We start from the raw sequence: 144179 nt of genomic DNA on the forward strand, positions 1-144179 counted from the left end.
GAGGTGACCTCTTCTTTCTCTCTGGCAGGGAGAGTTTTCTGTGGTCCTCACCCACATCTTTAGATACCTTTTCTGTATGTACCCTCCAAGGCCCCCTTACACAAACATCCAAGGCCTAAGTATAAGATTGATTCTACTGACACCAGTAGATGTGTACATAACATACATAGGCATATCCTCTGATTAGACTAGGAGCAAAAACTCGTGAAGTCTTGACTGAGAAAAATATCAGGGAGCAATTAAGGCTTGGAGGACATTTAGGCAGGCACTGATAAAGCAAATGCCACAATAGGCAGCAGTGGTCACATGCCTGGGGCTGAAGAACAGCCCCTACCTATCCATCCTGAAATGAGAAGCTGTTTCAAGGCTAAATAAAACAAAGGACAGAGATTCCCTAGATGGGTTCAACTGTAAGTAGTGTCCCACAAACTTTCAGGAAGTTGACTTTTCCACAGTAAAATCTCTTTATTTATTTTTTAAAACTATACTCTTTTGGGCTAAAAAAGGTCCTTAACTGTGATTACCTATGGTGATCTTTATCTCATTAAATACATAATAAAACAGAACCCTTGTTAGTGGTTTGCTCAGTATTTTTAAATATCAAGTTCCATTCATTTCATAGGCATCTTCACCACAGGTAGTAGAACAACATTTTAAAGGTAACTGTGGAGGAAAACCTGGGCAATCAAATAGAGATACACTTGAATGCAATTATAGCAGCAAATCATTGTGTACCAGTGAATCTTGGTTTAACCTAAGCTGTGCAATCACCCTCTGCACCCTTTCCAGCATCTTATTATTAACCTCTTGTCTATGGAAAAGCCACTCTCAAAATGAAGGAGCAAATGAGAGCAGTTTTAATGTTGGGTTTTGAATCTTAGCTGGGTCTCTTTTCGGGAACAAGCACAGTCAGAGCTGACAGCGCAGCCTATAAGGCTTCCCAACGCTGTCCCTTCTACATGATCCCTCTTTTCAAAAGCTCTGCCAGAATTTTGTACAATCATGGAACAAATTTAGCTGCTTTGGCTAAAATACTCTGTCTGCCTATTTATGAGCTTGTTTGGTTGCTTGATTTGGTTTTGGTTTTATTTGGGGGGTTTTCTTTGTTTGTTAGGGGTTTTGTTTGTTGGTTGGTTTTGGTTTGGTTGGTTGGTTTGAGGTTTTTTTAATGTTATTTTTTTCCCCAAAAACCTCTGCCTTAATTTCAACAAAACCAATTTGGCTGTAAGTTGTAACAAGGAAATGGAAAAACTGCTTGTTTGACCAGTTTCATGAGATTTGTTGGGAAGTCAAGCGTCCAGATGTTCCACAGCAGACATGATGTCCCCCTTGTGCCAGGAATGTGCCTTCTGCTACTCCTACTAAAATTCATCCCCATTAATTTTAATTATTAGCTGCAGAAATATCTGTTGGCATGTATTCAGAAGGGGTATATTGGAGTCTGCATGCTAAGATACCACCCACCCTGAGTGGGCTCTACTCCCTCACTGTGCCTCCTGGTTGGCAGAACTGGGTGTACAACTTACCTAAAATACATGTGGCTGAATGTGTTGATCTATGTTTCAGCCACTCCATCCCCACCTGAGAAAGCCACACTGATTACTCCAAAGATAGTGCAGAGCTGATCCATATGGTCAGTAAAGCTCAGGATATGATACATTTCACCATCTTTGGTGAAATGATCATCTTTGGTCAGAGCTGAACCCCAGGGTCTCCATGGGACGTTAAACACTCTACACGGTGGACAGGAAAAGTTAGTGGAGATGAATTTTGTCTGAAGTAACTGATCAGTCCAGTACTGAAGGGATTCAGCAGTAAAGTGTCCTGGGAATCTGTCATGATGAAATATTTAGAGGGAGAAATTACTTGTCTGAACATTTGTTTAGCATCTTTTCTGGGTGGAATTTTTGACACTTTCTTCCCAAATTAACTCAAGCTACTAGGGATTTCAGGCCAATTCCAACTTCTCAAATGGAATAAGAAAAAGAAGAAAGAAATTACAAACTTATGGAAGTATCAATCTGGCCAGATGCAGTGAGGTGCCAGTGGAAATTTTTATTGTGCAAGGATTAAGAAAAAAGTGTAAAATGCCATATAAACCAACATTTTTAAACAAAGACTCATATTTCTGTGATAGGAAAAACACTCACTCAAACAAATTAATGTATTTGAAAAAAAACAGGCAAGAGTTTAAATATTTGGAGAATAATTATGGAAATTGGTTCTATGGGGAAATATAGGCCTTGGACTTATATAAACACAAGTGGGATTTCCTACTGTTAAAATATATTTCTAGTGGGTGGTGGAATATGACAACCAAATTCAAATATCAGCTTATATTATGACTGGACTTCCTAGATTCAAATTCTGCTGATGCTCTGAACTAATAGGCTCGTTAAATTAACTTGGCTATGCCTTATTAACAGCAGGACAGCCTGCAGGTAGTCACTCTCTGCATATGCACTGAGCTTCCCTCCCCCATCTGCTTTCATGATGGACATCACCTAGTGTTCAAAAAGCTAAAATGGCACTCCAGAAGAAATTGATAAAGCCCCAATATTGTCTTAAGATTCTACATTCTTCTTTCTCCTAAGCCTGCTAAATTAAATTTTGTTTCTTGCCCAGTTTCTGATCCCTGTATGAGTTCCAGAAAGAGCCAAGCATGAGGATGATCCTCTCGTCTCCAACAGGCAGGGAAAGCAAGAACTGTAGAGATGCCAGAAGAAATGGCTTTCACTGCAAAATAATCTGGGCTGAGAAATGCTTGCAGAGAAATGCTTTCCCTTTAGAGTTGGACATACATCTGCCACCTCAAGAAATAGCTGTTCCTGGACATTCCACTCCAAAAGCCGATGAAAGAGCAAAGAACAGTCAATCCACAGAGATACTTCCTAGAGACCTGCTAAGGACGACAATAAAGGATGGGCAGTTCTGTAATTTTGTGAGATTGACGGTGCAGACACACAACCAGCAGATTCCCTGGTCTCCTGATACGTGGCTTGTGCTCCCTGATCTCTCAGTTGTCATGTACATTTCGGGGCTGGGGGAGCTGGGCTCTCAGTGAGCAGCACCTGCAGAGTAGTGAGGGCCTGGGAGAAGCGATCCCTGGTGACAGACGGTGGGAAGTCTGACCAAACTGGTAACTTCTGTTGCAGCCTCTGTGAACTGCTCATCCAGAAACTCCTCAGCTGTTTGTTAGCTACTGCACTTGAGAACATGACAATCCCTGGTGTTGCTGAAGGGTCTGTTTACTGCTACAACCCTTAATGGGATGCAGCATGTCTCTGCTGCGTGTTCTACCAGCCCGGGCTGCAAAAGGGAGGAGGGTTGGGAGGGAAACAGTCTTCCGTTGTGAATGAATCTGATATATGCAGATGCTGGGGTTTGCCAGTCCCTTCAATATCTCCACACTTTGCCCTATAAAAGCATGTGGAAAGGCTTGATTTATGATTCAGTAGCACTGGCCAGTTCTAGGCATTTCCAGGAGCCTCAAAAGATTCATCAGTAACTTTGTAATGTTTGTTATTCTAATATTGCTGCTCATAATGATGTAAACAATCAAATGGCTTTGAGAGTTTGTGCAGGGTGTCAAGGAAGGAGAGGAAAATATCTGCTCATGCTTTTTATTTGGAGGTGCTCTTCAGGCATGACATTGTAAAATTGGAAGCTTGAGGAATAATCAAGACTGCAATGGATTGCTGCAGATGGCAAAAGATCTCACTGGTCACCACGAGTGAAGGATGTGTCTCAAGCTTCTACTTGTCTCTACTGTGCTTGTTACCTGTTCTCAGCCTTCACAGGTAGAGGTGAAGATTACTTATTTGTTATTTGTAAAGCTGCAAAAAATGTGCTGAGGTGTTCCGGGGAAAGAAAATTAATAGTTTTGACATGGTTTCTCTGCTGGAAGACTTTGCAACCTGATTTAAATATGATGTTCTTTGTGAGCAGAGTGAAGAATAGGAGAAGGGTCAAAGTGCTCAGAACTCGTGGTGAGTTAGTCTGGTGTTTGTGTGTGTATGTCTGTATGTGTCGGTGCTGCTCCTTCTTTTCCATGAAACAAGCATCCAAAACTGAAGAGTTTGGCTAACCCAGGCTATACTCATCCTGACTTTTGAAACAGGAAGTCTGTTCTGTCCATGGCCAGAACAAGATAGTGCATTTGAAAGTAAAATAACCTTTTCTCATCTGTTCACAAGGAATAGAAATTACCATAAAATGTATCCACTTCTCTGGCAACCAAGAGAGGACTTGCTCCCCTACCTGCCATAGGATCTTTCCCATTGTACTTTCTACTGTTTAATGCAGTTTCATGCTCCCTCGTGCATCCAAACTTTTATTCATTACTTCACTGTCCTTCTGATTTCCCTATAACTCCTTTATCCTTTCCCCACCCCACCCCCCACTAGCAACACCCTTCCCTAATTTCTCTCACATGTTTTTCACAAAGTTCACAAGACTACACAGTCCTCACAACACCGTGTCCTCGCTAGTCTTTTCTGACAGGGACTTTTTTCATGTCAGTATGAAAACCATCAGGAGGTGGCAACTACCTTATACATGTAAGCAGGTGTGTTTTCTTGGGAAATGTAATAGGAATTCAGATGTAAATTGCCAACATAGCAATAAAAAGTAAGAAACCCAACCTGAATATCTGACATCCACACAGTACAAGAGTGGAGTGTTTTACATCAATGTGTCAGTAGACTGATCTCATAGATTACCATCTGGGGCTCAAGTGCCTGAGCTGCATTCTCAGGGAACATCTTTTGGTTCAGTTTAATCCAAAATGAAATATATTTCAGGTGCAATTCCATTTTTGTAGGGAAGTGCAGCAAGTATGACTGAGAAATTCACTTCCAAGGCAAATCCTGATCTACACTATGTCTCTAATGTAGACAAATCCAGTATGTCCATCTTCAGTAGAAAGTTGATAGTCTTCACTTACCTCTGAGAAATACTAAAAGTTCTACTATAGAAGGCACTGTAAAATATATTATAGGTTAGTGCTAAAGGTTTCAAGGAACTGTAACTTGCTGGAGTATGTCTTTCGAAACTATAAAACAACTTCTCTTGGAAAGACATTAGAAAGGTTTCTTTTCTGTTTTCAAAATCAAGTGCCTTGTGGCCTGATGGATTTTATTTCCATCCAGAAAACATTGTTTCCCTCTTAGTTAAGCTTATTGTGAATGATCATGTTTTTATGAGACTTAATACCTTCAAACCAAGGAGAAGCTCCAAACATTTCATGAACTACAACCTGGAGGCAGATAAGCTTCAAGCGATGGGTTGCTCATCCCACTTACTTGCTTTTTAGGGCAGAAACAGCCAAACAGGTCTGCGAAGGAAATGTGCTGAGCTCTCAGCTTTCCTGTAGGTAGATTACCTACCATTGTTCTGGTGGAATAACGTGACCTAATATTCCTCCTCTATCTCTCATCTTGGTGAGCTCTGCCTTGTGAACACCCTAGGGACCAGGATCCAGAAGTGAACTGGGAGCTAAGTTATCTTCTGATGTGGTTTTACCAACTGGATCATCTACCCACCAGTAACCCATGTGTGAAAGGGAATTTTTGGAGAAGAAAATTAGGAATGAATATGTTTGAGAATTTTCTGTATTGAATATCTATAGGGCAGGGAAGAAGAAAAATATCTTAGAAGCCAGGATGCTGTAAAGGCAGATGTTTTGGGTTTTATTTTATTAGATTTCCTAGTGGCTTGTTGCTGTCTGTCCAAAGTTTGTGCTAGTCTGTTAATACTCTTAAAAAGCAGTGCAGTGATTCTGCACTGATCTGATTTTGGTGGGTGAGCTAAATGTAATTCAAATATGTTAGTCCAAATTAGTGGTGTTGATACATTTTTTAAAAACTTCTGAACATTCTGTTCCGGCACTCTGTGCAGTCACAAGCTCTCTCAGAAGTTTTGCAGAAATATTGCTTGAGAATGAGGAAGAGCTTGACCTGACCAGCACGGCTTTATCCTAGAAGATGCCATACCAGTGACGAGAAGGGGTTCTTTCCAGCTAGGTGGGAAATTGCAGCTCTGAAGAAAGTCACCACAACGCTTCTTTCCCCTGCCATTCGAGTTGGTAGAAAAGATCTGCATAATTGCTAAGTCTCACAGCCGTCAATGTACTCATAGGGTTATTTTCCAACCTAGGAAGTCCAGTTAGGTGGAAAATATTCCTTTGATTTATGGCCCTGAGATAGTCAGCTCATAAATTAATGTTTCCATTGGCAGCTTCAGTATATGCCTTTTACATTTGAAGGCTGCAGGTAGCAGAGAGTGACAGGAAGGCATCAGACTAAGATGTGTAAAACATACAGAAACTGTGTTTATTTTCCATGTCTCAAGTGAGAAGGCATTTCGCTATGAGTGTTATACCATGGCTCTTTAAATGCTTTATTATTTGCAGACATGACTTGAAAATTATTGAAAGCAAGATTTCTGGGTGACAGCAATTGGTGAGAAGAGGTAAACAATGAAGAGCAATGCAGTTAAGACACAGAAGGTCTTAGATCATTTTAAATAATTGGGCAAAAAGATGACAAATTCAGTTCGGTGCAGATAAATGTAGAATAATGAGCCTCAGAACAAAGAATATAAAGAAAAAAATTGTTAAGTAGGAGAATGCCACAGCTTACTGACTAGCAAAGAGATCTGGGGAGCTAATGGAGAGAAATCTCCTTAATGATCAGGATATAACTGCTCCTGAATGGGTGGAGTCACAGAGGAATAAGAAAAGAGTCAAGAATTGAATTTTTCATAGACATAAAGCTCTCTTAGGTTATCTTGTCCATCCTCTTGCATCAGCTGAGACAATTCTTTCTGCAAAGAACCCTATTATGTTGAATTATGAGGACTGTCAAGGTGATTTATAAGAGAGATTTAGTTAGAGTGTGAACATTTTTGCTAACCAACACAAAACCAGGAATATTTTGGATGAAATTCTGACCTCACTGACGCAGATGTAAATAAAATCACCTGTGAAATTTCCAGCAGAATCTCTCATGCTGTGTGGAAGTATATATGTGCTTATTTATTGTTACAACTGGAATTTTATTCCAGGCTTGGCAATACTGGGATTGTAGCTACAGCTGCAGCTGAGACAGTGCAGAATTTGGTGCAGATGGGTTTTCTGCCAGGGAAATTCAGAAGCCCAAACTGACTTAAGGCTGTTGACTGGAATCCTACCTCGCCTCTTTCAAGACTGCTGCATGGTGATTCAGTTCAGATGTTGATCTGAATAAAAGGTTATCTGCTCTCTCAGCAGACCCACTGACTTCAGAAGGTACTATTGGAGAGTTGGAGTTGACTCTTGCAGTAAGAATGTAAACATGAAAGGCAAGAATAGAAGACCAAAATTGTTCTCTGCTGCTGGAATCTGCACTGAAGTCCATCTGGGATCCAGATCTGGTTGTGATTTTCCTCCAACGTCTGATCATGCACTTTGCATTTAACAGGCACAGAAGTAGTCAGAGCAGCCCAGACCTCCCTTTTCCCCATGAAGTCAGAGCAGACCATAGCCCTCTTGTGCCTTTACCTAATGGAGCAATGAAGGTTGTGCTCCTCTCTTCTTTTGACACAAGTGCTAAAGACCTTTTCTTCTGAAGCTCAGAGTTACAGACATGGGTGAGATACCTCTTGCTTTGAGGAAAGCACTGATCCCAGCACTTCTGTTAAATAACATAGAAATGACAACTATGAGTGCTACAGGATTGCTCTACAATGGAAAGAAACCCCTGCTCATGTCTTTTGGAGGATGTGGGCCCATGTTGCTTCTTCAGGGAGGATTGGGGGGCTTCAAGACCTTCAGTTCTGAGAAGAGAGGGGAATCCTCCCACTACTCTGTGCTAGGTGAAGAACTGATGAAACAGCATGCAGAAGAATCCAGTCTCCCTGTGCAGTGCTACAGGGAATCAGCACTGACTGCTGGATCTTGGATCTCAGATGTCTGGGATCCTGCATACCAGGTGGGTATTATGGTACCTACATCTTTCCGTCAAAAAAGCCCAAGATCCACAAGTGAGCTTAGTGCAAAACTAACAGGGCAATCTATTTAGAACACTGTCATTTTGTTCATTCAGCCTTGGAGAAACTTACCTCTCAGTAGGAAATAGCTGTAATATCCTTTTTTCATGCCAATGAGGTGCATGTTCACCTTCATCCTTAGCCTCTACCACTTCTTATTTCCAAACCTTTCTGGGGAGACAGTAAATGCTTACACTGTTAAACATCGGCAATTTAGGAAGCTAACACTCAACTGGAATTTGAGATGTTAGTTAAAAGTTTGACTCCCTAATCTCTAGTTCTGTTTTTGTCTTCTGCTTGCATCAGGCTGGGCTGTACTTCTGAGGGGGCAAAGCTGAGGTGCAGGGTGGGATGGGAGCAGGACTGCTGTGCTGATGGCAGCAAGTCATGAACATCACACTGTGGTGGGTCCAGATCAGCTCCCTTTGTATTAACCGGTCCATTTTAACAGGGATTTTGGGAGAGATGGACATGGAAAGTGGAGAGGAGAGGAAAGAGGAAAACCCCTGATCCACCAAAGGTTTTCCACTGCAAAGGTACTTCTGTGTTCATATCACTGTCTGTAAAACATACCCACACACAAGCATACAGCATGTGTAAAAAGCCCTTCCCCATTTCCCAGGGGCAAGATACCAATAAATGCATTAAAACTCTCTGATAGATTGGCCCTGGGAGCCTTTAAAATGCTTGGGAGAGATTTTTGAGACTTAACTCCTTTTTTTTAAGTGATGTGGTCTTTCTATAAGGTGTTATTTGGGGGGAGACATTAGACTGAGCTGAAACCCCCTTGCAAATTTGATGTTTTGTGGAAAAATAATGTTCTTTCTGATGAATTCTGACTTTCTGGAGCAGTGCCAACAAAATTCTATTTTATTTATTATTCTTATTTTCTTTCCAAGCTGGGGTTACTGTCAGTGTGCAGTAAAGCTGCTAATAAGCCTCTGTGACAATTTTCTTCCTTTTGAGGCCTTGTTCTCAAAAGTATGACATACCATTGGCTTTTCAACATATAAATGAAATGTTTTTGCTGCTCTTTGATCCACTGTAGTTTCCAAATACCTTTACATTTTCATCAAATGGATGCCAGTGTTCAGCTACATGATTATCAGGTATTCATTTAACCTTTTTGACACACGAAAATGTCAAATCCTTCAAGATACCTTTTTGAATACAAGGCTACAGAACTTCCTCCTAAATTCTGATGTGCCTTAACAACTCTGTGTTTCTGTTGTTTTAAACACTGTATATGACTTTAAAATAAAACCATACCCTGCCTAGTACTGATCATGGCTTGAGTTGAGAGGGACCTTAAAGATCCTTTCCTGCCCTCCCTGCCATGGGCATGGACACCTTCCACTAGACCAACCCACAACCAACCTGGCCATGAACACTCCCAGGGGTGGGGCATCCACAACTTCTCTGGGCAATACAAGGCCTCACCATCCTCTGGGTAAAGAATTTCTTCCTGATATCTAGTCTAAACCCACTCTTTGTCAGTTTGAAGCCGTTCCCCCTTGTCTTGTCACTACATGCCCTTGTAAAAAGTCTCTCTCCATCTTTGTTGTTGGCTCCCTTCAGATACTGGAAGGCCAAAATTAGGTCACCCCAAAGCTTTTTTTCTTTTCCAGGCTGGACAATCCCAATTCTCTGTTTCCTCATAGGAGAGGTGCTCCATCCATCTAATCACCTTGATAGCCTCCTCTGGACTCACTCCAGCAGCTTCATATCTTTCCTGTGCTGGGGACCCCAGAGCTGGAAGCAGCTCTGCAGATGGGGTCTCACCAGAGCGGAGCAGAGGGGCAGAATGATGAACATCTCCTAAAACCTCCCAGCTGCGTAGACTAAGATAGAGTTCCCTCCAATGGGAAATCCCTGGCTGTAGCCAACAGCAGAAGGAACAGGATGTTGAAGAAGCTTTCTGGTAGGCAACTAGTATCCCCCAGCTTAAAAACTTATCTTCTTGTGAGGCATAAAGAACAACTCCTGACATGGGGTATGAACAGACTGTGAACCTTGGGTTTCTGTGGGCAAGGGAAAAAACCTGATCCAATGAACAAAATAGAGCAATGCTGCATAGTTTGGTGTCTGTCCATCATCTCCATCAATGAACCCTTTCTGCAGTGCTGCAAATGGCATTCCCCTTTTTCGAGAAGTCCCAACACATACATAATCTCCAATACATAATGATATTCATATATTCACATCAAGACCATGTCCCCCAAGCTCAGACTCTGGATTAATGTCGCTTTAGAAATTCTGCATTTGAAATACACAATAAGATTCTTCCTAAAAATAAAAAAAAGAAAAAAAATATGCCTGATATGTGTCAGTGGGATGATATATTGCTGCTATATCCCTGCTAAGGGAGCAGGATCAAAAGGGAATTGAACCCACAGGGATGCACAAGATAGCAATTTCTATAGGATCAATGTGTCGTGACAGATTTTACTGCAAAGAAAAAATATACCTCTATCAAGTAACTAGGACAGTTCTGCAGAGGAAAAATGGTGTTCTTTCACTTTAATTTTTTTCAGTCAAGAGTAGATACCTTTCCAAATATTATTGCTTATTTAAAAGAAGAAGGAGAAACTCAGTGCAGCAGTTCCTGGCTGGAAATCATGGTGGTTGGTTACAGTAGTCCCCTCTCAACTTGAAACTCCTGGGTGAGTTCCTGGTTTCACTAGAACAGAAGGGGATGGGATTGTACAACATCAAGTGATGCCTCGTACATACAGAAGATATATACATATATCTGTATTTTATACTAAATCAAAATTTGAAACATAGTTAATTTGTTTTGTATCACTCAGTACAGGAAGAACTCCAGAATCAGCTACAAGAGGCAAGTTCAACTATTATTTTGATGGAAAGTTGTCCAGTAGCATTGCAGATGGATAAAGATAGAAGCTGATGAAATGTTGGAGATGAATCACAAAGGCCAGAGGATACTATCCACAAGGCTTGTTTCTGAACCTGGATAACAGGCTCAGAGCAGGACTCCAAGTAGGGCTGTTAGAGAGGAGGAGCAACGTGGGCTGATTTTTTGAAAAAATGGGCTGAGATTAGCTACACCTCTGCATTTAGTGTCAAAGCAAACCTTCTCAGTCTGGGACTGTAGTAGGACATATTTTCATACACTGGCATATTTACAGTCATGGAAATTACTGTCTAGGTTTGAAGAAAAGTGTATAAAATGTGTTGCAAATGCAGTCTGTATTTGCGTGTGTATGTGTATATATATATGCATATATATACACATAAAATTTGGTTTGCATTGGCTATATGGTGTTTAAAACACCTGAACATGAAATGCATGCACATGGGGCATTTGGATCACTGGCAGCTGTTTTGCATGAGAGTGCATCCAGTAAAAAGGGAACTACAGAGGAGCTAAATTCAGCAAAGGAGACATGAATTTTCCTACAGGCTTTGACGAGATAACTTGACCTATCTTGGCCAAAATGAGTGTAAGTCTGTGTGCATCATCTTTACAATCAATAAAATGGAGATGTAGCAGCATGCTCTGTGAATATAACGAACTCTACAGTGACCAAAACCTTGATATCAGAGTTAGGAGGCTCAGTATGGATTTGTGCTGCATGGTCTTAAGGATGAGTAAAGGACACACTACTGACTCAAAAAGAGGATTAGAACCTTCTCGTGCCTTTCATTGCTCCAGCAGGACATTGCTATTGGTGAAGCCTCTGATTAAGAAGCGGTACTTGAGAGATAACAAATTTTCAGTGATTACCATGGGAACCACAAATGCTTTCATAAGGGTGGAGAAATTATAAAAAGTTCTAATTGAGAGAGATGAGGTTTAAAACAGTTTCTATGGAAACCAGAGGTGGCATCCAAAAAAAGTGTGTGTACTAATCTGATAGCCTGATTGGCAGGTAATTGGTGCAGTGTTGGAATGAGGAAGCCTTGAGATGTGAGATGAAGTGTCCATCACACAAATAAAAAAACATATAGCCTTCTGAAGAAGAGCTGGAGCTTCAAGCTCTTTCCCTCCCAGTAGAATACACTCATCACTCAATTGGTGATTCATTTTCATTCTTGTCTCTGTACTAAGTGACTTTCTTTTTTTTTTTATTGCAGTGTGATAAACTTCAACAGAGGTGATGGATGGAGCTGCTCCCTCACCTTTTCCAAAGGGTAGAAGTCATGAAGGTGCTTTTATGGACAGCAGACATGAGCTCCAGTGTTTCTTTTCTCAGGCAGAAAAGAGAAATGAACACAGACTTCCAGCCTTCAGTAAGAGCTCTGAACAGTTGGATGAGATGCTTGCCTGCGTTTTCTAGGACTTCAGGTTCTTCTGACTGACTGGCCAGTATCCAGCTAAGCTCGTTTCACAGAGTTCAGAAGTTCTGAAATACTTTTACTGGTCAGATCACAATGGAAATCCCACAAACACAATGTCTGATATGACACGTGAAGTAACCTTCAGGCATACAGTAAACCAGATAACCTGGTGTTTCTATCTACCAGAACTATTTGCTTTTAGAGCAAGAGGAAAACTTGTCAAAAGAGTTTTGCGGTAGATATAGGATGAGCAAATCCAATCTTTTCTCTCTTTCGTGGGGCTACAGCCCAAGTACATTATGATATCTTTCAGCTTGATGACTGAAGAAGGAAAATATTACTATTGTCAATAAATTAGATAAATAGCAGGCCTTTGGCCAGCTGCAAGTTGCTGAAGTCCTCAGCAAATTCTTTGCCAGCTCAGTGGTTTGGCAGACACGTATTTTCCTCCCGTATTTTCTGAGCTCACCAAATTTATTTCTCTATTCAGCAGATGTAGACAGAAAAACCCACATTTAGAAACATTTTAGAACTATTTTATGGATCTGAGGTGTTCGGGAAGAAGATAATACTTTCTGTTAAAAGATCTAGAAGGCTTATCTGCAATCTCTGTGATATCGGGGTTCATGGTCCACCAGTGCTATCCACAGGAATGATCTAAAGGAAGCATTGAAAAAATATTAGGCGAAAAATCATCCCCTTAACCTAGTTTAGATTAATCCAGGGTCAGACATCACTCTGTTTTATATATAGGACTAAGATTAGGTGACTCTTATACGTAACACACTTCTGCAAAACAGTGCAGTGTCTGCCTGGATAATAAGCTTAAGCTGTAACCTTTGAAAGATTCTGTCTTTATAGTGTGATAAAAGGTTTGTTTTCCACAGATTGAAGGGCTCAGAGAAGCTATGAGGAACGTGGTGACATACATTTAAAGAAGACTCTTAGAATAATGCAAAATTAATAGTTATCATGCTGCTCAAGGGGCTCTCAGGTGGTCACCCTGCTTCATGGTTCAGTAAATCCATCACTGCTGATACCACATCTTCTTTTTAACAGTATTTCACAAAAAATGGGGAAGTGAACTAAATGGAGCAGCTGAAGAAAACGACAGATGTAACCCAGTGCAAGAGCACCCAGGGCTCCATCCTGCTCACTCAGCCTAGGTAACTTTATTGTGTTTTTCCTCTCAAAAACTCTGCATTTTTGAATTGTCATGTATGTTTTCATTCCCATTGCTGCCAGTGGGCAAGGAGACAACCAGAGAAACAAGCTGGACCCAGCCATGCTTCTGGTTGAGTGCTTGCACATCTGCTGTTTTTCTGATTCAGTGATGGGTGGTGTTGGTCTATGCCCTCTCTATTATGTACCATGAAAAATTTTCTGGCAACTGAATCATTAATACATATTTAATTTAATTTTATTCCATTTCAGGTCTTGCAACTGCACTTCTCAGAAAAGCTGTCCATGTGGGGGAAGGTGTGCAATAACCTGATTTATACATGTGTTCAATAGATAGCAATAGTAAAAGTTTCTGGTTCACACAGGTGAACATTTCTGTGCGGGTTCTGCAGGTGGTGCTTCATCCTTTCCAGTACAACATTTCAGTAGTGTTAAGCCCCTCTGGAGACTCTCACATTTTTTTCTATGCAAAGAAAATGTTCCACTAACTGAAGAAATATCAGAACTCTGTAGGTGCAAGAAAGACATCAATCTTCTGTCATCAGGGACAGAAGACATAATTTACCATTTTCAGGGGCCTACAGGAAAGCTGGAGAGGGACTTCTGACAAGGTCAGGGAGTGATAGGACAAGGGGAAATGGCTTTAAACTGAAAGAGGGCAGGTTAAGATTGGGAAGAAATTCTTCCCTGTGAGGGTGGTGAAGCACTGGAAGAGGTTGCCCAGAGAAGCTGTGGATGCCACATCACTGGAATTGTTCAAGGCTAGGTTGGATGGGCCTTGGAGCAACCTGGAATAGTGAAACATGTCCCTGCTCATGGTAGGGGGTTGGAACAAGGTGATCTTTCAACTTCCTTCTAACCCAAACCATTAAATGATTCTGTGATTATGTGGAATCAACAAACAAGAATAAACACTGGGTCAAGATTAGACCTAACTAAATGAAGGAAATTTTGCAGGGCCTAGTCAGAAGATGCTTGGCCTATGAAGATTCGGAAATGCTTGAGCATGTGCAGAGCAGGCTTTTATTTTACTTAGGAGCGATGTTTTGAGAGTGGAATAATACTTTGCTTGAAAACATAACTGTGCTGCTCCGTAGGGGTCAAAAATACAAATCAGATTTTGGAAAAAGGAGCTGACGTCATAAAAGAGAACTTTGTCCTGTCTATGTGACTCCACATTGCTAACATCCTTATGGCTGTATGGAATTGTGTCCCGTCTGTCTCAAAAACGTACAGTAGAACTGAATGTCATGGAAAGGGTGACACAGCAAGGGATAACTGTTTGAGGCGTGATTAGAAGACTAAGAGTCTTCTCCCTCAAAAGGGAACAGCAGAGGAGGAATTTTAAAGAGGCCTTTTAAAACCCGAGTGGTATGGAAAAAATGATAGTTTACTTCATGTCCTCTTTCAATACAAGGGCTAGGGCATAATAATGAAACTATCGGGCTGCAGATTGCAGGTCCAGAGCAAACAAGAGGATGCAATCCCTTGTGTAATGTATAATTAGGTTTTGAAATTTCTTCCCAGGGGATGCTGTAGATGCTAAAAGTTTATGTGGGTTCAAGAAGCGATTAGGCAGATTCATAGAAGAAAATATATGCTAAGAACTATTAAATGCATGCACACAATGCCTGTCTCAGGAATTCCTAGATGACAATTCACAGAAGCTGGGCAATGTTAGCACATTCTGACTTAATTCTTTCTCTTTCTTAGGAATCCTCTTCTGGCCAATGTCAGGGATGGCATAATGAGCAGAAGGAAATTTGGGATCCACCTGAAAAAGCTGTTGCCTCATGAAAAGAAGTGGACTTGTAAAGTGGTGTAGATGTGAGAAAGATAAGATGAATGTGGAGCAGAAGAAGGTGACACAGGACAATGATGATCCACTACTGAGAAATGCAGAAGTACCAGGTCAGGTCTCAGAGCACTGCTTACTTCTGCTTGAGTTGGAAATCACAAAAAAATACACTGCAAGCCCTTCAGAATTCTTGGTAGCATTGTGAATACACAGTCTAATAGATTAATGCTTTACTGCAATTTTTGAAGCTCAGCTAAAGGCATAATTCAAAGACCCTGATGTTTAGGTGGTAAGTAGTCCCATCCCTGTTCAGTAATGTCATGAAGTCCAGGAGTAAACAGGATCCTGTGAGGAAATTCAGTTGAAAAGAGTTCACATCCAGATGTTTGTGGGATCCATATATCCAATGAAGAAGTTTTACTGAGTTTCTTTTTTTGTTGTTCTGTTTTTATCTCTCTTTTAGATCACAGTGCAACCTGTGAGTCCCAGAATACAACTTGATGATTTTTGGCATCATTAGAATCATAGAATCAAGTGTTGGAGGAGAACAGAGTAAGAGCATTTGTAAGACTTAAAGTCCTCATGTATCCATGGTTTAGATAGAACTAATGCTTTTAAAATACAAAACAAGACTTGTTTATAGTTTTGGTCTGAACTTAGTTGTTATTTAGGCCTTAATGACCTAGTGATGCCATTATAGATATTTCTGAAGATTTAAGTTAAATGCAAAGAATTTAGATTTTATTAAAAAAAAAAAAAAGGAAGAGAAAGGGAACGTGTGTCCACCATAAAAGCAATGATAAATCAAACTTTAAATTAAATGGTGCCAGTTCTATTTGCAGACATGCCAACAGTTACATGAGAATTAAGTCAATATGCATGTTCCTGAAGATTGCTTACAGTGATTTGCTTGCAGAGTTTGCAAATATAGTGATTTCCTCATTTGTTGAATGACAGCTGATACAGTAGCCTGGCTAATATATCAATCTCCCTTCCTCCAAGCTCTGAGGTAGGGTACCATTAATGGAGTATATAGAACAGGCAATGCTGGGAGAATAATTTGCCATCAATGATGGCATATCAGCATTCTCTGATAAATGCTACCTTTCTCTTTTTTTTTATTTCTGTTCACAAATTGTCCATGAATAGGCTATGACTGAAATCATGTGCTGAAGCTGAACAATTTCTACCACTGTGTCTCCATCTACCATTAACTGTTTTCTATGAATGTATGATTGACTGAGGTCAAGCAGCTTTGGTTACACATGCTATGTGGATTTTTTCTTTTCCATTGTTGGGAGGCAGGAAATCTAAGAGTAAAGTCTTCTGGAAAAACAGCTGCAAAACCAAATAGTGAATCTGCCTGCTGATTGATTCAATTATATTTTGCTGTGTAAGCTTTTTGAAGTGCATTACGTGTTCCTTTCCAAAAAACGTTATTCACAAAGAACCTGGTAGCTCTTCACCTCAAAAGTTGAAGAAACTCATGGGCTCAAGTATCAAAACCTTCAGATCCATCTTCTGTGCCATTTAAAGTGAAAAGAATTGCTCTTTGTCTTAGCAGTATGGGCAGTAGTTTTTTTCCTATAAATATATTTTAGAATCAAGGGTTACTATAGGATGGAAAGTACCTCTGAAGGTCTCTAGTTGAACCTCCTGTTCTAAGCAAGACTTATTTCGAAGTTGGGTCCCCTACAACAGAATTTAATATATCTAAGGATGGAGATATCACAGCCTGTCTACCAATCCTCATTGTGAAAAATGCTTTGTTGCAAATAGCAGAAATTTCCCTTTTGGCAACTTGTGTCAGCTGCTTCTTGTCTTTTCACTCTGCACCCCTGAAAAGAATCTGTCTCCATCATTTCTATAAGCACACAGCAGGAGTTACTAAAGTTTTTTTCTTTAATAAGGGCAAATATGAAACACTGAAAGCAATAATTGTCTAGGTAAGATTATGTGTGAAGGTGAGGTACTTACAAAATTAATAATTGGGATATTAGCTTCTAATGGCAAAATTCTTCAGCACAGGTGTCATTGTGATAGGACACATGAAAACATAAAAGTAAAGAAAGCAAACAGACATATTTAATACATAGGTTAATTTCTATGTCTGTAATGTTTCTTGTTACAGTAAGTTCTCCTTCTCTCCTCCAAAGCACCCAGCCCTAACCCCAACTGCCAGTTCTGTGCAGGCATGCAGTGCTCACAGAACCTGTCTCAAATATGTGTGACTTTCTGCAATTTACCAACACTTTCATGGCGTTAAAAGATTCCCATACAGGATATCATAGGAATGGAAGGAAAAATACCACCATGGCCCATTGAAACTGCAGTGCATTTCTTCTGTGAGAAGCAAATCTTTTCCATTGGCCACAGCATAGGTAAAGTAATATCAGGATAAATTCAGAGTGGTTTGCAGTAGTCCCTGAAATACTTGTAATTGCCAAGGAGGATTTTTCAGATAAGATTAACATAGACATTGGGGATATAAAGCCACAGTGTTATGGCCTTTAGTGATACTGACTGTTACACTCTGCCTCCTTGCTGATGCTGCAGCCCTGAGGGACAAGGTTTGCTAATGCTGCTTTAGGGCATGAGGGTGGTGGTTTTCCATCCTCCTGAAGGCAGCATGAACACTAAGTTCAGATGTCCAAGGGGCTTCTCAGCTCTCAGTCCCAGCTCCCCTTTTGCACACTGGGAACAGGAAGACTTCAGTATGGTCATTAATATTCAAATTTTTCTGTGTAAAATTAGTTTTACCCTTTATGGGGCACACTTGGGCAAGGATAACAAATCCCTCAGAAGGCACACAGTTCAATTATTGCAATCAGCACTGAGATCTTAATTTTTGAAAAGGCAAGAATATACCAGTATCAAGTGGTTCATTTCTGCAACAGCAAAGAATAAAGCAACTGTTAAATACCAAAGCCCTTATTCTCCTGTGTGTGCTAACCTAGCCCTTCAAGAAAATTTTCGGCACATGTGTGTCACTAATCAGACCCATTCTCATTACAGTACAGCTGTTTTAGTGCCTTTCCATAACCCTCACGGATCTCTCCCAGGCACTGAGTCAATACAGTGATTTTAAATGAATGCAGCTCATGTATTAGGACTCTTGTGGTAGGTCTTGTGGGAGAAAAAGGAGGTCACAGGAAGAGCAGTGCTGCTTGCTGGCTACTCATGGGTGGTGGGATCTCTATTAAAGATCTTGAATCTGTTTTAACCAACATCGTGAGCAAAGGGCCACCCATAGGACCAGGAGGGCAGGAAGGTAGGTTGAAGCAGCCCTGGTTCATACCAGACAGTTGTTGTGCTGAATTCAGATGTCTGGAACAGGAACTAAGACAAATTGTGTGATCTTGTTGAGTGCAAGTGCTGGAATACCTGGCCCCAGATACTTAAATTACAGCAACTGGTGTAAAACATTCTTTGCTGGCTCAATGGTGATAGATGATTTCAGTTAGGTCCAGAGCTAACTGGTATCTATTCCAGCTGATGCTGGCATATGTTAAGTGCTGGGCACCTTCAGTGCTGATGTTAAATTATACTAAAAGAGGGGTTCTGTTAGCAGTCCGGCCATTGACTTTAATGAAATAGCTAATTTGATAATTTTAATTATGCGTTGAGGCAAAGCAAGAGCATAAATGTTAAAATATCATTTCATGCCAGTAGAGAGAAAAGTTGACATTTACCTAAACCAAGGACTAGATTGCTGAGAATGAAGGAGAGAGATAATGAGCAAATGCAAAGGAAAATAGGAATGAAAAGGTGAGACAATCTGAAAGCTGACAAGACACTGGAAGGACATGATCTGAAGCAAGAGAGGGCTGGAGAAACCTTCGGGTGGGAAGAAGATAAGAAGTTTTGTGAAAAGGTTTCATGTGCTTCTTTAGTTAGGGAGGAAGAATCTCAGTGCTGAAAAATGGAGACTCTATTTCCTGCAGTTCTGAAACAAAGCATTGGTACCACACAGACAACAATATCTCTGGATTCTCTTCTGAATGGAATTATTTCTGCATTTGTAAAGCTAAATTTGATCAAATTCCCACAGGAAGAGAAGCAGGCACACAGACTGTCTTTTTTTAAATTTATTTTTGTAACAAATAAAGCCATACTTTCATTGTGACAGGCTAACAGTTACAACAGGCTACCAACAATGTTAGCAGAAAACAGGTTTCCAAGAGAGAAAGAAAAACAGGATTGCACAATCCCTTCGATACCAGAAGCAGAGCGGAATTACCGAAGCACTGCAAATGCAAACCCTTCTGGCACCAAAGTATGTCCTCCCCTCAGACTGAATTCTTTTGCTTTAGCCCTTCATTAAGTGTGTGGACTTCATGCGAATCACCTAAATTCCCCAAGTGAAATTGTGACATAGAAATTTTAACACTGGTTTTACTGAGGGCCAAAATGTTGGCATACAGACTTCACAGGGATGTTAATCACTCATCATTTGGTGTCCATCTAGCATGTGGAGGGACATGGGCTATGAGAAGGCTGGATAGGTTTGAAGGCTGGTGAACTCCTGCTTTATGTACGTTATGGTAGAGCCAGATTTTTCTTTCTTTCTTTTTTTTTTTTCCTTTTAAACCATTTTTTATCTTTATTGAGAACTAAACCTATGACGTGTAGTGAGCTCTATCAACACCTTTGCCCAAAAGCTGAGAGGTGCAAATCACTGCAAGAGCTGGAGCCCAGTGCTGTCATTCCCTAGCCAGACCTTACATGGGTCTGGAAAAGCTGCTGTTGATCCACATCCTCACCAGGAGATGTTGAATGGAATCTGATGGGAATACAGAGCTGGAGGAAAGTTTCTTGTGAGTAATTTCTCATGAGAACACGATTCCTCACAAAGGAAATTCCCTGTTTCTGGTAAATTTAGTAGCAATACTGCAAAAAGAGAACACTTGCCTCATATTAAAAATTTTTGTTCTTCCCAATCCAGTAGAGAGAGAAATTCCCTAAGATCTTACAGTCTAGTAGACTGTTTTGATCTTCTATTAAAAGAATATAATATCTGATAATTTCAGTGGTTTATTGTCTATGTAATTGGATGCAGTGAATGGATTGGGTCAAATTCTCAACAGGTGTAAACCAACCTTGACAACTGCATTTTCTTTACTTTCTGTCAGCTAAAAATTCTGGTATGGCTTTGAGATTATCACGTTTGAAATCTTGTTTGTCTGGGGCTGGCCAAGGGGCAGTTTCAGGGAAATCTGGTGCCCACAGATGTTAGACAGGTACTTGGGGAAGCAGATTTGGCCTCTGTGTCTGCATTGCTTTTGATTGAGGTTTCTGATCTGCACAGGTCTCCTGTGAGCACCCGGTCAATGCTGTAATTTCTCTAAGATGCAGTTTTCTGTCTGTAAGATGCAGGTAGTAATTTAACACTGAATTTCTCCTCACTCAAGTGATGCAAGGAAAAATCCATTAATGCAAGGCATTTAGGTAATCAGGTAATGGTGACTATGAGCATCACAAGTACCTGGATATAGTCCTGCAGAGAGATGCACTCATATTTATATGGAGATAAGAGTTGTGCTTTTCTATCTGCTACGGAACCATTTGACATTCTGTGTTGAAAAAGCCCAAGACAGGGAAATAAATATCCTAATTGCAGTTCCAGAGAAGAATTATGTGGAAATAAAGAATGAAAAATTGAAAAGTGCTGTTTTAACTTCTATTGTCATTTGTTCTGCCAAGCTATGTGAAGGTTTTGAAAAATAAAAGTGCTATTTTGTGGCTCCTGCTCTCCCTCTGTAATCATCCCCTCTCTTTTCTCTAAAGCATCATGACAGCGTGTCAGTTAATAGTGATCTTACATAGAATTAAATTCTCCCTCTCTCCTCAAACCCCTCAGACTGGTCAGGCCTGGAGCTCCTGTCCTATTCCTTAACCACACAAGTTGTGCTAGGATGGATTTCATGACATATTCATAATAGATGCTTTGGGCTAAATCCTAAAGGTCTTTTCTTTCATTCTCAGCCTCTGCTTGTGCTTCCAGTGAATTTCCACCAATTTCCAGTCATTTCCACCAAACCCAGACTTCAATTTAGTAGACCTCAAGACACATAGAGAATCAATCATATGCCCTGAATAAGGTTATAAGGTTCTTCTTCCCATATGTGAAGAAACTGAGGCCCAGAGGAGTTCAGAGAGTTTCACCCTGCTATATCATCACCTCATATAGAGCCAGGAACACAGACCTCTGATGGCATCCCATGAAGGTCATCCAGAGCTTTTGCCTCATGTCATGGGTAAAGTGATTTTTCCTGAGAACTTGCATGAGCTGATGGCATCAGGAGTCAGCAGGCAAACTGAATCCAGGAAAGTGAGAATCATAGAAAGAGGCATGGAGTCAGGAGAGGAAGAGCAAGATAAACAGAGTACGAGGGCCAGAGTAACTGCGAGGTGGGAGTAGAAGTTGAGCGATGGCGGAGGATGTGATAACAGATGAGGTTGCTATAAGAAGCCTCAACTATTAGTAGTGTATCAGTCTTCTGTTTTACTTAGCAGTGTGCTAGAAAGTGTGATGAATTCAATCTTGTGTAGCTTGTGGAGAGGCAGTGCTACGCACATTTTAAATGCAGAAGATGCCGCGATCTGGAGTGTGTCTCAGCCCGTTTTATCTTGCACACCTGACATTTACTGCAGCAGGAAGTGCAGTGCGGTTTATTTCACAACGTTTATATGAAAAACATGTGCCCTGCTGTTCATACAGTTGCTAAGAGGATGAGATTGATAGTAAGTGGTCTTGTGAAGCTATCAAGCAGCTTCATATTCAGAGCTCAGATTTCTGCCTTTTCAGTCTGCTCAAAAAAGGCCTTTTCAAGACTTTCCAATCTGCCCAGTGGGTCCTTTCAATCTGCCAGGAATTGTTAATCCTTGCCAAGACATCATCAAAAATTCCCAACCCCCTCCTTCCCCAACTCGTTTGTCTGACTCAGCAGGCCAGAAATATCATTTGCCATTTTCTCATCGACTTTTGACCCACAACTCTTGCCTGTTATTAAATGTGACTTTAGAGCAGATTCAGTGAGGAAGAGCCCAGCACTGCCCCGAGCACACACAGTGTAGAACCAGGGCCAGCACCAGTCACGCTACTTGGCCAACATCAACAACAAGTTTTCGCTGGTCAAGTGACATTGCCCAGGGGTGTGAGGAGGTGTGAACCATGACTGCCTAGCTAAGCTGGCACCAAGTCCTAAAAGCAGTGTGGTTACACAGCAAAAGCTGTGTGCTGCAGTCAGACAGCTTCCTTTGCTGGTGGGGAAAAGCTACTAAGCTTATGCAAAGCTCTGCTTTGCAGGCAGGCATCTGCAGATACTCTCAAAGACGCTTTTCCGCTGTAGTTCAGCAGTAGAGAAATGCATCTACTGCAGACATAAAATGAATCTCAGGGGAAGTCTATTTAAACAGCAAGTTTCCCTCCTAAACTGTCTTTTCCAGAGGATGGTGGGACCGGTGGTTTGGGAGGTATGTTAGGGTTAATGCCCACCTGCTATCAGCACACAGAAGGATTCTCCAGCTGCACTTGGGGAGACTGGGATTTGAAAACTGAGGAGGTGGTGGAGTTCTGGCCCTTTTTTTTCCTCTCACATATGAGCTTGACACACAAACACAGTCAAAAGTCTCTGCAGTATTATGTCTGTTCAAGAAAAAAGCCTTAGCAAGAGATGTGCTCAGAAACCATCAAGGCACACAGTTCAGAAACACAGTTCAGGTCTGAGAGCCCACTTTATTATGCCAGTACAGTGATAACTTCACTGGATATAATGTGCCTTTCCCAAGAATCCCCTAGGTTTCGAACATTACATGACAGACTATCTGTCCCCTTGGGGAAACTAAAATGTGGGTGCTATATGTTCCCCCCTCTACTTTGTTGCCTTCAAGAAAAAATGCCAAGAGGATTCATCCAGAGTCTCCAGACAGCTGGAAAAGCTGCAGACACAGCTGAAGTGGACATTGATAAACATTTTCTGCAGTTCTGACTGCAATTTTTTCTGCCCAGTGCCAAATGACTGATTGCATCATCTCCCTCCTAATCCTACATCCTCAGCATCTAATTTCTCTGTCCACTTCCTTCCTCAGTCTCCTACACCTTTCCAGTCTGCTTTTCCCCCCATTTAAGTTAGATTCCCCGCATGAAGACCTTCACTGTCATACTCTTCACTCTCTTTGTGCATTCTGCTCCTACCACTGATCTTTTCTGTCTTGCATGCGTATATTGTGAGCCATCGGTGGCAGCCATCCCTATTCTTGGTTGGTCCCTCAAGATGGCTTTACTGAGCCTGGTTGGAAGTCGAGCATCTCTAAACCTACTAGTAAACATACTTTTTCAAATCCTACCTCAGTGACTTAAATATATTACACAGAATCACAGAATGAGCAAGGTTGGAAGGGGTAAGAGTGGGTCACAGGATTGTGTCCAGATGATTTTCAGATATCTCCAGTGAGGGAGACTCCACAACTTCTAGGAAACCTGTTCCAATGCTGGGTCACCCACACAATAAAGAAGTTCTTCCTCATATTCAGGTGGAACGTCCTGTGCATCAGTTTCCACCCACTGCCTCTTGTCCTATTGCTGGGCACCACCAAGAGAAGCCTGGCTCCATCCTCAGACACCTTTCCTTCAGATTCTAATAGCCATTGATAATGGCCCCTCTCAGTCATCTCTTCTTGAGGCTGAACAGGCTCAACTCACTCAGCCTTTCCTCCTAAGAGAGATGCTCCAGTCCCTTAATCATTCTCATAGCCCACGTCTCTCTTGCACTGAGGAGCCCAGAACTGGACACAGCATGCCAGATGTGGCCTCACCAGGGCTGAGTGGAGGAGTAGGATCATCTCCCTTGACCTTCTGGCAATGATCTTCCTAATGCACCCCAGAATCCCTTTAGCCTTTTTGGCACAAGGGCACACCACTGGTCGTGGACAGCTTGTTGTAACCAGGACCTCCAGGTCCTTCTCCACAGACCTGTTTTCCAGCAGGTCAGCCCCCAGACTGTCCTGGGGCATGATATTGTTATTCCCCGGGTGCAGGACCCTGCTGAACTTAGAGAGTTCTTCTCTGCCCATCCCTCCCACCTGTCAAGGACTTGGAGGACTGCACAGCCCTCTGGGGCATCAACCACTCCTCCCAGCTTTGTGTCATCAGCAAACTGGCTGATGAGGCATCTACCCCTTCATCCGAGTAATTTATGAATAAGTTAAACAATACTGGGGTATTGAACCTTGGGGGTACTGTAGGTTGTTGAACAAAGCCACAGGTCTCAGAACAATGAGATGCGACACCATGCACGTATAAAGGCAGCAGAACCATGACAATGCTAAGTTGTCATTTTTGTGGCCAAGAGAGACAAAACCATAGAAATTCTCTCTGTGTTATGAGTGACCACAAGAAAGAAATACTATCCCAAAGCACTGCTGTATGACAGTCAGGATACAGCAACCTGCATTTGGTCCATGCTCTACCACTAATTCATTTGCTGGGCTTGTAACCGTATAACAATGCTGTGCTTCAGAGCAACCATCTGCAAACTGAGTGCAGTACTTACTGAATCACAGGCATGTTGTGAGCCTTCATCAATCAATTGTGGTTTTAAAAGGAATCTCAACTCCTGGTCCAAAAGTGTAAATCATCATAATTTATATCCTTGTTTGAATTTTTTTTATACAAAACTGTTTTTCTATTCTTTTCTCATAACAAATGTAGACTAGGTCAATTCTCAGTGTGTTACTCCTGATTTAAATGTGTGTGAGAGAGTTGAGAATCAAATTTCTCATCTTCAGACAGAGGAAGGCTCTTGATACTGTAGCCATTTACTCACCCTTGAAATGGAAGCTGTTTAAGAGCTTTGTTTGACTTCAACAGCAGGAAAATATGCACCTCACTTTGCTCAGCATCAATCCTTTTTAAAGCATATTGTGTGTTTACAAGCTGTCTTGAGCACTGAAATTGATTTTAGAGCTGGGCAGTTATTAAAGGTTCATTTTCCTTCCCTCCTCCAGTTTCAAACTAAGTAATAATATGAGGTGGTGGGAAATTCTCTCCGTGAGCTGCTATTGCCTTTGCCCTGACTCTGAGTTTCTCAAGAAAGGTTTTCACTGCAGTACATATCCTGCCTGATCTCTACAAGTAAAACTATGATCTTCCTTTCCAAGAAACAGTTTAGTTTTGTGTGTGTATAGAGGTTGGAATTTATTTTGGAAAATATCTGTAAGAGACTCTGGCACAGCTAAATGTAATCGAATTAGCAGAGCTTTAGGCTTCTTCTGTGGTCTTACTTCAATTTCAACACAGTTAGATACAGTAATAACAATATCTAGCATCACTTTCTTAATTACCAGTCAGTCCAACCACTGCCTGAATTTGGTGAGATAAAGCTGACACCTCCAGCATGGCTGTGGAGAAGAGGGAAGAAGCTTTTCTTCCACTTGCTCTACAACAGATTGGCTTGCTTGGCCCTAAGGTGTCTTAGAGTTCAAAGTTGCACCCACAATAAGAGTATTCAGGGATTACGTTGGAGTATTCAGGCCATAGAGCACTGAGGCAGGTTTGCAAGAGATGCAAGTGGAGGCAGTGGGGACAGCTCACAATTGCCCATCTTTGTTTGTGAAAGATCTAAGCTAATGCTGCAGCTGGATCCCCCACCTGCCACAGGCTTTCTCTGCAGCTTTGGTGAATCTCTCTGCTCCCTACATGAAAAATGGCATCTGCAGGAGGAAAATGTTGGTTGGAAGAAGTGTTACCATTACTGAGAGGTGGTCAGGTAAAAAATTACGGGAATAGAGGACAGAAAAAATATGTTAGAACAAAATTCACTCTGAAAATTACAGAGGTATCTGAAGGGTGACTGTATTCATGTGTCCTCAAACAGGAAAAAAAATACAGGGAGGTGTGAAAGACCCACTCAATCTCTTCCAAATAAAAAGGATGAGTATACATCAAGCATTTATTCAAAAAAGATAAAAGCCTTTGGAGAGAACGTGCTGCTAAAGTAAGCAACACAGAGAAGTAAGGTAAAACTATACATTTCATTCACATTTTATTCAGCCTTATTCTAAATATTCTGAAAAATTTTTTTTTTCTGGAAAGGACAGGACAATTCCACGGCAAATATTCATTTTCCCTTTACAGTGGCATTCCATTAGTAACAGTTGTAGCTTATTGCACTAGCCAGGAAGCCCCCCAGCAATTAGTTTCCGTCTTCAGTGGTGATTTTAATGAAATGCACATTTCCGCCAATTCATTCAGAAATTGTTGCATCAAAATGCAGTACCCACTGCTGCTGGAAGATGTTTCTCCAGAGCTCTGCATCTTTGCAGCTTTGGTGATGATGGTGGTGAAAGCTGTACTTGTAACAGGGATCTTCCTTTCTGCTTTTCCAGGTTTCTCCTCAAAGACTTATTCTTATTCAGGGCCAGTGTGCATTAAATGTTATATTGAGGCATCAACTGCAGTAAATGCAAAAGTGACAATCACATTGCGAGCATTTGGTAATCTACAAATAGACCTGGAAGTCACATTGGCTCAGGAAACTTAGATGGAGTCAATTCAGCAAAATATGCATCAATAACCAACACCTTTGCTGTATTAATCCTTCCAAGGCAGCTCGTTCCTCTATAGTGTGCCTACAAGACGTGCATACATTACTGCCAGTGACTGATGCCGTCCCTGTAGCTGCTCATGTTTAATGAAAGCTTTGAGCCTATATATAAATTCTGTGTTTGAGTGAAATATCTTCCAAATCCTTCACAGCAGTTCTGGAAGAGACCTTTGGCTTGTATACCGAGAAGTGAACTCACCCTTTCTGCCACGCACAGGCTCTGCAGAATAAAAATGATACATGAGTATAAAAATAGAACAGAAGAGACTATTTAGGTTGGACCAGATGCTCACAGTCCTGCCACCTAGGTGGATTGAATATTAGTGAATTCCCTGTAAAAAGAAATGAGTGTGGGAAAAATACGAAGCGTAGGTCTGATCCTGTTCTTTTTTTCTCCCACTTGTGAAGTTGCTTCACGCAAGCACTCTCCCTAAGTCAATGAGACTCTTCGTGCATGTTTTCTGTCACTGCTGATTACTTTCAAGAGGACTGTCATGTTGCAGGCACAGGGGAAATGGAGGCAAGAATTAAAGCACCAGTCCCCTGTTCTACCTGCTTCTGCACAAACACTGCTCGACGAAGGGAACGCTGTTGAATCATTTGAGTCCTGCCTGAGTGTATCCAATAGAGGTTGCACTCCTTTGAACATCAATGGGAAAAAGGTACAAAGAACAAAATGAGAGCTGCACAGGGAAGGTTCCCTCCTCCATCATTTTTCTGAGCTGCTGCTCTAAGGACACAGGTTTATTCACCCAGTAACCTGAGCTTGGCTGCCTCTTGCACTCAGTCAAATAAGTCCATGGTCCACAAACACTTCAGTGATTGTCCAAATGCACACAGCTGGCAGAAGGAAAGGACATAAAGAGAGCTTGTGTAGCTAAAAGGGAAGTTTGACTCCTTATAATCCAGTTGCTAGTACTTATCATTTTAATCCTTGCATTCTTGATAATAACCTGATCCAAAGGCCACCAGAGCTGATAGATATGGCTGTGACAGGCTGAGAGTCAGGCATTGCATTTTTAACTGAGCCACTTCCTAGTTCTTAAAATTACAGTGTTTACTTTGCTGCTGCTGCACTGTGAAGGACAGACTTCATTCATGGCCAGATCATTTAATGAATGAATTTTGTAGATTTGCACAGAAGAATTTTTATGGGGGACCTCTGGTGATTCCTAATCACTGAAATTGCAGTGTTTTTCTTACGTATTGCCAGTCTCACAGGGCACTGGAATTGCTAGAGATTTGAAGCCCTCCTCTCATGTAAACAGCATGGCAACAACTACTCCTTCCACAAATTATCTTTTAAAAGAACATCCACAGCAAAATTCAACACCCATCAGGTGTTGATATATACCTCCTGTTTCCTAAGGGCACGCAGCCCTGGAGAGCACAATGACTCTTTCATAGTAGCAATTCAAAGAAATACCCCAAAGGGCCAGAGACACTTTATAGGGCAAAGTGAGCCAAGGTTACACCTTTGTCTTGCTCACCTGTGCACATGGAGCCTCTCACTCTTATGTAGTAGAGATGAGGGAGCCATAAGGAGATGTCACATTATGGCCCTGCATGGGGAACAGTAGCTAAAAATGGGGCTACCTTCTTGAACTTTAAAGTCTTTACCAAACCACGATGGCATGGAGTAATTGCACAGTGTGTTCTCTCTTCCAACACAGGGCCTAGGGACCACTGAAGGAAGCCTGATCTAAACAGATAAAAGGGAATGCTCTTCCTTCTCTGTGTCCACTGAACCCCTTCTTTGGAGAGGATGAGAATTTTTCATAGAATCATAGAATGGTTTGGGTTGGAAGGGGACCTTAAAGATCATCTTATTCCAATGCCCCTGGGATAGGCAGGGAAATCTTCAACTAGACCAGGTTGCTCACAGCCCCATCCAACCCAGCCTTGGCTTGAATTTTTGCTGAGGATGCAAAAAAATTTAGCTGGGTTCAGGAAGAGAGAGGAAAAGTGCTTGGGAGAAAGATCCATCATGGGTCACCAAAGAAAGCAACTTACTGAGAACTTAGAAAAACACGATTTAAAATAGTTTGAGACTGGGAGAATAGTTAAGGAATGAAAAAGAACCACACATACTTGTTCTGTTTGCATTTCTCCCTTGTGCCTGGTACAGCCTCTGCTGTACCATAAAGGACTTCAGGGGTCAATAAACCTTGTCCTGAAGCGGAACTGCTGTTCTGGTCATCTCTGTGCCACCATTTCCAGAGAAATAAAATGGTTCATTGATAACCTATGTAGAAGAATAACCAGGTTATCTCTTCTTCTTTCTAGTTTTGATCATATTTTTCAGTTATTTTTCTGGTTTGGGGTTTTTTTTCCTTTTCTGGTTTGTTGTGACTCTTGTGGTTCATATGGAAGATGGTTCATGGATTGGCAGCTCTCAGCCCCTTCTTGCACAGAGAGAGACATTAGATTGCTCAAGGAGAATCACTGACAGGTCCACAGGAGGGACTGCAGAGGTCCACAGAAGCAACTCAGAGTGCAGCTGCCTTGCTCTTAGCTCTTGCCTTCATTGCAGAGTGAACTCAAGGTGAGACAGGAGAGCTGCTGTGACATAACAGCACCCACACAATCTTACCTTGAATGTGGAAGATTTCAAATTTCCACTGGCTTTTTGCGGAGAGAGTAGGTGCAAAACTGGATTAGCACAGCTGTCAGCAGCCAGGGCACCCACTGCACACCTATCTTCCAGCCTGTGCTCTCTCCCTCAAGCCAGACCAAACCTAGAGGAGCTAAGTTATGTGTTGGTACTTTGAGTTTACTTTCGTTTAGGTGACTAACCATGGTTTGTTGGTAGCTTCATCTATAACTGGATAAAAGACTTTTATTTAATCTTATGGAGAAACCTTTTGTCCAGGAATTTTTAGTCACTTCTATGTATATTAAAGAGAGAAAAGCTCTTCACTCACTACTTACGCCTTCAATGCTTTCCTGCCAGCTTTACAAAGAGAAATTTTCTAGATTCTTCATCTTTACAGTTTCCTTTTCTTTCAGTCATGCTATACACCCCAGGTCCAAATCCTATACTCAGGCTGAAAATGAACTTTCTGTTCCTGGATGTGTGTGTGTCTCTGCCTCTCACTCGGGTGATGCCAGCTCAGCCTGGCACTTCAGTGGAGCCTGTGAGCTGAGCCATAGATCATCCTGCCCAACGTCAGTCCTTCTCCCTGGTGTTAACCTGACGTCTCTGTTGTAGATTGAAGGATGGAAGGGCACTTCTCTTTGGAAGTTAGTTGCTCTGTGGTTCAAATATATATTGGCTGGTGAGTCTGGATGAGCAAAGGCTCAGAATCCTCCATGTAAATCCTCAGAATAGTGGATACTTTCTTGGCAATGGGGTCAGCAAAAAAAGAACAAAATCCCAGACTCTTATGGATGTAAATAGATGTTTAAAAAAATAACTGTTACTTTTCTCTAAGCAATGTCAAAACCTTTATGAGTACACAGAATGGCAAATATTTCCTATTCCTCAACCCCAACAAAATGTTAATATTCAGATATTTCTCTAGAAAGCACTACACCAAATAGCAGGTTGTCACTGCCACCTGATCAGAGGAAGGCTGCAAGCTCATGGTTGTGTCTGTACCCCCCCCCCCCCCGACTGTCACACTACTCTGTGCCCTAAGTCCCATGGAGACCTCATCCCTTCCCAGCTGTGCACAGGTCTCACTTTGACCCCACAGTAACCACCACTTTCCAGCGAAAGGTTAATTACTCCAGGGGACATTTCCATCCAAGCTGTTGCCCGCAGGTTGCAGTCCCTTCCTGAGTGCTATTTTTAGACCATCTCCTTCCTTGCTATTGATCCCAGTCACCCTCTGTTAATTAGATACACACAACACACACAGCATTTGCAACTCATTTATCAATTCTGTTCAGCACCTCCCTCCCCTGAGATGTAATTTGGAGCCCTCCTTGAATCATGCTATTGATCTTTCCCAGCAACTTTGCTATAGGATTCTCTGTGTTGCAAACTATTTATAGATTCCTCTTCTCCTGCTCTCCCTTGGGGAATCAGAAATGGGCAATGGTAATCAGACTTCTATTTTTAAGGAGTTGATCGAAACCAGATATTTCCTCTTTTCTCCTCCTTTCCCCTCCCTCCCCCTGTTGCTTCTTTCGGCAGGTGAGACTTTGTTGCTGCATGTGGTGCTGTAACAATTGTAGTAACGCTCAGGTGACGTGATGCAGAATTTGACCTGAGTTAACTCATTTGCTGAATTGATGAAATGAATTCTTCCTCCTCCCTGCATCAGGAGTTTCAGAAAGGGCTTTATGACCAGTTTTGTCTGCTTATCTTGGGATGCATCTTTCAAAGGGCTTCATTCTTGGCAACTGACTTCTGATCTGATCCATCTGCCCCCTCATATTTAAGGAGGTGTATCCAAAGGCGCTAGACAAGGTCTAATCCAGAGTGAGACAGAGTTGCTTTTAGGGATAGAAGGTTACGGTAATTAGCCCCCGGGGCCTAGGATTTGAGAGAGACCTAAAACAAGGGAATATCATCTGAGGCTCAGAGAAGTCAGGACCAGCTCAGCCCTCACTGAGTAAGGCTGAAAATCCCAGCCCTAACTGAGGAGGACGCCTACAGTTCCCAAGGGCAAGGCAACATCAGGAGGGGCAGCCTTGTCTCAGGACATGAAAGCAGCCCCAAGCTCCTGTGGTAACACCTGCTGCTGGAAACCTGATGGTGAAGGGAGAGATAGGACGTGGACTAGAGTCCCTGAGGGATTGCATCATCCCGGGGTGGTGGCTCAGGAGCTTTGGGGCTGGGGATGGACTCTGTGAGACTGGGCTGTCTCCTCTGAGCCATTGGGAACATTTTGCTGCGTGTATGTGTGTTGTATGTCATGATCATAGAACCACATAATGGTTTGGGTTGGAAAGAACCTTAAAGATCACCCAGTTCCATCCCTGCGCCATGTGTCTATGCACATCTCTGTGCTTGGGGGACTATGCTGAGGCTAGGGAAGCAGCTGTGTGGTGTGGAGGTGGTGCGTGGAGGGCTGTAGTGTGGGCATGTTTTGGTGTGTGGTGCTGTGGTGCATTTGGCTGAGGATCTGAGCAAGTTGGGGTGTGTGTGGCTGTGGTGTGTGGTTGTGGGGTGTGTGGCTGTGGTGTGTGGAGGTCCGTGTGTGTGTGGAGGGGCTGCCTGAGTGGAACTGAGGTGTGTGGAGCTCTGTATGCGTGCAGTGTCAGGATAAGGTGCGGTGAGTGGCTGCAGTGTGTGTGATTGTGGGGTGTGATGCTCGGGGTGTGTAGGGTTGTGTGTGTGTGTGGTTGGTGACGTGCAGTGCTCAGGTGTAGGGCTATACGGGTGTGTGTAGGGCTGTACGGGTGTCTGTAGGGCTGTACAGGTGTGTGCATGGGGGCCACGGTATGTGATGCTCAGGGTGGGTAGAGCTGTTCATATGTGTATGTGGTCGGTGGCGTGCAATGCTGGAGAAGAAGGCAATGGTGTGTGAAGCTCAGGGTGTGAAGCTCTGCGTGTGTGCCTGTCGGTGGTGTGTGGGGCTGTACGTGTCACTCTGTGGAGGGGCGGTGGTGCGTGGAGCTGCGGTGCGTGAGGCCACGGGGGAGGCGGGCACAAACCTGTCCCGGCCGCTACCCGCTGCTCGGCTGGAGAGCGGGAGGGGCTCCGGGCTGTCCCTGCGGGAACGGCACGAGCCCGCCCCGCTCCGGGCTGTCCCTGCGGGAACAGGGGCGTGGCCGGGCCCGGGAGGCGGGAGGGAGCGAGGGGTGCTCCGCGGCCGCTCCCGACCGGGGCGGCACCGAGGGGGTTAACGCACTCCCCGCCGCGGGCCGGGGCGGGCTCCGCATCCCGCATCCCGCCTCTCGCGGCGGAGCGGGCACGGGCACACGCACACACTCACACACACACACGCACACGCCCGCACACACACACACGCTCTCTCACACACACACGCGCAGGCGATGGCTGCGGGGCGCGGGCTCGCTTCTCCCCGAGATGATGTCAAGAGCCCGGGAGAAGGAGGAGGAGGAGGACGGTTGCTCTTTTTCTTAACGGCTTTGTTCTAAAAACCATCCTAAATAAAGCAGCCCCCGCCCAGAGCGCCGGGGGAGCAGCCGTGAAAGTACCCTTTTATTTTCCCGTTCCCTTTTTTACCCTCTTTTCCTTTTTCTCCTTTTTTTTTTCTCTTTCTTTTTTTTTTTTTTTTTTAATCTTTATTCTCGTCTCTTTGTGTCCGCCTGGGGCCGAGCTGCCCTCCCGCGCTCCCCGGGGGTAGCCGCCGGCGTTTCTCCGCTCCCGCCCGGCAGCCCTACGGCCGGAGCCAGCGCCCTCCGCCGCCGTCCCGCCCCGCCGCTGCCCCGGGGCAGGTGCTCGTTTCGCGGCCGCCGCCGGCGCCTCCCCCGCCCTCCCGCCGGCCGGGGCGGCTCCGCGCCGCTCCTCCCGCCCGCGGGGCGCCGGCTCCCGCCGCCAGGGCCACGCCGCCGGCCCGGCGCCCCCGCCTCCCGCCGGAGCGGCGGCGCGGCCCGGCGCGCCCGGGGATGCTGCCCCCGGCCCCGCGCCCGCCGCCTGACACCGCCGCCGCCGCCGCCCTCGCCGCGCCGGACGCCGCTCCGCTGCCCACGCCGCGGCCACCTGCAGCAGTAGCAGCAGCAGCAGCAGAAGCAGCAGCAAAAGCAGCAGCAGCAGCCGCCCGGCTCCCCGCCGCCCGCCGCGCACCGCGGCGGAAAGAATAGAGAGCGCCCAGCCCGTCCCGACCCGCCCGGCCGGCGCTCCCGCAGGCAGCCGGGGGCCGGGTCGGGTCGGGTCCCCGACGGTCGGAGCCCGCCGCCCGCCGCCCCTCTCCCCGCTCCTCCTCCGCGGATGGGCGCGCTGCCGCCGCCCGGCCCCCCCCGGCCCCGCCGCTCCGCCTGAAGAAACTTGGGACGGCGGCGGCCTCCGCCTCCCCGCCGCGCCCCGCCCGGGCTGCGGGCGACCCTTCCCCGCGCCGCCGCGACAACTTCGCGGGGGGACCAGCCCGCCGCAGGACTCCGTGCCGGGGCCGCCGGCCCCTCGGCGGGGACCCCCTGCCCCTGGCCTCGGTGCTGGGGAGGAGCGGGGGTGCCCTGGATGGCCCTGCGCACTGGGACGGCTTGGTTTGGGCAGGTCCTGCGCAGAGTTTCCCGGCTTCAGGGCACCTGGTCCCGGCGCTCCAGCAGCCTCCTGTGCCTCTCTTCCTCGCAGGAGTCCGAGCAGGCGGGCGGAGAGCGGCCGCCGCCGCAGCACAAGCTGCCCCGGAGCAGCGGCAGCGGCGGCGGCGGCGGGCGCCGCCAGCCCCCCCGGCGGCTGCTCCCCTGCTGTGGCTGCTGCGGCCTGTCGGATCCCCGGGCGGCCAGGGGGGGACATGGTCCCCTCACTCGCCCCTTGCTGGCGGCCATGAAGAGGCAGAACGTGCGGACCCTGTCCCTTATCATCTGCACGTTCACCTACCTGCTGGTCGGGGCTGCCGTCTTTGATGCCCTGGAGTCCGACAACGAGATGCGGGAGGAGGAGAAACTCAAAGCCGAGGAGATCCGGCTCAAAGGAAAGTACAACATCACCAGCGAGGACTACCGGCAGCTGGAGTTGGTGATCATGCAGTCCGAGCCGCACCGAGCCGGAGTCCAGTGGAAATTCGCCGGCTCCTTCTACTTTGCCATCACGGTCATCACGACCATCGGTGAGTGTCTCCACTCGGGGAGGCCCTATGGGGCCACGACCGGGGCTGGGGCAAATGCTCCCCGGGTTGGGAGAAAGGGAGAGGGGCAAGGAGGCTGTTACATGCAAAGGTGGCAGTGCTGGATGAATTTCTTTCTTCCCTCCTCTATTATGTAATTCATTGCTCTTCTTGGGCACTTGTTGGACTTGGCGGTGTCCCGCACCTCTTCCCCTGGAGATGGATCCTTCATCTCCTGGGTGGCACTGGGGAGGAGTGGGGCTGCTCTGGCAAGGGGAATTGGCAGTGGCCAGGTGGCTACCATGGAACTCTGGCTTGGGCGGCGAGGAAGAGTGGGGGAAGAGGCAGGGTGACACTCTGCTGGGGTTCCCCTCAGGAAGAAGGCCCTGTTGCCGCACTCCTTCTTGCACCTTTGCTTAAGAGACATGGGGAAAACTTGGGCAAAAGGCAGCTGGATGAGAATGAAAATAAAGAGGACATGGGAACTAGATCAGCTGGGAGAGACCTTGATGTAGCCAAGCGTAGCCCTGCTTTAGCAAACTTTGTTTTGGTGTTGGCGAGGGCTGCGGTGGCGGTTCCCACAGCTGTTGTCCCATTGCTGGGCCTTTCCTGGGCATTCCCAATGTGTTCCTGAAGTTTTTATTGCAGCTGGAGTGTCTGATGTGTCAACAGGTCATAGTCTGCATCTACCCTTTGTGGGCACATGGTGTGAAAGGCAAAATGTTGCCTGCTGTCACATCTGTGATGCCCAGATTCCCAGATGTACCATTTCCCAGGACAGTCAAGGGGCAGTCAGTGGACACAGCCATGGGCTGTCATTTTGTACTTCCCTGCTTCCTGCAGCTAAAGCTGAGCATTTCACACAAAGTTTGCTTCCCTGCCATGAAAATAAACACCACGAAGACTAGAGGCTGCAATGTGCACACAGAACTGTGTTACAACTCCAGCTTTGGCTGGATAGGCAGATTTTCTTCCCTGGTTTTGTATTCTTTAAGGTGAGTTTATTGAGACTGTTTGTAATGTTCTTCTCCCAGAACTTCTAGCCCCCTAACAACTGGGGAGATCTGAAAAGACCCTTCTAGCTCAGTGGCTGTTTAATAGTGCATTTTACAGAACAGGACAGGAAAGTAGCTCTTATTAATACAGAACGACTTGGTCTTCTTACTATTTAGGGTTTGTTACAAGAAATTTTTACACTGCCACCTGAAGATGATGAGTTTTCTGCGAACATGATGTCCACTGCCCTTTGACAAGTACCTACTTACTTTTGTATTTGACTGTATTATACCTGGAGCAGTAAAAAAATTTCCTTTGAAAGATCATCTGACAGTGTAAAACCTATTTGCCCTTACAAAGATAAGAATTTTTAAGGAATAATTTCCTCTTCCTTTCTGCTATTAGATATATTAATATAAAAAGCAAATATTTATAGGTTATAGAATATAAAGTAGAATGGAACTTTGGCTGATGATTTGTATTTCCCGCTGTTCATTACAATGTCAGAACTCTCTTTCCTCCTTTGACCGCTGGGTCTCTCATCCTTGACCTGTCTCTTGTCACTTATTTCTGCTAAGTGAATACTGGACTGTCATACCCCTCTGGATTACAACAAGTCTTCCATGCACACGCCTGTGTACTCATGGTGCCCTGTACTCCTGCCTAAGACTGACTGCAACACTTGCTGCGTTTGTAAGCTCAGTTGGTGACAGGTGGAAAGGGCTGTTTGTACAGTAGTTTGATGTTTTGATCATGTTTTACCTGGAAACAAGTACAACTTGCTTGGGAAGCTTTAGCATTTTCTCCTGCAAAGAGCTGGGATTTGTTTAGGAAGCTCGGAGCACCTCAGCTTACAGAGAATAGCATGCATTTCTGTAGGCAGAGGCACTTTGGGATGTCAGAATTGTTTAAATTTAAAAGTGCATATAGCAACAGGGAACCACTGGGAGGAAGAGTAACAATAAAGAACGGTGTAGAAAGACAGACATTCTGTAACAATTGTTCATTTGGGAAACTCTTCTCCTGGAGGATATCTGATCCGTCTTTTAAAAGTTTATTAATAGTTGCTATCTGCATCTTGCCAAATGCACTGCTATTTTTTGTACCATCTCTTCTGTACTAAAGTGGCTTCCTGATGATATCTGATCTACTGGTAGTCTATAAAAGTGAGCATGGAGAATTTTTCTTTAATTTCTTATTATCCTAAAATAATTTGGCTCACAGAGGGGAAAAAATTACTTTATTTTTTTAAGTTCTCAGGAAAATAAGAGTTCTTATCTGTGTTTCTTGCACTGGGGAGTGATTTTAAATGTCCGTATTAATCGCTAGTGAAGATTCCTTTTTTAAAATCTGTGTGTATGCTCTTACATACATGTCCTTCTCCCTCTAAAACCTTTCAGACAGACTTTCAGGAGCGCATGCAGTGGGGTATGCATTGGGGAACATGCTGTAGTCAGTAGGTACTCTAGCAAAAGTGTGTCTAACTAACGGGCTGATTTTTAAAACTGAATGCCTTCCCTAATCTGGATGGGTACCTCTATCTCCACAAAACTTCTCTTCTGAGAAAACAGTGACAGGAATCAGAGGACCACAAAGCCGAGCAGTATGAATGTGGTCGCAGACTAATTTATGTCTAACTTAATTGTACTCCGTGATACTGCCGTGCTAGCAACATGTCTGAAGCAATTACCTCTTTGCTGTGCTGATTTCAACTACTGTAGCTTTAATTTAATCAAAGGCGTTTATGGCTGGCCGTGGCCCATCAGCCCACTGCCCTCGGTAGCCGGGAAGAGGCCGGTGCTTCTCGGCAGGTGCCGGGGCAGCGGCGCTGCGGGGCGGCCGCGGGCGGGGCGGGGCGGGCGCTGCTGCCCAAGGGACGGGTCTGGCAGTGTCCCCGGACCGTGGTGCTGAAGGGAAGGTCCCTCTTCGCCCTCGGGGCGTGGGGAGTGAAGGGACAGCTCTATCAGTGTCCTCGGGCGCTGGTGCTGAAGGAACAGGTCCAACAGTGTCCCCGGAGGTGGTGCCGAAGGGACAACTCCGGCAGTGTCCCCAGACCGTGGTGCGGAAGGGAGAGCTCCACCAGTGCTCCCAGTCCGTGGTACTGAAGGGACAACTTCGGCAATGTCCCCAGTCCGTGGTGCTGAAGGGGTAGATCCTACAGTGTCCTCAGACCGTGGTGCTGAAGGGACAACTCCAGCAATGTCCGCAGTCCGTGGTGCTGAAGGGACAACTTCGTCAGCGCCCTGGGACTGTGGTGCTGAAGATTCAGCTCCCGTCCATCTCCGCTGCTCCGGGCTCCCCTCATCGGGCAAACTCTGCAGCTTGTTGCTTCCCGTGAAAACACACCATTAAAGACCTGTTTGGAAGGGAGCATGAAAACCTGAAACCCTCCTGTGTGAGGTGAAGTGCTAAGATTTGGTCAGCTCTCACATTTCCTCAAATCTATGGCATTTGACTTTTATTGGAGGGTGGTGGTGGGTTCTTGCTTGTCAAGCTGAGTACTAAACAAAGAAGCAAGGGCTAATCAAGTAAATGGAAACAGTTTGTTTTTCACCTGGGGCATACCATATTTTTCTACTCTGCAGTGCAATGTTCTTTTCTTTTTTCTTTTTTCCTTTTTTTTTTCCTTCAACTGACACAAGAACAAAAAGATTGACAACAGCAGGTGCTACATCATTCAATGAGTCTGCTCTTTAGATCCATTAGGGGACAAAAAAGAATCATCTTTCACAAAGTTTTGGTTATGTTTGAATTCTGTGAAAGTTTTCAGGTGCTCAAAAAGAACTATTAAGCTTTTCTTGGCTCTCACCAGTTGCTTAGTTTATTTCAAGATTGTTCTAGTTTCAGTTAGCTAGTATAATTTCCTATCCATTTTCAGTTACACAGTGAAAATGATGGAAGAGAGTAGTTTAATGAAATTCTCCATCCAGCTACTTGTCTTTTACGCGATACACTGAGATATGCCACAGAGTTCTTCAAGAGGCATGAAGGGAAACACCAACTTTTGAAAATAAAAGGTTATTACTAGGATTGCTAATAAGTTTTAGTGCCTTTTTCTACAGGTCTATAAGAGTCAGTAAACTGCTTCTATGTAGGCAGGTGTCAACACTGTCAAAATGTGTTATTGGTATGGATATCGCTCTATCATTTAGGCCTTAAAGGGTGATAGTCATACTTGATTTAACACCACCGAACTCTAGTAAACACTGAATATTTCTGGAGGCTTGTGCAGAATGTAGGAACTGAAAGCTGTTTATGTCACCCTAAAATGAACTGAAACAACAAACAGATTGAAGATTGTTATTTAATTATTTTTTTCCTGAGAAGTGACTGTAAGAGGAGCAGAATTAAAACGGTTTGTACTGTGAATTGCTAGTCTTTTTTTATACCTTTTGGACCTTTGTTTTCAGTTTTGAACCTACTACAAGCACTGAGTGAACTATCCTGGCGAACACAGAAAAAATACTTTTTTAACAATGTGGTGCAATACCTGTAATGGTGAATGGAACAGGCACCTATTGATGGCTGTTTGGCTACTGAGGAACTGTCTGCATCCAGATGAGAACATTGCATTTTTCTGGCAGATGGTGGCCTGACAGGGAGTTTGAACCTGCATTAATGAACTAAGCAAACACATGTTTAAATCCATTTTGAAATAGCAGTTGAGTCTTCATATTCTTTCTCTGCATCACTTTACCCTTCTGTAAAATGGGTATAAACCCACCAAATTAATAATACAATGATGTCTCTAATTTGGGTCAGAAGAAGACCAAAGTGTTTTCACATGTGAATTATTTTGTCCGTGGTGCTCCCTCTTTAAGACCAACCTCTGGGTTTTTGAGCCTGGTCTTGGGTTTTGATGTATGGTAATATATAAAGCCAGTCCACTGGAAAGGTTTCAGTAGGGAGTTGTGGCAGATGGACAGCTTGCAATGAAAATAAAGAAAAGAAAGGAAGAAAACAAGACATGGAAAGGGAAAGACTGAGAATAAGGACAAGGTTTTGGGCAATTAACTGCTGCATTCATGACTCTCCAGGACCATGAAGGTCATATCTCATATAAAAAAACAAACAAGCACAGAGTAGATTAAGCCAATCAGTTATTAATAAACTCATGTGAAAGCAGAGGGCGAGATTTTCTGGTGAGGTGAATGCTTGTAGATACCATGAAGTAACAAATGTATTAATTCATGACATCTGAAGCTTTAGTGAAGAATACTGGATGATCAGGACTTGAATGTTGGTGGCATCTCCCAGGCAAGAAGGAGGTCAGCTTCAGTGAGCCACATACTCCCCTGCATAATTAAAAAATTCTGCAAGATCATTTCACAGTATTTTCTTTGTCTGTTGGAGATTAAAAAAAAAATATCCAAAATACTGTTCTGCTAACATAGAGGAGTCTTTGAGGCTACTTTGCTCATGTGTTTGTGGAAACAGTTCTTGAGTTCTTGACGACTGGTTTTGCAACGATACCTCACATTCCTGCCAGAGGCACTTGAGCAAAAGCTTTTTAAAAATCACTGATAAGCAAGTAAAAAGTACAGCTCGGAGTGATGCTGACCTGCAACTTCCCACTGTATGGCTCACTGGCAGTGCAAGTGTAACAGCCAGCAAGAGTCAGAAAACAGTTTTAGAGAAACATCGAGAAACATCTGTCCACTGAACTAGGTGATGGTGTCAGCAGATTTCCTTACTGAGAATTACTGAGAATTAGTGTCTTGTAGTTTTTTAGTATTTGGTGCTCTTTCACTTGCTCCTAACTATTCATAACTTCTTTCTTTAGCTGAAGCAAGTGGGATTTAGATTAAGCATGAAGAAAACTCTTTCCTCCTGTCAGGGTGGTTGTGTGCTAGCAGAGATTGCCTAAGGAGACTGTTTTAAAAAGAGATTAGAAAAAAATCTCTCAGGAATCATTGTTATAGCTGCTTTTGCCTTTGGGGAGGAAGATGGACTGGATGACCTCTTGAAGTCTTTATCCTTTTTTCTACATCTTGAACCCTAATAGTTCTTGGGCTAATTTGTTTTTTCTTGAGAAAGAAAATCAAAGATCTTTGAAATTCCATTTTCTCCACTTTATGGTCTTTGCTTATTGATTAATTTCTATGCAGTAAACCCATTTATGTACCTTTGCAAGTGTCAGAACAGAAATATCTGTGTTTGCCCACTGTCAAGGTTACAAGCTACAGGTGTTGGTAAGTCTTTTGGGAAAGAAGTTAGCTGAAGAAGAAAATGATCCTGCTGATAAAAGGATGCCAAGCAGAAATTCGCAGGGCAGAACTGGGAGGGAAATAAGGTGTTTTCAACTGAAAATAAGGGAAGAAGTTTAGCTGTTAGCTATGGGCTAATGCCTGCTTCAACTAAAAAGAATAAAAATCTCTGATTTCTCTGGGAACAGCTTCACAGCTATAAGGCTTGACTAAAGAAAAACTGATGAACAGAGAACTTTCCTGTTGGACACCATGAGTTTTGGGACAGACACTGCTGGTCTGGCACAAAGGACGGCCCAGGATGCTGTTGTGTTTCCTTGAATGCAATCTGAGCTGAGGTGCTCAATTCCTTCAGTACCAGAGCATATTCCCCCGTAAATGCTGAAAGCCATTCTGATGGCTTTGAGCTGGAGTTGCACAGTACTTTATATTCAGAATTCTGTACTGACATTAGGTGATTCATCTTCACAACACCTCTGTGTAAAAATTATCCTCAGTTTAGAGACAAGAAGAGAAAATGACTTTCTGAAGGCTCAGGTTGGGAACTATTTCTAATTGCCAAACAGCTCACTTCGTTCTCTGTCAGGCAACATGGCATCAGTTCACAGCCAGATTAAACAGTGGAGATGAACCAAAGGCAGAGATCTGTAATGAGTTCAGGTGATACTAGTAAACTCCTGCAGCTTAGGTCTTCTGACATACAATAATAGCAGAACCTGGAGCTTTATTTTGTGAAGGATCATTTACTGTTCTAGCTAATTATCTCTGTTATTACTATGTGTCTTTTGTCAAAGGCCCTTTAGGCTATTAGATGTCCACTTTCTACGGATTTTATTGAAGATCCTTGGTTGGGTATGGATAAAGGCTGCATGAAATATCCCCTTCCTCTCTAACAGATGTTAGCAAGGACACTTGCTGGTGATGCAGAACTAATAAGTGAGAGTCCTTGCTGCTTGTAAGTTGAACTAATGAGTTCAACTGTGGACTTGTAACAGATGTTTGCTGTGTGTAGCAGGCTTATTCACCTCTTTTTGGATATTTTTGAGTGAAGCCATGGACTACTTCAGAAATATCACACATGGACATTGCTGTGATGCAAATTAATTTTAATTTGTTACTTGGTCAGGATTATAGTCTGTGGAATCTACTGACTTTGAGTTGAATAGATTACCATGTTACTGTACCCTCCCAACTGTCTGTGACTTAATAAGCTACAACTAACACTGATATTTTTGGTGTTGTGGCTATAACATTTCCTTTGATTAAAGTGAGAGGGTCTATGGATAAGGGAATGTTTGGCAAAACCAAAAGAAAAGCAAACAAAAACCAAATCCAAAAATAAAGGCCTGATCTAAAGTCTGTCGTTAAGTAACAGAGAGAATATTTTGAGTCACATTAGTTTTGGATGAGATCATTATTTGTTAAGAATTCTACAATTCAAGGAGCTATATTTTATAACAAACCAACTCCTGGAAGTTATCTGTTATAGCAGTTTTCAGATTTATTTGTCCTTAATAATGAAGCAAACAGAGTTTGTGGTGTTAAAGTGTACGTTCACTTAAACATGTATACTGATTTGTATTTTTTTAATTGAAAGTGAAAGGCTAAACTACATGTCTACTGTGCACCTTAACCTTTGAACAAAGGGAAATCTTGAGGAAGAATGTTGTTTTCATTCCATTTATTTGTTGTGGTGTGTGGTTCTTTTTTTTTTTTTTTATCTGTTTTCCTTTCTTTCATCACTGCCAGACTGTTAACAACCTCTTCTGATCCAGCATCTTCTGATCCCCTGAGATTCTTTTTTCTTTTTTTTCTTTTTTTTTTTTCTTTTTTTTTTTAAGTGTAATGTGCACTTACTTTTTTTTGTTTGTTTTTTTGGGGGGAAGAACCTCCAAAGTTTTTTGGCAGTTTTTTGTTTTCGAGGAGTTAAATGACCTTATATATATCTGGCCAATTGCCACAAACGGCTTATGCAGTCATCAGTTGGTTAAAGGGTTCAGTGTCCTTTTTAACTGCTTTCATTAAGGAGGTGATTAGTGAATGCCTGTGAAAGGAATCTCTCTATTAAGGACTCAGTATTTGTTACTGATTAGGATGCTTAGAAGGTAATAGGCTGTATTGTCCTTTCAATTCCCTGCACCAGCAGGAAAAAAGAGCTTCAGAGACAAGCGGGCAAGTAGTGGGGTTAAAAGGCATCTGATGAGAAGCTGGTTATCTCCTTGCTCTCCCACCACAGAAGAGGATCGCTCCCTCCGCTGGCTGCGTGAGCCTTCTCAGGCAGGAAAATTTCACAGAGAGCTTTAGGGCACAGATTGATCAATGAAACCTGCTGCAGCTCTCTCTAATTGTGTAATGCAGGAGATTAGCTGTGAGGAAATGCTCGTAGACTCCAAATTTAGGGATATTCTTGACATATTGAAGGGAAGATAGAAATAAAAGATCTACTTCCAAGGCAATTGGCACTCTCAGCAATTTCCGGTGTGTGCCACCTCTAACTCTTTACAAAAGTATTTTGGGTGCAGATGGAACATTTTATTTCTTCCACCCTTTTTTCTTTTGACGTCTTCTGGAGAGGATGTCCTCCTCCTATGTTTAAACCATCAAAGGCTATGCAAACTGTATAAGAAATTAACTGTTGTAACAAAACTGTAACCACTGGAGTTTTGAGTTGTCACTTTGCTGCATTTCATACCCATATGGAACTTTTCAGGACCAGACATAGTAGGAAAAGGTGTTAAATATTCTTGTTTCAAGGATCTAGACCTCCGTTGCTTGAACTACAGAACAGTTGCTATTAGTTGTTTATAATTTGAACTGTTATGGTGAAACAAATCTGACTTCACTCAGTGAAAATAGTGTTTATGGCAGTAATAATTTTTAAAAATCTGCAGTTTAGTTCTTAAGTTAACTTTGTTCTGGGTAAATATGAAATATTGTTCTGCAGTAAAATCAACTCAAGCAGCAGGAAGGAGCTCTGTCCATAAGGCTCTGCATGCAGGCTGCGTCGTGTAAGATGCTGCATCAGAAATATTTTAAAACTGTTCATGAAATAAAGATGATTGAACTCTCCATCACAATCTTGCATCAGAAAAACAACTCACACTTGCAGAGGTGACTTGAAGGCTCAGTGCTCACCCACATTTTTCTGGTCTTTGAGAACTTCTTGGGCTTCCAGAGGTAGACCATGAATTTTAGAAGACTTCCTTATAGGATAAAGCATACATTATTTTCTCCTGAGGACTAGAAACAGTAGAAGGATGCCCTTTAAGCATTATTCAGGGTTGTCACATATACTAGGCTGTGAAAAACCTGGATTGCCCCAGACTGCCAAAGAGGAAAAAACCCCTTATTTTGGGATGTGAAAGCGTGGAGCCCAACATTTGAGCAGAGAAAGTCTCTCCCAACATTTGAACTGATTTACCCACCATCCCTTTGCCACATGCTCTATACATGCCCCCGATCTACAGTTTGTTTGCTTTAGGAATGAGATAAGGCTGGTTCTAGGCAACTGATAGTTAAAGCAGTGACACTGGATTTGTACCAAAGCACCTGGAAATCCCAGTAATTTGACCTGAATTCTTTAGCTGACCTTTCAACTGATATATGAAGAATTCAGTGATCTTCTCAACCTCTCTCCTTTAAAGTTTCTCCCTTCTTTTGCTGTTCCATGTAGGAATGAAGATCCCAAGAAGAGAAAGGAGCTGGCTGCTGTTCAGGCTATGCTATTGCCTCATCAGCTTTTTCATTCTTTTCTGGTATTTTTGTCTGACAGACGAATAAATGATCATCCAGTCTTTTGGCAACAAAGGTTTCAGCGCTTAAAACACATCCTACCTAGTAGTAAAAGGCCTGTTATTTAAAGGGCACTTTTCAAAACAATTAGTACTTTAGTAGCAATGTGTTTGCCTTAATGAGTGCACTCTGTCAGTCAGAGGAAATAGCACAAGCTGATACCTAGTGATGTAGACTTACATAGGCAAATTAACGGTGTTGCAAGTCAGTTAATGAATGTACTGCACGTCTAAGAGGTTTATTTTAATGAGTGAAAAGCACTAGGTGTGATTCAGAGTGGCTTAACTTGTGTTTTTTTCCCAAATATTCCCCCCAATGATATTTTCATTCAGAAGCCCTCATACCACTTCTATGCTTGTGATAGTTTATGCTGTATGGGTTGCATTCAGGTCTGGTTTGACTTGTGGGACTGGCACCAAAGATAATTTTTCAGAAAGTCTTCATTGCTGTTGCTGTATGATGTTTGAAGTCAGTGTCCTTATGATATAGGTACATCAGCTACTGGCATTTTGGTATGACATAGATTTCTTTTTAAATGTTTCAGGAGGCTTTTCTTTTCTCAAGATGGACCACAGTAAAGGCTGGTGGTACTGAAAAGGTAAAGGCATGAGATGCAAGCTTGGCTCTGAGTATATCCAACAACAGGTGTCACAATGGAACTTGCTGGCTCTTGAGCGTGTGTGGTTTTAATTTGGGTGACTTGCTGGAACCTGACTGCAGGTTGAGTGATAAGAAGTTAAAAAATATTTCCATGCTCTCTTTGAAAAGAATTCAGTCTGAGGACCCTTTAAAATATGATCAAAACCTGACTGTTCCTGTTCAGGTCTGCTCCTGAAGAGCTTGAGTGCGGTACACTGAGTAAGGAAAGGTGTTAAACAACAGCAAGGTAGTGTTAGAGTGGCCACAGAGGAAAAAGAATAAATCTTTCTAACAATGATACTAGGGAAACACTGAAATACATTGCCTGGGGAGGACATGGACACTTCTTTGCCAGGTCTTGCAGAACAGGATGGACAAGCATCTGTCAAGAGTGCCCTATGCATACAGTTCTGCCTTGAGGCAAGGTAAGGACTATCCTCCTCCTCCCTTAGTTTTAATGGCTCCATACACCCAGAGGCTGTTTGAAGTTTGTCTTGGATCTTGCTTGGGATCTACGTAAGTTCATCTTGTCCTTTTTTGTTTCTGAAGGTTCCTGCTTCTCTGAGGGATTATTAGTGCATCCTACAATTTTGTCTCCAGCTGAATATCTGGATAAGAATCAAACCTCTTCTCTAAGCAGCAACTGCTCACTGTTAGCAGTGTCACCAGTTTTTTTATGGCTGCTGTTTGAACAGCTCTACCAGTGGCTGTCCCAGGGAAAAACAAACATGCTGCCTATCTTTAAAAGAGGGACAGGAGAGAACATGGGGAGTTAATGCTCAGTCAACCTAAATTTGATCTTCAGAAAGATATTTGACCAAGCTGTTAATCAGCATGAAAGTACCTAGGGGATAACGAGGGACAAGCTGGAACAAACCCAAATTTTTCTTGAGTGACTCACGTTGGACATTTCTGAGTTCGTTTTTTTTTTTTTTCCCAGTAAACAACTGATAGTGGGGGAGCAGTAGGTCATGATGTTTATTGCATGCATGGCATGATAATAGCATTGAGTTCTCATAATTACAGTAAAAAAACCTAGACTGGATTGAATTGCCACAGGTGGGTACAAAGTCTGGATAGACACACACTGTGGACTAGGGGCTGGACTGTGGCTGAACTTATCACATGTGTGAAAAGCACATACACTGTGCAGGTAAATGGATAAACGGGGCAGAAAATACAAACCCAGCGTCCCCCTGCTAAATCTGCCACCAGATAATTTCACAATAGGATAAAAAAATGCAGAAGTAACTATCACTAGTTTTCTGTCAGATTGGATGGACATAACATGTACAGTCATACAAGGACCTGTCTTGTTGTTGATATTTTCAGTTTTGCCATTAATGGCTTGTCAGATAGAACAGAGAGTACACATATTAATTATGAGAGGGATGGCTAGTACTTCAAGGGCAGGACCAGAATACAAAACGATTTTGATAAATTGGAGAAATGGTCTGAAATCAATATGACGACATTCAATAAAGTCAAGTGCACAGTTTTACACTGAAAAAGAAAATATCAAACATACGTATAGGAAGATGATATGAACTGACTACATGCAAGTACTGCAACACCATGCTGATAAAGTGGGAAGGCTTCATCTCGGAAACTGGATCCAGTTTTGGGCACACAGTGTTTTGAGAAACGACGAGAAAAATCAAAATGTTACTAGAAAACTTGACCAATATTCAGTGTGGACAGGAATTGTTTAGTTTGGAAGAGAAATACATAAAGAGGGCAATAATAACAGCTTCAAACACGTGGAAGGTGGTTGTAAAGAGGAAATTTCTACATAAATATGCAAGATTTACACTTCAGCACCACAGATGTATGTTCATCATCAGCTGTGAAAACAGCTGTAACATGTTCTATAGGGAACCTAAAAAGTGCCAGTAATGGGATATTTGTCTGAACAGATTAAACCATTGTCCAACACACATGGGCCTGGTGTACTTCAGCCTGCCTCAGACCTGAATGGACTGGATTATCTGCTGAGGTTCCTCCAAGCCATGTGTTCCTAGGAATGGGTGTCTGAGAGATGTGATACAGGAACTGACCGGGGAGTTGAGTAACCCTTGAGGAGCTAAGCATCCTGAAGTAGGTCAAATGGTTTATTGAGGTTTTCTCCCAGCCCTCACCCTCTGGGATTATGTACTCCGTGGATGTTTCTGAGTACTGAACTAAATGTACAGCAGCATTTGCTGTCTGACAATGGACTTTGTTATGGTCAAGGCTGAACTTGCCTTTAAGAGAGTTGTACTAGACCAGGCATCAATATGCACCTTGGAAATTCTGTCATGCAGAAACAAAGAGGTTTCTCCTCTTTCCCTAAATCCCATGCATACAAACCAGCAATTTCCATAACACAGACAATCATCCAATCTGTTATCTTGGCAGACACCAAAGCCTTTCTACTTTGGAGGAAGGAAATCTATCCCATAATACACCTGTGCAATATATGGCAATGGTGATTTTGTTGCTAACCCCCGCAGCAATCAGTTTATGCCCTCAAGCATGAGATTTGATTATCCTTGTCATTATCTAAGCTACAAATGTTATTAGCAGCCATAAAATTGTCCATTAAAGTGAGAGGAATTACTTGCCTGCACCAGGGGGAGAACAGATAATTTACCACACAGATTTAAGCCCAAATGTGTGTTTTTTTTCCAGAAGAGCCCTCTAAGCCTTTGTACAGCCTCCATGTTGGCATTTCAAGACCTGCTTCCCCCTGCATAGCCTTCAAGTCTGGGTCTTTTACAATAACGGTGAGACAGATACATGCTGTTGGAATAACTTAAGGTATCATGAGCATGTATTTCTTCATGTTCCATAGCTTGAATGAATGCTTCCCTAATTCTGGAAGTGCAAATGCCCAGACTTTGGTTGAGTTCCATGTTTTCTATCCTTCAGTGATGATCTGAACTTCATTTACACAAAAGCAATTCTGGGTGCCTTGGGCTGACTTGGTGCCCGTGGAATGACTGTGCGTCACTGGTTGAGTGTAGGATCAGTCGATTTGCTCCTAGCAGGGCCATTTTTATAGGTTTCCTTGATACTGCAATACTAGGTTTTTATGAGAGGAAAAAATGATATATCACAGGGGCCAAAAAAAGATGCTCTGTCTGAGTGGGTGAGATCCAGGGTAGTGTCTGAAAAATTTCTTTGTCTTCCCTGGGACTGGCTGATTCATCCCCTTCCCACCATGCTGTTAATTCCTGTTCATATATCAGTTCACCGTAAAGCTGCTTTTTTATTCCCATGTGTTATTGTGTTCCCATCTCCTTCCAACAACAGGGAGTGGGAGAGAACACCTACAGCTTTCCCAACAGACAAAAATGGTGGATCCTGACAGACTGGAACAGATTCTGATCACAGTTGTTTTCTGTAAATCTTGTGGAACTTGATTGTTTTAGTGTATTTGTTGACTTTAAACTGAGATGAATGTGTGCAGAATCTGGTCTGAAGAGCCCATATTTTGAAGGAAGCATCCCCTCCTACTCACCCAACGAATTTACACACATGCGGTGTAGCATCGATATTAGCTCCTGTAGCAAATAGAAAATGTGTCAGTAGCCTGAAAGGAACAGAAAATGTTCTCAAACAGGGCTTAAAAAAGTAAACAAACATCATATAATGAACAAAATCAATACAGTTCCATATTAGCCATTACGGATATCGCTGTCTTTGTCTGCATCATACTGTGCACATTTCAGTGCTGTGGGAAATGTAGAACCCGGGGATCTAATTTCAGAACCTGGAGATGGTGTATTAAATGCAAGGCCTGGGGTAGAAGGCCTGGCAGAGATTTGTGTAAAATAACAGAAGAGGTCTTCCATTTGAACCCCTCCTCAAGAGCATTACCTGAATGAAAGGAATGTGAATACATGTCCAAAATGGATATATATTCAAAGGTGTTACGACATTATTAGAAACAACTCCTCAAAAGCTCTTTTTTCCTGAGTCATTCCCATTTAACAAATGACTTTGTGAGAACTAGCATTGGGTTCAGGATGTCCAAGAGCGGACAACCTTTCAGCTTTCTGCATTCCAAAATCTTTGTATTCCTTAACCGCTCTTCTGCTTGGAGGGAATCCGAGACGGAGGAATGTCCTTATGCTTTCCAGCCTTCCTGTCATGGCCTTCCATTACTCTTCATATCTTCCAACACAATCAGTAATATTCAAACTATTCTTGTGGGCTTCTCTATTGAATTTCTTCAAGCCAAGCTGCTCTTGGCTGCTGAAGGAATTCCTTCTTCTCCTGTTCTTTTTAGAACTTGATGTCCCTATTTATCCAGGAAGCAAGAGTCAGGGCTGCAGACTAAACAGGTGGTTGATGCTCTTCTTAACGAGAAGACCACGTCATCACCTATCTCAGTGGAAGTTGTGTTAGATTTAATAGGAGGAAATAAATGCTCCTGTGATCCAGGGCCATTCTTTGATTGCTTGCCTAGTACACTTAATATTGGGGGAACATTCTGTGTCTTTTGGATGATGACTTTTGCTTCCATTCACAGTGCAGAGCTCTTTGCCAAGGAGAGACTGGCAAGTTTTCCTGCACAGCACATTGGTAGAGACTTGGAAGAAGAGGAAGAAGCTGAAAACACCTGTTAGGACAAAATGGACCATTGCTTGGAATCCTGCATTCAGGTGATTTCCTGAAAGAGAAATGTTTGGTTTTGATGGTCTTTGGTCTTCTAGTGTTTCAGTTCCATATATCGGAAAAGCTGTGCATGCTCACTGAGTCTCCTGGAGAGCCACAGGAGCTGTACCTCTCTGTGTTTGCTTTTCTAATAGAAAGATAGTAGAATGTGTCAGTGAAGTGTAGATTGATTGATAGATAGATGGATGGACAATTTATTTTCTTTTGTATGTAACCTATTAATGTGATGTGCTCTGACCCTTTTACACGTGTCCCTCTGGGAAGCCCTCAGGGAGGTCCACAACCTTTCATCCTGAAGGGGAGACAGAAGGCTCTTGTCTCTCCTCTGCCTTTTACTTCACCTCCCAACTGCAGTGCTTGATGTCGATCTCGCTGCTCAGAGTGCCTGCAGCAGGCACGAGACCCAGGGGCCTGGGTTTCTTGTCTCTTTAATGGCATTCTGTGAGCTTGTGCTCAGAGGGAGGCAGAGAGATCAAAGGCTGTGCGAGTACACTGCGCTTGATTTTGCTTACACCAATACAAATCGATTGACTTCACTGAGTTATGAGGGATTTACAGCTAGGGGAGAACAGATTCTGACCTAATGGCTCCAAAAGAGGCTTTTCTTGGATGAGCAATGTAATTAGAGCACTGGAACAGACAGATTTCGTGACTCATCTGTGGGTCTGCAGTCTTTTCTTTGCTTCTAGTAGGGTGTTCACTAATGTCACCACACTTTCATTTCACTTGTGGGCTGATCTAATGAAGGACCAACCTTTGCTGGATCAGAGACCTTTGTTCAGCTGCAAAGCATCCTCCAATCTTCATGTCACTGTGAAAACTTCAAGCTCAGGACCAGACACTGGAGTAGTGGAAAAGTTCCACTCTCTTCTATGTTTTACTAAAGCAGAAGACTAAAATAAGCAGAAGAAATGAGGCAGAGGCTGGGGAGAATGGACTGATGACTGAGTTCACTTACCAATCTCAAATATGTATTCTAGCAAGGGGAAAAATGATGGAGCACATGTTCCAACATCAACCTGTGCCATATATCCAGCCAGAAAATGGTACAGGTATTTTGAAATCAGTAAAGCTCCTTTTCAGAGCTGGCTGGAGGTCTGGGGGCGAAAAAATTTTGTTAGAAGATACCAGTTCACTGAGACTGTAAGGCATTCATTTGGGAAACTTTGTTGAGAACTTTCCCTAAGTTTGGGGAGGATGAGGTAATAATGGTTGATGTAAGAGGGACTAAGCATGTGTTTGGGAGGACTGGAGGTGAGCACAGTCACAAGGCTTGTGCTTGCATCCTCCGGGTGTCTGGGGGCTACGCTGGACACAGCACTCAGGACATGGAGGTGATGCAGCTTTGGCTGCTGGTTCTCCTTTGGTCCCAGTGCAACATGAACTGGATTCAGGGGCCAGCTGTTGCAGTTTGGTTGGTGGCCATGACAACAACAGTAGCAGGGTTGTGGCAGGGCAGAAGCCCTTATTCTGCAGCACATGTAGTCCCACCTCTTTTTCACCCATCTCTCATTTCAGCTGAGCTTGAGCTGTGAGAATTCTTCAATACCAGGGCTGTGGCAGTGGCAGGCAGCTGTGGCCTTCCTTAATCCGTCAAAGCAACAAGGAGACAGTGGTTTCAAGGAAAGGTAGGGAGGCAGTGATGGAAGGGACTAGAGTTTAGCACGGGATGAGAGAAGTGAGACAATGACACCATATCAGGCATCACTGATGATATCTTCAAAAAGATTGGGGGCCATTGGTATGAGGAACTCAATGGAGGTGTCTTCCTTATGTGCAATCTTGTCCTTTATGTCTGTGTGCTCTCTTCTGAAGACTTCAAGATGCCAGAATGTATCTGCTCCAAAATCACAAACTACTGCAGCCATACCTCTGCTAGATTTAGCCCTCCTGAGTGGGTTGCTGCTGGTGCGGTGCTCAGAACAGATTGTAAGACCCACCTGGCAAGAAGGTGAACCACTATGTTCTGAATTGTGTGCTTCACCATTTGGCAGTGACAATAGAACAGATATATGTGCAATTGGATTTGAGATTGGTTTTCTTCTGATTTGCCACTCGTTGAAACTTAGAGCCAGTCATGATGATTGGTCCTGTCCTTGGATTCAAGCCCTGGGCTCTGTACCAGCATGAAATTCAGAGTAATTTCAAAAAAGTGTCTAGAAGATCACAGAACTAAAGCTCCATTTCAAAAAGTAGCTTTTGCACTTAGGAGACTGGTTTCCAATCCAAATAAGCTCATACCTGCCAAATGTGGGTTTAGAAAACAGGTTGGTTGGAGTGTGAAGTCATTGAAGAACATGAGAAAAATATGCCTTTCAGGACACTTTATAAAACAGGGTTACAGGTGCCTGGTGACTCCGAATCGTTTGGTAATCTACCTCTTCAGCTATTGGTCACACAAACATCCCTTGGAAGATTTTTCTCTCCTGTTACTCCTGAGGGAGTAAGTCACCCTGTGAAGTATTAATGGAAGCTACAGTCTGCTTGTACATAGACATTAAAACTGCTTTTTCTGACTGCTGACTCATGAGGTACCAACTCATGTTGGTTTTCACGGGAGCTTGATGAATACCTGTAAAACACAGGAGTAAGAAAAATTTCTGTGGCTTTGAAAAAAGACACAAATGAGTGCAACAAGTAGTAGGATGGAAGGAGAGGAAATGAGAATAGTAACAGTTGTATTCTGCTGATTGCTCTCAGTTGCCACCATCACTGGTCAACTGAAGAATTTATCCCAAGAAAGGTACTGTCCTTGTGGGTTAGTTCAGGGAGATATTTTGTATCCAAGGTGCTGTGAGGAACAATGCCCAGAGATATTTTTTGAAGAAGCCAAAAAATGATAGTCACAGCTGGCACAAATGACATTGCAGATGGGGAAGTGGGTGATGAGAAGAGGAATCTGGGAAAGATGGAGCAGGACTGTGTGGTCATGAAAAGCCTGAAGATGTGGGAAAAGTAGAAGTCAATAGTGAGAGAAGGGTGAAGTTCTTGAGGTATGGTGCTGCTCAGAATAGAAATGTTGACCTTGGTTGCCTTTAAGATTTTTTCCAAGATAGGTGAGGATATCCCACCTGAATGGGGTAACCTGTAAGTATAGACCAGCTTATGCCGGTGCTGTTTAGAAAAGTTACAATTTGATTTACCTTTCCTTGGGGTGCTGGTGGTAATTACGCTTGGCTGAGGGCTTTCTTTATGCCTTGCATAATTGTGGGGGTCTGGATGCAGGATGCACTGTCCTTTCTGAAAGAGTCTGAAGCAACATATTTTTTAAGCCTCCAGAGATAAGCACTACCATATGTCCCCAAGCTATTTGCACTGCACAGCTATCTGTAATATGGTCTAATACAACATAAGAGGTTCACACAGCTCACAAAGCTACAATACAGTCAGGGTTGAAGCATCTCAGCCCAGTATTGCCCCAATCTGCAGGTTTTGAGTGCTCTCTGCACTGAGTTTATCACCCTAGCATCAGCCTCATTAGTAGCACAGCTCTTTTTAATGTTCATCAACACTTAGCAAACTTTGGGGTTAAACCTCTGATGAGAGGGGCTTAGAAGTGTTCACACTGTTCTGACCTGTAGAGGTATTTGTCCATGGGAACAGTTATACCTCATCAGGGTTAGGCAATGTCCGAGTAGAAATGCTAGACCTGTGTCATTAAAGCCAGGGCATTGATCAATAATCTGCAATCCTAATTTTCCAAGCTCAGATATTTCTTAATGACTTCAGCTGGATTTATGGACACCTTCCAGCTTTGAGTGTCTTGAAACAGCCCTCTAAGGAGGGAAGGTGCTACTGCAATGTGTGGCAGACACGCTGATGCTTCTGTTTTCAGTCTGGGGCAGGGCCATGAAAACCTTCCTGGAGCTGTTCTCCAGGTTAAACCACGCTCAGGCAGTAAATGTCGTCACTATTTCTTGTGTGAGTGGAGAGAGCTAAATCACCCTGGGGAAAAAGGAACCGGCCAAATCCACTCTCCTGGATGCACCACCCTGGAGAAGAATTTTGATTGTGAGCAGCGCAACTCCAAGCTGCCGTGATGTTCAGCTGCTGTCTTCTTTACAATCCTGAGGCAGACGTGCTGATTCCTTTCCAGATTGTGTATTTTGAGCACGTTTCAGTAGTGCTCTGAGTTAAAATTTTTTTCCTTCTTCCTCTACAGTGCCAGTCATTGCGTTTTCTTCATTTTAGTGATTAATTGCTCTAAATACTCCTGCTCCTGGACTGCGGGAGTACAATTTCTGAGCTGTATTTCATCTGAACTTGCTATGCAAGTACAAGCGAACTTGGGGGAGTGCACACACCCACGTATTGCTAGGTAGAGATGGTTGCCAAAAGGGCACCAAGTAAAAGAACAGTTAGTTCTTAAACAAGGGTATAATCTAATAAGCCAAAAAAAAAAAAAAGAAAGAAAATTACATACTGGAATCTTCAGTGCCTTCCCCCTCCCCCAGTTTCAAAATCTACAGCTAGTACAACCCCTGACTAGAGCAGTTATTTAAATATATATAGGCATCTGTGCTACTAAGAAAAGGAAGTGTGTCTGTTTGGGGAGCTGTGTGGAATGAGTTGGTGGATCTTAGTCCAACTTCTGGCAGACAGGTTTTCTTTCATATCACTCAAAGTCACCCCCTCACCCAGCCCCCCTCCGGGTCTTGTGCCAAACTCTTCATCTCTTCTTCATATGATCCCACCTGCCTTAGCACCTTCTGCAGAGATGGAGTGTTCCTCCTTTTCGATTGTGTGCCTTCTGGGCTGGCACTGTCAGCCCTGCACGTGGAGGGTAGGGTTGGCTCTGTTCTTGATCTCTGTCCCAACGCGGCTGATCCTTTGCTCCTCACTCTCTGTGATCCCCATGTGTCAGACCCTTTTAGCCATCCACATGACTGGTTTTGACTGGCATGTGGCATCATCTTTTAATCAGACTGAAAAGGGGCCAGTTAGAAGGCACAGTGGTGTCTTGTGGTAGGACTGTGGCATGTTCCCTGTCACAGGGTGGACATGCTGATGTGCACCTCTTCTGCGTCTGGTCTGCCAAATGTATCAGGAACACGGAAGTTGTGTGAGATGTTGTAGCACAGAGCTTCTTTGCCTTTTCTATACCTGGCTCTGTTCTGTTACAGGCAAAAAGCTTCAGGGCTTGCAAGAAATTTGGCAGCCCAAAATTAGATGGTTAATTTGTTACAAGACTTTAGAATTTCCTTTTCAGCTCCTAGGTGGAAAATCCATGGCTTGCTGCTGGCCTCCTTCACCTGTTCTTAGGGTATGCATTGCCAGGACCCTCAATCTGGTCTTGTTTAGGGCTGACTTCCAAACTTCCCTGTGAAATTTATTTCTTACAAAGCTGTCGCTATGCCTGGGTGTATTTAGCTGTTTGTCGATCCTCTTGTGCCCCTTGAAAAGCACAACAGCCCTTTTTGATGGAAGCAGCAGTCTTCAGGCTGAGTGCTTTTACCTTGACTCAAAAACTTAAAAGGAAATGTTAATTGCTTTAGTGGTGTTATTGTTGAAAAAGGCACACCGGGCAGACAAGCTCCTAAAGAGGAGTCCTGGTGCTGATAAGGGTGAGAACAATCTATTTGCATCTGTGAAAAGTCTGTAGTGCCCAGGGCAAATTCAAAAGTGGAGTGGAAATATCTCAGTGATTGGCTTCCTTGTTGCTTTTGTCCGGAGATGGCAGAGCCGACTAGCATCTCAGGGCTGTGTTGCCTTCTGCAGTGATTTGTCACAGGCTCTAGGCTGCTTGGTGTGCTGCTGCCTGAGCTGCTTTTCCCTGTTATGGCAAGTGACCAGCTGCAATGGAAAGGAAAAGGGAAGAGGAGAAAGAAAAAAGGAGTCATGAAGGACATGGGCAAGGTGCATGCTGGCTCTTCTCCTAGACTTGGAGATGCTGTGGGTGGAACTGCACAATCAAATTCAATATTCAGTCCTGGGGGTTGAACAGGTGGCACAACTCTTCGGGAGCTTGGGTCCAGAATGGGGACATACAAACCCAGGAACAGGAGGATGTCCCAGCAAGTTCCCTTTCCCAGCTCCCATCTGCCATAAAGTCAAATCAACAGGTCCTTTTGTTTGGTAGTGTGAGATGTGGGCGATGTGTCTCCATGTCTCAGGCTGGCTCTCTTTGGTGCTCAAACAACCTAACCTGTACTTTTCTACTGCTTCTGTTGTTTTGTTTTGTTTTGTTTTTCCCTTGAATTTTTGAGCCCTTCCAGTCACAACAGCTGCAGTTTGGCATGTATGCAGAACTACCACTCTTTTATCAACTCAACACCTAACACACATTTAGGCATCTCCAGGATCATAAACAGAGATTACTTGGAGCAAGAACAGATAGGGAATGAGCATTTTCTACTCATTCTGTTAAAAATTAGGCATTCCATGGAAAAGGATCCAGCAAGAAGACTATGAGGGGGGAGCATGTGATGCTGTACCATGGTGATCAGATGAGGAGGAAGCCTTTTACTCCTGTTTTTTGTTCCCTGAACTGATTCTGAAATTTTTAATTTGAATAAAATACTTTAAAAGTCATGACAACCGCATCTCCCAAGCCTCTGAGACAAAGTTTTTTATTTTACTTTGTGCACTTGATGCATAAAGAATACTCATTGCTATAGCTCTGTTCTGGGTGCCCAAGGACCATACTGCTTCTACTCTTAATTTGACTGTGTCTTAGTTTCCTAGAAGTGAAATAGGCAGTGCCTCCCTTTTCCCCTGCACGTGCAGTCTACCCTGAGAAAGAATCCTTCCCTTGCCTTTTGCTACATTTGCAGACTACATAATATATAGATGCTTGACTGGGGATTTAAAAGCCCAACTCAAATCCAGGGAACTAATATGTTTTTCAATTTCTGTATGCACCTGTTATTGTTCTCCAAATTTCTGTTTTTTTTTTTTTAATTTTACAAATTCGTGCTCGTTCTCCCCAAAGAGGTTTTAATGGGCAGAGGGAATTAAGGTAGGCAGTCTGTAAAAATCCAGACACTTAAGAAAGAGCAGCAGCCTAAATTATCATCTCAAGTTATTGCCGTCCTGTGTTACTGCTTACACTACAAAGTGCTCTGAGCTGTGAGGAAGCAGCTGGTCTGTAATAGTGGAGCTGATTGGTATCAGGTAGAATCAGAAATGCCCCATTACATGCTATGTGGTAATGGTGGTCTTCAGCATGAGAGTATGGTGAAAGCTCTCTTGTATCAGAGAAATCTCTATTGTCTCATGTGGCCACAAACTGGCTGTAAATGGAATTTGTTTAACAGTGTCCCCAATTCAGAAATCAAAAAGATAACTTACAGTTATTCTTAATGCTGGCTTGTGGGTCAGGGATAAAACAACATGAAAATCATCCTACGTAACAAGGGGGAAAGGAAAGAATCTGTAGTTTGAAGAGTAGGAAATAGATTGGTCTGAGCCAATCTTGGGAAAAAAGTAGCCTTATGCTCTTCAGACCTCTAGGCTGCTTTTTCTTGCTATAGCACTCACTGATAGACTCACTCCCTGTACATTACTCCTTTTTTTTTCTCTAATTATATCTCAAGGTAACTGCCCACCCTTTCCTCCCTCCACTTCCCACCACTGCCTTTTTAATCCTTAGCTCAAGTTATGTCTAGTTCATGGAATTTCTACCTGGGATATGATGCTGAAGGGTTAAACTGCAGTCAGCTTTTATGTATCAAAACTGTTGCTGGTAGGTGGACAGTGGTGTCTATTAAGAAGTGCCAGTTAATACTTACTTGGACTGTTCAACAGTCTCCAAAACTGGGCACTATTCTGAAATGTTCATAAAATTCCCAGAAAAACCTAGGCTTCAGGTTTCACAGACAACTGAGAGTATTTAAACCTAGCACAGGAGAATAACTTTTATTCCTGAGTAATGAAGACTGTGGCAGTGCAATAATAGTGCAACTATGGCAGAGTTGCTGCTTAGGTTTAGCGCCACAGTTGTGACGGTGTTTGGGTGAGTTTCCCCTGGTTTTCATAATGGTCTCTTTTTCTGGGATAGTCCTTCTTTGTACTTGTCATTGCTCCGAAGAGAGCAAGACTTCAAGAGGTGGAGTGCATGAACTGATCTGGAGTAAAGAACTTGGGTGAGATTCATGTTATCGTTCTGCTAATGTCTCAGTAAGATGGAAAGAGAAGAATATGTCCAAGGGGTAGGGAGGGAAATAGTATTATGGGAAGCTTGATGGTGGGATGCCATGATTCAAGTCCTTCATGAGTGGAACTGTGTCACTCACTCTAATGATGGTGCTTTTCAGCCTGAAATTTCATCCTGCTCCTAAGAAATGCCCTATGCCAAAAGTGGTGTATTCCTAAGCAGGGGGGCAAGGGCCGAATTGACAGTTTAAATAAAATAGACTGTGAAATGACTGTATATTCAGTGTCTGTCCTCGATGCTGGAAGGGAATTCAGCTGGGTGTTTCCCTGGAGAAGCAGCAACTCTCTCCAGCGCTGAAGTCAAGCCCAACTCCAGTGCAGTCAATTCTGTTCCTAAAGTGAGTGAGGGCTCCTTAATATGTCCCAGAAGTCCACCCTGAGTTCTACATTCCTTGGTAAAATCTTAGCAGGCAAAGAGGAAAAGAGAAAGTGAACATCTTGTTCAGCTCAAGTGATGGGAACGGGTCTGTCCTCACAAATTTGCGCTAGATATATGTGTAGGCAGGAGAGTGACTGCTCCCCATACTCCAGAAGATTTGCCATTTCTGGGCAGCCCTAGAAGGTAATCTAAATATCTGTCACATTAGTACATCTGCTCGAGAAAGTTAGCTTTTATGGCCACTTGTAAGCCAGGCAATTCTGAAAGGAGCCTAAGAAATCTGTAACTGTGTTTCAAGAACTGTGGATGCAGTCAGAGGGATCCTGGGAACTGAGGGAGGAACTTGGCAGGTGGGACCTGATGGGCAGATCAGGACTCCCCAGAATATACCCTGGGCTATTGAAGTAGGAACTTCATTACAAAAAACTTCAGGGAGCCAAGCATTGTGTTTCAACCAGTGTGAAGTCGTCTAATACATTTTCCAATATTCTGTGAGCAGGAATAATGTAGCTGTAGTGCTTTTTCTTTTATCCCTGACATTCATCACAAAGACGAAAGCAATGATGTTGTGACTCAGCCAACCTGAACGAGCCTGACAGTTCATCCCTCTGATGGGTTGGGACTGGGTTATGATATGGAGTCATTTACTCTTAGTTGGGTTTCAAGCAGTAAGGACTCCAGAAATGTCCCTGATGAGGTAGGGATGAGGGCACTTAGCAAAAACTAGTTCTTATCTAACTGACAAAAAACCCCCCATCTGTGAGAAGCTCCTTATTCCTGGTAGAAACATGACATCAACACAAAGAAGATGGAGTGGGAAAAATGCCTCATTCCAAAGTGTGTTTATCCATGGCAAAATGCTTCTATAAAAGGCATCCTGAGACTCCATATTTATTCCCCCTCAATGACTTCTAGGCTGAATTTACTTGATTTTTAAGTCAACAGCAGTGATTCCTTTTTTCCTATTGCCAACCATATAAACTTAGCTGGGTTATGGAAATCAAACAGTGCTTTCTCCCTCATGACTGGTGCCTCCAATAATATCCTACAACCAGTATATGGGAAACATCTTTACTGGTGATAAATGAACCAGCTTAGATACTGATTCATTCCCTACCACAGTGACCTTATCGTGCTAAGAATAGTAAAAACCAGTCTCTCTGAACAAAATCAGAAAAACTAATTTGGGGACATGCCACCTTGAGAAAGAAGGGACTGATTTTTACTTCAGCATGGTGGACTGTGGACTTACCTGTTCTTTTCTTGGTTCCCACACTCATATTTAAAGTTCACTGTGGTGGAAAGCTGATGCATCTATGCCTGTTTTGTGATGAAGAAGGAAAGCCCCTGTATGTAAGTATTATCCCTCTTTTTGAAGAGTGCTATGGAATTCTGACTTTGACAGTACAGAATCAGTGGGTTAGGATGTGCTGTGCTGCCTGAAGGCAGCAGCTCGGAGAGTGATTCTCAAAGGTGAGCATGCAAAGGTGGCATTAGATTTTCATTTGTATTTCTGAGATTTTGGGTGTATGTTTGGATATTCAACAGTGTCATGGGGAGGGGAAGGAGAAGGATTTCTGTGAGTTGTTTCTGATGCAACTCTAAAATAATTTTTGCTTTTGAGGGCACTTGTGCCTGATTTCACTCCCAATTCTAGTTCGAGCAAGCTTCTTACATAGAACCACAAAATGGCTTAGGATGGAAGGGACCCGCTGTTGGTCATGAATCCAAGCCTCCCCTCAAACCAGATCGAGTCCTGAGTTAGGTCGGAGCCTTGTCCAGTTGTGTTTTGATCATTTCCAAGGCAGATTTTTAACCAGCTGGAGATGGCACATCTTCTCTGCCCCTGTCTAGTGTTTGTTCTAAAGATTTTCATCCCGATACTGAACTGGAGTTTTTCTCTCTACAGTTTGTGACCATTACCTCTCATTTGCAGTGCATCTCTGGGTACACAGCTTTCCCTTCTCTTGATCTTACTAATGCAACCCAGTGTGGTTGACCCTTGTTGTTGCAAGGGCACACCACTGGCTCCTCTTCAATTTGTTGTCCACCAGGACCCTAAATCTTTTTCTGCAAAGCTGTTTCCTAACCAGCCATGATAGTTTTCAGGTCCCTAATGACTGTTGCTATCCCTTTCCCTTCCAGAGGGTCACAGGGGCAAGAGAAAGGGACCGTGAATCCATCTAGATGAATATTAGAAAAAATGAATGATAAACCTTCAGCGAGAGATCTGTCACAGATGTTTCCTTTTCTAGCTGGAGTGGTGGTTTTTTCCTCCCTTAATGTAGATCTGCTAAAAAAATTGCACAGTATCAGTTGTAACAGCAGCGTTACAATTTGCAAACAATTTGCTGTGTTAAGCAGTTAGTGTGAAGCTGCACACCTGAGCCTGAAGGTTCCTCCAGTGATTCCAGGCGAATCCTCGCAGAAGTCAGAGAGTTCTTAGAGACTACGTTTTCATCAAATTAAATCTTTGCTTTTTCCAGGAAAGATCACTTTCCTTGACAGACTGTTCCACTGATGCACAGACCCAGCATTGGGAGTGAGCTCTTAATTGCTAGCCAACCTTTTGTGTTTCAGAAGTTGTGTCAGTTCTCGGTAGTTTTACTGCCTGAGTACAGTGTTTGCATTCTTCCAGTATTTAGAGGCTGTTATAAAGTCCTCACTATAGGTTATATTTAGTCTGAGTATATGTTTATTTGGCTGATTTAATCTCTCCTTGTTAGCCAGTTCTTTCCAACACTGAAACAATTTCTCATGCCTTTCTTTGAAGTTCCTTTTCTCACGCAATCAGTTATCCTGCCTTTCTGGGCCAGGGAGTTATCTGGAGAAGCAATCACAAGCAAGCATTTTGCCTCTTGTTTTTTCACCAGAACATTCATGTTAGTTAAATTTCATCACTGATTTAAGTTTTTAATTTTGCCTTACCTCATGAAAGTGTGAGTGCAAGAGTGGTGCAACTAACGTCAGAAAGTACCACGATGAAGTGGGGACTTCTGGAACCGAAAGCCACATCTGTTTACTGCGGCTGAAATGGAGGAGCAACATGCTGGCCAACTGCCTCATATTTCCCTCTGCTTTTTTGGAGCATGGGTTTTCCCATACTCAGCTTAACTAACATCAAGGACCATCACAGCTAAAAGCTTGCACTCAGTCTGGCAAGGATGTGGGGTCAGGAGGGTCACAGATTCGCCTCCCCATGCAGTGAGGGAATGCTTAATGCGTATTTCCTGGAGGTTTTTCTGAGCAAGAGGTGTTCAAGGAACTTTGTTTCATGGAGGAGTATGAACACACTCCTCTAGTCCTCAGTGATAATACTGATGGAGATAGCTGGGGTGGTTGCTGAGTGATGAAGGCAGAAGATTTTGAGACTAATTACTTCAGAGGCACTCAAAATGCTTGAGGCTCTGAGAGATCACACAGGAGCTGGTGGATAACGTGCCACCAACTTTAGCATCACTGCTGGTACTCAGGGTGGCGGTTGGGATGCCTTGACTGGGGATCCAGCCCTCTCCTGCAGGATCTCAATCACGGATGCAACTGGTAGCACCCCAAAGAGACGCTGTTGTTGAAAGCAACATTGCAGAGGCTGAATCCGGTTTGCCCAGCCCTTGTTTTTCTATTTATTTTCAAGCTAGCTGGCAAAAGGCTGTGGACTAGACACCTGCATTTCCAAACTGAATTTCCAGGGGAAGAGGATGCTTTTTTATCGAACGAGAGACAAAGGGGAGTGAAGGCTGCCTTCCCCTCCTCTCCTAATTTCACGGCTGAGACAGCGAGATGGAGACGGCCCCGTGGGGGGGTTACTGCGGTTCCAGAGCTCCCCCCAGAGGCACGCCGGCATCCCGCTCCCCACCAGTGTCGGCAGCCTTTTCAAAGGCTCTTTTTCTTATTTTTCCATCTTTTCCTTTTATTTATTTCCCCAGTAAAGTCGTAGGTAAGTAAAGATTTTCTGATCTTCAGCACAAATGTGCCCCTTCCTCTATTTTCACTCAAACACAAACCAGGAAAGGAAATAAAACCCTTCAAACTGTGTCTTAAACCATTTTAAATGCTTTATTTTTGGTGTCAGCTCTAGTAGGAGAAACTTCAGCTTAAAAGAGACTTCCTGATGGCTGAGAGTGTACAAACACCAGTTGTCTGGTTTAGTACAAGCCATCACTGGAGAGAAGGTATAGAAGGCAGGAGGGACATGTGGCAGTTGGGCATCCTCATACTGGATGTTCCTATTGACTGTGGATTCCTGGCCAAACCAAACTCCCACTTTTTGGGAGCTTAGTCTTGTGTCTCTAGGTAACGCTTATTTCTGGCTGAGTTGTCAGAATTTCTGCAGGTTTGAGGGGTATGATTGATGAAGCTTTTGGTTTTGCTGGGGATTTTTGGATCAATTCCTCCTACCATCCCACTCCTCTTCCTTTCCTCCCCAAAAGGGTGGATTACATTGATAAAGAAAAATGAGCTGCAGAGAACAGCAACATTAGTTAGACTGCAGTGTGGGTACTGTCTGGTCAACCTTGAGGGTTTTTTGGGCAACCTAGTGGGTGCTGTGGAGAAGAGGTATAACAGGCATCAAACTGGAGTTTTGTAGGGGGTCTTCAAATTACATGGGTTCTATTTGAGAGATTGTAGTAGGAGATGTTAATCCTTTGTCTGTACTCATCTCCCAAGCCTGTGTTACCATGTTTGGTTAACATTACAGTGACATTTGGATGGTGTCATTGGCCTCTGTGAGGTGAAGGAGGAGAAGACAGAAATCTTTGTGTTGTCAGCAAGGCCTTGGCCAAGTCCTGGTAAGTCAGTGAACTGAAAGCAGAGTGCAGCCAGGGAGCTGTGGGGGTGCCATTTTAATTGTAGAGGGCTCCCATTTCAGAATTGTGGAGTTTTCCTTTCTCAGCTTCTATTTGTTTTGCCGTAGACACAGTCTTTCCTCCTTTTAAATGTATTATGTATTCAACTGGGGTGTGCACAGACTGATGGATTCTCTATTGGATTTCTTTTTGGCACCTGGGCTAGATTTTTACAATGAACTGTGGACTTACCAAGGTTTGTTTTCTGGTATTTCCCTCTTCATTTTATGCAGTCTGAGTGTATCTGTCCTGCTTAAGCACATCCTTAAAATCTCTCACCCGATGTGATTCAAGTCACTTAACTGCTATTAATTGGCAGGGAGTAGCATTCAGGGTAGTTTCTTCTTGTCCAGTGAGGAATTTCTTCTCTTGACAGCAAACTTATCTGTTGCAGATTTGAGGCAGAGTGGGAACCAGTGTGAGACCAGTCTGAACTCAAGCCCTCATGAGTAACCCTGTCAGTGAAAATGTTCTCAGGACACTTGCACGTTGCATATGGCAAGAAGATGTTTTCTGGTGGACACTGCTCCATGTTGTGCATGTCACCCAAAGCAAATCTCTGAGATGCTGACAGGAGGTTCTCCAACAACATGAAAGGAAAGAGTGGGTTCATTTTTAGGCATGATGCTTTTCTAATCAATGGGAGTTATGTAGGAATTTTTTGTCCCTTTATGGCTAAAGGCTGGAGCATTTTCTTCAGAAACTACATTTGATGTCAGTTCAGGTCCCCTGAAGAGCTGTGCCCTGGGGACACTGCGGCTGCTGGACAGCAGAATAATACTGGTGGACATCAGAGAGGCTTTGACATCTGCTACAGTAAAACATCTACTGGAGCAGATCCGACCTGAACTTGTCTGGTCTGGTATTTCTTACCAAAAAACCCACCTCATTCTCTGTAACCAGGAAGCTCAGTGAGGATGGAATTGGAAGGCCTTTCTTTCTCTTCTTTAAATCATATTTTCTAGATTTTTGGCAAATGATAAAAAAATAACAGGCTTTCAGGCACTGATGTGTAAACAAGAAATAGACAGGTTGTGGCAAAGACCTCCAAATACCATAACCAGTAATGCTGTGTTAAATTAAAAGGACAATGATACCATGTAAAACCTTTTCAGTATGCGTGGATCTCGTTCATGATAATATATTACTTTCAAAGTGTGCCATTTGTTAGCCAGTATCTAGTTATGTTTGGACTGTTTAATGACTATGAAACACTTAGAAAATAAAAACCCCTGTACCTCACTGAATGTGTTAGTAAGTAAACACAAATCATACCTTGTTCTCGTTATTAGATTTTTAATAAAACAGGATAAGAAAATGCTGCTTTTACACATTTCATTTGGAAGACTATAAAAAATCATAAAACACTGTGAAAAATACACATTTTAGATGGATGTACTACTTCTAATTCAAGGATGTTTTAGTACAAGAATCATGAGAAAATGTATGTTGAAGTATTTCTTTAAAATATATAGTCAAAAATATGTTCAAGATAACCAAAGAATTCCATAGGAATGATGCAGAATTAGGTCTTTATTGATATTTTGTTAAGGTAATGATTTTTTTTACTTTACAGACAATAAGGTTTCAATAAAAGAAAGCGAAATTGAAGAACAACAGTGACATTCACATTCTGATGGAATTGACTTAAATAATCAATTCCCTTGTCTGAATCATTCAACTTTTCATCAACAGATTAATTTCTCTTCTCTGATTTGACTATTCAGAAGTGCCACTACTTTATCATAATCATAAGAGACCATTTTTAGTATCTTCAGCAAAACGATGTTTGGTGGGAAGAGGAAATTAAATAGTGAATCCTTGTGAAGACAAACAAAGAGGATTTTTGTTTTGTTTTGGGTTTGTTTGGGGTTTTTTTCCTAGTAAAAGTGCTATTAAAATGTTAGGTGAAAATTATGAGGTGTTTGAAATTGAAACCAATCTTGCAGTTTAGTCTTTCAGTTCGCGACATCAGTCAGTCATGTTCTAACTTCCACTCCAAGCTCAGTATGAACCAGTCACAGACATGGGATCAGTAGTCTTAGAAGTACGTTCGCTGACACAGAATCGTAGAATCGACTCATAGAATATCTCACTGATGAAAGGACCCATAAAGGTCATTGATTCCAGCTCCTCGCTCCTCTCAGGGCTACCTATATGTAAACCATATGACAAAGATAATTATCCAGATTGCTCTTGAACTGTGACAGGTTAGTGCCATGACCATTTCCCTGGGAAGCCTGTTCCATGAGTGACCACCCTCCCCGTGAAGAACCTTTTGGCTGCCAGGACACACTGTTGACTCACAAACCAACCCTCCATACCTCTTCCTGCAGAGCTGCTCCCCAGCCTCTTGTCCCCCAGTTTGTATGTATAATAATAATTGCTTCTAACATACGTGTGATTAATGCATTGTTACCTTGTCATCTTCATTTATTGGCACTACCTGCCCAGCTCAGGAAGCCTCTCAGGCCTTAAAAAAGGGACATAGAGTCCTCTCTTGGGACTGTAGGACTAGTGAAGGAACCTGGGTGCAGCCGTAGCTGCTCTGTGCTCCAGTAAATCTGCCTCTTCCTATAACAAGAGCCTCCTTTACTTACAGAAAAATTAAACTAGTACTCAAAGGTGGAAGGAGAAGATTTCTCCTGGAAGCCACATGAGAAGTCAGAACTGCCAGAGTAGCCACACTGGTGTTGTCCTGCCTTTATCTTTCTCTCTGGAAACACTTAGAGGGACAGACAAACCTCCTTGAAAGGTCAGCCCCTAACCTGACAATCCAGTTCAGTGGGTAGGTTTGGGATGGAAATCCTCTTAGTTTTGCTCCTTCTCTCCTTTGTTTTCTTGGGTCATTCTAGACAACTGGCTTAAAATTGCTGCCTCCATTTCCTCCTCTAGCTGTGACAGTACCCACTGCCTGCTTCTCTGAATCCTTGATGAGGGTTGTTAATTGTGGTACAGTTCTGTGAGAGTGAAGAAATACTTCCAAAAGTACTAACTGTTAACTCAAATGATGAAATGCTGTTTTGTAAAATCACGCATTTTTTTTTTGCTGGATGAATTGGCCAGTGGCAAATTAGCTGATGTTCAGAACAATTCGCTCCAAGGTCCTGCTTAGTTGGGTTTATCAGCCATTGAATTATTAGCCCGGCGTATCGTTACGTGTTACACAGTGAAGCCATCAAATATGCATCAGCAAAGCCTCTGTAAGCAGGACAGGATGGGTGTAATGCTGTAAGTTGCAGCCAAGCCCAATTACCACAGGAGAACGCCTCTCCTGTTCCAAGGCTCCCAACCATTTCAGTTGCATATTAACAATGTTTATTCTATTTAAGTGGCTTTGCCATCCTGTCCCTGGCTCCTGTTTCTCTGGCATGATCAGAGGTTGCTTCAGCTTGAAGGTGGGATTAATTGTCCTTTGAAGACAGGGTAGGGGTTTGGGATTTTGGGTTTTGACCATACTCAGGGGTCTGGCCACACTCAGCAGCACCTGTTGCTGCCCCAACCACCTCTGTCATTTGCATGGGGTAGGAGTAGCAAGCTTGTTCTGTAGCCTTCTCCCCCAGAATTTTCCTTCTTATTCCCATCTTCCCCCAGCTTCCAGCATAGTGCTCTCTTGAAGAGCTCCAGCTTGGCTTCTGAGCAGAGAAACCTGCACAGTCAGTCTTGTCTGTACCAGCTTTTCCAAGCCAGTGTGAGGTGACCTCTGTGATGGGGCTTCCTCAGTCTCAGCCCTCCAGCTGCTGGTGCAAAAGAGGGATTAGGCCCACATCTGATCCACTCTGGTAATCTGAGGCCAAACATGGTCTTTTCTTTCAAGAACAAGTTGCTGTAAAGATTTTAAGGATGTTGTCACAGCTACACTTGCGGGCAAATGGAGCATTTCATCTGCTTCAGGCTGTGAAGATTTAATTGAGCTCCAAGGGAAGGCTCAAAGCTGAATTAAATCTTTTGCTGATGGAGAGCAAGATCTGCCGTAAAGAAATTCTTCTGATCCTTGTCTTCCCTAAGTGCTACAATACTGACCCAGAACCAGCTTTGACCTAGGCCAGGGCAGAGTTTATGCTGAGAAAGGGGCTGTTTACCCTGATGGAGTTACTTCTCCCAACCAAATAAATTATTTTGTTCTCTGTTCAGCACATATAAAAGACATTCAGAGCAACTGAAGTGCCATTTTTTAATTGCTGTTACTCTGTACCTAGAGATCGTGAGATTTGCAGGCTCTCAGTCGAAATGTCATAACAAGATTGTTCCTTGTAATCATGTAAGAAGAAACAGCATGTGTGGGAGAGACAGACCTGGAGAGAGTAGTTTTCTGTTTTCCTTAATAATATAAATATGACACATGTATTAATTTTGGAGCAGGCTGTGGAGATTTGTAATAGGACGCTATGGGTTTTACTCCTGAATTTTACACTTCAATGAATAAATACCCAAACTCTAGCATTCTTTGGGTCTCAGGCCATTTTTTCAGCCTCCTTATGACCAAAGGTACCTGGTTGGTCCATCCCTGCAAGGATTACATTTGGAGATCCTAAGGGACAAATCTTATGGTGGTTGCTTGGAATTAATTCCCCTGGATTTCTCCACAGTAAACACTTCTTAAAATGACATTCAAAAAATGCCTTCAGCCCTTCGTTGCTGTTGGTAGGTTTGACAAACACATCCTCAGCAGACAGGAGTCCACTGTGGAACATGGGTTTTTGGCATCCTCTGGAGATAGACAAAGACTTTGCTTCTGAGCCTCAGAGACAATGTGACATCTTTAGGGATACCTCAAAAAGTCCTTCCGTGGAAGGGAATCTTTATGCAGAGTGTCGTCAGCTGACTTGGGTTTGTCTGTGCTTTGTGGGCAGGAGAATTTGGCTTGTTTTGCAAAACAGTATGTTTTTGTTTAGGATCTGTATTTTTCTTTACATGAGGAAAGAAATACTGCAAATCTCTTAAAAACCCAACTCTTGAGCACTTTGGCAAAACCAGGAGGGTCAGATGTCTCCATAAGGGTTTGAACTGCAGGATATTGGTGTGTCTCAAACCTCTGCAAGTATGAAAGGTATCACATTTTGTTACTTACTATAAAGAGGTTCTTGCTGAGAAGACAATTATGCAATAACACAATCGTTCCATGGATTTCACAGAAATTCAGAGAGGTCTCCTGGTATCAGATCAGTTCATTAACATACCTCCAGACTTCAAGTCTCCTAAAGACTCAATTTTTTTTTTCACGGTTCCTCCCTTCTTGCAACGTGCCTGAACACATTTATATTCAGACGTATCTAACCTGGGACCAACACTGAGGTGTCAGAAGTGTTTAAACTAGAAAAGTTATGACAGAATTCAACCTTGAACTGCCTGGGGTTACAGGAAAGCACAGAACTAGTGATGAGTTATGGGGAAATAGAAATGAGATGAGTGAAGTGATAGGTAATATTGTTGGAGGCTTTATGATTCCAAGAAACAGGGAAATGTGAAATGGAAGGTGAGCCTAAATTAGAGACCCTTCATAGACACTAATAAATCTGATGGGTGTTGATTAGTGCAAGGTTTGTGAGCAGCCTCCCATCTTTTGTGCAATTGAGGGAGAATTCTTTCAGAATCAGTGCAATGTATCCTGGTTCTCAGCTTGTACCATCATTTTCACAGGCACAAAAAATGATATGAATCATAGAGGTGATTTGTTTTGCTAGTGTTTTGCCAACCTTCTGGACAGAAAAAAGTGAAAGCAGCCATCATGGCAACTATACTAGTTTTTGCCCTGTGACTGTGGGCTTTCATTGCATAGTTCTGGATCTTAATTCTTTCGCATTTGTCTGACGTGACAAAATGAGAGGAGTCTAAACCAGACATAGCTTCATCCATACCAGAACTTGAACCAAATCCAGTGCAAAAATGAACAGACTGGTGTCTGTGACTGAAGCCTGCAGATGTCTCACCTCTTCTTCTGCTGAAATGGCACCTGGAAGGGTTTGCCTCTCCCATAGGATTACTGGTATCCTGTTGTGCTGTAATTCCTCTGGTGCTTCGGGTATCACATCAGATAACTCTGCCATGTAGCTTACTGCTGGAGCTAAGGCTCTCAGTGACCTTGGTGAGGTTAATCCTCATGTGTGCTAGCGTGAAAACAGAATCCAGCCCATATGTTCAGCCTTGCATGTGGCTCCAGGAAGTGCCATGGGTGGGTTCAGTATTAAAGTCATATTGCTGCCTCCTTGGGTAGATGGAAGCTTGCCAGATCTGGAGGGGAAAATGTTAGCTGATCTTCCTGAAAGCAAGGACAGTCATGATTTTTCCTTCTCCCACTTAGGTTAGACACTTGGAGAACCTTAGAACTTTTCTCCTCTGTTCATTTTTGTTTAATGAGCAAAGAAAAAGATTGATTTTGATTTAAATGTCAGATGACAGAATTATAGACTTGCCAACGTCTTGGGTGCCCTTTTATTTAAAAGGAGCATCTGCGTGAGAATTGGTACCAACAACAAAGCCAAGGTCTCAACCAGCAAAATTAAAGTGACTACAAGAAACTGGTAAATGCAAAGCATGAGGATGCCTGAATCTGCCTCAGAAATTTCAGCTTCTCCTGAAGCTGCAGGAGAGGGGCAACAGATTTTCCTATTCCTCTACCTCACATACCAAAGTGTTCTGCAGAGCCTGTGGTTGTGTCATTGTCTCTAAGAGATGAGGGGATGGGAAGATTCAGGAATAGTTTACAGTGGAAGATGATGGTGGCTTCTTAGGGGTCAGTTGCTCATTTTGCTCTGCTGGGTAATCTAATGGGGCTGATTTGAAGTCCTGGGTAGTCTCAGGGGTTCTATGTCCGTTTTTGGTCTTCCCAGTACAAGAGAGACATAGACATACTGGAGAGAGTCCAGAGAAGGACCACAAAGGTGGTTAAGGGACTGTAGCTTCTCTCCTATGAGGAAAGGCTGAGAAAGCTGGGACTGGAGAAGGCTCAGGGAGAATCTCATCAGTGTGTATAAATACCTGAAGGGAGAGTACAAGGAGGACAGAGCCAAGCTCTTTTCAGTGCTGCCCAATGACATGAACACAGCAGGGTCTATTTGAACATCAGGAAATACTTGTTTTACTGTGAGGGTGATTGAGTGCTTGCACAGGTTGCCCAGGGAGGTTGTGGAGTCTTCATCCTTGGAGATGTTCAAAAGCCATCTGGACATAATCGTTGGCCACTCGCTCTGGGTGGTCCTGTGAGGGGGTGAGGGAGGATGACCTCCAGAGGTCCCTTCCAGCCTCAGCCATTTTATGACTCTTTGTAAAACTAAGGGTTCAGTTTATTGAAAGGAGTTACATCTATCTAACCACAGGTGTAGGACCACACCAATATTTTTTTTTTGTTCAAGAAATCTCTAGTAGAGGATATCTCAGTTTCTAGAACTCCCCTTGGAAAGATGAGGCTGGTCCAGATTATAAGACAAGGTTGTGCAAGCTGGAGTTGAGCTGCAGACTCTGTGAAGTGACATTTCACCATGCTCCCGTAAATGGGCTTTGACAGAGGGACTTCCCTGTGGTGGAGGAACCCGACAGCACCTCAGGTCTCGGTAATGGCAGTGTCCTCATTCGAGGGGTGAAGTTGCAGACTTTCAACCTCCATCCCATGTGAACTTGCTTGGAGCTTTGCGGAGTACCTGAAATAGCAGCACAACACGTCTGACTCACCTCATGCTCCACTGAAACACTGTGCAGTTTTGCAGTTGACCCAGCAGTGGCTAAATGATATCTGCAATCCCACTGATGTCTCCTAGAGAGGTCTGAACTACTGTCATCATGTAATACAGTGGAATAATGGGAAATGAGTTTTGATGGGAGGAAGGTTAACAGTAAAGACAAAAATCCCTTCTAGATCAAGAGGTTAATACAGGCCAACCCAGTGAAGCATTGCTGAGAGAGGTGCTGATGGGTCATGAAAAATTTACAAGCTCACATTCTGAGCCACTGTCAGACTGCAAAACATTGACCTTAATCCTCTGAGCCTGTCATGCCATTGCCAGGCAGCAGAACTGAGCCCCTGCAGAAGAGTGAGATTGGGTGCTGATGGTCACTCAGTTTTCCCCACAGTGTTATTCTGGGATCTGCTGATCTCTGCATCTCACTCGGTGTCATCCTGAATATGACTGGGTGTCTGATGTGTTTGCTCTGGAAATGCAGAGCTGAGGCCTCAGTGGAGGGTTGGCAGAAAGGTGAGGACTGATTGACTGACTCTCTGTGCAGGACTTGCTGAGCCGTGGGCTTCACTGGAAACATGAATAATGCATCTAGTCCTAAAAGGTCCTAAATATCTCCAACTCCACATCAGGCAGGGATCTGTTTGGCATCAATGGATGCCAATGGATGCCAAAAGCATCAATGAGGGAATCTCTTCATTGGTGCTTTTCCTTCCTTATAAAATTATTGAGTTTGCTTTGCTTTGTCTGAAGGAAGGGAATACCCATTAGCTCTTCTTGATTAGGTGAATACTAACCTAAAGTGTTGCAGATTTTATACCTTGTGTCCTCTCTAAGCCCTGGATGATGTAGCCAATGGAAAACTGGGAGTCTCCCAACATCTCAGTCCCAAAGAGGAAAAACTGGTTTTAGGACCAGACTAAAAATTATCTCAGCTGTGTCTTCCTCTCAGTTCTGATCCTGACTTACCATGACGGTTATACAGGCACCTTCCTCCCCCTTACTGTCTCATTGGTGTCAGAAGGTCTGTCTGCCTGGTGTTTATAAAAAGTTGGAAGTCCTCCAGCAAAAGGCTGAGTACTATTTCACTCCTTTAACAACCCACCATCTTGTGTGAGCTGTAACCCCAGTGACAACTGTATGTCACTCTTATTTTAAACCTAATCTGATTTAAATTTGCTTATACCAAAGCAGAGAGAGATATGAGGAGAGCTGAAACTATATATACCTACTTAGATTTCCAGTTTAAAGACAGTGTAAATAAAGAGTCGAACCTCAGCAGGGTCTTCAGAGCCTGGCCTCCATGAAGCCCCTTTTTCCCCCACAGAATGAATGTAGTGGTAAATGGGAGTTCCTTGTCTCTGGGCCCACCTTTTCACATGCTCTTGGAGACACAGGTTGTTTCCACCTCTCTGAGGTACAGCCCTCGCCACCGTGTGCTGTCTCACATGTGTGCCATCGAGCTGGGACACAAAAAGCCAAATCCAACTGATGCTTTGGGGCCCCATCAGCTGGGAACTTAAACTTGTCAGCACTGAGCATGTGGTGGCCTCAAACAGGTGTGCAAGGTACTGACAGTGGAGATTTTGGCCATGCTGCTTGGCAGAGGGATAAATGGGTTCAAAGGATACAACCCAAGCCAGCTGGGGTTTTATTAGTGGTCTCTAGCCCTGGCAGTGGTCAGACAGCTGTTTGTCTTGTGGAGGATGGACTTGCAGGGTAAATCAGACAGCGAATTGTGAGATATCCAGCTGAAAAGTCTCCTAACACATGCTGATTGAGTATTGGCTAATAAAAGCATGGATTGTATGGCTTCCATTGAACTATGTGACCAGAAACCTCAAAGATTTTACTACTGGAAGTCAGGAGAAAGCTTGGGTGCATAAAATGGTAATAAATCAGAGCCTGAAAGGTTTTTGGATTTAATGGGGCAGTGAACAGCATGGAAACAAGACCGAGTATTTCCCCTGCTTCCATATTTCTTTCTCTCTCCCTCTCCCTTTAGCTTTTGTGCTATGCCATAAGGGAGTACTGAGGGAGGGTACACAACATCACTTTTCCTAAGATGAAGTCCCTAACTGTAGTGTTTTCTTCCATTCTGTGGACACAAAATTTACGATAACAATAAATTGAAGGTGGTGAATATGCTCCCCAATTTATTGGTGAATTCATGTATAAAAATGAATGTGAAATACAGCATTCCTGCTGCTGACTTGTAGTTTTGTCACAAGGCAGCCATGAACTAGAGATCCCTTTTGCATAGCGGTGGAGACCCCTCCTACTGGCTTCATTCATACCGAGGTGATCAGGCTTCTAATAAAGCTTTATGGGCTTCCAAGTTGTTCATCATTTTCAAATTCATTTCCTGCTTGGGTTAATAAACAGTTGATTCATCTCCTTCTTCCTAGTTACAGGCTGGTTGCAGGGACTCTAAATACTAGGCCGTCAAGGTTAAAGGGAGGCAATCATGGGCAATAAACAGACTGCAGAGGAGTTGAATTAGAATTACTTGTTTGCATCAATCTTCACTCCAAATCTGTGCTCATGTTGGAAAGGGTTTGGGTGACAGGGTGAGAAGAGATGTGTGGGAGGGAATCCCTCTCCTCTTCTGAGTTTTAATTTCTGAATGTCATTGAACTATTCCCACAAGCAAAGCTCTTTGAGCCAGAGTATTTCTGACATAGTGTCTCCCCTGTGACTGCAGCACATCAAAGCAACTAAAAGACTTTCCTGACGCTGGGGCTGTAGGTAATCCAGGATCCCATTTTGGAGAATTTTTCCTTTTTGCTCATGCTTTGCCAATAGGATAATTAAAGGGGGAGGGCAACAGAGAGCCTGAGAGAGGGAGCCAAAATCAACATAACATTGGAACAAATGGGGATTCTAAGGCTGCTGAGCAGTAAGGAGCACATCATGCACATCTCTCTTGTACTGTGATGAAGCTGGTTGGGTGCAGCTTTTGTTCCTAGGGACCAGGTCCCAGAAGAGAGGCGCAGGTCAGGGCAGTGGAAAAAATCCAGGTGTTTTGAAACAGCTAAGCAATTCAGTATTACATGGGAAGTGCATAACCATGCAACAAAACCAGCTGGAGAAACAGAATAATACTGCAATTAAAATACTGGGTTTGGGTTTTGGTGACTGAGTTCTTGACTTCACTGTGCTTTGCTTAGTTCACTTCATGCTGTTTGCAAGTACATTGAGAGCCCCAAAGGATTTGGGAGAACATCTTGCAGGCTCCAAAGTCCAGTAATGATAAATCAATTTATCATTGTTCAGTGATTTTCCACTGTAGTTTGTGGCTTCTCTAATGAAGCAGTTACAAAAGATCATGGACACGGGGAACCAACTAGGAAACAACCATTAAAAGTGAAGAGTCAAAGGAAATTATTTGCAAATATCTTAAGGTCTATTTGCCAAGTGCTTATAAAAAAATCAATACATTTAAAGAAAATCAGGATGGTACCCAAACATTCTGCTAACCAAAATGGGGCTTTATTCCTAATAAATACTATTTATAATGAATAATTTGACCAGGGAGAACTGGAGAGAGGCCAGTGTATCCATCTATTTAATACAAACTATGGGTGATCCAAAGAATTATGGACTTCTCAGTCCTATTTTGGTTGCTGAAAGAATAACTGAGAAATTAATTAAAGAACAGGCAATAAAACACCAGGGCAGATATAAGTTGAAAGTAGCAAAACTCCACGGATTTTAAGGGCAAAATCATACATGCTTTTGTTCATATTTTCTAGAGTCAAGGTAAGAATTGTTCCTTTCACTGACATTTCTGTATTTACTAAGATCATGAACAGAGATGTGGACTTTCACTTGGTGTAAGCAGAACTTAGCACGTTGCCACCTAATCTTTACTGGTGTCTTAGAAGGCTGCAGCCCCTGAATGCAAACAATGTTATGTCTCTGATGTTAATAACCCCTCAATTTCTTTGGGAAGATTAAGAGCAGAGCAGACAATGGATGGCTGGTAAATACGGTTAATTTAGATTTTCAAGATGTTCTTGAAAAAATGCACTGCAAGAAGCTACTAATGGGATTTGGTGGGTATACAGGAAGAAGAAAGGCAGAGGCATAGCTTCAGCAGTAGTGAAGAAGAGGGACAGAAAGATGAGGGCTAAGAGTTCAATTCTCAGCATGGGAAGAGGTTAATAACAAGGTCAACCCAGAGTCAGGTTTGTGAAGGCTTGCAAGGAATAGAATCAACTCCATAGAGGCCTAATAAACCGTAAAAATTGCCAACATGAATTTCAATATAACCAAGCACAAGGCAATGCTGCTCAAAAGGACTGATTTGAAAGCTTCATACATGCTGATGATTTCTGCATTCAATTTAACCCCCTAGACATAGGGACATAATTGCCAGGGACTCAAAGAAGGGATTCAGGCAGGACACAGCAGGGCTTGCAGCAGTGGAAAGCCTGTTCAGCTGAGTTAAGGATGGGCAGAGGAAGCTGTGTCCAATAATAATGATGTGCTAATAATAACATGATGAACTAATGCTTCATCTTGTACTACCTGCTGTATTGAGTTTGATCACCCTTTTTAGAATCATAGAATCAAGGAATTGATAAGGTTGGAAAAGACCTTTGAGAACATTTAATCCAACTGTTAACCCAGAACTGCCAAGTCCACCATTAAACAATGTCCCTCTGGGCCACATCTACACACCTTTTGAATATGTCCAAGGTTATTGATTCAATCAGTTCCCTGAACAGTCTGTTCCAATGCCTGACCACCCTTTCAGTGCAGAAATGTTTCCTAATATCCAACCTAAACCTCCCCCAGCACCGCTTGAGGCCGTTTTCTCTGGTCCTGTTACTTGTTGTTTGGGAGAATAGACCCACCCTCACCTGGCTACAACCTCCTTTCAGTTAATTGTATTGTGTAACAATAAGATCTCCCTGAGCCTCCTTTTCTCCAGGCTAAAAACCTGCCCACAGCTCCCTCAGCCACTCCTCGCAGGACTTGCGCTCTAGCCCCTTCACCAACTCACTTGCCCTTCTCTGGATACACCAGCCTCTCAAGGTCTTTCTTGTTGTGAGGGCCCCAAAAGAGGATTTGAGATGTGGCCTCACCTGTGCTGAGTACAGGGGAACAATTACTGCCCTGGTCCTGCTGCCACACTATTGCTGATACAGCCCAGGTGCCATTGGCCTTCTTGCCCACCTGGGCACACACTGGCTCTGTCCCTTTCTGCCTGACCGCTGTCCAGTCTCTTTGCTCCCAGCCTGTAGTGCCGTGGGGTGTTGTTGTGACCCAAGTGCAGGACCCAGCACTTGGTCTTGTTAAACCTTGTACTGTTGGCTGTGGCCCATCAATCCAGCTTGTCCAGATCCCTCTGCAGAGCCACCCTGCCCTCCATCAATTGGATGCTCCTGTCCAACTAGTTGTCATCCATGAAGTTATTGAGTCTGCCCTTGATCCCCTCGTCTAAATGATCAATAAAGATATTAAACAGGACCGGCCCCGACACTGAGCCCTGGGGACCAGGAGCCACTAATGCCTGGCTGCCAACCAGACGTAGCACAATTCACCACCATTCTCTGGGCATGGTCACCCAGCCAGTTTTTTACCCAGTGAAGAGTATGCCCATCCAAACCCTGGGGAGCTGATTTCTGTAGGAGAATTCTGTGAGAAATGGTGTCAAAGGCCTTACTAAAATCCAGGTAGACAACATCCACAGCCCTTCCCTCATCCACTAAGCGGGTCGCCTGGTCACAGAAGGAGATCAGGTTGGGCCTGATCACCTGATTGTCCTGTACATGTCACATGGTGGCACTCCAGATGAACTCCTCCATAATTTTCCCTGGCACTGAGGTCAGATTGGCAGGCCTGTAGTTGCCTGGATCCTGCATCTGCCCCTTCTTGTAAATGGGCATCATTTGTTAACCCTCAGTCAACTGGGATCTCTCCAGTTAACCAGGATTGCTGGTAAGTAATTAAAAGTGATTGGTTGTACAAAAATGAAAGAAAAAAAAAGAGAGTGATCAGCAATATGTGGTTTCTTTGTACACTGAGGAGGGAAGATGTTGCAATTTAATCCATAGGGAAAGAAGATGAGTAAGTTAGAACTGACTCATTTTTCAGGGTTAAAACTCAAAGGGAAGGGATTGTCTGCTGCTCTCTGGTTTTGCTTTTTGTCTTTTAATCTTTTTTATGAAGTAATGAGTACAGAGAACTACAAAGAGAGCTAAAGGCAGAGGAAGAGTGTTCAGAGGCTGCATGACAGAGGCTGTATTTTCAGTTTGTTGACCTCAATGGGGGAAGTATTTCTTGGAGAAAGTTTTGTAATGCATGCTTCTGTATATGTATATATATATAGTTTTAGTTAAGAATTTAGTACTTTTAGGATCCAGTACTTTAGTACTTGAAAGAAAAGGAAATGTCTTGGGCTGTGAACATTGAAGTTACATACTGATCTCAAATTGGGAATGGAAAGAGATGTCACACTGTGGAAGTACCACCCTGTTCACAAGCACTGTTCCACACAAAATCCCATTACACAGCAGTGAAGGTAACACAGGTTGGCTCCTTCCAAACTGCACAGGGCTCAGATTTGATGGCAGTTTGGGGCTCTAGGTCAGGCCACCTTGAAGTTGCCTGTGCCCAGTGTGGTGTCCCAGACCAATGTGAAATGCTGGGGCAGCAGCAGGAGGCTTTGCCTGCCTGTGACTGCAGCTGACAGACACCCAGTGGTTTCCATTCAATCTCGAGCACAGTTTTTGAGCTCATTCAAACCCAGGAATGAAACATGGGCAGGTCTGATCTATTTTCCTGAAGAGGTGCAAACTGAAATCCCTCCAAAGCTGAAGAGTGCCATGAGAAATTGCCCATGATCTGATGCTCCTGAGTGTGATGATACAGGCTGGGATGTTGCTGCTGCACACACACGTGCTGGCATGGGAGGGACACCAAGCTCCAGGCAGCTGCAAGATGCTTGCTGATGGGTAGGACTGCTGCTGTGAGTGAGATGTCAGCCCCCCATGCCATCAGTGGGGATTAATTGCTGAAGAACTGAATGTGTGTGTCCATTCTTCTCCTTTTTCCTGAAGTCACTTGACGTGCATGTTAAGATGTGACCACCTGAGGCACCTGATATGTCTGTTTTGCCCATAATGGTGCTTGCTGCCCCAGCCTTATAGTAATTGTAGTCCTCCAGCTGGTGCTGAGGAGTCATCTGGTGTCCTCTTGCCTCACCTTCTTTCTCCGCAGCACTGTTAATGGCAGACGTAGCAAACAGGACATTTATGTGGATGCTAAATAAGCACTTAAACACTGATCAAATGTGACACAATCTCCCCTTTGCTTGAGAAGGCAGGGAAGTGTTCCAGTCTTCAATTATCATTGGAGAGCTGAGGCACAGAAAATGTCCTGGCCACATCATGAAGAAATTCAATGGCAGCAACTGACTCTGGCTTTCCTGGACCCCAGCCCTGGCTGGAAAGCAGAAGCCTAACCCTTCATCAAGGCTTTCTCCCCTCCTGCCTGTTTGTCATTGTGTCTCATTGCACCATGCATAGTATTAACATTCACATGTGCTGTGGACAGGTCAGGTCTTTTTGGGGTGCTCTGTGGGGAATAAGCCTTGCTTCAGGGTTGTTATGCAAATTCATATCAGCAATGATCCAGAAATAGCAATCCTTAATCACGGGTAATTTCTAAAATGAATCAAACACATTCTTTCTTTTCCAATGAATAATTCTCTCGGTGCTGAGTATTAGTAATGATAAGGACTTTCTAATGTCCCTACAGTATGTTTTTAAAAGGCATCAGTCTCTCCTCTTGATAACCCCCTTTGGAAACATTGTGTTTAATTTGAAAACCTTAGGGAAAAAGGAGGGCCTGGTCAGAAGCAGTCACTGCTGTTCAGCCTTAATCACATCAAGATGGTTTTTGTCTGCAGATTTAACACATGTGTGTGGCTCAAACCTTTCCTTAGGCATGCACTGACCTGATAAGCTGTAATGACCATGTCAGTGATCCATGAAGGATGGGTCACTGGGAGGTGGGGCATTTTGAAACTGTGCCTCTCAATCCACTCTGCTGCACCTTTGGGACGTTTCTGAGGCAGCCACAGGAGCCAGCCAAGAAGAACTGACTTTGTGCCCATCGTAGAGCATCCCAGAAACACCTTGGGCAGTGACACTCAGCATACCCCTGGCCTTTGAACAACTCTGAAAGAGAACTCTAAACTGCGGGAATTTGAGCAAAATCAAAAAGCCAGAGGAGGCAGTGTTGAACCACATTGCCTTGAGGTGGTATTTCTTTGATAACTGGGGATAAAGCTGCTGTGGGCCTACTGAATGAGCTTAGAAGTAAATGCAAGAGTATAACCGTCCTGTGGAGTCAGTGGAGGGATTCCAGGAGACATCTGGCTGGTGATGTCTGCCTTGAAGTGTTTGGACTCTAAGAGAGAACATAACTGAGCCAGACTGGACAGACAGCGGCAGTAAGACGTGCAACATGTACTGCATGTGCCCTCACTGTCAGGAATGTAACACTTTCAACTAATATTGATCTTGCCTTACTAATCCCCTATTCTTTTGTTCTGCCAGTCTAGATGAAAAAATGCATGGATTGTTTCCTTAGAGCTGTGACAAGGGAAGACCAAGGGAGGAAAGTTTAATGGAAACCTTTAGGTCTGGAGATGCAGAAGGGCCATGGAGAAAAACAGAGATGCCTATGGCTCTATAGGTGATGTGGTAACTCTGTGTTCCAAATTCCTCCATGTACCGATGTGCTGGCTGCCCCATAGCACGGGGAGGCACGATTTCATGTGGTTCCCCCCGGATGTACCCACAGGACAGGTTTGTGAGCACTGAGGCTGTGAACACTCAGTCATATCTTCAGGGAGACACAGTTACACTCAGGACTTCCTCGCACTTATGTTCGTACTTCTCCCATAGGATCCTCTGACCACCTGGTAAGTCAGAAGTAAGGAGGTGTGGAATTAACAACAGAAAACCTTTATTCTTTTTAGGAATGTGTTTCACCAGGGATTTAGAGCTTGTCCCAGTGTGCAGTGCCCGAGTCCCAGGGCCAAGGATGCAAAACTTCCTGCTCCTGCAGCGTGGTTGCACTAAATATCCAGCATTAGCAGCTGATTTTGGCTTCTCCTTCAAATTTCAAGGTTGTCTCATGGACAGAAGCAATATCCCCACATGGGAATGCAGCATTAGGTTTGAACTCTTGCTCTATAATAATATGCAGTTCTCTCTTGCATTGTGAGTACGTTGATAGGGGGGATATGGCCTTGTGTTACAGACACAGAAATGTGAGTTTAGACCTTCCCTTTATGCCCCTACTTAAGGTCAAACAAGTTTTGTGGTGATATGAAGAAAATACCTCTTGTCTGAGGAGCTGATGATCCAGATAGCATTCAAAAGCAAAGGGGAATGAAGCAAATGAATATCCAAACCAAGAGGTGAATAGGGAAATTTACTACCTGTTCACTGTTGGTTGAATGTGATCTCAGTGCTTGAATCACTGGAACTGGTAGCTTTTGATAAATAAGCTATAGAAAAATGGTAGCTAGCTAAAAAAAACCCTTATGCCTGTGTTTAAAGGTGAGGAAAAGGTAAGTAGGTTATGGTGAAGTCTCGTGGTGTGATTGACTTGTTTTTTTAAACATATTTGTTTACTTACCCTTCTGAAAGCGTGGGTGCTAGAACAGAGGAACTCTGGTGTATCTTGTAGCGGGAAAAGGGATGGATGAAAGCAGGCAGGCAGGAGTGCGTGTGGGGGGAGATATGGGAAACTTTTAAACTGGATTTGTCTCTGGACATGTAACATAAAACTACTCCCTTCAACATCGATGTACCAGGATGGTCAACACTAACCCTTCGGACAACCCAGCTGATTTTGCAGTGATTTGCTGCAGCTAAACAGCAGCTGCTCCTTGGCTTTCCATATGCTGCACAGTGTGTAGATCATGCGACAGGCTATTCCTGGGCAGTTCTTCTCTCAGTCCTCCTGCAGCTCTGTTCCCCTTGCCTGGGATTGCAGCCCCTGGGGTTCATGTGGATTCCCTGACTGGGTCTGCTCTCTACCTGTTCTGTCCCTGCATTTGATGAGAACCTTTAACTATGTAGAGTTAGTGAGGTAATTTGACTGAAAATTATCCTTTGCCTGATTTTGATGTAGTGCAAGATCCAAAGTAGCCCTACGGAATGCAAGAGATTGTTGCAGTATTTGTGGGAGTTGTGGGTTAAGTATTGCATGGGGCTTAGAGTTGCAGAAAACAAATGTCTACTGACAAATTCTTCCTATGCCATTGTCTAAATTTTATTCTGTGTGTGCTCTCTTACAGAGAAGCTGTTCTGCAAACATTATAGAGAGCTGTAAGTTATTTAAAATTAGGTTTAGATTAGCATCCTCCCACCTGGAAATCCAGGTGCTTTACTTATCATGACTTGAGCTCTCCAGAGCTTGGAGACAGCCATAAAGCTTCTGTGAACATCCTTAAATAGATGTTCTGCATGTACAAATGCTGCTCCTAATTTCCAGAGCAAGTGATATGTATTGCTGTGCATAGCCATCTCTTTCCCTGGGTATTAATTACCCTATTCTTCTGCTGAAGAACATGGACCAGGGCCCAGAGTGGCAGTTTTTGCATTAAATACTTCTGTCTGGTCAAATTTTCCTTCTCCATTTAGTAGAAGGTGCAAATAAGCAAGAGAGAAGAAATGCTGTGCAGGAGAGAAAAAAAAAAAAAAGAAGGAAACAGTGCATGGAAGATTTAAAAATAACAATCAGTTGTATTCGTTGAAGGTGTCCAGATAAAGTCGTGAATAAATAACATCATTAGGAAGAATTTCTTTATGGAAATTTCTTCATGGAAAGGGCTGTTAAGCATTAGAATGGGCTGCCCAGGGTGATGGTGGAATCATGATCCTTGGAAGTGTTCGAGAAAACAACTGGATGTGGCACTTAGTGACATGGTCTACTTGAAAAGGTGGTGATCGGTCTAAAATTGGACTTTATGATCATCGGGGTCTTTTCCAACCTAAATGGTTATCTGATTGAGTGATCACAATGTATCTGTGTTCTTGGAATCATCAATGTTATCCTAATGACTCTTCAGCTTGTCACATGGGAATCATTTCCCCTGGTGTGGAGTACAGCAATTATTTTTAAGGGCACCCTGAAATCTAAGGTTTTTCTTCAGCTGGTGTGGGGTGGTGTAGTTACCTGACCTCAGCAGAGCTCAGAGGATTTATTGCAGCTGAAGTCCTGGTTTCTTGCCCGATTGTCACAGAACACCCAGTTTTAGGTTGGTTCTAGGGTGGTCAATACTGAGCACTTATCCAAGGGACACTTTAAGGGAAAAAGGAATAACATGAAACTCTCTTTCCACAGCTGGCATCTCACCAGGACACTGGGGTTAAGCCAGCAGAGACTTATAAACAGTGTGGTTGGCCCTGGTTGTAGCTTTTCCCTTAATCCGCACAGTGCATTTCCTCCCGAGCAGCCTCCTGAGCCACGGGGTCAATGCCACTTCTGAGGAAGAAAAGTTGCCAGCTAAGGGGCTGGTTGTCTGGTGTCGCTTTCTGGCTTATCTGTTGGGAGGCTAATTGCAAAGTTCTCATCTTGGGGGAAAACAAATGTGGAAAAGACAAAGGGGGAAAAGCTGATGGGATTTTGCTGTCAGCCAGAGGAAGTACATGGTTTGAGTGTGGAGTTTATTGTGAAATGGAGGACTAACCCAATGACCTTGGAAATCGATAGAAAGCCTCCAACTGGCTTCAGTGTCTCTTTGTTCAAGGGGAATGGAAGATTGTGGAAATAGGAAAGCAAAATGGTAACAAACCTGCAGAATGCAGCTTATCCTGGGCTCTGTGGAGATGCAATTACCTCTCTAGGCCTGTGGAGAGACAAAACAGTGATGTTTGTCTTAAAGGAAATGACTTAAGCAGACAAACAAACAAACCCAAATAATGCATTTAGGGGAATTGGATGAAGGTGCTTGCAAAGGATAAGGATTAAAGGCTTGTCTCTGCTTGTTGCAGTCCTGCCCAAACTTAAGTTTAGAAGCAGTGTAAAATAGTACAAGAAGCAGAGGAGGCAGTCCAAGTTCTACAAGGAGATGGTGGGTATCATTAGCCAAAAGATAAAGGAGAATAAATAAAGAAAAACCAAAAATCTCCTAATGTAGAGTCAAAGAACTGAGATCAATTAGAAGTATGCAGGAGGGAGCAATCTCAAGTTCACAATAAATTGAGGACAAACAGGTTGCTTTGAGAGTCTTCAATCTGTCTAGTTCAGCCATCTTATACATGGTGCATTCTAGAACTACAGTAGAAAATCTGAACAGTCCATGACATACAGGGAGGGTGTTGCTTTGCATATGTATTCCTGAACAATGCCTGGTTACTATGGCGATAGGCACTATAGAAAGTGTTCATATGGATTCCTTGACAATTTTTAATCCAGTGTGGACAGTGGTGGTCTGAGAGGGCATCTCTTCCAGATGGATAACCTCCGGAGAACACCCCTACAGGGACTAATGGGTCTTTGCTGGAAACCTTTGATTCACATGTTGAATTAATATATTTTAAGAGCAATAAAATGAACTCTGAACACCCAGTCCCTGCAGTTTCGATGGCTAGTCATTGACTCAGGATTTTACATTTAGTGAGGTTCATCAGGTACTTAAACTCTTATCTGCTTTTAAGCAGCTAAATCCATATGTAGGTGATATTAATAACTTTGAACAGTCAGTGAGCTGGGGTGAGACTCATGAAATCGGAGTCATGGAGGTTTGAGAGGACCTCTGGAGATCACCTTGTCTCCAGGGTCAGCTAGAGAAGGGTTGCTGAGAGCAACGTCCAGATGAAGATTGAATATCTCCAAGGAAGGAGACTTAACAACCTCTCTGAGCAACCTGTTCCAGTGGTGACCACTCTCACAGTAACTAAGTTCTTTATGTTTAAATGGTATTTCCTGTTAACCATTTTGTGCCCATTGTCCTCTGAGTGGGCACCACTGAGAAGAGTCTGTCTCTATCTTCTTTACATTTTTCTGTCAGATATTTATACACATGGATAAAATCACAGAGCCTTCTCTTTTTGAGAGCTGAACAGTCCCAGCTCTCCCAGCCTCTTTTTCTGTGACAGATACTGCCATCCTTTAATCTCTTTCATGGCCCTTTGCTGGACTCACTCCAGTATGTCCATGTCTCTCTTGTATTGTGGAGCCCAACACTGGATACCTTGGCTACAAGCATTGTCCTTTGGACACCATCCACACTGTCCATCAGAGAATGATCGAAGGAGGCAGGATCTAGACCCATGTGTCCCAGCTGCCTGCTCTGACTGCAAGACTATGCCTTCTAACCAGGCTCAGATATGGTTCTCTTCTCTGGATTCTCTTCCTTGCTGCAGTGAAAGCCTAGTTGGAATGATTATCAGAAGTGGAGAAGTTGATGAGTCACTGTCTTGTAGAGCAGTGCAATTTTGTGTGGAGCTCTGTGCTGATCTGCCTACCCATCTTGGGTGAAAATTTATTTATGGTGCTCTCCAAAGTGATACTGTAATATCCTTTCCTAGCTCACATTCCTGCTGATGCCTGCTCATTATGTGATTTCTTCCCCTTCCAGTGTTTTAAATAAGATTATGGTGTATTGAGGTTGAAGGGAGCAGGATATTGTTAGGATTTTTATCATCAAATTACTACTTTAAGCAAACTGGAAGTCTCTGATCAGTCATGTAGAGTACAGTGTACTGGTCCTGGCCTTGACATCCTCTCTCAGCACCATGGCAAGATTCAGTGATTATCCAGAGGTTACCCAGGGTGAAGGTAGAAAACATACTGCTATGAACAGCTGCTCCTGATGCTGGCTCCTTCACTCTCAGGGAAGGTTCAGAGACATTACATTTGTCTCAGTAAAACATTTCTCTTGCTTGGCAAGTTGTGCTTCACTAATGTACTCATCTACCAGGAGGCTATTTTCAGTTTATGCCCATTCCAAAAACAAGAGCACATCTGCCCCCTCCTCCCCAGCCTCCCTGCTCTGCCCTGAGAGGGCTCGAGAGGCTGGTGGAGGCATCTGATACCTGCAGGGAAATGTGATTGCTTTGCCTTTGATACAGTGTGAGATAAGTGATCTGCTGAAGGGGTCTATGGGAGGTAGAGCTGCCTTGCCCCTACTTTCTCCTCATCTGTTGCAGGTGTGAAAGTGGTGAAGTCATATTTAATTTTTATATAAAAGTTAGATTCTGTTTTAATGCAAATTCAGTGTGTTGCCTGGCAGGGGACCTGGATTATCCTCAGCACTGCTAAGTTTAGATTGCTAAGTGCAAGTGATAAAGTGGTACCTTCCCTGCTTCAGAAGAAGTCAAACACCTTTATTTCTCATCATTTAGCAATTTAATTGTATACTTCTATTATAATAAGATAATGATATTTGATAAAATCAAATGTGATAGAAATGCAACGTTTTCGGTTCCCAAATGCTGATATGCTTGTGGCCTGAAAGTTACTCCTAAGTGAGAAAAAAGGCTGTTTCTTTTCCCTGGAAAAAATGAATCACAGTTCTCCTTGTGTGCTGCCCAGTGCAGCACTAAGAGCAGCTGCTTCTGGTTTTCACTTTGGTGACATTCCTGGAAGTGTTCAAGGCCAGGTTGGATGGGGCTCTGAACAACCTGATTTAGTGGAAGGTGTCCCTTGCCCTCGGCAGGGATGATGGAACTAAATGATCTTTAAGAACCCTTTCAACCTCAAACCATTCTATGGTTCTACAGTGGACTGGTGAATGCATGGTGGTACTCCTTTCACCTACTGAAATACTAAATTTTGACTTTTTATTTTGGCTTAGGCCACCCTTCAAACAGTACAGAGAGGCTATTCAGTCTAACACAAAAAAAATTAACTTAGAGCGGCAGCAGTGAAATGGTTACAAGAAGGGAAGGGGAGCGCAGTGATCGAGCTAAAAGGGAGACGAGATAGGATTATCCAGAACAAGTCTGGGTTTGCTGCAGGGGGATGAGTCACTGGTGGCAGTGGCTAATGTAGATATTGAGATGTGAGGGTTTTTTTCTGAGTGAGATTTTCAATGGAAAATATGGTTTAAATGTGGATGAATGTGAAACGATGCAACAGGGACAGTAAAGTGCATATGTTAAACTGAACAGCTCTGCAGTGGCCACCCGGTGAAAGGATTGATGGGTTATTTATTGCAGATTATATGGCAGGGGAAGAAATCTGGCTCATCGGGGGTCAGGGAATTTAAATGTTGTCCTCTTGTCATGGTAGGGGCTGAAATCAATCTGTTACCTCCTGTTAGTTCTTTTGATGAGTATGCAGAACAACTGGTTCCCTGGTGGATGAGGTCAGTTTTTAGAGTTGTAGCTGACTAATTTTGAGGCCAGCAAGAACATTTCTGGTTACGAATTTATCATAGAATCACAGAATGGTTTTGGTTGGAAAGTACCTTAAAGATTATCTAGCTCCAACCCCTGCCGTGGACAGGGACACCTTCCACTAGACCAGCTTGCTCAAGGCCCCATCCCACCTGGCACTGAACACATCAAGGCATGGGGCAGCCACAACTCAATTTCAGAGCATAAAATTTTCTCCATAGATGAAGAAAGACAGCATGCTTACCAGATAGAATATTGATTGCCCATTATGGAAGTGTTTTTACATAAAGAAATCTTCTTCAAACTGTCAGATAATGATGCTACTAGAAGCATGATAATGGAGCAGACCTGTCTTTTCTTTTTCCCTGTTTTGTGCAAAATTTTGACTTCCATATGTTTCAGGAGAGGTCACTCAGTTTACACCACTGTGGGGCTTGACCCTGTTTACATGTCATGTAGTTCTGTGCCAATATGTGAATACTGTGTCTCTACTTCCCTGTGGACATGTGACAACACTTCTCAAAGTCAAAAAACGTGCTGAGAGTGTGTTAGCCCAAGCAGATTGTCCTGTGCTTAACATCCAGTCACCGACACTGTTCCCCAAACTCTTCTTAGATCTTTAACGCTAGAAGTGTTCCAAGACAGGCTGAGGGGGAGTTGAGCAACTTGGTCTAGTGGAAAGTGTCCCTGCCCTTGGCAGGGGGTCATAACTAGATGATCTTAAGGTCCCTTCCAACCCAAATCATTCTGCAATTCTATGATTCTATGGAAAGGGTTCTGCACTCACAGTCAGCGCCTGTGGGGACTGATTTAATTGGCCCAACTTTTCTACAAGCAGAAAAAGATATTTCCTGCTTTGAAAACAGTAGTCGTATTTGTCAACATCTGTCAATGTGTGCCAGTCACAATTTATGTGTATTAATCCAGAGTATACCATGCTCTAGCAACTACCAAACCCCAGGCTAAAAGGCCTTGGTTCATGCCCATGGCATTTGGAGACCATCGCTATACAAACGACTAATAGTGATAGCATACATTCCATGACCCTCTGTGACTGCTAACACCAACATTTGGCAGATTTTGGCAAGAGAGCTGAGATTGAGTGTTGCCTTACAGCCACCCTTGGTGTGATAAGTGGCACAGATAGTGCTAACAAGTACCTAAGCAGGTAGAGCTGGAGAGAGGTAACTACTGTTTTTCCAGTGAAGAGACAGACTAGACATCTGAGTCTGCCTTATGGTAACATACAGCTAAGTTTTTGGGGGAGAATTTATGTGCAAAATGATTGCTTTTCACTAGAGAGATGTTTCTTCTGTTATAATGAATCTGGTGGCTGGTACCTGACAATGGGGATCATTGCATCTGGCTTATAAAAATATTGTTTCCATATCAGCAAAGACTGAGGACCTGAATCTGTTCCTACCGAGACGGCTGTGAGGTTACCAAGCAAAGAGCACTCAGCATCACAAAGAGATTGGGTATACCTGAATGACATCAGCAGTCATTGAGAGGAGCCTAAAGAACACCACAGATGAGGCTAGCTGAGTGCAAGCTGAATGGATGCAGTTGCTTTATGTAAGAGACAGTCATCTGGAGTCAGGACATGGGCAAAAAGCAAGGCTAACCAGCTTAGTAGACAATTAGGCTGTGACTGGGAGGAAGGAGACGGTTGTGTGGTTTAAATCCTGGCAGAGTTGCTGGATTGGGGTTCTGCTACTGATTCTGCCACAGGCTCCCAGGCTCCTTCATTCGCTATTAATGCTCCACCCTGCACAGCCTTGTTCCTCCTTCAGAGCTGCTGAGGTACAGGGGTATCCATATGACCGGCAAAATGTTTTACTGAAGACTTTGAGCTCATTGCAAAACCAATCAGGTCCTTGTTGAAAGAGGGATGCTGGTGACAAGGCTTGTGCCTACAGTATCTATAGCTGTTTATGCATATATATGTGTATTTATGTAGCTATGTATGTATGTGTAGCTGTAAGGTTGTCATTCTTGCCTCTGCTTGTCACTGACTTGGAAGTGCTTTTTCGAGGGGGTAGAAGAAGTAGGAACAGGAATGTAGCTGCAGCCCCACCTTCTACACCCTGAACTCTTCAGATGTCTGGCTGGGCATGGAGAGAGGATGAGGAGACCTGCATCAGGGTCCCCAACACGCTAAAGCAACAGCTAACACTATCTGCTTTACAGAAAAAAAATAAAACAGAGAGTTGGTGATCACTTGGGTAGAAGAATCAGCTCATTGTGATCATCTAGCAGAATGGCGATCCTTTTGAAGTCCCCCTGGGATGTGGCAGATCTGTATTGGGAAAATAGATCAATCACCTGCTTGAAAGGCAGCATTTGTCAGTAGGTTTGGTGCCAAAGTGTCTAAGTCAATGTTCTGCACTGTGGAGAGATTCAGGGCTTCCCAATGCAATCCCAGTGGCCAGTAAAGCTCAGCGGCACAGGAGCTGGCACTGGTCTTTGGAAGTGGCCAGTCTTCCTGCCACAGCTCACCAGCACCATGGAGGGGCTGAAACCTTTTGGACAACGACCTCAGAAAGCTCAAAATCACTTGTGCTTGTCTTGTGACATGGAAAGCTCTCTAGGAGCATAGAGCTTGCTGTGAAAAGGAGAAGGGAAAGGGAGGGACAGATGGGAAAGAAAGAGTCAGGCACGAGAAAATAAATAGGGCAAATGCAGGCCAGACTTGGAATCAGTGGTGGCCAAACCTGCTAGCCAGCACATGCCAGGAGGAAGCAGAGATCATGATTAGCCATCAAAACCTCCTTGGTATCCCTTGTCAGACATTTCTCCCTGGAAAGACAAAGAAAATAGGAAGCTAACTGATTTAATGTCATTCCAGGAGCCTTCAGCACAGCATCATCAGCCGTGGCATGCCATAGGCTGACCTTCTCTACTCTGAGTCACACTTTGTCCTCTCTTGGTTTGGAGCCCCTCTCTCGTATGGGCCAGAGAAGATCAGACTGCCAGGAGCCAGAGTGTGAAGGGCTTGACAGACTGTGACGGCCGTGTCCTGCATGGCCAGGAGCAACAACGAATGTGACACGGCTCTCCAACCAAAACACAAAGCAATGTGAGGAGCACTGTCCCTAATTTGTCAGTTAGGAAGAGCTCTGGTGACGTGAGCAATGGAAGGTGATACCCTGTGGCACAGCCACTGTTAGGGGATCAGCCCTGATCTGCATCAGCAGAGTGGTTGTTTCCTACTGTTCCCCTTGCCACAGACGTACCTGAAAAGATCTGCTAAATATGCTGAATTACCTGTTTGCCTATAAAAGCCAGTGAAATAGTAATTTTGGCAAAGAACAAGTCTTCAGGAAATCAATTACCTAAAATTCAACCTCCAGCTGAGTAAAGTCCTGCAGATTCCAGTGAAGCGTTTGTGTTGCCTGGTGCATTTCTTGTGTTGGGGATTTCTCTCTCCTCACTTTAATTAAGGCCACTTTCAACAAATGCAGCAAGGAACACCCTTTAAAACTCAGTCAGGCAACTCTTTCCCATGCACCTTTCGAATACTGGCAATGAGGCCATTGATCTCTCCACCTTGTTACATCCAGAGATCATAAAATGAGACTTGTGCTTAAATGGATTATGTAGTTTTGCTCAGTGATTTCATGTGGAGAGCAGAGACTGTGAGCCAAGATTTCTGGTTCCCTGCCTTGCCTGTTGGCAATGGCTGGGCTCTTCCACAGCCTGTGATGAGGCCACCTGTTTCATTATTTGGTATAAAACTGGGGCTTCCTTTGAATGCGCCTTCCTAGGGGACTGTCCTGGATCCCTCCCACAGAGCTGGATTATTCCCTGTTTATTCCTTTCACGTTTTCTTTATATAGTTCAGTCTTTAACTCTGCAGAATGCAACTGGAACAATGATACACAGATGAACTTAGAGATTCCAGCTCGTGTATGAATCCCCCTGGACTCTTGGCATGACCTCCAAGAGGTCATGCTGTACGTGCAGGAAAAGGAGTAGATGGCTTCATGGCACGGTATAAAATGTGCAGCATTTCCTACAAGCACATACTGGGGAGAAGAAGTGACTAGTACAGGCATTGGGAAGAAAAAGTATGAGACTGAAGATGCTGTTGGGAGTTCCCAGCTCACAGCTCCAGTAAGGACAGATATTCGGACCTTCCTTTGTTGTTATCATAAAAAACATGGATTACTAGGAAATGCACACAAAAAACAGTGGAAAGGCATTGCAAAATGCTAGTGGATGGTTAAATCTGGAGAGCTTGTCCAAGGAATGAGTAAAAGGGCTTGTGCTACAAAGCTGCAAAAAGTTAATGGGTGTAAAAACCGAAGAAAGGGTGGAATGATTTGGCTTAGCCAAAGGGCAAAGCACTTAGCAGTAATGAGGGGCAAATTACAGAAGGTTAAAACCCAGGTTGGATACAGTACAAATTTGCAGTCAGATGTATTAGTTCAGAGCATATCCTCCCATGGAGATATGTGGCAGTTGATTGGCATTTTGTAACTAGGTAAGTGCACAGAAGGGATAAGGGCAAATGGGCATCTGGAGAAAGAAATCTGCATGTGAGCGAGTCTGTTGAGATATGAATGCATGTGAACCTGTGATGTGAGGACCCCTGGGTATTTTGTCCATAAATAATATGAACAGAAAAGCTGGGAGGATCCATTGGGATGGCTTTCCAAGCAGCTATCGCAGAGGAGACTCTTATGGGAAAAATCATGAATCAGCAGGGTTTATCTGAATATTTTTGTATCCAGTGCTTGCTTTCCAGAGATCCCACAACTATTTTCACTTATTGATGGACAGACACCAGTCTTAATTTATGGAGACAATAGAGAGCAGACTTGGAAGGCCAAGACTCTCTGTAATCACTCAGTTGGTTAAGAGCTGACCTAAAATAAATTATAATTCCTTATCATTTAGGCTTTTCTCTGAAGTGTACCATCTCTGAAACTCATATATTCTTTTTTTTTTTTATCCTTTTCCAGTCAGTACTGGAATCTAAATCACTACTGGAACACAAAATGTTGCTGGGAAGCTGTCTTGTGGTTGAGGGGTAATCTCCATTCGAATCACAAGAGAGATTGTACTGTCAAATTTACATCACAACTTTGGAGATTTTTTAAATGCTTTTAAAAAAATATTTGAGGATATAATGGTTCTCCAGACCCAAAAAGGAGAAATGTCTGAGATCTCTTCAGCAATCTTGTTGGCAACTTCAACCAAACAGCAGCTTTCTTGGCTTCTTATGGTACCTGTTGTTATACTCAGTATGAAGGAGCTCATATATTCTGAATTTACAGGAAGCCACAAGTTCATGTGTTCGTTCATTTATTTTTCATTCATGCACTGAGCAGGAGTCAGACAACAGCTGTTGCACCAGGATTCAGGGAACAAGAAGAACGACAGCAAATCAGGGATTACAAATAAGTCCCTTGGGACCAAGGAGCAGAATTTCCAGGTGAACAAGTCAGAGGCAGAGACATCTGTAATTGTTAAGGAAACAGTCTCTAACTAAGAAGTTGGTCTAAGTCAGTCTGGAGCTCCAGAAAAATGTCCAGAAAAACACAACCACTTAAAATCTGCAAATCTAGAAGTAACTGTGAATTTGTTCTGAGATGGATAAGTTCAGTGGTGACAAGAGACATTACATTTTCTTTTCTTTCCTTACTCATTTGATGTGCCTGTTTATTCTTAGCCACAGTCATTTTCCCAATCTTTTTAAAGCCCCAGGATCCACTTCTGCTCATTCTTCATTCTGTATTTATTTAATATGTGCAAGAAGAAGTTGGTTGATGAAATATACTACTGAACTGAATGAGGCCATCACAGGAGAAAATGGGTTTATTTTTCTCCTTAATGACAATTCAGATAAGGAGGCAATGACTCTTGGAGGATTTTGCATTGAGATCATGGAGTTACAGGCAGTTCTCCTTCCACAGTTCCCCTCAAAGCCTCAGCCTTGGTCCTAAACACAGAATTGCAGAATGGTTAAGGTTAGAAGGGACAGCCAGTAGTATCATCTGGTCCAACCTCCATGCTCAAATGGGGTCTTCCTAGACCACATTGCACAGGATTATGTCCAGATTGTTCTTGAATATCTCCAGTGAGGGAGACTCCTGCATAATGTTCTCATACTGTTTCCTCTTGGTACTGATCACGTTGTGCAGTGAGATGCATTTGGAACTTGGAACAAAGCAGGCAGCATGGACCTGATGTTCAGAGATCCCATGTTGATTACAGACCCACAAATGTTAGCAAAAAAGTACTACCCAAGCACCACACCTAAACCTGAACAAAACCATTGATCCATGCTCTTCCCCTCCGCCTGTGTGTAGCTGATTGATGACATCAAAGGAGGTCTTATCTCTCTTACCTGAGGCCCATATTTGAGCACATTGGTCTCCAGATTAGCACCTGGAGAGGGAGTGCCTCCAAGTCCATGAGGATACAGAGGTGCTGGTGTGGTGTTGATGTGAAGACAGGTTTTGACATACATACAGTTGGTAGTGCAGACACCTGATGCAGTGGTGTTGTGTCACGTCTAACAGACCAGGGCTTTAACTGACTGCACAAGGGAAGGTTAAAGGAAAGTTACATAGTGTTAAATCTGGCCATTGAGGAGGATCTATAACACACAGTGGTAAGTCCCCAGATCTGTATATGGCTATATCTGACATCCTTTACTGCTTAACTCAACTTACAGACTTTGCAGGAGCAAATATCCTAGGCAGGAAAGCAGCAAGATCTCCTTCCTCTCTGAGATGGGATTTTTTTTCTAAATGGGTTAATGCCAATTGCCCGTGCTTCCTGATAAGCTAAATAACGGCAGTTGGGATCATCTTCATGGAAATTTCCATATGCCCCTTGCAGAGAAGCCAATAACCAGCTGTCAAGCAATGAACCTCGTCCCAAACACCCGACCAGGACGGCTGCTAAATGGGTATGCTATGTAGGGAATGATGACTCCACATCCACATCCGACTCTGCTTGATGACAGGGTTGCAGGGGTGCATGGCTGCTTGCACAGTGGGCTCAGGTTGATGCAGAGTGGCTGTCCCAGCTATGCAAGAGCCTTCCAGGTGGAGACATGGGAACTGCTGCTGTTGGACTGACCATAAATTCAACCCAGTTAGGGATGGAGAGGATGTCTGCTTCCTTTGGTTCCCATCCCTTTTCAGTGCAGAGGTGGAGTGAAATGGTGTAATCAGTTTTGGGATAGAATCATAGAATCATAGAATCGATTGGGTTGGAAAAGACCTCCGAGATCATCGAGTCCAACCCTTGGTCCAAATCCAGTCCATTTACTAGATCATGGCACTCAGTGCCACGTCCAATCTGCGTTTAAAAATCTCCAGGGATGGTGAATCCACCACCTCTCTGGGCAGCCCATTCCAATGCCTGATTACTCTCTCGGTAAAGAATTTTCTCCTGATATCCAACTTAAATTTCCCCTGGCGGAGCTTAAGCCCGTGCCCCCTTGTCCTATTGCTGAGTGCCTGAGAGAAGAGACCAACCCCCACCTGGCTAGAACTTCCCTTCAGGTAGTTATAGACGGCGATGAGGTCACCTCTGAGCCTCCTCTTCTCCAGGCTAAACAACCCCAGCTCCCTCAGCCTCTCCCCATAGGACTTATGCTCCAGTCCCTTCACCAGCCTTGTTGCTCTTCTCTGGCCCCGCTCCAGCACCTCAATATCCTTTCTGAACTGAGGGGCCCAGAACTGAACACAATACTCAAGGTGTGGCCTCACCAACGCAGAGTACAGGGGAAGGATCACTTCCCTGCTCCTGCTGGCCACGCTATTTTTGATACAGGACAAGATTCCATTGGCCTTCTTGGCCACCTGGGCACACTGTTGGCTCATGTTGAGCTTCCTGTCAATTAGTACCCCCAGGTCCCTTTCTGCCTGGCTGCTTTCCAGCCACTCTGTGCCCAGCCTGTAGCGCTGCATGGGGTTGTTGTGGCCAAAGTGCAGGACCTGGCACTTGGCTTTATTGAACTTTTTTGTAGCTCTTTTTTTTTTTCGTGGCCAGCAGTCTCTAAACATGGCCTTGCCTCCTCCAGCCCCTACAGAGTTCCCACGAATGACAGCAGGGTGAGCTTTGCTTTTGTCACTTATCAGCTCCTCAGCAATACAATGGTTTTTTGCAGCTTTGTTCTTTCATGTCTTGAAACATGGACTGATGTCTGTTTATTTCCTTTATGCTACTCAAGAAGTAGTAGAGGTGGTGTGTTTGTAGTATTTAGTGTAGAAGTTTACAGTTATATAATCTGAAGCTTGAGAGAAGTAATATGTGTCTTTCAGGAGTACAGAAAGTTGTTTTGTTATTATTTTATTAAAAGTGCATTTTTTGGTAAGGGGGATCCTTAGCCAATAATCAAATAAGGAGCTGCACATCATTAAGAAAACAATAAAGGATCAGACTAATGACTCTTAGGGCCTCATTTGCTCTCCAGTTAATTAAACAGACAACACAGATGCTGCTGCTGTTAATAATATCATTCAATTACTGTGCTCCTAAGTATTATGGTCCCCAGGAAACCATTACCCAGTGCTGATTGAGAAGGGGAACTGTGAAGGGCTACTTAGGGGACAATAAACCATGTCTCTGTTGAAAAGGGGGTTGAAAGCAGTGTTTAGTGGAGACACTGGGTGCTCGAGTACGAGGAGGTGCAAGGTTGTTCGAGGTGATGGAAGAGCTGAAGGTTATTCTGAAAAGATACATTCTTACCCCATGTGTGCTAATGAAGCTCGGGGCAGCCAGTTTGGGGTCAATGGGAGACACAAGGGGCTGGGGAGGAAGGCTTTTTGCTTGCAGAAAGCAGAGAGTGCTTTCTGCAAGGAAAGCCAGGAGATGGATGGGGAATAAAAGAGAATTGGAAATGGAAATGAATGTATCTCAACACTCTAGAGTGTACTAAGCATCTCTTCAAGGGAAACAGGGAATATCATAAAAGCCTCATTGAGCAGTGCAGGTAATAGATTCACTGATATTTTCACTCTCCTAGTTTGAGGGTGAGTGTAAAATCCAAGGCTGGCAGTAGAAGACCTCATCTCAGCCCTTGGGACTTTACCAAACCCAGCTTTCTTATCCAAGCAGTGCAGTGACTATTGAGCGGAAGGAACACAGCCCAGTGTGGTCCCGGGTGGCTCTTGCTCATGGCACAAACCTGCTTCCCCCAGCATCCCAGGAGGGGGATGCACAGGGGTGTGAGAGGGCAGAGGACAGGTGCTGAAAAAGTCCCTGGGCCTTCCTCAGGGTCCTGCACCCTTTCTTCTATCCCAATCCATCGGGTATCCCTCATTTTCCCCACAAGGGCTCACTTGTTTTCTTTTTTCTTCTTTTTTTTTCCCTCCTCCTTTTTTTTTTTTTTTTTTTTTTTTTTTTACTCTTCTGTGTTTGTTCATGCAAAAAGAGCTTTTGTAGTGTTTATATATACTGTGGTAGCAGCTGGAGACCCTGAGCAGGGATGTAGGGGGTCTTGTGTGCTGTGATGCTCAAACTGACCATTATCAGTCTGGGATTAATGATGTGTGTGCTTGGTACTCTCAGCTGTTCTCTGATCCCTGGGAAATGCTTTCATGGCCATAATAGCTTAAGTAATATGAAGATATGTGTTGGAAAATACTTGACAGTAACTCTGTGTAAGAAAACCTCTCCTGCATGTCTGCACTGATATTTTGAGCCCAATGCCAAGGAGTTTATATCTGTGTGAGGCTACTTTGTGTGTTCTCAGGGTAAGAGAGCAAATATGGGTGTTTGGGGAGGTGTCACAGTGCTGGGGGCTGCACTACCATGTAGTGACACTAAGCTGCATTCTTTGTAATTGGGTTTGCTGGTTGCTGAGGGATCCTTTACCGAGCTCTCCTGGAGTGCTGTGCCAAGATAGGAGTTTCAGTTTGCATATTAAATGCTAAAAAAATGTGTATTTGTGTGTGGATTTCCCCATGATACAAAATGATTCAACCTCAAAACAGTAGGAAGGGAATTATACTCGGTTCAGAAAGATGCTTTGGGGAAAGTTGTTCATTTTCTTTAAAGCTCAATTAAAAGAAAAAAAACCCCACAACTATATACGTTTTTTTAACCAAACTTGCATTTTTTCATTCAGGTTCTCCTTTATCACTGCATTAATAGAATCATAGAATCATTTGAGTTGGAAAAGACCTCTATGATCATCAAGTCCAACCATTAACCTAACACTAAACCATGTCCCTCAGTATCTACACGTGTTTTAAATACCTCCAGGGATGGTGACTCAAACACTTCCCTGGGCAGCCTCTTCCAGTGCCTGACCACCCTTTCAGTGAAGAATATGCAACCTAAACCTCTCCTGATGCAACTTGAGGCCATTTCCTCTTAATCTGTCACTTGACATTTGGGAAAAGAGACTGACCCCCACCTGGCTACACCATCCTTTAGTTGTAGAAAGTGATGAGGTCTCCCCAGAGCCTCCTTTTCTCCAGGCTAAACATCCTCAGCTCCCTCAGCTGCTCCTGATAGGACTTGTGCTCCAGATCCCTCCCCAGCTTTGTTGCCCTTCTCTGGACATGCTCCAGCACCTCAATGTTTTTCTGGTTGTGAGCGACCCAAAACTGGACAGAGGATTCGAGGTGTGTCGAGTACAGGGGGACAATCACTGCCCTGGTCCTGCTGCCACACTATTGCTGATACAGTCCAGGATGCCCTTGGCCTTCTTTCCTACCTGGGCACACACTGGCTCATGTTCAGCTGCTGCCAACTAGCACCCTTAGGTCTTTTTCCACAGGGCAGTTTTCCATTCACTCTTCCCCCTATAGTGCTGCAGGGGGTTGTCGTGACCCAAAGGCAGGACCTTACACATAGCCTTGTTGAGAATCTGTCATGGTTTAACCCAATTTGGCAACTAAGTACCATGCAGCTTCTCAGTACCCCCTGCTCCTGCCACCCCAGTGGGGAGGGAAATTAAGGAAAAAAGCCAAACCTCATGAGTTAAGAACACTTTAATAATTGAAACAAAATGAAATATAATAACGACACCAATCATAATAACAGCTACAATAATAATAAAAATTGTAATGAAGTTACAATTATTACAATTGTAATTGTAATGAAATGGAGAGGAGAAGAGAAATAGCACTCAATATAAGCAAGGGATGCACAACACCATTGCTCACCACCCACTGACTGATGCTCAGCTGGTCCCTGACCAGTGCCAACAATTTATATACTGGGCAGGACGTTCTGTGGTATGGAATATCCCTTTGGCCAGTTTGAGTCACCTGTCCTGGTCATGCTTCCTCCCAGCTTCTTGTGCACCTGCTCACTGGCAGAGCATGAAGACAGTGAAAAGTCCTTGACTTAGGGTAAGCGCTATTTAACAACAATTAAACATCAGCATGTTATCAACATTATTCTCATACTAAATCTAAAACACAGCACTGTACCAGCTACCAGGAAGAAAATTAACTCTATCCCAGTTGAAACAAGGACAGAACTTCCTACTCTTGGCCTCGGCCCACCTATCCAGATCCTCTGCAGATCCCTCTGCAGAGCCTTCCCGCCCAGCTGGGTTTCGTCTGCAAACTTACTGATGGTACACTCAGTCAGATTGTCCAGATCATTGACAGAGATATTAAACAGGACTGGCACCAATACTGAGCCTTGGGGAACCCCACTAGTGACCAGTTGACAACTAGAGGTGCCTCCATTCAGTGCCACTCTCTGGGCCCAGCCATCCAGCCAGTTTTGCACCCAGCAAAGAGCACACCTGTCCAAGTCTATAGACTGTGCCCAAATATGTATGATAGACTATCTACTATAAATAAGTGATGTGGTATGCTATATATTATATGTATAATATATATCTATTAGAATATAATATGCCCAAATAATTTCAAATGGCTTTAGTCCCACAGATGCCTGTGCTCCCACCTCAAATTCAGAACCAGAGACTGTTCTGCTCCCAGGCAGTTTTAGCATGACTAGGCAATTAGCATCTCTGCTCTTCTGCCAGAAGCAAGGTATGAACTTAGGAACACACCAGGATCTGTGACCTGGACATGTACCTGCTCTTGGGGTGGAAGGGTGCCTGAAAAGACTGAGGCTAACCCAGATCTGGTGGTGTTGCCAGGGGGTGGACCTGCTACTATATCCTCAGAATGGGACCATCCAGATATTTTCAGCAGCTCCATCTCACCAGTACTGCGTAGCACCTCTTTCTGGAGAGTAGGAAGGTGTCTTGGTGGCCAGCTCTGCACATTCCTTGGCTCAAGGCAGTGGCCAAAGTCAGTGTAGTATAAGACTGAATCTCTCAGGATGTGTCCTAGCACCATGGCAAACTCAGGCAGAGACAAGTTTAAACAGGAGGATACAGTGGAGCAGTTTCAAAGGAAATTTGGATTCAGTTCTGTGCTTAAAATGTGGTAGATTGGGACTAATGACAATCAGGGGAATTAAATGCAAGAACCGTCCAGGCCCTTGTAATCGCCACTGCTGAGAATTGTGAATGAAATCACTCTAGGATGCTTCAGTGTAAGAAAAGCATTTCCTTGTTTCCATGCTATTTGTATCTGCTGGCACTGGCCTGTTGGAATGAAGCTCTGGATCTGCTTTGTGTCAGTAGGATGGGGCCCCTTGAAAGGGGCTGGCAGCCCTCCAAAGACACCTTCTATACAGTTAGAGGTGTTTGGTGACCAGGCAAATTTTCCCAGTGGTCCAACTTTACTTTTTGGTGGTATCAGTCACAGACCCCTCCTTTACTGTGGGTATGTTCATAACTTGCTGTTTGGCTTATCTCATTCCTGGCATCCTGCTTCTGTTCCAATAATGGAAAGATTAATTAAAATCAGCCCTACTGTGGGGAGCTCCACATGTGCTTGCAGGAATGGGACGTCTCTCCTGCAAGGCTTTGGCACCTTTGCCAGTTGCCCAACCACTGTCCTTTGTCTGAAGCCTACTGAGATCTGAGATTCCTCATTTTCATGAGGGATTCCCTGTGGAGCATGTTAATTAATCTCACTGAAGTGTAACAATAAACACACCTGCAATTTATTTATTTCTGATATAGGGATATTAAGTTTCTACATTTGAGGATGTGAGGAGTTGTCCAGAACTTGTTACCAGCTCTCTATCCCAGTTACTGGTTCTATCTGGACTCTGCCTGAGCATTAATTTAATTCCTTTCTGCTGAAAACAAATGCAACATATTATTCTAATGTATAGCTCATCCTCATCTTCCCCTTGTTACCCAGCTGCTTTCTTTCCTTATACATCTAAAGAACTATCTTCTATTTAGATTTTCACCCTTGTGCTTCAGAAATTAAGGGCTTTGATACCTGCTTTTGCTTATCCTTCTTTTAATTTCAACAATAGTAGGGAACATTTGATCAAACACTTTTCCATAGTATCCTCACTGTTGATCTAAACCAAGTCTAAAATAGAATTGCTTTTTACTGTTTTTGATGCCATTTCAGGGGGAAAAAAATCAATTGCCTATTACATCCAGGAAGGGCTGATCTCAAATATCACTCATAACAATAATTCTCCACCTGCCATCTAGAAAATTGCAAAATTATTTGCTTCCCAGTATTTATCTTTCTAATAATTTCCAAGAGATCTCATGCCATGTCTGGATCCAGTGGCAGAGATTTGTAACAGCATCCCAGAAAATGAATTATATTCAGATTGATCCTGTTATGAGCATGGTCTCGTTATTTAAACCCATGCAAGCCACCATGTTATGCACCTGCACTGAAGTTTTACCATTACTGCTTTTATTTCTCTCTCAGAATCATAACCTCCAGTCCTGTGTACTGATCGTATCATGTCCCTGTTATCACAGAAAGACTCTGTTTTGCATCTGGTACCAGGAGTTCTTGTTCTTCCAAGCATCCACATTACGTATCTGCCATTTTCAGAGGGCAAGTTTTCCTCATCTTTTTATTTCTTTCTCACTTTCCCCCTTTTTTCTCTCTTTCTTCATATCCTCCTTTTGCTTTTTCACCTCTTTGTTCTGCTCATTTAACCTCTTTTTCATACCCTTTCCCATCTCATGTTATTTTGCTCTCCCCTCCTTTTTCTTTCATGTCTCCCTGTGATATAACACCCATGTCCTTATGAATCCATTTGTTCTTCTCTCCCTCCTAGTTAAAGCCCTGCACACAATGACACTTGCTATCTCTGCTGGCCATTTAACTGTTTTGCCGGTATTCCCAAATCCTGATGATTTTCACACTGAACTTCCCACTCCAGGCTACAAAAAGTGGAGGAGGAAGATGATGAGTACAGCCTGGGAAATGGAGGACAGCGTGTAAGAGCTGAGAGATGAGGAGGAGAGGGGCATGAGAAGAGGCTGGAAAGTATTGAGGGGAAGAGGAATAGGGAAAAGAGAAATTAAGAAAGTTTGGGAGGAACCATGATGGTCGGGATTGGCTAACAAGAGCCATTCAGGCATCCAAATCATGCTGGGGATGGTACCATGGCCAAGACAAGCTCCAGTTCTGTGCTGTATTGCATTTCAGGTGGGGGGCTCTTCTCCCAGGCAACTACCAATAGGACAAGGGGAAACTGCCTCAAGTTGCTCCAGGGAAGGTTCAGGTTGGATATTAGGAAAAGTTTATTCACTGAAAGAGTGGTTAAACACTTGAACAGGCTCTCCTGGGGAGTGATGGAGTCATCATCTGTGGAAATGTTCAGAAAATGAGTAGACACGGTACTTTGTGATATGGTTTACAGGACATGGTCAGAGGTTGGACTTGATGACCTCAGAGGTCTTTTCCAACCTTAATGATTCTTTGGCTGTGGGTGGATGAGGAAAAAGATCTGTGCTGAACAAGATTCACATGTAAACCTTGTGTGGGTTGTCAAGAGTTGAATCCAGTGCCCAGGGGACGTTTTATCGCTGTGTAATGATTTGCGTGCCTAGGACACATGGCCTTGACAGACTCCAGAGGACTACAGATCTTACCCTAAAGCTAGTGCCTCATGACTCTATGATTCTGCCTGCAACGAAAGGGAAAGAAAGTAGGTGAAAAACAAAGAGGAGCCAGGGATGAAAAGAAAGGAATGGTAGAGGACTGAGAGTTATAAAATGTGCAAAATGGGCATGCGATGAAAGATGGGCCCTTCTGGTTCCCCTGAATGTCTCTCTCATAGTGGGAAGCCATTGTTCTCCCCTCCAGGTTCCACCTGGTCCCTGGGGATACTGGCACCATGCTGACATTCCCTTGACTGCTGCACCCTTATGGACTCTGCCCAGCTGAGGCTTCAGCACTCGTTTCCTCAATCAGCACTGGCAGCACTGGCAACAGTAGCAAAGTACCAGGGTCAGCTGCTGGCAAACTGCTATAGTTAAATAACAAAACAACAACAACAAGAATTTATATACATAAGAAAAGGAAAATGAAGCAATGATGGGTTGGGCAATTAAACTAAAAGCATTTGAGAGTGTAATCCGGCTCTCTCTATCAATAATTCAGGAGTCCAAGATCAGTCTAATTGATTGAACACCTTCCATAGTAGTCAGCCACTAATAAGACAAATGAAATGTCTTTTTTATTGTCAAATCTCCATCTCACATTTGTTCAGGCAAAATCCTGCAGGGCTTTTCATTTCGGGAGCTTGGGTATTTTTTTCTCTTGATGGAGATAAATTGAAGGCCAGCGTCTGTTTTTAAGCAGCAGTAAATTAAGCCTGTCTGCTCCTTTGGCTGTGGGTGGGTGGAGAAACAAGAGCTGTGCTGAACAGGATTCACATGTAAACCTTGTGTGGGTTGTCAAAAGTTGAACCCAGTTCCCAGAGGATGTGTTATCACTGTGTAATGATTTGAGTGCCTAGGATACTTGGCCTTGACAGACTCCAGAGGACTACAGATCTTACCCTAAAGCTGATGTCTCTTACCCCCATTCCTCTAAAGAAGAGCCACATTAGGATCCTTGATTTCCTCATGGTGATATTGATACTTACCTTTTGACATGGCCTAGGTGTTTAAAAGGGGCTGAGCAGTTATTCAAACTTTCCAATTTACGTGAGCAAACCACATTGCAGGTTTGGGGGGGGGGGAAATGTGTGGGTTGAAACTGGTTTATGTTTTATAACTTTCTTCCAAATCATGCCAGTGATTTGGGTGACTTCTGTGGCGACAAACTAGGGCATGCCTAGCAAATTTCCTTGATTTTATTTCCTCTGGACTGTATCCCTGAGGCAGGAGGTGGTGAGGGGGTGATTGCCCCAGCTAGATGGATCTTGTGGACACCAGCTTCAGAGCATTGCCTAACCTTAATCAAAAGCTGATTTGAAGAAGAGGTAAAGCTTGAGCTGCCACTGATATACACACAAGTGCCTATCTGCATGGTGTAAATCTGTGTGTGAGCAAGGCTTCGTTAAGCTCAGATACTCACCGGTTATGCCAACATATCCTCTTGTATGCACAGAGGCTCTGGGGCTGGAATTTTAACCAATATAAATCAAAATAGCTCCTCAGGGAATTCTGCTGACTGATATGAGCCAAAGATCCAGCCCTGGGGTGAGGAAAGACCTCTAATTCCAATGTGTGTGTGTGTGTGTGTGTGTGTGTGTATGTATTTAATTAGGAAAGACCACAAGCTGTGTGTGTGCTCTGGAGTCCTCACTGAGTTAACGTGATGTGGCACAAGTAACCTCCTGAGCAAACCCAAAATCTGGAGATCTGGTAGTGACTTTCTTAATTTGCTATTATTACATGTCCTTCCCCACAGCTTGGATGGGGAGGGAGAGAAGGAGGCAAAGTGCCTGAGAGGTTTAGTTTTGCCTGTATTACCTCTGAAACATTATATAATGTATTTGAATGCTTGATCTCGCCAATAACTTCCTGATGTCTGTCTCCTCTTAGCTTTGCTGTAGCCTGACAGCACAAATACCATTTAATTGTGTCCTTGTGGAAAATAAAGGCCAGTAGCTTTGCCAAGAAGGGCTAATTTTATAATGCCCCGTGCCAGAATTATTCTTGATGGCAAAGATAAGGCTGATGGTTCATAGTTGGCAATTATCATAGGAGACCTGTTGCACAGGGTGGTTACAGGCAATGAAATTCTCTTAAATATTGGGCATTGCCCGTGGAGGCAGGTGTTTGCCATAGTTAAGATAGAAGAGAATGAAGAAGACAGCAGATGGGAATGAAAGAAAGTGGGCGAGGTTGAGGAGGAAAATAGAATCAAAAAAGGGCAATAACAGCAAATGAAAACAACTAGGGTGAAGACACGAGAACGACATGGGTGTGATGTATAGATGGAGCAGACAAAGAAGAGGAATGGATATGACCAACAAAAGGAAGAGGGTGTGGAAATGAAATAGAAAGGAACTGATGAGAGAATTAGGCTGTGAGTACAGAAGTCTATCTGAGATTCAGTGTAGTCAAAGAAAATATTTTTTGGTTTTTTTGAAGGACATTTTCAGCCTCTGTCTTTAGGCCATGTGCCACCTATCTGCCTGGTAAGAAAAGCAACTTGGTTGCACAGTAGATGAGCTGGTGTTTACTGGAGTCTTCTTCCTTCTTTGAAGCTGAGATCCAGTCCTCTGCAGAGATAAGTGAAACATTGCCAGGTTTATAATGCTGCTGTTGCTACACAGCCAGGAAGTCAGAAGTCTTCAGGACTCAGGAACAGCTTCAGCCTTAGTGTGAGCACTTGAAGCTGCTGACAACAGCTCTATCAAACTGCTTATGGTTTTGAAAGGCAAATAAGATCCATCAGCAAATTAAGGAGCAGGTCTGGAAGTGAAGTTGTTACTTCCTATAAGCGACCAAGCGACCAACCATATTTGGTTTATGTAGCAAGGTTTTGCTAGCCACGGGCTGCAGGGGTGGCTTCTGTGGGAAAACACTGGAAACTGCCCCCATGTTGGACAGAGTCAGCTCCAGCCAGCTCCAAGAAGGACCCACCATGGCCAAAGCTGAGCCCATCAGCAGTGCTGGTGGGCACCTTTGATATATTCAGGAAAAGATAAAAATATTTAATAAAGGGTAAGAAAGGGTAAAACAAACTCCTCTGTGAAAAAGGAGTGAGAATATGTGAGAGGAACAGCTCTGCAGGCACTCAGGTCAGTGGAGAAGGAGGAGGAGGAGATGCTCCAGGCATCAGAGCCGAGACTCCCCTGCAGCCCGTGGTGCAGCCCATGGTGAGGCAGCTCTGCCCCTGCAGCCCATCGAGGTCCATGGTGGAGCAGAGATCCACCTGCAGCCCGTGAAGGACCAGACCAGAGCAGATAATCCACCCTGAAGACTTTGGAGATCCTCATGCTGGAACAGAAGGATTTGCCCTGAAGGAAGCTGCAGCCCTTGGCAAACACACACAGGAGCAGACTCCTGACAGGAATGGAAGCTCATGGAGAGGAGCCCATGCTGGAGCAGGTTTGCTGGCAGGACCTGTGGCCCATGGGGGACCTACATTGGAGAAGTCTGTTCCTGAAGGATTGCACCCCATGTGAAGGATCCACACTGTAGCAGTTCTTGAAGAACTGCAGCCTGTGGGAAGGACCCATGTTGGAGCAGTTTGGTAAGGACTATGTCCTGCGGGAGGGGCCCCATGCTGGGTCAGGGGAGTGTAAGGAAGAAGGAGTGGTAGAGATGAAGTGTTATGGACTGACCACAACCCCCATTCCACCCCCTATGCCAAATGGGGAGGGGAGGAGGAAAGAGAAAGTTGACAATGAAGGACTGAAGTTGAGAATGGGAAGAAGGGAGAAGTAGAGAGAGGGGTTTTTAGTTTTGTCTTTTTTTCTCACTGTCCCATCTGATAGTAATTGGCAATAAATTAAATTAGTCTTTGCCAAGTTGAGTGTGTTTTTGATGGTAACTGTTGAGCAATCAAATTGTCCTCATCTCAAGCCACAGATTTTTCAGTCCTACTTTTACCCCCTGTCCTGTTGATGGAGGGGAAATGAGAGACCAACTTCGTGGCCAGCCTAGGTCAACACACCACATGATTATATATTCTGATTCCCAGAAATGTGCGGTTCAGGAAGCTTGACTTCCACAAAACTGAGTTAGTACCCTTACTGAGAGTCCAAAACTGAGTGTGTGTTTGCAACTCTGATCCCAGACTGAGGAGTGTGAGATGATAAATAAGTCCCACTGTAATTACAGGACATACATGGGAGAAATACTGCAATGGAGGGTCCTTATGTTTTCTAGGCAGGAACTCCAGTGAACCCTCAGCTGTGTTGCTCCTTATTTATATAAGCTTCTAAGCTTGCAAGTGAAGCTGAAACAGAAACTTAAATCATGACACGAATAGTTCTGGAGGATGTTAGCCAGGGTTTTGTTCAAAGAAGTTTCAAATAGGACAAGGAGGAAGGGCTTTAAACTGAAAGAGGGTAGACTTAAACTAGGTATTAGGAAGACATTTTCCACTGTGATGGTGGGAAGGCACTGGAACAGGTTACCCAGAGAAGTTATGGTTACTCCATCCCTGGAAGAGTTGAAGGCCAGGTTTGACATGGCCCTAAGCAACCTGTTCCACCAGGGTGTTCCACCAGGGTGTTCCACCCGGTCTGGTGGAATATCCCCTGCCCACGGCAGGAGTTTGGAACTGGGTGATTTTTACAGTCCCTTCTAACCCAAACCATTCTGTGATTTTATGAAATAACCCTCCTAATGGGTTTTCTCTGTTGTTGAATAGACTAATAACTTCTCTCACTACAAGGCCCTTTTAGGAGGGGGGATATCAGTCTTAGTCTTAGTCTGATCTGTATTCTTCATGACTAGGCCCTCTCTCACTCTGGTATCCATGTTTAGAAAGTGCAGATGGTAATTCCCTGTGTCAGACCAGAATTATGAACAGTCAGGGACCATCTCATGTGTCATTTATACGGCCCCTGCCACTGCAGGGTCTTGGATGACAATAGAGGTTTACAGGTATATAAACTGTGCAAATGATGGTTATGACTGCTCAGAAATGTCACATGAAGTATTTTGTCAGTCTGATTTGTTGAGCTACCTTGTATGGAGGACTTCAGTGATGAAATAGAATGAAAAACAGCAGTTATGATAATAAAATAATATAGTAGATCACTGTTTTCCGCTCAGCAAAAATAAATGGTGAGGAGTTAGAAGAAGTTTTGCTAAGTGACTTCCCATTACTTCCAACACAGTTTGACTATTCCTGTTGGCTGAGAATAGAAAACTGAAGTGATGGATGGCTCTGATTATGCCTAGTCAGATGCATTAAATGATGCCTCACTCTACTGCCTCCTGCAATCTTAACTGTTGGTGTGCTTATCGGGGCTGATGGGGAAAAGGTAGATGACTGTAAACAGTAAAGGAATAAAAGGGGAGGTGAAAGATCTCAAATTCGTCTCAGCAAAAGGATTTATTGGGCACTAGAAATGTGTTGAGGAGATTAAACTGATCTGCTTTTAGAATAACTAATTGGAATGTGTCTGTCAGCTTCAAGACTCAGTAGTGCACATGAACCCCATCCTGCTTTTCATGGGTCACTTGGTGGAGAGATGCTTGCAGTATATGGAAAGCTTCTTTTTAGCATCCATCTGTTTAATGCTAACATGGAGCTTAGCTCAACTGCTTGTCTCTGGTTAAATCATGAGCTCATGTGTACTTGAGTTACAGTGCTGTGAGTCCATAGAAACCAAGAAAAATTACTCTATTTTCATCAGTGGGAGACAAAATAAGATCCCATGGATTTTTAGCTAAGTACCAAGGACAGGTAGGTTTGAGATGCAGTACTTCATTTCAGGTTTTGTGTCAGTGCTTTATACAACATCTGTCTAAAGTTGCATGAAATACTATTCAAAGTCTGTGTAAATGCAGCATTGAATTTCTGTGGTTCTATATCTAAATTTGGGTTGTTGATGTAACAAGAAAATTGAATTCAAGCTGGAAGGGTGCAAAATGCTATGAAAGTGACACTGTCTAATGCAACAGACTACAGAGGCTGGTTTATTCCTCCTAGGGGAAAAAAAAAACACCAAAGCAAGTTGGTAAGATAAGGCTGATCTTTATTAGTCTATGGGAGTAGGGAAAACAAACTGGGAGGATTGCTGTTTGAGCTAAGGCCTTTTATGGAAAGAATCAGACCATGAACAAGTTTGGATTGAAAATAGGAAGACTTCTATCAGTAAGAGCAGGAAGTTTAGAGACAGCCTTACAGTTTGATGAGAGGAGATGGAAGCCCTAACCGAGTTGTATCTCCATCTTTTTAGGACAGAGATTTTCAATGCACATTAACTCAAGTGTTGAGTTTAATATCTCTTAGGCTCAAGTTCCTGAAACACCTGTCTTTCCTTGAACAGTTTCTGATGGCTGGAACAATATCCCATGAGAAATGCCTCTGTCTGCTTTTGTTGTGTTGGGGAAAGGTACCAAGGTCTCATGCTCCTGGTGTGTTCTTCTGTGAGATCAAAACTGGTATCAGAAGAAAGAATGAGGTGGCTTCATTTGAAAGTTCCATCCCAGTGAGTTAGGCTGGTCTGACTCCAGAGGTGTAATTACCCTGATACTGCAATTCCAGCAAATAGACAACCCTGAACAATGTTGCAAAACTTTGATCTTCATGTTTTAGCTCAGCTCTTCTTTCAGAGTGCAAGGACAAATGTGCCTCAAAGTTAGTGCTGGCTCAATGGAAAACTGAACAGGACAGCACTGTTGGGCAATATATTTCCATTAATTTTTTGGTTTCAACTTCAAAAAATGCTTTCTCAATCAGAATTGAACTTCTTCCTTCACAGAAGTTTTGATAGAATGATTTCCATTTTTCAAAGACAATTGACAGAACACACTTAAAATTTGTAAAGGAAAATTGAGAAATCTCTTTTAGCTTGCGTTTTCAAGCATAAGGAATTTTTCGAGGTATAAAACCAAGAGAAATAGACTCAACCCAAATCATTTGAGCATTTTTTTAATTTATTTTTAATGTAGTACATGTACCTGATTTGATGAAATCTATCTATAAATCCAGTTGAATCACTGCTCATCCTATATGTAATGTAATGGGGGAAATTATGACAGACTCCATTTGCTTTGGCTGTTGGATCACTGAAGCCAGGTTTCAATTAATGAAGCTGCTGCAAAATTGGAGTGTCTGCAGGGAAAATAGCCTTGGCCAAAACTGCATCCAGCCAGATTCAGAAGACATTTGTGGAGATGTTTTCTTCAGAGAAGGGTACAATAAATGCTGTAAAGAAGTCTATGATTGCAAAGATCTAGAAGCACAGAAATTTGTGGCTAATTCCTTACTGCGGTCATTAAGGGTTAGAGAATGACAAGCAAAAGAGAAGGAAGAAGAATTCTTAGCTCTTCCACACTTGACTGTTGACCTGCCAAGACAGACACTACCCTGGAAGTAGTTTTATATCTGTGTAACTTTGTCTAGATCACAGCTTTATCTGTTTTAGTAAAGTAGAGTCTCATAATTGATTTGCTGGCAAGTTTTTCTAGCAGGCACAGTGGGAATAACCAACCCTTCCTTTAGCTGCCCTTTTGGATAAGGAAAGTCCTGGTTTCTCAATAGCAGAAAGGAGAATCTGCTGAAAATACCATGAACCTGTTAGTATTTTCTAAAAGTTTGAAAAATATCCTTGGTTTTTAGTTCTGCATAGGAAAAATCTGCAGTAGATACAGCACAAAATTGAAACAGATATGTGAGCAAGCTCATGGCAAGGTGTCTGTGCTCTTCTGTCTCTTAGTTGCGTAGAGGGGAGAGTTGTAGAAGGCAAAACGCAATTGCTTCAGCGAAAACACATCTGAACCACTTCTCTAAGTGTCACCCTGTGTCTCTTGCTGGATGTGCTGTGTTTTACCAGACCAGCTCTGACAGCATTTGATGTTACGCAGATTTATGACCATTTCTCTGTGAAGTGCACTGGATGGTGACATCACAGGTTCAGAGGACATTGTTACTACGTCATTAGTGATTTCAGTCGCTCTGCTCTGTGCTGGCCTTTGGTAACATTTGTTTAACAGAGTTTTTGTTGAGATCCAGCTTCTCAAGCCGTGGCAGTGTCAGACTGAGAGCTGAGAGCAGGATCCTCTTAACCCTGTGAAGACTCAGACCTGGTAGTTGGAAAAGAACTAGCCTTTTGAACAAAGCAAAATCACAAATTTCTCTTGCCCCTTTTCTGTCATCACAGCATAGAAGAAACCCTTTATTTTTCAGCCTTTTGTTAAGGTGTGAGCCCTTGCGCTTCTTCCTGATGTATTTTCCCCTGATCCCTCAATGGGCTGTTTGGATCATCCTGACAACTCTGCAGGTGGTGAGTCCTTCATCTTCCCCCCTTATGTAGAGGTCTCAGATCATTGCCAATAGACTGTGAGCAATAAAAATCAGTTACAGAAAACTATTAAAACTGCCTGAGAAGGCCATTTATAGAGGGGATTAAGGAAAAACTATGCTTAATGCAATTATGTCCATGGAGTAGAAAGAACCTTTGTGATGTAAAGAAATGGCAACATCAGGAAAGGTTTGCCATACAGTGAGGACATAATGTTATAGTGATGACTGGTCGCACCTACAAATGCAAAAAGGATAATATTTTGCAGTCCAGGGAATTGATAACCCTACTACCATAGTCAAGGATAGACAAGGATAAGGTCTAGCAAATATCCTGAAAGTTTCTGAGGAGCAAGAGTGATCTCAGACAAGCACAATAAAAGTGATCACATAAGGAGCTGTTTCTGCAGAGACAAAATCTGAATCTAGGTATATGTTGTAAAACAACTATTGTTACTTCCTGGCTGCAGGACTCTGCCCCCAAAAGAGTTCTGTTTACAGCTAATGTTGACTAAGGGATGAAGATGTGACTACCTCCAAGAAGTGTAAAGGAGTGAGTAATGATGGAGGAAAATGGGGTGTGTTGTATTGAGGGCTATAAAAGAACACTGTGATAAAAGGCAGCACAGAAAAATACAGGCTGTGTATCAAAAAAGAACTTCCTAATAGCTGGATCTGCTAGACAGGGGAATAATTTCCTAAGGGAGAGAGCAAAAACCCTGTTATTTCAATCATTTAAACAAAACTGGACAAAGCCCTGGAGAATATATAGTAAGGAACAATCATATGCCATCCCCTGGGAATGTATAACATGACCTGATAAAGTCTTTTCCTAGTGGTTGTTACAATTCTCTTCAGATTGAGAACTTGTTCTGGGCATGATTTGTTTTGGGACTAGATGTGATGTGAGCCTCAGGTCAGTCCTCTGATTGACTCAGAGAACCAAGCAGAGAGGAGGAAAGGGAGGGAAGGAGTGTAGGGCCAGTCAAAAATAGAGCACGTGGGAAAATATTGACTCAGAAGTCAACTGTCAATGGCTCCTCAACTGGAAATCCAGCACAGAGATACTGTTAATTTTGGGAGGAATCAGGAAATGGTACACTAGAAACACATCCCAAATCATTGCTGTTTTCAGTGCTTGTCTCCTTATAGAGTTGGAGAGGAACTTCTTCTCTCTTTCCAGCCTCTTTTCTGAAACAGAAGAAGTCACAGGGATGATCGGAGTTAACATTATATCTGGACAAAATGGACTGGCAAGTTTTGGCATCCTGGATTTCCTGGGAGGTGGTACACCAGGTGGAAATTACCTCACATGCTCTGTCATCTTATTCAAAAGAGTTGCCAGTGATTGCAGACATCTCCTATCTAAGCAGTTAAAGTAGAGGCTAAGTTCAACAAGAGGAGGTTTGAGACAATCAGGTCTTCTGTGTCATATAGATGAGCAGAAAGATTGTGATTTCATGTGACCATTTGAAGATTTCCACTTTCCCTCATTTACCTTTTTGGTAAAACTCTTTATAGTGTAAATTTTACACAGGAAAAAAAAAGGCGGGAATGTTCACATGCAAAAGAAAGAAGATAACCAACACAGGCAAACACAGAAGTCTCCAATTTTTTTTTTTTTTTTTAAGCAAGGATTTTCAAATTCTGTCTTTTGCTAGAAACACGTCATTCCTTGAGCAACAGCAATAGTCAAGCCTGGTTTCCTGTGAACTCCAAGCCATCCTGCAGTTCTATTTACCCTGATTTTCATCTTCATCCTTGCAGGCAGATAGGTATTCCAGCACATGCTGTTTTACAAGGAGATGGAGACGTCTTATTCCTGCAGTTCTCTCCCATTCCTCTACATCCCACCCTGCCTTGCAGGACTTCCAGCCCCTGTTTCTTTCCTATAACTGTCCAGAGAAAGAGCTGATCATATTGCAGCTGAGTCTGCACTATATGTGTGTGGATTTTTAGGCCATTTTATATGTATTCACAGACCGGCCAGATGGCAGGCCCAGCAGAACAGATCACTATCAAGTTCACATTACAGCTTCTTCTAAGTGGTGGAAATTGGTGAGCAGCTTCACAGCTATTGTGGAGGAAAGACAGATGGACAGAGATATAAACATAGATGGCTTATCCTTATTGAGAAATGAGAAAACCCCCAGAACTAATTAAAAAAATAAAAGTTTTTTATGTCTTCGTTTAAACTTGTAAACCTATTCCTTAATGCCATAACCCAGTGGGTATCTGAAAGGGCCAAATGTTGTGACCAAATCTATGTTTTTGCATTAGGCAGAAGCAATAGGTCTCAAAATGGAGGAACTGTGTCCTGTTGAGGTCTAAGTTCAGGAGGACTACAAGATATTTTCCAGGGGAAACAAGGAAGCCCCCAGGTTTCTTCACCTGGGAGAGTGTGGAACTGCCTGGGCACAAGCCTCTGACAGCTGTGTGACTGAATAAGCAGCACTTCCAACTACTCTGCCTCAATGAACTGATTAGATTTGTGTCCTCAACTCCCCATGTAGGCATCCAAGAGGGAAGAGGAGAGGCCATCCCCTGTACATGTTAGCAGTGAAGTCCAGGCAGGGAAAGAGGAGGAAAGCTCAGTCTAAGCAGCCTGATAACTTCTGAAACACAGCTCTACAACTTGTCCCACGAATGTGACCTTGCTGAGAGCCTCACTGGGCCTGGGACACATTATTTGCCTGTGAGAATCCAAAGGAAATCTCCTCAAGGAGGTCGACTCCTTGAAGGGAATGCCTGACTGTATTGTATGTGATCCCCAGCTGAAACCAGCCAAACCTGAAGTCCCAGCTTATACCCTGAATCAGAAGTGAACATGGCCATGTTTCACTAAATTGCTGCCTTTGGATCTCTATAATTTAGATGTGTGGGAAACATACTGTCTTCCCAAGCTACACCCCCAAGATGACTACACAAATAGCTGACACACCAGGCAGCCTCAGTTCTTGCTCCATCAAGGCTGTAAGAATTCAGGACTGTGTTCTTAAGCAGTTGTCCAAGCACTCCTGGTACTTTTCTTACGAATCTTTCAATGGAACATGGTTTTGCCACATCTGATAATGGTCGGGGTGGGAATTTATGCCAACAGGCAGTTTGGGTGATGCACAGCATTCATCATGTTGGTGTTTACTGCAACTTGGTGTGTCTGGAAGAGAAGCTACAGGAAAAAAATTGCCATGAGTAATGCTCTAGAAAGGGAGGTTCAGGTTCCATAACGAAGGAGATAATGCGTGGTGGCTGCAGATGAAGCAGGATGAGAGGCTGTGCTGATCTTGTTGAGGGATTTAGGATTTGAGGTTGCACCTGGGGCACATCATTTTTCCTCTCCCATGATGTCCCTGTCTCCACAACAAGGGATGATATTATCCTGTAGTGCTGTGTATTCCTGTAGGGAGCCACGTGCCATGCTTTTTCCTGACATTAGAGACTGTCTATTGAGCATGGAAGGGGAAGATGTTTTTGAGGATGGAAGGGGATGTGCAAAACTCAGAGAGATGGTTCAGCTGATGTGCTGCAGTGAAATCAACTGACAAGGGAATGAAAGAAAAAGGAGGTCCTGGAGATGTTTGAGGAAAAAGGCAGCAGGATCTGAGGAGAGACCAGACATACGGGAGAGAGAAGAGGGAGCCGTCAGCAGTGCTCACGTGCCAGGAGACTGGTGTAGTTACACAGCAGCTTTTGCCCAGGTAACAGCAGCATCCATGATGCACTCTTGATTTCCTTACAGGAGAAAGCTGTTGTCCTGGTAAATGAGTTACTACCAGTTAGTTAGATGAAGTATTTCCCTCATCCCTACTGAAACCTCTTTCATCTGCACCACAAAGGCCATGTTGTTTCTTCTCCCTGAAAGCACAAGAAGCAAATCCAGCAGAGAGACAGCTCTGATCTTTGTGGCGGTTTCTCTGACGTAGATGAACCTCTGAAGTGAAGTGTGTGACATCAGGAAGATGTTTTAATCTGAATTATGCTTGCCCATCTAAATAACAGGTGCCATTATCCTCTCTTTATTATCTCCCAGCCAGGGCTGCTGCCAGCATGAGTAAGAAGGGTTTGAGTCACAGGGATCGAGAAGTTAATTTATTTCCGGAGACTGTTGTCAGGCCTAGATGTCCATCACGGGGATGAATGATGCGTAGATAAATGAGGGAAGAAACCTCCTCCTAAGAGAAATAAAGCATCCCTCGTGAATAACACAGAGCATTGCTCTGAGATTCAAGATATCTAAGACCTGTTGTACATTGAATGAGAATGTGAATGAGGCTTGGCTGCTCTGCAGCTACACACTGGCCTGAGTGTGACCTATAACTAACTTACCACTGCCACTTTTAATTTTTATTTTTTAACACTGACTATGTATTTGACCTGGTACCAATGCACATTTAGAAACAAACCTCTCTCAATCCCTGACAGAGCTCAATGTAGATAAACACTTAGAAAACCCACTCAGGCTCCATCTATGCTGCTAAGCAGAGCAGGACCTGTGTTTTGTAAGACAGAGAGGCCAAGAGAGATGTCATGGAGAAGGCCAGTAACAGCTAAACACATGTACTTTCCAGCGTGGTGCTTAGTTGCAGTTGTCCCTGGCCAGTGTCAACCTCCATGGGTAGATCAGGCATGGGCTTTGTCTGGGACAGTACTGGTTATTCCAGGGTGAAGCCATAATGGGAACTGTGCTGATGATTTAAGAGTGAGGCATCATGGGTTGGTAGTGGAATTCATCCTCAGAATCATAGAATTGTTAAGGCTGGGAAACACTTTTAAGATCATGAAGTCCAACTGTCAACCTAGCACCACTTGAAGACATTAAACCATGTCCTCAAGTTCCACATCCACATTTTTTTAAACATTCTGCCACTTCCCTGGGCAATCTGTTCCAATGCTATACATCCCTTTCCATGAAGTAGTTTTCTCTAGTATCTAACCTAAACCTCCCCTGGCAGGACTTCAGGCCAGTTTAGTTTTCTAGAGTAGATACTGCCTTGCAGTACTGTGTAGATGCAACACATTGAAATTATTCCAAATTTTTTTCCCATTATATTTTATTTTTGTTATGGATTGACTTATTCTGGGCAGTCTACATCATTGCAGTAGCATGAAATTGTTTATCAAGACCCTTTTTGCCCCAGAAGCAGAGTGTTATTCCAGAGAATCTATGTTGGAGGACAAGGCAGATGTTGCAGACCTGTCTGTACCCTGCATCTGAGTGTGGTGCAAAGATCACTGATGTAGATCTAAGCAAGCTGGTCTGTCCACATGAGGCTACAGAGTGCCAGGGATACTTGCTTAGGGCCTGAATACAACACAGCATATTTGTTGATAAAATGTCTATAAAATCATGAATGGCACAAAGAAGGGGAATAGGGAATGACTGTTCCTGGTCTCTTCCATAGAGGAGGAGATAACATTACCATCAGTTGATAGTAATGAAAGAGAAGTTAAGAAGCAATGGCAGGTGTTTCAAAGAACACATGGTCGATCTATGAACCTTCTTGCCACAGGATGTTGCAGGTGGAGGAGGTTCGTACACGTTGAAGGGACAATGCCCAAACTCATGGAAGAGAAATCCACTGTGTGTTGCTAAAATCAGCCAAACCTTGTCTGACTTAGGAAATCCCTGAGCACCAAATAATGAAGCTGGGTATATGAATTCGTGGGGAAAAAGTCACGTGTATATATACTATTCTTATACTCTTCCTCAGCCATCTGCTTGTGATCACTGTTGGATTCAGGGTACCTGTGTGCTGTGTTCCTCTGCACGTTCTGGTAGTGGGCTGGTACACCAGCACAATGTCCCTTTACAAGAAAGAGAAAGCTGTTGGGGTTGTCCCTCCAAATGGACCTCACGGAGATTGTAATGAGGAGTTTCACTCTGAGTCTTGTCTAAAAGGCACCATGGAAAAATAAGCTTTGAAGAAGGTTGAGTGGGTCAGAATCTTTGAGAGTTTTCCATCAGAGAACGGACAAGGCCTGGAAAAATCAAAGGCAGGGAAGACCTCAACAGAGTACCCGTTTGGTGTCAGCCCTTACAGTCTGATTCTTTTTCTCCCTTACCTATACCTTCCTGCAGTTCTGCTTGATTTCTGTATCCCAGCCATTCCATGGCTTGGGAGAGATGGCTTTTGTGGTGTATTGGTGCTCCACAGTCCAGAACTGGAGCAACACTCTAAGACATGACATTTCTTCTTGCCAAGCTGTTCTTCTTGATGCCAACCCAGATAAGCTCTGTCATGAAGGCCTAAGGAGCTGGGAGGCGTTATAAAAGACAGAGAGAGAACTAATGACATTGCCTCCAATCTAGGTGAGAGTAATTTAGTCTGTCCTTGATCATTCAAATTACATCTAATTAAATATCAGACAAACCTACTGGCTGTGGTCACACTGCTGTACTGTGGGAACCTTGGCAAACTCCTACTAGAGTAGTACAGACAGTATTTACCTAGGTGTGGTCCAATGAAAAACTCCATCTATACCTTTCTCATTATCTCAGTTTGTCAGGGGATGCATTTCCTATACTCAATTCTAAGGTCTTCTATTCAATCTTCTTCACCACAGAAGAGAAAGAAAACCTGATGTCACACTTAACCTTTCCATTTCTCTTTAAACCTTGTGTTTCTTATGGATGACACAGAGTCATCTCTTTATACTCTGCTAAAGGGCAGGGGCATTCATGCAGAGGAAATTAGGATGAATTCAGGTAGCTGGAATCTGCTTCCAAGGCAGTTGCTTCTGCCTTTACTTGACGCAAGTAAAACCCAGCTGCTTGGAGACTGACCCCATGAACTGTGTCCTTTCCTAGTGTTAATGATCCCTTGTGCCCCTCTTCCTCTGGCGGTTACCAGCCTTCCCATTTTTTCCAGAGGCAGTTTCTGATGTTAAGAAAACAGTGATTTGTTCTAGATTTGAAATTTACTGAATTTCAGAGAGCATTCACTGCCGCAGTTTGCTTTCCATGAGTTACTCTGTATATTGTTGGATAGAGAGTTGAGTCTTTCTTTGATGTATTTTCTCTTGTATTCCCTTATTTCAGAGAGTTGAAGGCAATGACTAAGGTGCCTATTCCTTAAAACTGTGCTGTATAGGAGAAAGATGTGACTCTGATCCTCTTACATGAATCTATTTGTAAAGTCTTATTCCAGCTTCATGAATAAAGTCCTTTCTTCACCCCAGATTCATGGTGAGAAAACAGTAAAAAAGACATTCATCTGATATTAGGGAAAGTGAGAATGACTTGGGGTAGAATAGAAATCAAAATTTCTGGATATTCTGTCTACCTATGTGAATTGGAGGGAAATTAAAGCCTGCTGGTGTCTGTGCTTCCCTATCTGTAACACAGGGATATGGATATATTCCTATCTTATCGGATATATAATTACGAAGTCTGTGACAAATCTTAGAAATTCAATTGTGAGATAGTGTATAAGCATATAATATTAATGTTTTATAATCTCCCTAAAGTGTCTCTGGGGATATCTTTAGTGAGAAGGATATAGTGATATCAAAAGAAATCTTTTTTCACTCCAATAATTTTTTTAGAACCCAAAGTGAAACTTGTTTCCGCCAACTGCTATCTCTGCAACCATCTGGAAAATCACATTTTCTGAAGCTTTCCTTCTCTTTATCATCTGTAACTAAAGCAATAAAATGGGAAGATGTTCCTGGTTTAATTAACACCCCTGTAGTTCAAAAGCTGGTCTTAGTAATGAGAGGCAATTATAGGCTTTATTGAGGGACAGTCAGGTAGAACTAACCCATCATCAATCTATTGAAGACACTTCCCTTTCCAGGTAATTTGGAAACTGCTTTTCATGATGAACAGGCTACCTGGCTCAATACAACAGGTGAATCTCTTTCTTTTGTAACCTGAAAAAAGAACCTCCTATTTTGAGTTCTGTGCTTCTTTTATAAATTCATTTTTACATCCCAGCCTTCTGTCAACAACTAGCAACTGAGCTATGGAAATACCTGTTGCTTTTTGGAGGGAATTCTTGTCTGACTTTCTTGTTTTATTTTCCTTGTCCCCTGTTGCTTTACATTTTGAAGGTTAAATCCTTGTGTTCATGTTTTAGTTCTAGTTAAAACTGCAGACTCTGTGGTGCATCCACATCGTGAGGGGTATGCGGGGTTCTGGTTCCTGGACTCAAAAATGATGTGGTAGAGCTACGGAAGATCCAGACAAGGACATTGAAATGTTCCAGGGAATGTGACTTCTGCTATATGAGTTGAAATGGCTGTGGTAGATAAGGTAGATGTAGAACTTCAGTACTGGAACTAAGGGGCACTAGCTGAAACAAGGAGATCTGCTTGAAATTATAAAATACCTTTTTTACATTGCAGATAGTGAACTTCTGGAATTTGTTGCCACAGGAGATTGAGGAAGTATGCAGTGTCAACCGTTTCAAAAAAGGATTAGACAAATTCAGAGCAGCAAATATATTATTTTAGATATATTAATCTTGAATTGAGTTCTGTCCCAAGATTTCTATTATAATGATTGTAGAGAAATAGTTGTCTACTGAGAATAACTTATTGACTGTTTTAGACACTTCTGTGTACACAAGAGGAGCTGCCTTTTTGAAGTACATTATTTCTACTCACAGACTTTAAAGGGACTCTAGATAGTGGTACCCATATGGTCAACACATACCATGGCCAGGTGGGTCCCAGCCATCCCATTTTGGAGACTTGGTACCATGCCTCAGAACCTCAGCTATAAGGAATGTAGATTTTTAAAGCAGTGTGATATGAAAAAGTGAAATTATGATTTCAAAACAGCCCCCCATTTATGGTTTGTTTTAGAATAAAGACTTAGCTATGATTTTGTCATCAGTAAACTATGCTGTAAAATGTGGTACATCCTCTTTCCTGGATTAGTTTAACATCCTGGTGAAATTGACTTTGCAATTCTGTCAAAGCTGCAAAACTATGGAACAAGCTGATAAGTTGTTTATTCTTCAGTAATGAAAGACAGAAAAAACATTAAATCCCTAAACTCCTATGGTGTTCCAGCAATGACTTTCATAAGATGTCAAGGAGAAAGGCTTATTCAGTATGGAAGAGTTTGAAAAGGAATTTATTTGGTTCGTGCATCTGTGGATGTTGTAACTCCACACTATCAGCAGACACAGAACTTGAATGCCATGAGTGTACTCTGGTTTTGGGACAGGGCAACTACTCTCAAAAACACAACAGGAAAGTCCATCTATTTCCAAAGTTTCCACTATTGCATGTGATACAGGATGGACATGAAACTTCTTCAGTGAATTAATGTGATATAATCTTGTTTAGGAGATTGAACATTGTTTGAGGTAGGAGAGATTGCCCACTCTTTCCTCTTTCCCATTTCTGTGTGAACAACTTTGTTGTGTCTTATTTACTTCAGACACAGGATGTGGGGGAGGAGGTATCAGAAGATCGTGTGACTGCAGTGTTCCTGTAGCTTTGGATCTGGCTGTGGCATCAGAGCCTCTGTGATTCACGTGGCTTGTGTGAAGGGGGAACTGTAGTCATCACCTGCCTTGCTGACTGTGCTGTGTTTTCATCCCCCCTCCCAGGTTACGGACATGCTGCCCCAGGGACGGACGCGGGGAAGGCCTTTTGCATGTTCTACGCGGTCCTGGGGATCCCACTGACACTCGTCATGTTCCAGAGCCTGGGCGAGCGCATGAACACCTTTGTCAAGTACCTCTTGAAACGCATCAAAAAGTGCTGTGGGATGAGGAGCACCGAGGTCTCCATGGAAAACATGGTCACTGTGGGTTTCTTCTCCTGCATGGGGACACTCTGCATTGGAGCAGCAGCCTTTTCCCAGTATGAGGAATGGAGCTTTTTCCATGCTTACTATTACTGCTTTATAACATTGACTACGATAGGGTTTGGAGACTATGTGGCCCTGCAGACCAAAGGGGCCCTTCAAAAGAAGCCTCTCTACGTGGCTTTTAGCTTTATGTACATTCTAGTGGGGTTGACAGTCATTGGGGCATTTCTAAATCTGGTTGTTCTCAGGTTCTTGACCATGAACAGTGAGGATGAGAGGCGGGATGCTGAGGAACGGGCGTCCCTGGCAGGGAACCGCAACAGCATGATTATCCACATCCAAGAGGACTCCCAGCATGGTCGGCCACGGTACAAGGCCGAAGTAACAGACCTTCAGTCAGTTTGTTCCTGCATGTGTTACAGGTCCCACGAGTACACCAGCCGGGTGGTGTCCCACCAAAATTCTTTCAGCTCAAAGCTGAACCCCCAGTACTTTCACTCCATCTCTTACAAGATAGAGGAGATCTCGCCAAGCACATTAAAAAACAGCCTTTTCCCATCTCCTGTCAGCTCCATCTCACCTGGGTTGCACAGCTTTACAGATAACCACAGGCTGATGAAACGGCGAAAGTCCATTTAAAGGGATTTGTCTTTTGCTTTCCTTGTTTTCCCCAGTTCTTCTCTGTTGTTTTGGGTTCTTTTGTTCCTTGAGTGAGACAGAGTGAGGCCAAAGGGAGTAGAGCAAGCCAATCCTCCTCTGAGACTCAGCTCTTGAGCATGAAGCATGGATTATTACTGTTCCAGCAAAGTATGCCTTACATTACCCCCTCGGTGGATGTCAGAGGATTCAAGGTGACGTGAAGTGGGTACCAAATCCAAAGTTGCACACACAGCTGGGAGCCTTCATGTGCCACTGGCACTCCTGACCTAACAAACTTTTTTTCCTCACGAGCAGGTTGCAGCGTGGGTGTGTGCTTTGCGTGTGTGTCGGGTGTGTGCGTGTGTGTGTGCAATTCCACAACTAGTGCCATGTGACAAAAATTAAAGCATCAGGTATTATTTTTTTTTTTTTTGCCCTTGAAGCAATTGTGTTCCAGCCTGCTTTTTAGATTGCTTCCAAAAAGGGAGGGTGGGAGGGGAGCCAATTTATTTTGGGGTTTTTTTGCCAAGACGAGCATGCGCCATAAGCAGTCAATATACCAGATGTATCATGATAAATTTTTTAATGCTAGATTTTAGATTGTATTAACATTTAAAAAAGGCAGGAAAAGATGGATCATTTTAGCTTGCCAGTTCAAAATTAAAAAAAAAAATAAAGCATGCACTTTGTAAAACTGGTATGCATAATAAAACACAAGAAAAACTAGCAATGGAATTAATAATCAAAAGCAAATAATCCTATTGATTTAACTATATTTAATTTTAAAATTTTCAACTGTTCCAACAATTTGAAAGTGGAATTTTTAAGATAAATTGGGAGAATTGTTGGAACAAAAGAGTGTATTTTGTTATTTTAATTTTATTTATAAATTATTATTATTATTATTATTATTATTATTATTATTATTATTATTATTATTATTATTATTATTATTATTATTATTATTTTATGCAGCAATTACCTGCATGAATAGGAATTATATTTTTTGGAATGCTTGGTTAAGATGGGTATAAATAGGAGGATGTATATTTTTTCTTATATAACAGTGACAGGGCATTCCTTGTTTTAAATAAAAACTGAAGATGATTGTCTCTAAATGCTTTTGATTTGTAAATAATGGAAAGCCTTTGTTGGTCTCAGGAAGAATTCAAGGGACAGTATCTTGTGTTTGGCTCACTGGGAACTTGTGAGATTAGATGTGACATTGCTTTTTTTGCTAGGCAAAGGCAAAATGCATTTAGCAGTAATGGGCAAAAATAGCTTTACTCTAGTGTTTGGAGGGTAACAGTGGGAGTGGTTGCCTTGGCAAGTTGTGGTGGAGGATGTTGAGACCATGTTTGTAGAGCTGTTCCTTGGACATTGTCCATCTCTCGGTTGTTCATCTGGACCAAACAGACTTTATAGAACTGAATTAGAGGCCTAATCCAGCTCCCCTTTAAGACAATAGGAATTTGCAATGATTACATGGGATTTAGTGCTTTTGGAGATTTATCTTTGATTTTACAAGGGTAGGACTGGGAGTTTTATAAACCTGCACCTTTGTCTCTGATTTAATTCTATCTTTTGAATTGCTTTCTGTGTTAATTTGCCATACAAACCCCATCTCTTTTTGGCACTAATCACTTCCTGCCAATTCTACCATTTCGTGCTCTCAGTGTAAAAGCAATAATCCTTTTTTTTACCCTTAAAACTAGATGGTGTGTGCACAGCTCTGAGCTCTGTGTGCTGATGGATGTTGATATCCTTTCAAAGAGGAACCTATAAGGAGCATTAATAGGGAGAAATAAGGAATGTCATTCCTCCTCTATTCTCTTCTACTTGGCTTTAAATTATTAACTATCAAATATATTCATGTTCTTCACGTCTGCCTTTCAACAAGTAAATGAAAAGCAAGTTATCCATGACTTTGACTCCTCTATGCAGCTTCCTTTGAGCTTAGAAATTGCTGTGGCATGAAATCCTCCATTAAGGTTAGTGAAGAAACATCTTAGGATTCTTAATGAGGATCGATGAGGATGGACTTTTTCAGAGTAATGTGTGGGGCATGCTGGGGGCATTAATGCTGCGCTGCCAGTACCGTGTCCTAAGGCAAATGCTCATGGTAAAAGGATTGAAGCAAACATACCTAAAAAAGCAGTTTCAGGATGTGTTAAACCCCCTCTAGTGTTTACTACCTAGAAGCTGGTTCCTGTGAGAGTAGCCCACGGGGTTCACAGTGCTCTCCAAATTCACTTGCTTCATCTTTGCCTGTGTCATCCCTGAAGTGCAAATAAATGCAGATCTTTTTTGCTGCTATGGAGATAAGAAAACCAATGCCTGGAATTTAGACGTCTATATCATGTGTCAGGTGGAATTCTGTCTGCCTGGCAAAGGAGAATTTTTGTAACAGAACTTTTAGTGAAACCTTTAAACAGAAAAAAAGCAGTTTCATCTTATAAAACATTGGTTAACCTTTTTTCTCTCTTCCTTTAAGAAGAAATCGATATTTCTGCCGCATGTAAAAATAGTCTTTAAATGTCCTGTAAATCATGTTCAAAACTTCACATACATTATTTGATTTGTTACTAAATCTTCCCTCTGCAACCACATATGAAGAGTAAATTTTAATACTTGGGGTATTTAACCAGGGGAGAAACTTACCTCAGCATGTCGTGGGTTATCTGCCACTTAGACTCTTTACATTAAAACTCAGTGGCTTTATAATAGCTCTGCTTTAGCTTAGTTGAAGTTTATAGAAGTAGTTGAAGAAATCTGTATATGTTGATATGAAGGAGCCAGAGTAGATGTCCATAGCCATACTTTTAAGTCTAAAAGCTGTAATGAGTGTGTATGTGGGAAAGTGTTTTGCTTGAATGTATCTGCATTCCTTGTATAAAGTTCTGGGATTTTCAAATATGTTTTTTTATTTTTATTTTCTGACTGAAGAGCCCACAGTTCTGTCCAATCTGTTCTTTTGTTACACATAGGATTTTGAAGTGGCATGGAAACTCTTTCCTTTACAAGGAGACTCCTGCAGGACTTTGCTTTGTGAGCAGCCAGAGGCACAAGAACTCAGTAGACATCACACTGTAAACATCAGTACACCAGGCAAAATATGTCTCTCTCTTTAGTCATTTTCGTGGCTCTTGACTGATGTGTGAATACTGACTTGGTCTGTCTGGAACTGGAACAGACATCATCATGAAAGGGAAGCTTTCATCCCGGGTTAATCCCAGCTTTTCAGTTAGACATGAAAAATCAGTCAGTGAAAGGTGAGTTGACTTTTGTCAATTCCATCTGTGACTCCTTATTGCCCTGTATGAATAACAGTTTTCTTCCTACAACACTGCTTTTCACAGAATATTTTCTCTAGTATCTGATTTGTTTTATTCCATTTAAGACACTATTTCTTTCAGAACAACTTCTCTTGCTTGCTACTCACTCCTTTGAAACTCAGCTAGAAGCAGGTAGTAGTGGTGCTGCTTATGACTAGACATCCTAATGTCTGCTATCACTTTGTGATGCACTCTCATTCCCCAGAGTCTCATTTCCCCTACCCTTCTCTATTATTAAGCATTAGAAATAATAATAATAAATCAGATTAGTCTATTTATGTCACACTAACGTGCTCTTCATCAAAACAACACAAATTTAGCTCCCTGCTGTCGACTTTGATTATATAACAACCCTATTATCCTATCATATTTCATATTATCATCAAAGGGAAAAATCAGTTTGATCAGTGAAGCACCAAAATAGCTTTGACTGAGCATGCTGTGATATGAGAAGGAAAGAGGAAACTTAACAGAACAATGCAGGCACGAGTCTCCACTTGGTCTTCATTACTGTGTAAGGGAGATCCTGACTAAGTGGCACTGCTTTGCCAGAACTTTATACATGTATCTGCTTTACAGGGATGACTGTAATGGGACAGCTTAGAAAGTGTGTGTGGATGCTACTTCAAGAGTCCAAAATAGCTTCTAGGTAATGAATGGAGAAACGTACAGTGACCTTCAGCAATAGCGTTCTGTTTGAACTCCTCTGTAACAGCTCATTAGGACAAAATAGACATCATAAAAAAAAGAAAAAAGAAAAGAAAAAGAAAAGAGGGAAGTAACCAAATTAATCTACTGTATTGTACATTTTCTCATTAGTTTCCTAGTGGTTTAATCAACGAAATGCCAGAGCAGTAATCAAGATTATTGTGAATCAGACCTAAGCAAAGTAATTCCTTGTTTTCTCTGACAGATTTGAAAGTTTTTATTACAGAAAAAAAAGCTTGATTTGTTGCTGAAAGCTTAAAAAAAAAAAAAAAAGGCAGTCAGTGGAACCAAGGTGGAGAACAAAAATGTTCCAGAGCTATTTGGTGTCTACAGACCAGAGGGCAGGGTCTTGGGTGGAAGTAGCTTTTAGCTGAAGTTTATGTCCTCATTTAACTTTATGTAATATTCCTGTTCATATTAGGGTCTAATTAAGACAGTCATTGAAAATCTTTATGAGGAAGCAGGATGAGAGAGATGTGTTGGAGTGTGTCCATTACACTAATGTTACGGACTTTTTCATGCATATTTCAGCAAGACACTATTACTGACTGCAGTATTGCACAAATTACAACGAGAATCACACCACTGCTACTTCCATCAGCCAAAGATATGTAACACTCGGAGAACTGAAAAAGAAAATATTGCCTTTCTGACCAGTCTACCTGTCATCTAACTCTGATATAAAACTTTATTTTGGGTACTTCAGCAAGATAAAGCATTTGAAAAGGAATAGCCATCATAACGATTCACCAAAATTGAAACAAATGGAATAATGACATTGGACACAGAGAAATTGATTGCAGATGGCAGGTGCCCTGGGACTCCTATGCTAGTTAATCTGAGCTCAGAAGCTGAATTAAACCCAAGAAAAACTGATGGAACTCTTTGCCAAAATGCAGTTTTCAGTTATTTAAGGTGCGTATAATGAATATGGTAAAGGAATATTCACCCAAAAAAAGTAGTAGGAAGGCAAAAAGAAAATTGGGAAAAAAGAAATTGTTCTCAACAGCAGAAGTAGTTTTGTTATTTCCAGTTGAAACTGCTGTGAGATGATGCTGAAGAACTGTTACGCTTTCATCTGTGTAGAATCAGTCTGGGAGATTGACTGTCCTCTTCTCAGTGCAGGCCGACACCAGTGTTCCACTGACTGCTGCTGATAAGGAGATTTGTGGAGTTCCTGATTCTCCAATCAGGTTTTTGCTGCCACCTCCATTGAAACCAAGATTTTATTCAGCCAGTCCCTCCTGAGCAGTGCTGATCTCTGGGATGTGTTATGTTAATGATGCTATTTCCTCTTCCTGGTGCTCCCAAGTGCAAGAGCTCAGTAGGACATAAGCAAACTCATTCCTTATCTAAAGCCTGCTGTGGCAGGGCCTTCCTCTGAAGCCAATTGATTTGGTGCAATGCAATGAATCCTGATTTGTGTCCTTTTACTGAAACTGAAAAATTTTCTATTTACTATTAGATACCGTGTCAGTGTCTCCAACTGCTGCTCACCATGTTTCCTAAACCTAAGGGAGAGTAATAAGACCTAAAAACAACAGTCAACCTGTATAATTTATGCAGCTGTATTTTGTGTTATGGATTCCAGTCATTCAAAGCTGCCTGCTAATTTTAGGCTGAAAATTGTATCCCTGGAGCCTTCAGCCTTCATTTGTCTCTCCTTCTGTGAATATTGTAATTAATAAATATCCCAAAGCCCTCCTTCACCTTGCTTTCTGCGAGTGTAAGGAGTGCTGCCATGCATTAACACCCACAACAGCCTGGGAAAAAAAAGGGGGTGGCGGGGGAAAGATTAATGCTTCAATTTTATTGGTAATTAATATTCACAGTTCCAAGATGAGTTGTCTTTTAGTTCACTTTGAGAAATGTAGAGCAAACAACAGGATGATAACATTTATCATAGCTGGTGAATTCACAAGTGGAGCTGGCAAATACAATAATTGAAACTATGCTCTATAATGCATCTTCCTCATGCATGAGTTCTGATACCACTAGCCTGGCTTTGATTCATTGTTTATCTGGTCTGTGGAACAGCTTGCAGTAATTGCTGTATCCAGAGCATTATACTTGAGGCTAGAAGAGAGATCCATTTCACAGACAGCCACCCTCTGGCTTTCTCCATATTCCCTCCCCGCTTTCTACCCAGATATTAACTCATTAACTTGCCATTTCATGGACGTATGTTCAGACCCCAGATCACCGCATTCTGTATTCTCCCCCCTCCTCTATTAGGGAAAAGCATTATGCTACAGAACTACACCCTGGGGAAGGAAATGTTCCACTCTAATTACTACTGACAAAAGAAATCTACAGATTGATTAAAAACAATATGTGAGGAGTTAAATAGGAAATGTGATGTGCATAAACCTGCGTGGGTGAGATCCACTTCTTCCGTGGCTGGAATGCAATGCATTAGGCTGTGAGGAGAACTTTGGAGTGTGGTTTTTTTTGGAGCAGGCCATTGGGAGAATGGCCAGGAAGAGTCAGAGTGGTTTGGCTTATAGCCTGTAAATCATTGTAGGTCTGTGGTGTGGTTTCAAATTGAGGAAGAACCATGGCCTTCTGGGCTTAGTCTATTTTCTAGTCATCTGTCAGCATTCTCACAAGCAGAAGTGGTAGGATGTCTGGGAAGGATGGACCAGGGCTGATTCATGGTGGAGTGGATTGTCTTTGGTGAGACTACCTTACCTGTGTTGGTGTCAAAGAGGAAGTAGGGGAAATTGTGTCTTCCAGAGCATCTTCCCTCTCATATTCCATGGAAAAGATCAGTTGCATCAACCCTCCTATTGCCTGCAGCAAACCTGAAAGACCTGAATTGTGGTATCCTTACCCACCTTCAGTAGTACCTCCCCAAAATGTGTGGGAACTACTAAGCCATAGGAATGTGTGGGAAATGCTAAGCTTCTCCAGCTGGGTTCAGGAGGTCACCATATAGCAAAGAAACCTGTTTGTATTGACTGTGTTTGGACAGTTTCTACATGTCAAAATATCATCAAAACTGACCTTTGGAGAAATAACATTGATTCATTATTGCTAGCTCTCTCTACAGAGTGGGTATGTAGCCTCTTAATCATAATTATTGTTCAGAGGATAATTCATCTGATAACAGTATTTAATTAGATTATCTGAAGTAGACTGTGTAAGTGATTTTGGTCTCCCAGAGTTTGAATTTGCAACTCTACAAAATGATTTCCAAAAGGCCTATTTGGTAATAGCACTGCTGACACAAAGGTCATGCCTCAGCTGTCCTACTGACAAGCATCATCTTGGCATGTTAACTGGAGATGGTGTTGGGAGTATCTGGGAAAGGGATTTTAGCTCAGATCCAGTATATGCAGTGAGGCTCTTAATTCCCCCTGAGCTAAATAGGTGCTTAAATGGCTTTGTGGAGTTTTGATATGATTTTGTCTTACCTGTAGAATAAAAAAGTTGTGTTGTGTCTTAGATAAACTGATGCAGATGGATGTGGAAAGGGCTGTATTTCAGGATGGAGCATGGTTCTAGTATCCATTTGGTGCAATAGTTGAAGTGTCTCAGCTGTGCTGTCTGGAACAGATTATGATTCTAGGAGGAAAATTGCTGAATACATGTTCAAATATGTCTAGACCACGTGGGGAATGGGCAAGACACAGCCAAGTTTCTATGTCACGAGCCGGATTGATGAGGACATTGATGCTATGGCATATCCTTCTCTCAAATCCTTTCTGAGCAAGGTTAAAAGAAGCAGAGCAAAAGATTGGATTTCTTCCTGGCCTGGAGTTGATGGTGATGGAGGGCAGGGCTGATATCTAACTTGCATACTGGGCAAGAGCTCAGGGCAGCATTCTCCTTAGGAAGCATGACATGAAACTTAAGTGGCAGCACCTTCAGATTGATCTGTAGCTGTTTCTTCTATTGTTTCCTTTGAGGTATCTACCACATTTATCTCACCTCTCTGATTTGAAGCTCTTCTCAGAACCCCTTCTGAATGGTGATATGGTGATTTGAAGTTTCTTGTTCAGCATGCAGCAGTGGGCACATCTCATTGTCTTCATTATGCAGGTTATCCAAATGGACGTGGAGGACAGCTCACAGCTCTTTATGATTGAGACTACCAAAACTTTGCCAAATTCTTCTGATTGCTCTAACTGTTGTTTCTGCAAAAAACATATATATGACATCCTTTTAGCAATGCAATCAGCTGGGTTTTTTATCTTCACTGTACATTCCTTTAAAATTCCTCAGCATTTAAGCTGCTGTTGCTCTGTAGTGACTTATATTTCATGTGACTTCTCTTTGAAAAATTCGTTACTGTCACATATGTTTTCCAGGAAAGATGGGTGTCATATTGCTCCTTTTTAGCAAAGCTTCTCAATTCCCAACATGGAGAGACACTGCAGTCAGAAGCAGCAGTAGGAAATTCCTCTTTATCGTTGATACAGCTCCCTTTTTATTCCCTTGGGAAGATTAGTAGAGCAGAGTCTGTTATGGTCATCATTGACCAACACAACAGATATGCTCAACACAACTTAATGATCTTCTCATGGCAATTTACCTCCCTTTCAACTGTTCAGCTGCATTCACATTGTGGCACCTACTTTCTGTATAAATTCTTAGGGCAGGAATATTATTCAGATGTTGGAGGAGATGTGTAATACCCACATAACAAAAGAGGGATCCCAGTGTCCAGGTTACAAGGGGTTTAAGATTCTGTTAATCTAAGAGTTGGCTTTATTAATTTCCTGGGTACCACTTGGAGCACTGTTGTTTTGGACTTCAACAAATTTGGTTAATCCACACAGTTAGTTTTGGTATAAGTACTGTTGGGTTGATTTTGCCTGAAAAAAGGCAAAAGAGTCCTGTCTACTACTAACATTTTGACAACTAAGAAAGAAACAGAAATTACGAGGCAGTGGATCATTCCTCAGAATGCAAACCTAATCTGTCTTTTTTTACAAAATGTAAATTTCCTAAAATATGCCATACAACCAATAATCCATCTGTTTCTTTTATTTGCAAGGTCAGGAGTGAACTGTGGAAGAAAAAGAAAGTTTTATTTTTCCTCTTCCCTTGACTTGTTAAGATTTGTGTGGCTGTTTGTTGCCATTGAGGAGTATGGACTAAAACTTTTGATCCTGGTGATATGAAGGCAAAGGAGATGATTTGGAGCTGGATAGGTCAATGGGGAATGGGAGGGGGGCTTAAGAGTTGTTTCCAGTAGGCCAAAAGAATGTGGATACTGTCTCTTCAAGGTGCAATTACTTACTTCAACAAACTGTTCATCTATGAGAAACAGGGATAAAAGTGTTCAATTTGGGACTTAAGGAGTTTATATGGAAATTCTTGGATTTCTTCCGAACACACATACATGTTGAAATTAAATTGTGAATCCTACTTTGGAGACTGAGCCTTCCTGCTCAGACAGAAGTGTGCGTGTATGTGTGTGTTTGTGAGTGTGTGTTGATGCTATGTCTCTTTTGGATCTCTTGACACTTTTTGGTGCATTTTTGTACTTCTTTGAATGTGCATATGTGGACTTACCGACGGTGTATTGACGGCATTCTAAAGGCCCTCAACAGCCTGAGATAGAGCAAAACTCTCTAAATTTCTACCCTGGTTGATATATTTTCTGTGCAGCACACAGAGCCTTAGGAGCATGGTCATCTAGAAAGAGGAGCTGCTTGGCTGTGGAGACTGCACTGGGAATTTACCTCCTGGAAACTGTTTCCTCTGCTCATTTCAGACCTCTAACTTCAACGTAGTTGTTGAGCTGGTCCTAGCAAAGGAGAAAGAGCAGGTCATAAGTATCAAGATGTGATTTATTAAACCAGTGATAACTTGATTACAATGAACCAAATTAAAGACTCTTGTGTTTTCGTTTCTTTTTCTGGCCTTCTCCGGTATGGGAGAGGATGCCTTCACATATGGCCTTAGAATGCCGTACTGGAGTCAGAATGCAACAACAGTCAAATGAAAATAAGATGTATTGCAGCTTACTTAAAGAATGAAAACTGTATCACACAAATGTTTACAAGTCCAAGTAGACAGCGAACCCCTGTACAATATGTAATTTATGCAAGGGATTGCATCTTTCTTTTGTAATGAATGCACTACGCAACCCTGTATATATTTTACAATGTCTTTACAGAGAAAAAAAAAAAGAATCATTTACTGTAGTGTTGTAAAATAATGCACTTTTCTAATTTTTTCATTAAAAATCCTATGGCACGTTTTCAAATGTATATTGTTTCTTTTATATTGAATGTGGAAATGTTAACTTCCTGTAAAATTGCACTACAGAAGTAAAATCCACTGATGGAACTTATTTTGTTAAAGAAAAGTCCCTTGACAACCAAGAGATGTTTATGATTATACCATATGTATGTGTGTGCATATATGTGTATATAGTGTATATGTAATATATATATATGTATATGCACATACACACATATATCTAGTGATACGTGTATATATAAAATGATATAGGTCCAGATTTATATATGATTGTATTAATATAATATCTATAGATTGATAGATATATATATAGATATGTATATATATTCATTCATACACACAAGAATCACAATGTACAAACCCAGAAAGGATTACTCATTAAATTTAAGGGGGTTGGGGGGGAGAAAGATGTCATATACAGAAGATATTTTGCATTGCAATAAAAGCTTTTTTTGACAAAAGTACTTGCAGAGTGAAGTATGAACCTTCATCAAACACCCAACCCTGCTGTTCCCAGGTGACTACAGGACAGAATAAGTAAAAAGAAGCTGCTTAGAGGAGGAATAAGAGCAGAATCAATGCATGGTGGGCTGGAGTTTGCTGTTGAGACTCCCCCCGCCTTAACTTTGTGGAGCTGAAGGGCAAGATCTTAGGATACTAGACTGAACAGTGTGACTTGTCCAGACTTGAGGAGATCAGAGTTTCACTCACAAAATTATTAATATAGTGCTTCCTAATAAAAGAGAGGAAGTGGATCTCAAGGCAGATACTGCCTTGAGGCATAAGCATGATTCCCCTTTTGGGACGGAGCATTGGGCAACTTGTAAAGTTGTTGCGATCCAGGTAAGTCTCAAGTGAAGGCAGGTACAGGACCTCACTTTGTCCTTATAATGAGGTTTCTACACACTGCTACTCGTGGAAGGATTCTAAAAGTTTCCAGAGTTAGTATTTCACATTTGAGAAACATCTTACCAATGGGAAGAATCTCCTCTTTTTCCCTTCTTTTTCTTGCTGATGCTGTGGCCAGAAGCTGATCCCAGCTGCACAGAGACAGAGAGTGAGAGGTTCTGTATTTCCTTCCAGCAGCCTTGATGAAAAAAAATATCTACGTGAACAGTGAGAATAGTTAACCATTAGAAAAAAATAACTGGTTCCAGCAAATTTTCCATGACATGCAGTGATACAACACAGACCAATTACCTTGTGTGCTCTTACAGGAAGAAACCATTGTCTTAATGCAGAAAGTATTTAGTAGAAGTCACTGTTCTGTATTATCATATAATCATAAAATGGTTTGTGTTGGAAGGGGCCTTAAAGATTATCTACTTTCAAACCCCTGCCATGGGCAGGGGTGCCACCCACTAACCAGGTTGCTCAGGGCCCCATCCAGCCTGGCCTTGAACAATTCCAGGGATGGGGCATCCACAGCCTCTCTGGGCAACCTGTGCCAGTGCCTCACCATCAATTATGAAGAGACCTATTATAGCAACAGTGAGACAAGCTTGTCCTTATAGCCTTCATCTGCTCTTCTGTATATGAGCCTCACTTACAAATGAGTGAAGAGCCAAGATGTCCTGTGTGTTGGGACACAGTCAGTGTCCTACACACCTTTATTTAGTACCCGGCCTACATTAAAACAACAACAAAGAATGCATGTGAAATCTTCATTTTTTGATGGTGAAGATAGGAATACTTATGGCACATAAAGGAGAAAACCAGCTTTAACAACAGAGAGAAAGATACCCAAGCACTCTCATGTGTTTTCTGTGCTGCAGCAGATAACATCTCTGTTAGCAGTTAAGATCGACTATTTTTTTCTTTTGGGAGTGGTATTTGACAGCATATTTTATTATTTCAAGTTATCCAGAAAAGCCAAAGTGTCGTTGAACCCTGTTTACTGCTTTTGCAAGCAAAAAAACCTTTTAGAGTAATTAATTAAGCAACCAATAACATAGACTAGAAGATGATATTTTAAAGGGCTCCAGGTAGTATACAAGAATTTGAATAAGACCTTGTATGCTGAACTTTTCTTAACAACCACAGAAATGTCAGACTTCAGGGGATAAGAGGAAAAAAATGCAGAAAAAACCCTTCAATTTTTCATCTATGGGTCTATAAATATCTTTATAAATCTGAATCAAAGTCACAGATGCCTGATTGTTTGGGATTTGGCTGCTGCCATGAGCCTGGGTCCTGTCTCATAGGAGGAAAGAAATTAAGCATCCTGCAGCAAAATGCAAGAGCCTGCTCAGTACACATCAATTGCTTGGTTGACAGCAAACCAAATATTTCAGTCACTGAAAACAGGTTTTTGTCTCTAATCATGCTGTGACCAAATCACTGCATCTTTCTCACCTGAGGCAATGTCTTCAGTTAAGCTTGTCTGTTGTAAAAACTGTGGCTTTTGAGAGGGGACAAATGAGGGAATTGCAGTGGAAGTGCACGAAATAATGAGCAGTACAGAAAAAGTAAACGAGCTGTCTCACTCTCCCAGGACAAAGCAATACCCAATTAAACAGAAACCAAAACATTTAGAAGTGAGAGAAGAAAATATTTTTATTTCTGCCATTAAAAAAATAAATTTAGGGATAAAAGAAATACATATTTCTAGGATCTTCAGAGACAGGAAAAGACCTGTTATTTGATTAAAAGATGGGAAACAAAAGTTCTGGAAGACCTGCAATCAGGATATCTATCCAAATTCAGCCACTGAGGGAGATATAAAAGACTAGTTGCTACTGGAAGGTGATTCTACCTCTATACTCTGATCTTGTGAACTCCGCCTGGAGCACTGCATCCAGCTCTGGAGCCCCCAGCATAAGAAGGACACGGACCTGTTGAAGTGAGTCCAGAGGGGGCCACAAAGGTGATCAGAGGGCTGGAGCCCCTCTGCTCTGAAGACAGGCTGGGAGAGCTGGGGATGTTCAGCCTGGAGAAGAGTCCAGGGAGACCTTAGAGCCCCTTCCAGTGCCTAAAGGGACTCCAAGAGGGCTGGAGAGGGACTTTTGACAAGGGCATGGACTGACAGCACAAGAGGGAATGGCTTTATACTGAAAGAGATTTAAATTAGATATTAGGAAGAAACTCTTTACTGTGACAATGGTTGAGGCCCTGGCACAGGTTGCCCAGAGAAGTTGTGGATGCCCCATCCCTGGAAGTGTTCAAGGCCAGGTTGGATGGAGCTCTGAGCAGTCTGGTTGGGTGGAACGTGTCCCTGTCTGTGGCAGAGGGGCTGGAATTAGATGATCTTTAATGTCCCTTCAAATCCAACCATTTTATGAGTCTATGATTATATTTAGACTATCCTTGGCTCCAGCATTTTACTGCTGGGAAATGCTGACTGTTGAAGGAAAGGAAGAAAATGTCCCTATAAGTGAAGCCAATGCACTGTACCACTTACATAGTGGCTGTTGATTGAAAACTCTTGGCTTTAGCACGTGATATGTATTCAGATGACCTGTCCTGACTTAGCTCTATGGTTGTTTCTTCCAGGTCTGACTGAGATGGGAGTCACTTGGTTTCTAAGAGGGTGGAAATGCTAGAGATAGATCCTACTGATCTACCACCTCAGTCTATATGGACTCTACCTGGAGGTTAATCTTTCCCTTCTACCTTCTAGTCAAGGTTGAGAGGAAGGAAAAAAACCCGCCACTTTGATATCCACATTGCTCCTACACACCTCATACACTAATGGTCTTGTGTCATAATAGACTGCAATTCCACACTAAGTTCATATGAACAAACTTGGTATTTCCAAAGGCACCAAGACTCAGCTCTGCCATCAGACTTCATCATGGCTGGGCTTCGCGAACGAAGATTTGAGAAGGGCTCTACCCACGTTTGTTGCAAGCGTGTTGGTGGCTGAAAAGGCCAATACGAGACAGGCATGACCGGTTGCAGAAGGCACAGCAGAAAGACTCCTTAGATGGTATAGTCTGCAAGGCACGATTCTTTCTGCATTCTCTTTTCTCCTCAAGGGTGATCCTGCGTGCTTTCTCAAAAGCATCAGCAGCGTTATAGATGGTGTGTCTCCAGGTCTCCCGATTGGAGGCCAAAGCAGACCAATTATGGTGATCAATATGGCCAAGGCTGAGATGTTGTTTTAGGGAGTCCTTGTATCTCCTCTTTGGGGCTCCTCTCTTGCGGCAGCCAGTGGTAAGTTCACCATAAAGCAGGATCTTAGGGAGGCAGTGGTCCTTCATCCTGGAGACGTACCCTGCCCAACACAACTGTGTTCTCAGTAACATGGCCTCAATACTTGTGACTGCTGCTTGTTCAAGAACAGATGTATTGGTCACATAATCTGAGCAGTGGATGTTTAGGATTGTACGGAGGCAGCGTTGATGGAAGCGCTCTAGGAGACGCAGGTGGTGGCGGTAGACGACCCATGATTCAGATCCGTATAAGAGAGTAGACAGCACTATGGCTCTGTAAACACTGATCTTGGTACTTTTCTTCAGGTGTTTATTACGCCAAACTCTTTTATGAAGCTTTCTGAAAGCACTATATGCCTTTGCTAACCTGTTGTCTATCTCTCCGTCGATCTTACCATCCGAGGAGATGAGGCTGCCTAGGTAATTAAACTGCTGGACTGATTTGAGTTCTGATTGGCCAATGGTGATGTGGGGATGATGGGGGACTTCCTGAGGTACAGGTTGATGGAGAACTTCTGTCTTCTTTAGACTGACTTCCAGCGCAAAGAGCTCAGCAGCATCTGCAAAGCAGGATGTTAAATGCTGCAGGGCTGTTTCTGTGTGGGCGACAAGCAGCTCCCGGACAAGATGGTTTAAGGTCTTGGTGTGGGCCTTCAGTCGCCTTAGGTTGAATAGGCTTCCATCAGTACGATATTGAATGTAGATACCATCCTGATCCTTGAGGTCTGCCATGGCCCTTTGGAGCATCATGCTGAAAAAGACTGTGAATAGGGTAGGAGCGAGAACGCAGCCTTGTTTCACGCCATTCTTTATTAGAAAGGGCTCAGAAAGTGTGTTGCCATATCTGACTTGCCATCAGACTTAAGTTTGAATAAAAGGAGAACATACTGCATGTCTTGATTCTTCCCTACGCAGATGCCAGCAGCTGACTTTTCCAGCAAGGAAGAAGAGCTTACACCATGCTCTAGTGTTCTGTGCTGCACAGTTGATCAAGAGCAACAGCTTTTATCTCGTATTTCACTGGTGCAGTGTCTCATGAGTGTTACATTTTGCATAGTAGGATGCAGAGGCAAACTGCAAGATGCTGACATCTGTGGAGTTTTAGGACTGGGGTTTGCTGTGTTGTACACAGAAATGAGAGGGAAAAAGGCCATCTAGGAACCTGAATGACCTTGATCTCAAACTATGAGTTATGCATTGTGGTGATGTTCACATTTAGTGAGCACAACTCTTGCTGTGCTTTTCTTTTGTTATTTCTACTTTATAGAATGTAAGAAATTCCATCTATAAAAAGGGAGCTGCTAAGACATGCAATTACCCTGCTTCCTTAACCTGCTGAGAGTTTTTACCTGTTTCTGGTTTTGATGGTGTGAGTTGAGATAATTTTCTGAAGAGGCAAAAGGAGACAAAGAGCACAGATGGAACAAGAAAGCAGCCTCCCTCCTCCTAGATTCACATTGCCATTGAGAAACACTGTGTAGTAGAAGTGACCCCAGCTTGTATTTCTGTGTTTGCCTCTCCCAACATTGTGTGTGGGCTCTGACTATCATGGTATGGACTCTGCATTTCACTCTGCAATCTGATATCAACTCATTGAATTTATATAACTGTAAACAAGAGGAATATTTGGACCGATGGGTTAAATTAATCCATATTTTTGGTGCAAGAGCCCACGGAGTGGTATGGGACAAACTGCTGGGTGGCAAAGTCAACATTACTGAGATAGGACTGAGCTGAATACAGATGTGGTGAAAAAGAAAATAGAGGGAAGAGCAGAATAGAATCTGAGTTATTTACCTACTCAGATTTCATGAGAGAGTTTACCTCAATGTTTTCAGTATTGAACTAAGCAGTTTAATCTAGGCATAGCCTACACTGGGGCTGAACTTTACTAATTAGAGTCAATCCAACAAACTGGTGTAAGTTATAACACCTTACTAGTTCCATCTGTGTGGTCTTTCTGCCTGGGCTACTCACACTGAGCAGGTAAATCTCAGCACTGATCACATTACTGACAGCCTGATTCTCTTCTTCTTGGCTCTGATTTCATGCTTATGATACACTTCTCTTCATAATGCTAATACAATTTTCCTATTCTTTTTTCCTTCCAGAAATGTCTGCAGAAAAGCCCTTTCCATTCATTTTGTAAATTTGCCTGCCCAGAAGTTGTGGTCATCAAGGAAGAGCCCTCCTGCAACTATAAAACATGTAGATAGTGGATGTGGATGCTAATAGCTTCTGGCTCATTAGCACAAGAGCAAGTATCTGTGGGAGGTAATTGCTGTAAGGGTAATAATGTAGGAAAAAGCCAAAACATCGATCTCTGTGTGAAGGTTAATCCCCAGGTGCTAAATCATTTAAATTAATCACCCAGTGCTGTTACAGGCAATGATTAGTGTCTGCTCCCCCGAGGGAGAGGGATGGAGAGAGAGGGAGGAATCTAGAACAAAAATAACACTGTGTTTATTGTCCTGTGAACATTCTCCACCTCCTTGCAACAGCCTTTAGGCCAGTAGAGCTTTGCAAGATGTGGTCCTGTCAGGATTCCCTAATGCAAAAGAGGCAATTGAGTTTGGCAGATTCACTAACAAGAACTAACAAGAAGAATAAGAGGTAACCAGATGCTGTTAAGTAAAAAGAAGAGCTCTGCGAGCCCACTGGGTAAGTGGAATCCCAAACACAATTTATGGTGATTACAGATGGATAATTTCAAAACAGTTTTGGCCTGCCTTTGTTCATTTAAATCCATCCCATGTTGGTAGCAGGAACAAGGGTCTCACCGTTGAGTACCCATCCAGTTTCTTTTAGCAGATGAGTTTTCAAATTTGCCATTTCTTCACAGTGCTCCATTAGATAATCTGAGAGTGTCCAGGGCTGAAAGAGTTGTAGAGACAAAAGGACTCTGTCATCTTGAGCTGCAGTAAAATAAAACCAACCAAACAAACATTATATTTTGTGTATCTTGGCCTTTAGTGGAACAACCGAGGGATGTGATAGCCTGGAGGGGTTCCTGAGCTTCCCAGACTTCCCACAGCCAGAGAGCTAGCACAAAGGTTTGCATCTATCACGAGGTTAGTGTCTTGCCAAGCTGCTGCATATCGGGTTTTTGTGGGCAGAGTGGAATCTTCAGACATAGTTCATTAGAGAATCCTTCCAGTTGAGTCCTGAGGTGCAGAAAGGACCCCCTTGCTATCAAAACTCCTTCTCAGAGAGTAGCCTGAGTACAGCTGGATCCAATCTTCCCCCTAAACTTTGTCAATGCTTTATGTTTAAAGGATTATATAAGTGTAAATTGAACCTTTATGCAACTTTGCCTTACAGGATTACCAAACCAGATATATTTATATAAATATATATGATTTATTATGATAATGATTAGACAAAAAGATCTTAATCAGAATTATTTACTATATAGTATGAGCCATAATTACTAGTATAGTATAATGCATTATTTTGAAGCAATTCTTCGTTCACGAAGCCTAGCCATGATGATGATGATAATGCATTATTTGGAAGCAATTATATTAAAGCAATTATATCACAGCTATCAAAAACAATTATTAAGTAGAGATTGATGTTACACACCCATACAAATACCCATGGTCAAATCTCTTTCAGCCTCGAGGAGTAACCTTGAGGGGCATTCCCACTGAAGGGAGGAATTCCTGCACATACATTCCAAGAAGGGATATCTTAAAAGATCCTCCATTAAAATTTGGGAGTGGGCTTTTATAGTATAAAGTGCCAGCTGTGTCAGCTCAGCAGCTTTAGATAAGTTATCAGTAGTATCACTTGTTTGTTCCTTTATCTGGGTACTTTACCTGGTCTATCACATCTTTATCTCACTATCACAATGTTTAACTTTGGGATAAATGAGCTAGACTGGTTTCAGCATTATTCAACAACAAAAGCAACATGATATTTGCTTCTTCAGTTACCACTGGTAGCTTTGCAAATAGGGCATTGTTCAAGTTGTTTTACCCTGTTCCAGGCAGACCATCCTGCTACAAAGGTAAGCTGTAAAAGCTGGCCTCAGGTCTCTCTTCAGCTCATGGCCATGCTGTGTGGTTTCCCAGTCAGTTGTGATGGAGTGTGTGTTTCTGGACGAATACACAGAGACATTTATTCTACCTCATATTTATTGGGGAGCTGTCTGGCCTGCTTCAGTCCAGTTAATCCTCTGTAGAAACTGGTGTGTAGGAAACTTCATCCCTTCAAAGACCTCTACACAGGGTCAAACCTTTACACAGGTTCAAAACCAGCTCAAACCCTGTTCCAGTCAGTATCAGGAACACTCTTCATTTCAACTGCTACAAACTCTTAACAAGTCTGGGATGCTCAAAGACAATTAATCAACCCAGCTGGCTCCTAGCAGAGAGATGTGTGAAGAGGGAAGAGTGACTGAGAGGTGCTGTGATGGCTCACCACAGCCCCATCACCATTTCTCCCCCTTGGTGGGAGAGGAATTGGGAGTGAAGAGCTGAAGGTGGGACTGGTAAGGGTGTGTGGGGGAAAGTGTTGTTTCAGTTTGTTTCTCATAATCCAAATTTACTTTAACTGGCAATAAATTAATTGCCTTGATTTGAGTCTCCTTTGCCCATGACAGGATCTGATCTTTATCTCAACTGTCTTTATCTTAACCCATGAGATTTGTTTTCTTTTTTTTTTTTTCCCCCGTTGTGTCCTGATGAGGAGTGGGAGTGAGAAAGCAGCTGAGTTTGTCTCTTAGCCAAAGTTACACCACAGCACACAAGTGAAAAAAGCTGTGAACAATGCATCCGACTTTAGTGTTGGTCTAACTTTAAGCAGGAGGTTGGGCTAGAGACCTCCTGAGGTACCTCTCAGCCTGAACAAGACTGTGTTCAAAACAGTGTAACACAAAGGAGACACCTGGAATCAAGACCTGTCCCATAGATATAACAGCAGTGACACAATGGATATGTAAAAATAGCCTCTCAGTATCATCTCCAGACATAATAGACCTGTCACTCTGAATGGACACAGTGGAATATTTGACGTCCTGTCCATTAATGAGAAGGAAGCTTAAATGAAGCATAACCTAAACACATTTAAAATAAATTTTGTGCAAATCTTAGACTCTCATGGACATATTTGTAGCACCCTGGACCTACCTAATAGTGATCAGATATTCATACATATCTTCCAGTGGGCCCAGAACATCGTCCATGCAGCTTCACTGCCTCCCAGGGAGAGCTGTGAGCAGGCTCTGGTCGGTGGACATTAATCATTACGGACGGCAAAGTGACGGATGGCTGAGTGAACAGGGCACAGCTTTCCTTCTCAGAGAAGTCTGTGATAAGCAGCAGCCAGGGTTGTAAGGACATGATTATTAGTGTAGCTGTCTGATTACCAGAGAAATAGCAACAGAAAACACAATCTGGTTGCAATTGCAACCTGAACATCTCTCTCCTGTAAAAGCTATGGCAAAGAACAGCAGATGGATGGCCCTGCAATAGTTGCAGCCCTGTGACCTGGTTGCAAAGCAAAGTTTTGTGCAGAGTACAAGACAGAGGAAGCTGTGTTGTTTCCTCTGCTTCTAGAGGAAGAGATGACCCTGTACATAAAAACAGGGTCAGCCTTTCCTTGCCAGAACAAGTCAGCCTTTCCTTGCCAACCTGAGACCGTGGAAATCTGTGAAGAGATATAAGCTCTTGAACCACTGATTGGGAAAGGGCTGTTGAAATCAGGGGCAAAGAAACAACTGTGCTCATCAGTGTTACCACATCTTTCCTCTCCCCTGGAAAGCTGCCAGAGGCTCAGTGGTGTGCCTGGACTATCTCCTCAAATCAGGGGGAATATCCCTGTGTACCACAATACTGATGCTAGTGCAGAGAGCAGTACTCCACCTCAGAGAGACAGGTTGTTGACAGGCAAGTGCCTGGGACATAAAAGCGATATTCAAAATGTTGCCAAAAGTTTTCCTCAGTGAAAATTTCAATACAATGAGAGAGATCAAGGATGTGAAAAGACATGAACTTCCTTCTAGCCACCTCCTAAGATGGACCTAAGTCTCTAATGTGGAATATAATATGAAGGAAGTCTGATCTTAGCAAGCAGTGAGAAGAAATGGTGCCTTACACAGACTCTTTGCCTCCTCCATCTGCCTGAGTTAGATGTTGTAACTCCTCATATCCATTGACTTTACCAAAAACCATGTTCTGGTGCCCCTTATTAGGAGGCATTCTGAATAAATCAGAGTGACATCAGCTGTGAGGCTCATGGTGCTGCAAAGAGAAGATTTAACTCTCCTGTTCAGTGGTGCTTGACCTAGTCGATTCATGGAGAAAGCGACCACAGAAGGAAAAAATCATGCTGGTGTGTTTGTGAAGACTCTCCTACACAGCCCTATTATGTGTCAAAAATTACCTTTCCCAAAAAATAGCTGGGAGGTTGTGTGACTTACACAGCCTAGATTCTGTTCCAGTAGCTGGTTTCATGGCTCTGCTTGTCTCCAGTACGTGTTGTCTTCCATTTTGGTTCAGCCTGTTCTTTATCTGTGCTGTTCATGGCTGAAGTACAGGGATGTTTCTCATCAGCTTAACTTCTGGACAGGAAGCTACATGAACTCATGCATTATATCTATAAGGATGCTTTTGAGGGGATATACTGTGGCAGGGATTTAGAGCTCCAGAAAAAAGAGAAGAAACATTTGCATTCAATTTTCAATAAGCAGATGGTACGCAGCTTGTTTTATACTGCAGTAAATTTTGAGGTCCCTACTGAAAAATAAGAAAAGTGAGCGTATTCACTTTTATTTCAAACTTCCCCTGTTTCCATGGCAATATCCCAGTGAGGTACCAAGAGTAGATGCTGGGATATGAGGTATTAAATAGTTCTTTTTCTCTGCATCATGAAAAGCAATGCTGAGATCCATGCATAAGGTAAAGTGTGTTGGGAAATGACATGAGCACACTGAAGAACTATTATACTGAAGATGAGGAAATTTCAACACCCTATGAATCCACAGAAGGATAAGCTAGATTTGTCCTTTTGTTTTAGCCCAGGGCAAGTCAATTGATTTTTAGTAGAGCTGTACCAGCGCTAAAAAGATGGGGTCATTCCCATGTGATATGGATGGCTGAATGGAGCCAGACTATAGTTGGAGCTGTGCAGCAAAAGGATGAGCAGCAACAGACATGAACTGCAGAAAGTGAAATCCAGGGGAAAATGAATCACAATGAGAATGGTCAAACCCTGGAACAAGTTGCTCCAGTACAAACCTTGAAATAATCAAAGCCTGACTGGAAAAGCTCTTCAGTAGCTTGATCTAAATTTGAAGTTTGCTCTTCTTTGTTCAGAGGTGAGATGATCAAGTTCTGCTTCCACTCTGAATCATTTTGTTATTTTATGATTCCCTGTCATGGGCACTTGAAGAAGACTCCTTTTTCCTGTTGCACTGTATATTCAGCCTGGTCAGTAGGTAAGGCATCCAAAATGATCCTACTTCAGTTGCATCCTTTTACAGATCATTCTGCAGTTTCATAGATTTTGGTTATAGTGAAGAGGAAAGTCAAATTTCTCCACTGCTTCATTCTCTTCAGATTTAACTTTGCCCTTGGCTGACACATTAGAGTGCACACGACTGAGCTCTATATTCATTGTTTACTTCAGTAATTGGAGACCTTTGATACCACAAAAGCCAGAAATGTCTCACCTCTTCAGATAAAATGTGTCACCCAAGCTTCATTAGCCAGTTGCAGCAACATAACAGGATCATATGATAATTCACTTTGTAAGGCACCTTAGGAGATCATCTAGTCAAGCCTTGTGCCTGAGACAGGATGCAATGGAAGCTGATTTGTACGGAATCACTGATTCAAGGAAAGGTGTGGAGTAGAATCACGGAATCAGAGGACCTGAATTTTAACAGGCATTGGATTGCCTTCTCTAATAATAGTGAAAATGTAAAAAGTAATCTGTTGTTTGTAGCAAGAGCAGTATGCACTGAAGTCCTAACCCTTTAGATAGAAAAATATTTCCCTATTATAATCTATATGGGGAAAAAAAAACCAAAATGGAGATTAAAATAAGTATATTAGAATGATTATTTTACAAAATCACAAAGTACGTAACATTTCTGAAATATGCATCCTGATCACACAGCTAGAAAACATTCACACTGTTCTCGATCCTGGACCAGTTCTGTATAGATAAGATCATGCTTCTCTCTACTGATAGCTTTTATTCCCTGAGGGGCATGTTTGCCCCACCAGCATTCACAAAAGCTTAGGATCCCTCAGTTGGGAAGAGGATAAGAAAATATTGCCTGTGACTTGGGACAGAAATTGAGATCTCTTATTTACCTGTCTGCACATGGTAAACCTGAAGCTTATCCTTTAAGTGGGTCATACACATGAATATTGTTTTTTTTCCAATTTCCAAGGTGGGCCAAGATTTCAAGTGGCCAAGATTTCAGTAACACTGTTTCTGCTGTTAATGTGGAGGCAAATGAATGAATGAATACTTTCTTCTGGAAGGGGATCCTAAACCAGTGGCATTGATTGTAGTGAATAGTTTAAGTACAGTCTGAGCCTACCTTCCCAGAGAGGCAGGCATTAGCTGGGGTCTGAGGTCCTGCTAAGCCTTTTAACCCATCACAGGAAAGGCTAAAGGATCCCCATGGGACTAATGCTCAGGAAGTGCAAAACATATTCTTGGCCTGCAGAATGACCCATCAGAAAAGTGAGTCTTAAACCCACTTGGCACAGCCCGTCTCCTCATACAGGAACACCTTCTTCATCTGTAGTGCAAAAGAAACCACAGCTTGTGAGTTGGGCAGTGATCCATGTCAGTGGGAATATCTGAGTTCTGCAAACCATTTGGTTGAGACCACTTTAGTCCTTGAGAAGAAACTTAGAAAGAGCACGAGTCTTGTTCTGATTCCAAGAAACGCATTTATAGATTCGACTGACATCCGCTGTGATCCATCCAGACTCTGAGGCTGGGTGTGTTTAGCAAAAAGCATGGCTGAAAGTGTTTGGCTAAACAGGTCCTGTTTGAACACTGACCATCCTCCAGGAGTACCCCAAACAACAGATAGCACCAACTGTTCAGTAACTATTCAGTAAAAGAAATGCTTTCAGCAAGCACTTTCTTCTGTAGCAACAGATGGCCTGAAGCTGCCACGAGTAAGAATTCCTTATGTCCTTCCAATGAAGCTCCTGAAAAGGGCAGAGGAGGGAGAAAAATGTGCCCTAGATTCACAAAAATGCTCGTTTGCCCTCATGCTGTCCTCCAGCTGTAAAGGGAGAAGCAGAATCTCACTGCTTCTTAGCAGAGATTAACCTCATTCACTGAGCCAAACCAATGAGACACTTACAAAACCAAACAAACAGCTTTAAAAAAAGACATGAGCTGTAAGGTGGCTTGATTTCAAGGTTCATTGTTACTATATTTTTGTAGCCTGTGAAGAACTGTGATGGAGCTTTCACATTTGCAAAAGCAATGATGTGTGAGTGGAGGTCTGTTCAGAGAGCATGAGGCGGAGACCCCTTTGCCATCTCTGTTACAAAATCTCAGAATATCAATACTAATAATATTAACACGCTTGGAGGCCAAAATAAAATGTGTGTACCAGGGCTGTGATACTTAGATATGGTCTTTTCAGTGAGCAGTGAAGGATAATGAGATATGACAGGGAGAGCAGGTCTCGGATCCACAACTAATAAGGAATTTAGACCCCTGAAGTTACTTTGTGGGATATCTAATTTTCACTCTTCTGGCTCTAAGAGTAGAACTGACATGTCCTGCCTGAGATATCCAGGTGTCCTACATTGTGTACACAAAATTGTGAG

At 42.9% G+C, this 144179-nt stretch overlaps 1 protein-coding gene and 1 long non-coding RNA gene across 2 annotated transcripts; both read left to right on the forward strand.

The window, feature by feature from the left end:
* The first annotated feature begins 7828 nt into the window (after positions 1-7828).
* Positions 7829-14164, forward strand: LOC120323399. Its single transcript, XR_005563788.1, has 4 exons — positions 7829-7970; positions 8480-8564; positions 12130-12285; positions 13393-14164. It is a non-coding gene; the product is annotated as an uncharacterized LOC120323399 (long non-coding RNA).
* A 19385-nt stretch (positions 14165-33549) lies between these two features.
* On the forward strand, positions 33550-120423 carry KCNK9 (potassium two pore domain channel subfamily K member 9). The gene is made up of 2 exons (XM_027721164.2): positions 33550-34601; positions 119110-120423. Exons 1-2 carry the CDS (start codon positions 34013-34015, stop codon positions 119949-119951), a joined length of 1431 nt encoding a protein of 476 aa, XP_027576965.1. The 5' UTR covers positions 33550-34012; the 3' UTR covers positions 119952-120423.
* The last annotated feature ends 23756 nt before the right edge of the window (positions 120424-144179 follow it).

This window comes from Pipra filicauda, unplaced genomic scaffold, assembly GCF_003945595.2.
Source record: "Pipra filicauda isolate LSUMZ 115617 unplaced genomic scaffold, ASM394559v2 scaffold251_size2273266_pilon, whole genome shotgun sequence".
Classification (NCBI taxonomy): Eukaryota; Metazoa; Chordata; class Aves; order Passeriformes; family Pipridae; genus Pipra; species Pipra filicauda.

Excerpts from the sequence above, each read along its gene's own strand:
- KCNK9 (XM_027721164.2), top strand. The coding sequence starts at position 34,013 with ATGGCCCTGCGCACTGGGACGGCTTGGTTTGGGCAGGTCCTGCGCAGA. Across the intron at positions 34,602-119,109 it reads CACGGTCATCACGACCATCG|GTTACGGACATGCTGCCCCA; the intron begins GTGAGTGTCTCC and ends CCCCCCTCCCAG.